We start from the raw sequence: 141073 nt of genomic DNA, 5'->3' as shown, positions 1-141073 counted from the left end.
CTCTAGTTTCTTAAAAACTATGATTGATTGTTGCGCTTCAGCATTAACTATAAGTTAGAATCATCAAGAGCTCAATATGCTTTATACAGATTTGATACTCAAATGCCCAACAGTTGATTGTCGGGCTCCAGCGTGTATATACCGCTTAAGAATTTAATACAAAATAACAATACCTTTCGACATTTTGGAGCCTTCTATGGCTTAACGTAATTCCCACAATTTTAAAATCAAAAACTCAGTGATTCATAGCCGAACTTCAGCGTTTGTTGACCATTTAAGCATTTCCTAAAACTGTAAAAAAGAATTATGATTTTAAATACGTGTCTTAAAGGCCTAAACATGCTTTCCACGTACGTAGACCAGAATTACTGACCCAAACTACAGATTACGCAAGCTGTTTAAGAATTTAGTACAAAATTAAAGCGCTTTGTAGAAGTGACAAATACCACGGGAAACAATTTCTTAGGTCATTATATCCGCCCTACTAATAAATAATAAATATTAAATATTACAAAAATGCAACCATAGAGTTTATTCTAAATTACTACCATTTAGGATTTTTCGATTTTTTGATGTGATTTTACATTAAACTACCAAACGTTTTCTGTAAAATTTGATTATATCTAAAACGCTGAAAATTGCAAAACACTGCAAGCTAACAACAAATTTCACCAAACACAAACGATAAAAAATATTTAATGAGTGTTGAAACTAAAACTTAATGGCGCCTCCGCCTGTCTGTCTTACTTGCTGTTTTCCACTTTGAAGGAGGCACTGTTTGCCATTTGCTCAATTTAATATTCTATTAGCCTACCAAACTACCCATCGCTGTCGCACACCAGCTCCCAAAACCTGCACCGGGTACAGCACCCGCTGCCTGCACTTTGATATATTTATGTACTCACTCAGTAACGCAATAAGTCGTCAACTCGACTCGGGTCTCATGTAATTATTAACGTAATTAACTACTTTTTTCTATAATATATTTAAGTTATTATAAAAGTAGTTAAAAAATTATATACTTGCAATTGTGGCCCGGTTAGTTGATCGTCGGTCGTCTATGTTCGGTCGCCTTGGCTTCGGTGCAGCCATAGTGTGGAGGTATAAGTAAAGAAGTAGAGGTTAGTAATTGATGTTGTTGTAGTTGTAGCGCTATAATACTCATTTAACAAACTAAATACATTTTTAATTATGATTCAGACTGTACAGAGCAGCGTAGACTAATAATTATGCCAAATGCCGAAAGCGGCAAAGGATGTGGGGATGTGTAGGGGGAGGGAAATGGAAAAGGCGGCAGTAGCACACACGCATAAATCTTGTAAATATGAAACTATTTCAATATTGTTGTTATGGCTTTGCTTTGGCGTTCATTTGCGTTTTTGTAGCACCAACACTTGCATTAAAAACGATATACAATAACAACAACAGCGTGTAACGTTGGGACCATATTCGACCAGCCGCATTTAAATTAATAATTACGGTGACTCAAGTACTAAAACAACAGCAACAATAATACTACACGTATGCATGTACATATAGCTGTATGTAATATATTGTATATGTATGTATGTGTGTGTGTTATACAAAATTTATATCGAGTTTTGCAAAGAGTGTACGTGGCACTTGGAGTGTCGCTAAAGTCGTTGATTTGTCAGAGGATATTGCCACTACAATGTTTGTTGTTGTTGTGCCAAAGTGGTGCCACACTGAAAGTTGGATAGGAGACGCAACGGTCAATGTGGGTTGTTGTGGCAGGAACGAGAGAAAATAATTAATGCACTTAATGTGTAATTATTTCAATTAAACGTTGTACTCGTGAGTCGCATAGTGGGTCGCATCTGCTTACTGTGTATAGTTTGTATAGTTTTCGAAAGCATTACTCACCGGTTGCTCTGCAAATACTCCCACAGTTGAAAGTAGGTTGAAGTGTTACAGCGGATGTAGCATACTTGATGGGGTAGAAAGTTTAATAACAGCAAAAGGCACTGTCGTCCGCAGCTCAACAGCTCTCACCAATTTGATGTCTGCCAAACTGAAGCTCTTAAGGTGGCTTTTAAGACCTTTTACCAATTTGGAGTTAGGTGTTCCGGGAAATACATCATTACGACTCAGTCATATTTTCTGCCACGCTTTTTGTTGGTGAACTCTAAGTCCCAGTGCGATAAAGAGAACTTCAATGCAGGTGCACATGAAAAGAAACGCAGGACCAATCACCGGCACCATTTCTGGTAGGGACACTAAGAGTCATGTATTAGTATACCAAATGCCAGATAGAAACTAGAGATCGAAGAACATATGGAAATATGCATATATTTTTTAAATATGGGAACTATATTCTATCCTCATGGGAGTTCTACGAGGTCATTGCTTGGCCGAAGAGCTTGGGGCTGTGAATATGTACATATATCTCTCCGAAGATGCTGCAGAAGTTGTAAGGATGACTGCAAGGGAAAAGTGATTAACTACAGCCGGTTTTTTTATATTATTGATAAACCTTTTCGACTGAATTGAGTCAAAAGTATCAATATTAGTCTTAGTCTTAGAGGTAAGACTTTGTTTGTTTTAGTCTTAGTCTTAGAGGTAAGACTAATGGCAATTGTGTGTAGTATTATTTTAAGACATCTGGCTTGATTAAAGCTTGTTGTTGAATTACACACATTAGGGAAACTAATATATTTTTGGGTTTCTATTAATATTTTATTATATTGTATTTTAATAAAAACTGTTATACGAATATAATAAAAGAATATATTTTGGTTTTTATATTAATATTTTATCACATATTTCTGTTATAAAGTTTTTTTTTTAATATAATACAAAAACATATATTAGTAAAATTTTCATATATTGTATGTTTTCTATTAAATCTTTTTTATGAACATTTTTTTCAGTGATACTTTATTTCATTTTTTTTAATATAATAAAGGAAATATTATACACACTTTGTATTTTGGTTTTTATAAAACTATTGTAGTTTTTATAAACTTTTTTTGTTAATTTTTTTATATTAATATTTTATTATATATTTTTTTGGTTATTCAGTTTTTTATGAAATATAATAAAGATTTCGTTTACATTTTTTTGTATAATGTTTCTCGTTTTTTGTTATATGCTTATTATTCTTATTTCGTAAAATTTTTTTTCAATTTTCATGCAGTTTTTTATAGTTGTTTTTGTTAAATTTTACATTTTTGTTATATGTTTTCATTGAATTTTTTTATTTTGTTAAAAAAAGTTTATTACATACGTATTTATTGTTTACTCCTTTTTTATATTTTTTTATTGAATTGTTTTATGATAATTTTTTTTGCTGTTATATGCTTCTATTAGATGTTTTGCTTATTATACTTACATTTTTTTATTATAATAGTCTGGGGAAAAAGAAATCCATTACTGTTGCGTAAATTTTTTCGACAAATGGTTTAAACCTACTTTTTGGGCGATCTTTAGCTCCTGCGCAACGACTAACATGCCGGCCAATCTCGATTATTTCTGTGATTTTATCGGCATTTTCGACGACGGGCCTGTCTGTGCGAGGGGCATCTTTAACATCAAAAATGCCTGAACAGAAAATTGCCCGTAATTAGCTGTTACAGCACCATAAACACCATTCTCAATTTCGGCTGCCTGTCTTGCACTTTCACCTTTAAGGGGACAGATACCTGTAAACGACCAAATTCTCCCTGATTTTCAAATTACTTAAAATGCTCCAAAAAAAAAAAAATGAGTTTTGGGGCGAACTTTCCTACTATTCTTGTTTCGAAAAAATTATTTTTTCGAAAAATTTTCGAATTGTAAATTCACATGGAAAGTAATATCATAAAAAAGAAGTGTGCAAAATTTCAGGGAGATCGGTCAATAACTTTTTTGAGAAAAACGCGTCTTAAATTTGAATACAACGTAACTATACCTCTCCCAGCGCTCGAACGCAAAGAATAGAGTCGTCACGGTTGACGATCTATAATATTAATAGGACTATCAATAAGTTCGTGCGGTTTTACAACAGATGGCGTAACTTGATTATTATTCCATCGATCCACATTTCCAAACATTCATTGGAGAGCTACTGTCGTAAGGCACAAACTTCAGTATAAGTTTTTTATTTGAAGCGTAAACAACAATATTTTTACCACACTTGAAAATGTCGAATTTCGTGCCAAATAATGTGTTTTTGCGGGGAATTCTTCTTCATTATTTTAATATGAAGAAAAAAGCAGCCGAAAGTCATCGTATCTTGGTGGAAATTTATGGTGAGCATGCTCTATCTGAGCGAACGTGCCAGAAGTGGTTTGCACGCTTTAAAAGTGGTGATTTTGGCTTGGAAGACGAAGAACGCGAGGGTGCGCCGCCAAAGTTCATGGATACCGAATTGGAGGAATTGCTCGATCAAGATCCGGCTCAAACGCAAGAAGAGGTTGCAAAAACTTTGGGAGTTGATCAATCAACCATTTCCAAACGTTTAAAAGCCATGGGAATGATCCGAAAGGTAGGCCATTGGGTGCCGTATGAATTGAAGCCAAGAGACGTTGAACGCCGTTTTATGGCATGCGAACAACTGCTTCAACGGCACAAAAGAAAGGGTTTTTTGCATCGAATTGTGACTGGCGATGAAAAGTGGGTCCATTACGACAATCCAAAACGTCGGGCAACGTATGGATACCCTGGCCATGCTTCAACATCGACGTCGGCGCAGAATATTCATGGCCTGAAGGTTATGCTGTGTATCTGGTGGGACCAGCTGGGTGTTGTGTATTATGAGCTACTGAAACCGAATGAAACGATTACGGGGGATGTCTACCGACGACAATTGATGCGTTTGAGCCGAGCACTGCGAGAAAAACGGCCGCAATACGCCGATAGACACGACAAAGTTATTTTGCAACATGACAATGCTCGGCCACATGTTGCACAAGTGGTCAAAACATACTTAGAAACGCTCAAATGGGATGTCCTACCCCACCCGCCGTATAGTCCAGACCTTGCGCCATCCGATTACTATCTCTTCCGATCGATGCAACATGGCCTGGCTGACCAGCACTTCCGTAATTACGATGAAGTCAAAAAATGGATCGATTCGTGGATTGCGGCAAAACCGACCGAATTTTTCACAAAGGGAATCCGTGAATTGCCAGAAAGATGGGAAAAAGTAGTAGTAAGCGATGGACAATATTTTGAATATTAAATTTGTAACCATTTTACGTCAATAAAGTTTCAAATTTCGAAAAAAAACCGCACGAACTTATTGATAGTCCTATTAGAAATACTTAAATTTACGTTCTAAAATTTTTGACTTATTTTTGAAGGATTATATTAACATTTAATGAAAAAAAAAAAATTATTTTAGTGTGGAATGTCGCCTTGACCACGAGCATAAACTTTAAATTTCTTGATCGATACTTTACGACAAATCGATCACTACAGCCATCTACCGAGAAAATAATGTATATCTTTTTCCTGGAAATCGGCATATAGCTTCAAGTGTCACAATCGGAATTTTTGATTGTATCGTGAGTTCGAATTTTATTTGAAAAATATTCCTTTGATAAACAGTTTTTGGGGACAGAACTACAACTTTCGGGGCTCTACAAATTTGACCTCTTTCTTAGTACTTGAAGGGCTTGCTGATAATTTTTCCAGAGCAAAATCGTTATAAGAATTTGCATTAATTGAGTGAATTGAAATTACTTTAAAAAACTCAATGTACATACTTATACATATACATCCATATATACAGGGTAGGCCATATAGCGTTTGCTTTTTGAACCACCTATTTTTTTGAGAATGGTAACACAAATGACATGTCAAATGTGTTCATAATTTACTTAAAGGTTTGACATTTACGAAATGGGACGCTATACGCTTGAACAAAATTGGGAAATATTGAAAACCTATTTCCAAAGTGGTGAGTCTTCTTCTTTTTCCGCGGTTACAGTAAATGGCGAGCGTTACCGTGACATGCTCAACGAGTTTTTGCCGCCTCGGAGCTGTGATTTAAGCCCGTTGGACTATTTTTTGTGGGAAGCCGTTAAGGACAAATGCTATGCGAACCATCCAGAGACGATTGATGCTTTAAAACACGAAATCAAAGTTGCCATTCATGAAATTGGAGCCCAAACAATCGAAAATGTGCTTAAAAATTGGGTTGATCGAATGGCCTACTGTAAAGCCAGTCGTGGCAGTCGTTTGAACGATATTATTTTTCACTCACAAATGACAATATTCAATCTTCAAAATAAAAAAAAGTTTGAAAAAATATTGATTAGTTTTTTTTTTATAGCCGATTTAAAAAGCAAATTTTACATGGCCCACCCTATAGTACACAACACCTTAGTGAACGTCCAGAGAAATTTCATTTAAGCTCAAAAAAGGTCAATTCCCACCAATCGCGCGATACTAAAATTGTAGATTCTCGCTTAATTAGCACATTTTCGCTAATTACATTGAATGTCCACTTTTCAAGTAAGTCACATTTCACTCACACCCACATACACAAGCAAGCATACCAAAACATGTGCATGTATGTGTAATTATTTCATTGTGGCGTCATAAAGTGTGAATAGTTGTGGCAAAAAGGTGGACTGGCACAAAATGTGACATAATGCATACGCATGCACACTTCCACACATACATACATATGTGTATATATATAAGCACTCAGTATGGTCAGAGCAAGATGCCATGCGGCTAAAAGTTCCAACGAATTCGAAAAGTTGGCATTGCCTGCGAATGGTGCGTGCAGCTAATAATTGAATGTAAGTAGTTTGATAATAAAAAGACAACAACAAAATAAAAGGAATAAATAAAAAGTGAGTGCATGAATTGAAAAAAAAAGCAATAATTAATTTCACTTTGGAACAGGCGATGCACACAGGCACACACCAACTCGAGTGTACACGGATACGTATGCTTGTATTGTTGTTGTTGTTTTGCTGTCGTTAATTACGAAGTAGCAATTAATAGCAATTTCTTAGATTGCTGTATCTTTCTGCCCCATTCCTTTTCATGCGATTATTTATTAATTAAGTAATAAATGTAGGTTTATTGCAGCGATATCGATTGTCCGGCGCAATTACAAAAACAAAAAAACGAAAAATTCCTAACTAACTTAACTAAATACGTATGTAGACAATCGGCTGCCGACTGATAGTTCGTCATTATTCAATTTAGTATTTGAGCTATTAGATGGCAGCCGTTTGCGCAAATAGATGTAATAAATGTGCACAAATTCAAATATGAATATATACTCGTGTATGTACGTATGTATATGTGCAAGACCGTAATAAACTTTACACTTTTGTTGACCGGTGAATATGCATTAATTGCAAATGAATTAAAACATTAAATAATTTTGTGTAAGCAGACACTTGGTACATATATACATACCCACACACACACACGCACACATATATAGATTTATGTACTTACAACTGCTTATAGGTTTGCAGGTATTCATGCATACGTACATATCAAAATAAATGCCTAACTAAATATATTAACTATGTCGATTTGTGAGGTGCGTGTTTAGCAGCAATTGCTGTTGCCACAAAATGTTGTACACACATTATTGGTGCATATATACATACATAATACCATGCACAATTCATACATTCATTCAAACGGTGCGGCGTGCAGACTTCATTACCACCCTCTTTTACCTCTTTGTATCCCCACCCCCCTTCCCCCTCCTTAAATACCATCTGTAGGCGCTTGTAATTGCGACTAGCATTAGCATTAATTTTCGCTTAATTCAGTGAATTATAAATGCCAATTAGTCGTCTTACATTGTGCTAGCAACAGCAACAACAATAGCGAAAATAATAAACCAGCAAGTCTTTAAAAAAATTAGAGTGATTGCAAGAGGGAGCGCCTCGTATAAACACACGCGCGAGTGATTGAGTGGCAGTGTTGCCAGATTTACGTCATTGAAATTCGATTAGCTGTTCTAGCACATTAATGATGTTAGACTTAATGTGGCATAAGTACTCAGTGGTGGCAGCCAAAGGTAAATGCACTAATGAAACCTTTCCGCTGATGTAGCAAGAATATCGAGCATTGCGTCTACATTAGACCGGGTCAGCCGCCATACAAAAAAAATTGGAAAAGTGCAATATTATGTCAAGTAGATTTCGGCACCATAAAACAAAGCTTTTTTTACCTTCTAAAAACCTTCTTTATTTTTATTATATCTTGGTTATTTGAAGTGTTTTAACTATTTGTTTATGAATTTAGGAAATCAGTTTAGAAGCGAGATTTTAATGAATTTTACATAACTTGAGGTTGATGAAACACCAATAATATTCTAGTGCCATACAAATCTGCGTAACTGACCCAAATTTAAAAAAAAAAAAAATTTTAAATATCAAAAATTCCTCAAAATTAGAAAAATTACATATCCAATTGCTTTTGACAATCTGATAACAGACAACAAACTTGTAACAAAAAACCATTCCCACAGTTTTCAAAATAATTAAAAAGTATGTGTGGTGCCCAATTCCCCTCAGCATAAGCCTTAAATGGAAAGGTTGATTTTTTCAATTTGTTTTCAACCCAGTTTAGTGTTCATTCGCTTAAAAAATTGGAGTTACGTCATGAGACACCAGCTACAATATCTCGTCAGTACCTTAACAAGCCTCGTTCGTTTAGCCATAGACTCGATTGGTAAACTGACTCAGGGGACAATTATTTTACAACAAATATCATATAAACTAAAGTTTCTACCATTGTGCAAGGTTTATAAAAATTCGACAAATTTTCTTACAAATATCAAGTTTTAAACTCATAATTAAAAATTAAAAAAAAATGGGTAACAGTTTCATACGTTATCAAATGTTAGTACAAAAAAGGCAAAGGTTTAGGGGGCTTAAAATTCTCGGTGATTTTTGATAATTTTTCTCTGACGGTGTTGCAAATTTTCTCTGTGAAAAGATTCCGTGCATTTATTAGTAAGTATTCGAAACTGGTCAAAATGTGACGGGTGTATATTCCAACGACCGTCACTTCAGCATTACCCAAACATTTATGCTGAGTTTTCGAAGCTACCATAACAACAACATTTAAGGGGCAGTGGCTACAAGCACCTCAATAACTGTGAGTTATTGATCCTAAAATTCCCTGAGCTTTTCCAGGACTTCCGGCTTTAGGAACGTGAAATATTGGGACACAAAATGTGTCTGCGCAGGTACCATATAAATTGTTTAAAAAAAACTATAGCCAAGATTTGATTTAACATTTTTGATTTAATTTTATTAATTTTCTTCAACTGTGAAACAGTAAATTCCCCTTGAAAATCTATATAAATTAAATCTTCAAATATTGCGCAAATTGAAAAAAAAAATGCTTCAAAAGTTCGAATTTTTTTCATCGCAACTTTAGAAAAATGTCGAGATTATAGCCCAATGAGTTTGACTATATATTTAGAAATATGGCGAAGTTCAGAGGCTTTTCTTCAAGCCAGGTGGACCCTCGATCCTCTAGGACAATACAAGCAAGGTACGCCTAAGCTGGCTTCACTGAGCAAAGTGGGCTAGACATGTTCTGAGGATGAACTGAGAATAATAAGCTGTATGTGCCTTATAAAAGCAATCGCCCAAGCAAAGCCTGTATTGACACTGTTGATGACGACGCCAAGGTATTTGGACTGAGCAACTGGAGGGCGCCTGCAAAAGATCGAGATCCTTGATCGAAGCTATTGAGGGAGGCTAAGATTCAATACGGACCGTCACGCCATTCACCTCTTTTATTTTTCATATTATTACTTGTTATCTATTCTTCCTTCGTAGTGGTGTCGCATATCCTGGTTGAGTCTTTGAACAGCCCTAATCCGATTTTCATTATTCATTACTTTCGCTAGGCCGCCAATACTTTTCTTATTAAGCCCTCTAATTTTTCTCTCCAATCTGGCAACACTGCCGAATGAGTGACGTGTGAATTGAGAAAATTATTTGCTTCTGCACTCATTGCATATTCAATCTAAAGTTTACAAAAAATTGTTTTGCCGATTTGGTTTCATTGTTGGCGTTCCTACAGTCATTATGCAATGCTTAATTATGTGCGATAATGTATGTATACTTGTGTAGCTAATTAAAGTTGTGCAAGTGTATTTAATTATTTGCATTGTAATTGGCGCATTACTTTGTTTTTTCTTCTTTTCTTGTTTTTGTTTTTGTACAGACTTAGTTTTTCTGCATTCAAGCATTCCATATATTAATGACTTCTGTCTTTCGCACTCATACACACGCACCCATACATATACACACTCATGCATAGCAATTCATTGCGTAAATGCAATTAGCATCTTACATTTTCTATTCGAGCGCAAAGACAATTTTGAGCAACACTTTGTGGTGTTTAATAGATGCAGGAATGTGGCAAACAGAGTTGCTCTCTGGAGTACGGAATGCCATTTTAGAATGTATTTAATAGTATATTATTGAATTACCATGAAGTTTTTGAAATATTCTTAGTACGTGTGAGGTAAACTAAGAAGTTCTAGAGCGCACCACATGAAAGAGAACTCAGCAACAACAAACAATGAATTAAGCAAATAAAGCAGAAGAAAGAGAGGTATTTAATAATAATAGAGCATGGATAATGTGATCAGTGTGACTACTTGGGCACTGCTTCCCCTAAAGCTCGTTGATCATGAATTTTACTTCTCTTTTAACTTCGTTGTCCTTCATCAAGTTTGTCAAGTCCGTCGAGCCCGTCAGCATTGCCTCGTAACGTACATCTTCTTCGGAGTATCCCTCCCATACGTGCATACGAGCACATGAGATCGAGTTGCGTCAGCGTTCTAGTAGCCCGTTCGAGACGAAATATTCGGATACTGTCTAAAGATCGGAAAATTTGTTCTGGCACATTCACGTTTGAAAAAAAAATAAATTGCAGAATGCTCAAGAAAAAATGGCGGTGATGTATTGCGTAAAATAAACTTTATGAAAATCTGAGAAGTACACCACAATTTTCAAATAAACTTTTTATAAATGAAATAAAGATAAAGCAAGCCTCATCCATATTTGCATTGCATGGCAACACTCGAGCAATATTTTTTTTTAAATTTCATTAAAAATCATCAAGAGTTTACTCGTAGCAAGCATTGAAATGTTCCTAATTTGCTTTTAGATAATAAAAATTATCTGTGAAAACCATTTGAATGAAAATGGATAATTTTATTATCTCAGTCAAGTGGGCTGCGGATATTCACCGAATCTGTAGGTCTTCCTGAACTTAATATTCTTGATTTACGCCACACAAACGGGTGTTGTAGGGGTGTTCTGAAAAATGGCGATGAAATAAAGCGTTATGAATCAATTGGAATTACGAAACGAAGAAACGAATGCGACCAGCATCCTTAACGGAATATCTGAAACGTACTGGATTTGGAAAATGATACAAAATTGCATATTGAAACAGAAGGAGAATATATTGATTGGGCTCTTTATATTTCTGGCCTAACAACGGAAAAATGATATTTGGTGGTTGAAAACTGTTTTGTACAATAGTTTTTCAAAATGCTCCTCTTCAATATATTTTTGCGTTCGTTTGGACCAATTTTCGAAGCACGAAGGCATTTCCAGTAATATCTGAAGGCAATTTTGCGGGGTCGACCGCGAATACATCTCTTTTACCACAAAGTGATTACCCAAAATCTTATTGATGTTCGTCATACTAATGTCCAGGTATTCCTTATACTCGCGGTATGTGAATGTCAATATTTCTCCATAATTCCACAGCAGCGATATTTTCTAAAACAAGAACAACTGATTTTGGATGCCCCTTCCTGGAATTCTTCGGTTTGCGAAGAGCGCCACTAGAAAATTCATTGCCCTAGAGTTAAAGGCTGCTGCGCCCTCCGCGTATAATAATTTTATCTTATCGATGCATTATGAACTTTTTAATCCACGCCGGAAATTGTGAAAAATAATCGCATGAAAATGTTCAAGGTTTAATTCCATTTTTTGACTCGATAAATTTTTAAAGCCACTGTAAACAAGACTGTAATACCGCATAAATAAAACACGTTTTCGAGTCCCAAAACATGTAAACTCAACTGTCAAAACTGTCCTCCTCGCTCTCATTCGTGGCGCTCTCCGTTCCGCTCGAACAGGGTTGCCACATCCCTCCTTTGTTCACTAGCTTGAGCTTTAACCTTTGGCCCGAAGAAGTAGTTCCGGTAAACCCAGGGGGATCAGATTGTTCAGAGTTTTGTTTACCTGTGGAAGAAATAGAATCCGGAGGAGCGGCCACCGAAACAGGTGTTTCGGGAGCTAATGAAGAACTGTGAGACTGGGTCCCCGTGGTGGGTGGAATTGATGGTATTTTCTTTAAGTGTGCTACATTTCTCATCAGTGTTCGACCTCCACCAAACAACTTTACTACGTTTCCCTTCCTTTCTATAACCTCATATTCTGTGGTGTCGAAATTAGGAGTAAGTTTGTGTGGAAACACGACATTTTTCAAGTAAACTTTGTTTCCAACTTCTATATCTATTTCTTTGGCCCCTCTCTTCCTATCAGCAGTTTCTTTCCTTTTCTGTTTACTCACGCAATCTCTGTCTCTCTCTACCGAATCCGAAACCTCTCCCATTAAATCCTGGATACTTGGTATTTTATCACGGATTACCCGGCCAAACATTAATTCAGATGGAGAAGTACCTGTGCTGCCATGAGGTGTCACATTGTACATAAGCATGAAATTTTGTATTGCTTCTTTATAATTTTCTTTATTTAGGTGGGCTATTTTCAGTCGCTTAACCAGATTTTAATTCATATTTTCTACCTCGCCATTTGCCTGTGGCCAATATGGAGGCGTTTTGATTTGTTGGATGCCACACGTCATACAATACTGCTGAAATTCCATGCTTATGTACTGCCTTCCATTGTCGGTTCGTAAATATTTAGGAAAACCAAGTCTACTGAAAATTTCTTTCATTGAGTCGATAATGATCGACGAAGATATCGACCGTAGAAATTTAATCTCCATATATCTGGAGTAGTAATCTATTAAGACAAGTATATATTCACTGTTCGGTAAGGGGCCCAAAAGGTCTGTGGCTACACAAATCCATGGTCCTGTAGGAAACTGAGTTCTACTCATTGGGGCTGGCTTTAAATCTCTTGATACTAAGATGCAATCACGGCAATTCTTTACAAATTTTTCTACCTCGCGATTTATTAGTGGGCACCATACCTTCGATCGTAACCGACGTTTCATAACAGACTCCCCCGGGTGACCTTCATCCCTCTCAAAAGAATCTGGCCTACAGTTGAAAGCTCAAATCTAAATCTACAACTTTGAAGATGCTGCTTCCCAAGAATTATTATCCATACATGACATTGCGTCGATAATTTCTTCATCGCGCGTGCTTTCCTCTGCCACTTCTGAGATGGACATCGACACAGGAATAGAATTTTCAATGACGCGCAAGATGTTGTGTTCTCCCGCTTCTGCTGGTTGACAAAGCCGGGATAAAACGTCCGATATGTTTTCTTTTCCAGTTTGATAAATTACTTTAAATTTGTATGCTTGCAAACGCAAAAGCCACCTCTCGATCCGGGCTGGTGGTTTTGATGTGGGCTTAAATATTGCTTCCAGTGGTTTGTGGTTGGTGACTAGTTCAAATTCGAGGCCTGTTAGGTAGAAGTAGAATTGTTCAACTCCCCACACCAAGGCTAGACTCTCTTTCTCTGTTTGGGAGTATCGCTGCTCTACTTTTGATAAGCTCCTACTAGCAAATGATATAATGTTTGGCTTCGTTTCTTCCTGCAATTGGACCAGTACAGCTCCTAATGCCACTTTACTAGCATCAGCGATCAAACGAGTCTTTTTGTTTGGATTAAAGTACGACAACTTAGTGACTTCCGCCAACCTCAGTTTAAGATCTTCAAATGCCTTCTTCTCGACCATGCCCCACGCAAACTTGTTTTCTTTGAGAAGACGTCTCAGCGGCTAGGTGCGACTGGCTAAATCCGGGATGAACTTGCCTACATATGTTACCAGGCCTAGAAAACTCCGAACTTCTTCCTTAGTGACCGGGTCACGAAATGTGGTTATCGTCGCTATTTTCTCTGGGTCTACTTCAATTCCCTTGTCGGATAAAATGTGACCAAGGAATTTTAATTTGTTTGTTTTCCAAATACATTTCTGATGGTTTAGCAGAACGTTGTTTGCTTTGAAAATTTCGCAGACTTCATTAACATTTTTGTCATGTTCCTTCTCATCACTACCGAAAATAATGACGTCGTCTATATAGATCATAACGTTTGAACAAGGTGATAATAGCTGTTCTAGCCTTCTTTGGAAGATTTCTGGCGCTGAGTTAATTCCAAACATTAATCGTTTATAGCGAAAAAGTCCTCGAGGCGTAATAAATGTTGTGATTTCTCTACTGGTTTCATGAAGCTCGAGTTGGTGATAAGCGTCTTTAAGATCCAACCGAGAGAAAAATTTGGCGTTTCTGAATTTCGTCATAAACGATTCGAAGGTGGGAAACGGATAATTTTCGCGTAAAATTGCTCTGTTTACCAAACGCATGTCCAAACATATTCTAATGTCGCCGTTTTCTTTAAAAGCTAATACCATCGGTGATATCCAGGGGATGTGACCTATCACCGGTTCGATTACGTCTAGGCTTAGCGCTTCATCAAGTTTAGCCAACACTTTTTCTTCCAAAGCTACCGGAATACGTCTCATTGGCTGTTGTACAGGTTTTATCTCTGGGTTAATAGAAAGTTTGATTACAACTTCTTTCCATTTCGGAAATGGTTTCAAAGGCGCAATATGGTTTAGGTTGGAACCAAGTCGTAACACGTTCAGTTTAATTGCCGTTTCACGGCCAAGCAGTGATTGTTTCCCATTCTCAATAACGAAGAATGAGGCAATCATCTCGGGATTGTTATCAACAGATATAGGAGCCTCAAAAACGCACATTACCTTAAGCAATTGGTCCGAGGTGTAGCTTCTGAATTGGTTATGAGTATTTGAGCGAACGTTGAAAAGCGTAGCTTTTGCTTTTTGTAAATGCAACCAGTCAGTTTTACTTACCAGATTAAACCGAGACCCAGAATCAATTATTACGGAGATCGAATGACCCCCAATTTGCACTTGTATTGTCTCTTCTTCATCGTCACTTAATATGTTAAAACAGTGACTTTCGAGTTTAGGTTTATCAGCGTCGGAACCGTCATCACTAACCAAACGAATGTTATTATATTTACGTTTTGAGTTTTTAAAGTTAGATTGGGTAGAATGTCGTTTTAAATTTGTCCTGCATTTCCGTGCGAAATGCCCTATGCGACCACATTTATTACATTTTATTAGTTTAGCTGGGCACAACGAGCTATTATCAGTGTGGCTATTTTGACCAATTCTACCACATTCACTACCTTGGGCAAACGAAGCCCGTGCCTGGTATTTAACTTTGTTAACTGAACTAATTCCATCCATTGTTGATTTATTTGTTCATCTACTTGACACGCCGCAATGACTTCGTCAAAGTACGTTCTTTTTCAAGAAGTTTCTTTTTGAGCTCTTTTGATGCCCATGCATCAATAATTTTATCTTTAAGGCAGATTTCTTCATTTTCATGTTTTGTAGTGCCAAAAGAACATTTATTTATCTGCTGACGTAATTTTAAAACAAATTTTGCAAAAGTTTCACCTTCGGTGCGGCATATAGTTCTAAACAAATGTCTTTCGAAAATTGAATTTTGCTTTGGAGAAAAATGAGCATTTAGTTTATCAACTAAAACTTGATAGACATCGTTCTTAGCTGCCTCATTATATACTTCGATCGCACCTGGCAAAGAGTAAGCTACGGATTGCACTTGCGTACCTGCCAAATGTAAAAGTTTGTTTTTCTTTTGCCTTACTGAAACGATATCTTCAGATTCTAAATAAATTTCAAACGCTCGAAGCCATTTTTCCCATTCAATACGCAACGATGATTTTTCTATTGCTTCGCAAAGAAACGGCTTTATAGTTAGCTCTGTCATTCTGTGTGCCTGCCTGAAAAGTAAACAAATTGACATTTCTTATGATTTAATTACTTAAAAAAAAATTACTTTGCTTTGATCATCCCGCCAGTGATTACAAAATGTAACTTATGTGTGCGCGCCCTACGTGGGTACACAATACACATTGGTGCCGATATATACAGTGCACTCGCGGTAACTCGAATAGCCGCTAAGTCGAACGACGTGCTAACTCGAACACATTTTTTCCCCTATTGACTTCTTTGTAACTCGAACAATAAAAAAGCGCTATAACTCGAACAAAAAAACAAATTTATTTGTAAACACATTCTTTTCAAACATGTACATTTTGTACATAGATACATATGTAATAGTATATGTATATAAATTATATGTATACTAGTGTATTGTCCATATTAATATTTCGGCGTTAATATCCCGTTAGTTTTCTGGGAACAACATATTGCATTGACCAAATTGCTTTAAATTTGTCATTTGTAGTGTATCAGTGCACGTGAGTAATGGATCGTAAATGGTTGAAGTGTTTAACATTAAAAGAGAGGGCTGAAGTCCTTAACAAAATTAAACGTGGACGTAGTGTTACTTCTCTAGCGAAGGAATATGGGGTAGCCAAGTCCACCATAAGTCTTATAAAAAAGAAAGATAAGGCAATTTATGGCTTGCACTAACGCTACCGGCAACCATAAGCTTAAACTTCTCGTTATTGACAAAGCAAGAAATCCTCGTGTTTTCAAAAATTTTAACTGTCCGGTGGAGTACAAAAATTCCAAATCAGCCTGGATGACTTCGGCGATTTTCAAAGACTGGTTTCATAATTCGTTCGTGCCGCAGGTAAAATCCAGATTCATTAAAACAATTTTTTTAACCAAGTTAAATGACTTTAATAATTAGGTAAGAAAAAATTTGAAAGATGGGGACTACCTGAGAAGGCTCTTCTTCTAATTGATAATGCCCCATCACATCCCAACGAAATCGAATTAAAGTCCGAGGATGGTTTAATTTTAACTATGTTTATGCCGCCGAATGTGACACCATTGATCCAGCCAATGGACCAAAATGTAATTCGTATAACGAAACTATACTCCAGAAATTTTCTACTGGCTTCCATTTTCAACAATCGATCGAAAAATCGATATCGATGACTAACATAGCACACTCAATTGATAAGTCGAACAAATTCGATAAATCGAACAGCGCCTGTTTTAATTAGTTCGAGTTATCGCGAGTGCACTGTATTTTTTCAATAAACAATACTATGTATGTTATCAGCACCTTAATGCTTTTGGCATTTGCCAACTAACTACAATTTACATACCGTTTATGTGTATGTGCAGCCCGCACTTTAGCGCAGCTTCTGACTAATTTCCCACAGCTCGCAATTTAGCGCAGCTTCTGACTTTTGTCAGATAATTTTCTACAGCTCGCAATTTAGCGCAGCTTCTGACTTTCGTCAGATGATTTTCCACAGCTCGCAATTTAGCGCAGCTTCTGACTTTCGTCAGATAATTTTCCACAGCTCGCAATTTAGTGCAGCTTCTGACTTTCGTCAGATAATTTTCCACAGCTCGCAATTTAGCGCAGCTTCTGACTTTCGTCAGATAATTTTCCACAGCTCGCAATTTAGCGCAGCTTCTGACTTTTGTCAGATAATATAATTCTCTTTCCACTATTTAATTATAATGATTTTTCCCAATCACACTATACCTTTTTCCCTTGTTTGTTTTGCTTAACTCTCTCTTTTTTTTCCACCGGGTCGACGTCACGATGACAATGCAAAGAAAAATAAAACACGAAGCAACTGAACAGCGGCAGCACACACACACAGAAAAAGTTAATGCGTGCACGCAAAATAGTTATAGCAATGCTTTTCGCATATACATATTTCACTTTATTTATCAAATTATTTTCTTAAATTACAGTTATATTTCGTTTTTCACTCGTCGCCAATGTAATACCGCATAAATAAAACACGTTTTTGAGTCTATAATTCACCTTTTATTTTTCACACTTTGTCAGCTACCTTTTCCCAAAACATGTAAACTCAACTGTCAAAACTGTCCTCCTCGCTCTCATTCGTGGCGCTCTCCGTTCCGCTCGAACAGGGTTGCCACAAAGACTAATAAGATACATACATCAACCCATTCTAAGTACGTTTGTGCTAGAACATATCAAACTTTCCAATGGAAACGCCAGATGGCCTAAAAGTACCCAATGCCGAAAACATAAATAGCAGCCCTCATAATAAAAAAAAAACTTTTTCAACAAGATATACCTTCATACATATTTAATCTTACACCTGTTCCTCTTCATACTACTAATTTTTTTACCTCACCTCGCAATATCTGCGATTGCCCATGCACTGCGAGCAGCAGACTTAGATTTGAAGCAGCGCATTTATTCTCTTTTTTAAAACGAAATTGGATCACTAAATTCACGGAAGCGCTTATTTTTTATACATAAATTATAATATTGAAAATCCACATTTGCATTTAAACTTCAGCAAATGCTTGTATGTATGTTGATATGTTATGTGCATATTTTTAATCTATTCCACAATTTCTTCCAACATTAAATTTGTTGTGAACGGTAATTTATTGTAATGTAAGATGCAAATGGTAAAATAAAATAGTTGAAGGCAAGAAAACCAAATGTATTATTACGATTTGCACGACATTTTATAATTAAGTCGAAGGAACATTGTCGCAGTTCGGGACTGGAGGAGCTGACCTCGCCAAGCGGTGTACAACTACAACATGAAGCAAAATGAAACAATATAAATTTGATGACAAACTATGTGGCACGCTGTTGAATGCAGTTTGCAAGGTAAAATAGTGGAAAGTGGCGAGTGGTCAGTGTCCAAGTGGGCAGTAGGTTGGCTAGCTGGCTGGCAGGCAGATCGAGGTGTGAGTAATTTACAATAATTTCTAAGAGCGACGGAGGCTTCCAATAAGACTTTGGGTGTGAACAAACGGTTATGAACTGGCGGCTGTACGATTAACTCAATTCCTTGACAGTTAATGACTACACAATAAATAAATAAAAAAGTTAAAAATTTAACTAAAATGTGCAAATGCAATTTAATTAAAAATGAAATTATTGTTAGCAGCCATCGATGTTGTAAACTGTGTAGGGGGCAGAGAACTGAGGAAGCTATTAGAAGCTAAAGCTGAACCGATTTTCAAATTACGAATACGAGTAATACGAAAATTTCTCGTTTTTATGTCTTAGTATGTATCTGTTTCTACGCCTTAAGTTGGGCGAAGTGCTACTGGCCAGCAGATATTCCTTGAACCGGATGCCTGTCTGCCTACGCGTACACCTGAAAATTTATGCATTTTTTTTAAGGACTTATTTTTGTGTGTGTATTAGCGTGTGTATGTAGATCGACAATACCCATCTCCAATATGAGTTGAATACATTTATATCAAATGCTTATATACATAAGTAGGTGTGCGTGTTGGTATGAGTGTGCGTTTGTATTTAAAATGCAAATGCAATTTAAAATATGACAACATAATATTACGTACAAGAAACAAGCCACCACCATAACAACAACATTAGCAAAAACAACAATAATAATTACAATACAATAACTGCAATAGCAGCTGTAGAAGAAGAAGACCAAATTGAAGCAAATTACTGCTCTAACACATGCACTTAAACGAAGAAATTTGCATAAATACATATTTGTCGTACACACACACACACACCTACACACACTTATTAAGTTTGCAAATTGCAATATTCATGTACGTATATATATGTATATAACTGCGTATGTGTGTTTGGAGAGGATAAACATTTCTCATTAATACGAACTGAAGGACATACCTGGGTGGCGCAGGCTGGAAGGTCGTCAGATAGGCTGGGCTGCAAGGAAAACAGCTAAATAATTGCCATGACAAAAGTTGGAGAGAGTGGACACACACACACACATGTAGCACATAGCTGTATGCTGAACTGTGCGCATTGTTGTTGCAAATAGTAAGAGTTTGTCAGCTTAGACACTCCTACACCCGAACGCATGCATGCATGCTCACCTTGTAATTACCAACTCAAAAATTATTTTATTAAAGTAGAAATTTGCAATTTGCACCGACAGCTGGAAACAACAACAAAAAATTATACAGTAAATTTTAAGAGAAACACAAAAACACACACACCTCTACATATTCGGAGCCGGCAAGCGTCCGTCGCCACGCATGTTGAGCAACCCAATTCCTTCTGAGAAAACACACACACACACACTTACAAAGGGGTTTTTATGTCATCAGCCATTGCCCAAACTCATCCGTACTCATTCTAAGTTTTATTCCACACGCACACACGAACAAGTGCAAATACTTGAAGCGTCATGCCCTCAGCTCTTTATTGTGGGCTTTCGTTAATTTTCGACTGGTACTCCCTTCCCCCGCCCACTTCTTGACAAGTCCAACTCGTTTGGACACAGACGAAGAAAAAACACTCAAGAAACGGTGAGTAGTGAGCGCCAGTTGGTAAACGCGAGTGTATGTGTATGTATGTGCCATGGTCAGTTCTTCGGCGCACTTCGTTTTTTCAGCTGAGCGCCAAGCAATTGACCCTCAGTGTTTGGGAGCTTTTGTTGTAACGGAGCAGTGCAATCGAGTGGTCAGTTGTCAATGGGGCAGTGCTGGCGGTAGGGCAAGTTATCAACAACAAATATGCAATGTGTATGTATGTATTGCATTTGGTGGCAGAAGAATAGTGAAGATAATGGTGAAAAATATGTGGCAAGTTTCGACGTAAACCAAATTCGTATTTTTCTTCTTTTTCTCTAGACTGTAGGCGACTGCGCTTTCTTATGTTCCTCCACTTCCTATTTATTCCATACTTTTATCACTCCCATTGCTGCATTTCTCCAATCACGTACTATCTCCTTAGTCATATCCTTCGTAAACACACACGCACACACACCCTATTGAGCGCCTGAAATACCTAAAGTGCGACTGACCGGCCTTTTTGAGACTCCCACCCCCACGCTCATACGCACCAACCTGTCGATTGTTCGCTTTCCTTGACTTGCTGTGCGCCTGGTCACAGACAACAGCAAAGAGAGAAATGGCAATAGACAAGCAGACCAGTAGAATTGAGCGGAGAAAATGCAAAATTGCCCGAAGGTAATGAATGAAGGAAAGGAAAATCAACATTTTCATGAAAGCACACTCACACTTACATGCACCCACATATCTTACATGTGAATGGAAACTTAATTGTAAGATGCAGACAATAAATTTGAAAATTGTTGCTTAGGGAATACGAGATTTCACTTGACTTCCTTTCTTACTCGCTGACCAGTATACATACGTACACACATATATATTCCGGTGATTCAAAAATCTATCTCGATAACAGCACTCAAACTATGTAAATTTGTTGGCACTCTTAGAGGGTATGGAGGTGTCGTACATATGGCCAGAAATATGTAAATATAAATATAAATAATATATTTGTACCTATTTATCGTTTGAGTTCTTGTAGCAGAGGCGGAAATTGAGTTTATTGATAAATACATAAATATGGAAAATGCTGGGTTGCTAACTGTTAGCATGAGAAAGCACTTTATATATAAATAAATGAATATTTCATTAGTTAAAATTGAAGTAGGCTTGCCACGCAATTAGATTTACATGCATATGTGTGTATTTACATAGAATTTGTGAGAATTTTAAAATAAAAGCTACATTTGTATGCTCGACTCCTTTGGTAAGTGTAGAAGGGTGTATGCAAATCAAATTTCTCTTTTACCTTTTGAAGTATTGGCTGCTTTTAAAGAAGACGTGGACTTTACGAATTTTGATTTACAGAATACGGAACTAGATGCATCCACTTGTCTTGCGTTATGGTACTCTTTTTCAGGGAATTCTGATGTTTTTTGTGTATCTAAAATTGCTAAGCCATCCATTTAGCAATATGAGAACTGTCAATATAAATAACTATGGTTTGACAACTGAGAATGGCAAACTGTGCTTTCATTACTGCTCAGTAAGGTTTGACAAGTCAACATGAATCGTTTAACGCGGGGAAAACGCTTCCGAATTTCCGAAATTTTGAAGCTGTGAGAACTTTGAAAAAAATAAATTTATTTGCGACGTTCATAGAGCACTGGCGGCCCTTATTTCTTTCAAAATGGGGAAGAAGCTACCGTTACGATGAATGAGGAACGCTATCGAGCAATGCCGACGGAATTTGTGATTCCAAAAATTAGTTTGAAGACAACTTGAGGGTAAAACTAATTTGCTTTTATATTGAATAAAATTTAAGGAAACTTCACGAATATTTTACACAACATAAACTTATTTTATGTCTATAAAATCATTCAATACAATTTCCATTAGGTGCAATAACCTCCGCGACCCGGATCCAAAAACGATTGCAAGCCCGAATCAAATGCTCCCTGTTCATATTGGTCATAACGGTATTAATTGCAGCATTCAGAAAATAAACTATGTCGTGAGAATGCTTATTGGTTTCACGCTCAGTTACACCCCATACGTAGTAATCCAGAGTATTAAGGTCTGGGGAGTTAGGCCGCCATAAATTCGGTCTGATTTTCTGTATTTAGTTAAAGGGTAAAAGGTATGTTTCATAAACTCTTGAATTTACGATTTTTCTTTAAGTGTTTCCTATTTCACCATTTTAAAAACTTTTTATAGGTACATATGTCTTTTTAGCTTTCCAAAAAGGAATAATGCAATCGAATAGCCTTAGCAGGTAGCACGAAACATAGATTCCGCGCTCTACTTGCCAAGCAACTGGCATTATTTAAACAATCGAGAAAGGTCGGGTGAACATCTTTTTACGGTCTGGAGACTCTCTATGCATGCATACCTCAGTGTATTTTCAATCCGCGGCAACCCTGTTTATATACATATACAGTGCACTCGGGAAAACGTCAACACTAGTTTACGTCAACATCCCAAAACGTCAACCCTTAATTTTTTACATTGTCTACTCTAAAACGTCAACCAAACCACAAAGCTCTAAAACGTCAACTTTAAATAAATCAAAATTTTGAATTAAGCAACAGTTAAAATACACAGTTTTGATCACACACACACATTTATTTCATGAAATTAGTTCAGAATTCGAAAATGGAAAAGCGCCTGTATCAATGGTTTGTAAAGCAGAGAGAAAAGCATTATCCGGTTAATGCATTAGCGCTCAAACAAAAGGCTAAAGAGATTCATCTAAAAATAAAAGAAAAGGAATGTTCTTTTAACGCAAGTGATGGATGGTTGCCAGGTTTTAAAAAAAGATATGGATTTTGCCTGCTTAAAATAACTGGAGAAAAGCTATCTTCACAGCCTTTGCTGGTCGAACCATTTAAAATCAAACTTAAACAAAAAATTGAAGAAATGGGTCTTTGCCATGATCAATTGTACAATGCTGATGAGTCTGGCTTATTTTGGAAAATTTTGCCAGAAAAGTCTTACGTATCAAGTGCCGAAAAAACTGCTCCGGGTGTAAAGACAGAAAAACAACGCGTTACTTTTTTATGTTGTGCTAATGCTTCCGGAAATCATAAGCTTAAATTGTTGGTGATTGGGAAGGCAAAAAATCCACGCATTTTCAAAAACTTTAACTGCCCAACTGAGTACAATAGTTCCAAGTCCTCATGGATGACATCAGCTATTTTCTACGATTGGTTTCACAAATCCTTTGTGCCACAGGTTAATATTTGTTCTGCTACAGAAAAAATATCGCTTTTAGTAGCTAAGATTTTCTAATTTTAGGTAACAGATTTTCTTTTAAAAAAGGACTTGCCAGTTAAAGCGCTCCTTCTGATAGAGAATGCTCCATCTCATCCAAGTGAATTAGAGCTTAAAACAGAAGATGGAAACATAGTTGCAATGTGCTTTCCTCCGAATATAACCCCACTTATCCAACCAATGGATCAAAACGCAATTAAAATAACGAAGCTGTATTATAGAAACAGTCTTCTAGCCATGGTAACAGCAAAAAAATCAGATCTAATATAGTAGATTCTATGAAAGCTGTTACATTAAGGGATTGTGTTATGCTTTTAGAAGCCGCATGGAATAAAGTTAGCAAAGATACAATGGCAAAATGCTGGCAAAATGCTTTGCATTTCACGGAAAATGAGACAGATCCGGAGGAAGATATTCCGTTAAGCATATTGAAAGAAAAAATAAACTCGGAACTGCAACAACAAATGGAGCTCGCAGTAGATCTGCTTTATGAAATAAACCCTCAGGTTTGTCGCTTTATAAAATTATTTTAACGACACGACCAGTAACTTTATACATTTTTTAAGGTTGACTATACAGTATCATCCATTCAAAAGTGGAATGAAGATTTTCTACTGGGTAATGTTTCTAATTCGTGTGAAGCTGAGGAGTTAGAAGTGACCGATGATGATGACAACGATTTAGATACGAGTACAAATGTACAGACAATAAAACCAAACGAAGCTGTCGAAATATTTAACCGGGCTTTGGATTGGGCTCAATGCGAGAATGTTGAGCAAAATGACCTAAATGTATTAAGACGTTTACGAGAGAAAGCTCTCCTCCAAGTATTGGAAAGGAAAAAACAACAGAAAAAAATAACCGATTTTTTTTAGATACATAAGTATGTATGTGAAATGTGATCTCTTTTGAAATGCGTTCCTTTAGTTTTAGTTAGGCTGAAAGCCTTTTTTGTTCTTTTTTTGTATTTGTTTATGTTTAGCTTACGTTTATAGTAAATAAAAATGTTTAAAGCACACTATCAATATGTTTTTTATTAAAAGTTTCTACATTCATAAACGTCAACAATTTGTTAAACGTCAACACTCGTGGTTTTAATTAGTTGACGTTTTCCCGAGCGCACTGTATATATATTTAGTTCTAGTAAATAGTGCTAGTTGCGGGCGCCGTAGCCGAATGGGTTGGTGCGTGATTACCATTCGGAATTCACAGAGAGGACGTTGGTTCGAATCTCGGTGAAACACCAAAATTAAGAAAAACATATTTCTAACAGCGGTCGCCCCTCGGCAGGCAATGGCAAATCTCTGAGTGTATTTCTGCCATGAAAAAGCTCTTCATAAAAATATCTGCCGTTCGGAGTCGGATTGAAACTGTAGGCCCCTCCATTTGTGGAACAACATCAAGACGCACACCACAAATAGGAGGAGGAGCTCGGCCAAACACCCAAAGAGGGTGTACGCGCCAATTATATACACATGCCCCCCAAAGTCTGCGTTCATCCGAATAGCCTTAAATTTATTAAAAACAAAAGAGAATATTATGATTAAATTGAATCTTTACAATTTGTTTATTCACTACATTCCCAGCTTTTAAGGGCAAAAAAAAACAAGATTCCTAACTTCACTTGTTAGAAACGAGAAAATAATTTCAGCAGCATGTAAATGTGGCACCAAAAAGTCTGCGGTCAGCCTGTTTATTTTAATGATACCGTTAATTTTAAGAAATTTTTCTTGTTTATATTAATTTTTGATTGCGCATTACTTCGACTGAATGTAAACAAAGCTTAGTTGATCATTTTATTTATAACTGGAGATAATTAAAGAACATGGACGGAAAGGGAAAAGAAATAAGCGTTTCTGAGAGGAAAATAATTATAAAAATGTGGAAAGACGGAAAAAGTTTCCAAAATATTGGGAAATCTATTGGGAGAACGTATTCCTCTATTCAGCGAGTTGTAAAAATTGTTCGGCAAATTGGAATTTTTACATCTAAGCCCAGGTCTCTAATCAACTTGGCAAAGGTTAACCCCCGGATTACATCCTCAAAATTAGTTGAAAACATAAATCAAACATTTAAAACAAGTATTTGCGCTGAAGCTGCCAGAAAAGTTCTACGTCAAGCTGGATACCATGGTAGAGTCGCCCGAAGAAAGCCTTTCATTTCTCTTGTGAACAGACGTAAACGTATTCAGTTTGCTAATGAGTACATAAATAAGCCTCCCGAGTCCTGGAAAAAAGTAATATTTTCAGACGAAAGTAAATTTTGCATATTCTGAATAAAAGGCCGTCAAATTGTTTGGCGAAAACCTAGAACTGCTCCTGAAAAGCAAAATGTTGTTGGCACGGTTAAGCACGGAGGTGGGGGGTTATGGTTTGGGGCTGCATGGCGGAAAATGGGGTGGGTCAGTTAGAATTTATTGATTCGACGATGGATAAATGGGGATACTTGAACATACTAAAACGGAATTTAAAGCGAAGTGGTTTCAACAAGATAACGACCCGAAGCACACAGCCGAGATCGTTAAGCTTTGGCTTTTGTACAATGCCCCAAAACAGCTTAAAACACCGCCACAGCCCCCAGATCTTAACCCTATCGAGCATCTGTGGGATCTATTGGAAAAAAGAATTCATCAGTAAGTGATTACTAGGTAAGAGGTTTTGCGGAGTGTCATGCAGGCAGAATGGAGGAAGATAACAGCAGAGGAAACAGAGAAACTACTAAGTTCAATGCCAAATAGGCTGAGTGAAGTCCTGAAGCAACGTGGATATCCAACTAAATATTAGATTTAATTTTTGCATATAGCATATCACGTTTTTGTATTAGACTTTAAGACTGAACGCAGACTTTATGGTCGCTTTATTTACTTGTTACAGCCATTATTCACCGTTATCTAAAAACTTATGAGAGGAATCTTGAAATTTATTTTTGTTTTTGAAACTTAAACATATAATGAACATATAAATGTATACAAATTTATAAAAATTTTAAAATCAGGTTGTGTGTTTCATTCGATAAAAAGTTATTGTAGGGTGAACGCAGACTTTGTGGGGCATGTGTATGTGCAAAATTCAGTTTCCATCTCCACTGCAGACATTAAAAATCAGAAAAAAATTTTGAAACAGCCATAGGACCTCGGAAAGAAACGGTTTTTAGACATAAATTTATGTCAATGCGTTTTTGCCTTCAAAGAGTTTATTTTAAACACCCTCTAAAAGAGAAACGTAGTGATTATAAAACTTACTTGCATCTAAGGAAATCTGCGCTCAAATCTGACTACTGAGTCAAGCTAATGAAATCTGTTGCCGCAATTATAGCTAAGTGCAGAGGATTTTTTCTTCTTTCTTTAAATGCAATACAAAAATCAATAAAACTAGCACAATGCCACAAAATGCAAATTCAATGAGATATTCATGTTGGCAGAAAAAGTCTCCTTTGCTAAGTGATTAGAGCGAAACACGCAGACTGTGCAGACTATTGCGAGTTAATGCCACATAAAGTGGCATTAAGTGTGAAAGATGCTGTACAAAATGTAATCAAAACAACAACAGTAGAAAGCGCAAAACTGATTACCATTTACTACAACAACAATGACGGCGAACATTGCAAACTTCAAACTCTCCTCACACGCAGCAAGCCAGAGCAGATCTGGTCACGATCGTTGCTCGCCAGTTACCCGAAGCTGTTACTTTTCAAGTTGTCATTGTTGGTGTTTTTGTTGCTGTCGCTGTTGCTGTTGCTGTTGTCTCATTGCAATGCAAAATGAAAGGATTGCTGTTGTGTGCGGATTAAGTAGAAAAAATTCCAGCTTCATTATCATTTTCATAAATCAGTATAAGTAGTTGTAATTAAATTCACACTTGCAGCGAAAATGTTGCATGTGAGTTGCGTGTGTATGTATGTGATATGAGTTCATATATGCACGTGTGTATGTATATTTGTTGGCGGCCATTAAAGCAGCAAGTCAAGAATGTTGCTCACAACTGGAGAAAGCCTCGTTGATTGCACAGCATTTATGTTGATTTAGTTTGTTGTAGCGGTATTGTTGTTGTTAATTAAATGCAACAATGTGACGAATGTTGTTATTAAATTGTCGTTTGGCGTTACATATTAGTCTTCGCTTATTTCAATTAACTTTGTTCAGAAGCTACTTTCTGACTCTGACCGGTCTTATTTCTCCATTCTACAGAAGCAAAACAGCATCGCCAAACATATTTTGCTTCTTTCTAATGAGCACCCAAAAGTAGGCAAGCACTTATTTCCGTTTTCACCAGGCTCTTACACTTCAGAAAATGGCTGCTTTCGCTCTGCTTCTGTTAGGCGCAATTTCTGTTCAAAAACCTTTTATATCGAAATGAATTTGTGTGCTCGTTTTATTACTACTCCGATATTCTATTTGGTAACGACTTTTTTTTTTTTTAGGAAAACAAAAAAAAAAAGCATCCATGCCAACAGCCCTCCGCCCCCTGTTTGCCAATGAAATATCTAAATTTATATGATTAAAAATTCAAGAACCATTGTGGATACCAGCAAGCATTGGTTTTTCTCGCCCGTTACCCGCCAGTGGCCTCTCCAATCAAATTCAGGGCATCCCGCAGTGCTCCATAGCCTATGTTGGTAAACGTACGAGTGGCTAACAACCGAATCGCCCACTCGTCCAAATGATTTTTATTATTATTACCACCTCATATCTCTTTTAGCCAAACAGGCGCACATGCACACATACATTCGTGCATGACTGCATGCATAGAACACATACAGCAAACTTGCAAACGTATGGTAAATGCATAGGAATGCACCCAGGTATGTGTTAATATGTGCGTTGATGCCCGGCGGTTAATTTTTTCTGGGCTGAAACTCTTTTTTCATTTTATACTCTAGTTTTTAATTTTAATGCATTTTTTTGCTATAATTTATATGGCATTCCGCCTCGCCTCCGACTCCGACTCCGCCAGCCACTTGCCACTTGCTGTCATTGCGATTTCTACACAAGCGACATGCTCGCGCCTGCCTCCTTGCAACATTCATTGGTGCAACATTGTTACTATATGTTTGCACGTTCTGTCTCGTCGTTCGCTTCGTCGTTTGCTGGTTCGTCCGTGTCCACTCCTCGGTGATGTATGCTAATGAGCTTCATTGTACAACGCCATGTGGCAAGTATGTTATGGCAAGAAGGCGCTAGTCGACAGCTGGCTCACTGGTTGGGCGACTGGCTATAAGCTAAAATATATACCCCTTTATGCACAAAAAGTACGGGGGGATAGTGTGGGGGTGTTGCATATTTTGTCAGGATTATAATGTGTGGTATGATGTGGCAACAACACTTACTTGGTTATAGCGTGACACTGTGTGGTGGCTATGCGCTGGCATGGCGCATTTGTGTGGCAGATGGTAATTTTTTACTATTATTTTTGTTAGCGGGCCAAGGAGTGTGCGAAGTTGTGTGGCACATAATATGCATAACGTAATTACACCAACACGTAATTGCAAAATTTTGCACTCATCAGCGGGGCGAAAGACGCCGCAGCAAGTCCATGGTGACAGCGACGGCGACGGCAGCTTGACGCCTCGTCTCAAATCAACTCAACTCGTTTACTTCATTAAAAATGTTTGCAATCCTTGATGTGGCATGCCGCATGAGCGCTTACATTAGCGTTTGCCAGCGGCTAGTTGCACTAATAATGATAATAAATATGCGCGAGAGTGCGAACATAATGACTTAGTCGCCAGAAAACGAAGACTGCTAACCCTTTCTGGTTAAGCCTCAACACTAAGTCGTGCGCACTCTCATTCTCTAGTTTTGTGTTCTTCGCTACGCCACTTACATACGTATATAGTCTTTGAGCGCATGGAGTGAAGATAATTAGCTTTTAATAATGTAAACCGAGTTGCTAAGTATTCCCAACTTAACAGCAATTTTTTTCGCTTGAAGACCTTCGATCCATTAAGGTTTTGAGGATTAAGAGTGGTGCCCAGCTTTTCCAAAAATGCGACCTGAAGTGTCCACAATTTGGTGTTACCTGCAGCGCCTAATGAAAAATATTGATCGACTTTTCTTGAATACCTCATTATTGACATGAACAAACAGACTTCATTTCTCACAAGAGAGGAACTGAAGGAGACATTATTCGTTGCATATATTGGAGCTGTATAATTTGGAGCTCCTTGCATTAAAATTATACTACAAAGTCCTGTTATATAATCCCATTATAAAGCCAATATGGACGTATGATATCCAACTTAGTATTATTAGGTCACGAGAAATGAAATAGTGGACCATTGCGCTAAGAAAGGGGCAAACATGCCTATAACTGTGGACTTAAAAAGAGTCACATAAACGAATTCCTCAGTAATTCCTAAGGCCGGGCAGAAAAATTCCTGGTAAGCTATCTTCACTCAGCAGCTACTTTACAGGCCGCTGTAGAAAACGGCTACTCCACCTTGGTGGTATTGGAAAAATTATGGTACATTAAACCCCAATATGTGCTAAAATTTTTATAAATCCTTAACATATAGGCTACCTCAGCAGGCTGTGCACAATAGATATTTTTTGATCGCATTGCCCAATAATAATAATAATGGTATCTAACCTTGGGCCAAAACACGAATATTTACGTTGCACACACAATCGGCATATCAGGCCTACAACGAAAATATCGCTCCGAGTTAGTTAGAGATGCATAGACAAAAATGAGCCCACTGAAAGGGCTAACGAGCAGTTAAATTGTATTGAGACTCGAAAACCGACTGTCAGACTTAACTTTACTGCTAAGCGATTCAGTAAATAAAATCATGTAAGCACAAATAAAAAACAATAAAAAAATGCACTGTGGGGTGCCATATATTCAGCAGACCATCACTCGAGAAACTTATGCGATTACCAGGCTGAGCGAGTATTTTTCAGTCTCACGCAATATATCCTATTTAGATATTATATTATTATAATAAATTATTCTAGTCTCGAAACTATTTATTTGGGTCTAGAATTACTATCATTTCTCTTTTTCTCTGGCGAGCAGGTGGTTGCAAAAGCTTTTACCTCAATAATGGTGGTCTCTAGTCTGGCAAAACAATGCAGAGAGCACATTTTCTTCGACGACACCTCGTTACACTGAGGTTCCGAAACATTAATGGTGGCAAATGGCTACAGATCTGTACTAGAATGGCTCAGTCTTAGATATCCCAATGTCAGAAAAGATGTTTGTGCCTTTCAGTTTCACCAGGGGTCGAATCTCTCAACACTGTCTAAACTTGTCTTATTACTAATGAAAGGATATGTAATACTTTAGAAGTTGCAAAAGTTTTTGGGCTTCCTATCTTGCTAAACCATCCCCAACAAGCATTCAACTGGCAGGGAGAGTATATCCCGCTGTTTTCAATCATAGATATCACTACTAGCATTTTTTGCTTACTACACAATAAACCAACTTGACCTTTGTAGCAAGGGCTCCACAACTGCATCCAGGCTTGGCTAGGGCGATTTTAAATATACAGGTATCCCTCGTATAACGCGATAGTTACGTTCCAGAAGAATTGCGCGTTATGTAATTCCGCGTTATCCAAAACATAGTTTTCATATAAATTTGGGGGTTATGTTCCAATAGTTTTTTTTTAATATATTAAAATACATACAAAATAACAGATGCACATATATTTCAACTCAATACTAAAGTTCAGACTTTCTTATACAATTAAAGACACAAGATATGAATAATAATACATATGTACATACATATTTCAAAATTCAAAAAACAAAATTTAAAAAATTATGTGCATATTAAAAAATTTAAAAACAAACTAAAACAAATTAAAGGTTTATTGAAAACTTTATTGTTATTCTTCAAAGTTCATATGGTAATTAATCTGTTTCACTGTCTTCAAAGATCTTTGCACGTGGGCGTTTTGGGGGAGCAATAGCTTCATCAGAAGATATTTCTTCAACATAGTTTTCGCTATTGGATAAAAAACTAGTTGTGGGACCTTGTGGTTCTCCTACTGGTTTTATAATTGCAAAATCTGTTATCAGTTTTTGGTGGGTGGTTTTTTTAAGCTCCTTTTCAATTTCGTAATAAGGTGCTAGATTAATATCTATTTCCCTTATTATTTTGCTGGATCTCTCCAGCGAAGGATCATTAGTTGTAAAGAAAGATTTCATTTTCTCAACCAAACTTAAACCCTCTCGTATGCGCTTCAGAGTGAAACTGGGAATTGATTCACAGATATCTTCTACCGAAGTGACGTCATCTTGGGCGAGATTTGAGACGGATGGAGATTCAGTTGTTAATTGAATTAGGTCTGTTTCGGTGAGGTCTGTACCTTCATTCATAATTTCATAAATGTCATCTTCGTTCATATCGTCAAAGCCTTCTCCACTGAAACGTTGAACTATCGTTAATATACGGCTCACTTCCACATGTAATGGTGGCCCAGCATTATTTTTTGCAACAATCACCGGCCATATGTTTTTCCATGAGCCATTTAGCGTGGACTTATATAAGCCTAAATTTCGCGTTGTACTGAAACCTAATTTTTCCAAATCGCGTTATATCGAAACCGCGTTGTATAAGACCACGTTATACAAGGGATACCTGTAGTTTACCTGCGATGTGGCTCCATGACTGGCACAGTGATATTCTTGGATGACTTGAAAATAAAAACACTGTCGATTGTTTTAGATAATAGAAATCTACGAATTCTAGTACCACCCTTGATAAAATATGGCAAATATTGGCCACCTAAGCGCTTCTAAGAAGAGACGAAAACACTGCGATGATGTAATCAAGCTTTAGTTTTCTCTATAAGCATTCTAAGATTCTGAATTAGGCATATTTTGCCACTGCTTTTTCTAAATATTATAAGTAGTATTATATATCGAATAGCTTAGTAGCGGCATCTGGACTTCCATTAATATATGTGCGCATATGGAATCTACCTGTATGTGAATTAACTTTTATATCATCTTCAAAAGCACTTTTCACATTTCTGCAAGTGTGGCTCATGCAATCCATCATATTATTTGGAGCATAGCAATTGCTTTCGATGCCATTTTCCAGCTTGATTTCTACTGCCCGCAACTAACAGCTCCTGTAAGCATTTTCGCAAAAGTGGGGCGAGGCAGTGGAACATCTTTGAATATGCATGCATAATCAGCCTGGCAATGAGTATTGTAAAATTTTACGACATAATATGCCATATAAAGAGAACTGAGAATTGATGGCGAACAAGGCGGGGTGTCACTGTGCACGCGGTAATCAGTTTGCTTAGGCAAAGCTAAGCCCAGTAGAGTGGGCCCACTGAATTTAGTAGCTCAGAGTTTGCACAGAAGGTGGTGGTACATGCAGTTACGTGTGCCTGTAGCAGCAATGCTGCCCGCTGCCCCGCTGCTTTACTGGCTTCGGCATCCTTTTACGAATTTTCGACCAAACAAAATTAAGTAAATGCGAAAGTTTTGCAAAATGTGTACGAAATGCAAGGACACCACTAAATATGCATATAGAAATGTGAAGCGACGCTTGGTAAAGAGATTTCAAAACGAATGAATGAACTCAGCTGAGCAGCCGTCTAAAGGAGGCTTACATAATTTTCTGCTGAGCAGAAGGAACGATTTGGAGTAGTGTTTGCAAAACTTTACTTTTCGAAAAACGATGGAAATGGACATTACGAATTAGTGTTGAATGATAATTATACACCCAAATGAATGGCTGTGCAGTTTGTTGGTGCAAGGAAGTGGTGGATATGGAAAATGTGATTGGGTTTTGGCGGAATTGCCGCACAAGAAAGTTTCGAGGATGGCGGCTAGCACTGGCACTGGCACAGTTAGGCGCTGCGGGGTGTGTGTTGTTGAATTTGTAATAAATGGGATTTGCCGAGTAAAAGGATTTGTGCAAAATTATATGCAACATTCGCACACACTCACACATATACATATATACATACATATACTTGAGCGCACACATACCAAACGCCTTTCTAGCTAACACTCTTAAAACTCCAGTCCACTCACCCTCGCTCCTTGGACGCCTTTTGCATATCTTTCTGCTACACACCCATACGCATTGCTGGCTTACTGTCCAACTGTCTCACTGCCTAAAAAGTTGTCAGCAAAACATGTATTAGTGCATTAGAAAGTCCGACATTAAGTGGGTTAAAAGGATGAGACTGAACTGGTATGTTTACATGTGTATATGTGTGTGTGAGCATGTAGGTATTGTTGGCTTGGTGTTGGTGACATTCAATGTCAGAACGTCGGTACGTCAGTGCGCCTGACAAAATTGTGCAAAGTGGCAGTGGCTGTGTAAAATGCAAATTCAAAATAATAAGTACGAAATTTTGTACAGAAAAGTAATCATATTAAAAATGAGCAAAGTATAATGCAAAAGCGATAGCGGCGTGAGAGAGGGGGAGAGAGAAAGATAGAGCGGGAGAGAGAGAGAATGAGTAGGCGGCGTTAGAGGGGACAGGAAGCAGCAGGATTTAGAAGCAGAATTTGTTAGATATTTATTTCCTTTTTCATGCATTTTTTGCTATGCATTTGGCAGTTGTTGTTATTTTTGCACTTAATACGCAGTAATATTTTGAACGTGTGTGTGTTTGTAAATGGTAATTCGAAGTTTCGTGCATAGTTTTGGGTAAAGGGAGTGTTGAACGAACGAAAAGTAGTATAAAAACTAATTTAATTTGAAATGAAAATGCAAATGAAAGTTTTACAACAGAAATATGACTTTTTATAACGCGTGTTTGTATGTACTTGTAAAATTTGTGTATGTGTAACTATTTGTGGAATGCATTAAAATGCAAGGTTTGCTCAAGTTCGGGTATCAAATATTGCAAATGAATTTTATATATATCGGGTGATTTTTTAAGAGCTTGAGAACTTAAAATCATAATACAAAACAGGAGTATTGTTGAAATGATTTTTTTTATTATAATCTGGTAATAATTTCATGGCATTTATTTTTTGAATATGAAAACCGGTGTGCGAGTTAAAAGATCCATTCGTTCAGTTTAATTTTTGACTACTTTTTCTAATAATCTGGCCGTAGGGCGTGAGTGGTGGCTTGAATATTGCAATAAATCGATTGGAAGTTGCGCCGTTTTGTTGGAACCGAATGTTATCTATGTTTAGCTGATTAATTTTTAGAAACAACAATTCAGTTGGCCGCCATTTTCCTTGGTAAAATATCTGAGTAACCTAGAATTTTTTTTGAGAGATCGACAGTTCGTATATGCATACTTTCTATACTTACTATGACCCGAAGGCAGTAATATGATTATTTGCCTTAACATTTTTTTTTGTTCTTAAGTCTCGAGCTGCCATTATAACATTCTAATTGCCGTTTTTTATAGTATATAGGTATACTAGCAAACCCGGCCCGCTTCGCTGGGCACACTCAAATAGAATAGATATGGTTTAGAACAGAAAAGATATGGTTTTCATATTATTTATTTCTTTATTCTTTATTCAAGCGCTTTGGCATAAACAATATTTTTGGTTTTTCTATTTGTTCTTGAGTAAATATATAAAGTTGTTGGCTTCCCAACACGGGAACAGCCAACGTATAGTTGACCATGGGTGAATACTGGTTCTTCTAAATTCATCCCGCATATTTCTAAAGTTTGCCTTTGTGATTTATTGATAGTTATTGCAAATGCTAAACGAATGGGCAGTTGCAAACGCTTGAATTCAAATGGCAATTCAGGTGGAATCATTGGAATTCTTGGTATTAGAACGTCTTCATTCTTAAATTTGCCAATTAAAATAGTTGCTTGGATAACATTATTCATCAATCGTTTGACTATTTCTTTTTTTTCTTGACGTTCTTCTGATGTTTCTTGACGTTCTTCTCATGCGCCTATTATTATTTGTCGAACGACCAATGTGATTACGTGATTGTCTTGGCATTTGTACTGTAATAAACATGATTGTAATTATGGTATTCTGAGATTTTAAAATATGATTTTTTTCAATTTTGTGGATTATATTTTCGATGCATATGTGTTTAAAAGCCCAAGTCCACATGGTCAGGATTATTTTATTTTGTTGTGATTTTCTTAAATCATCAATTTTCTTCTGAAAATTGTTGACAATTTCCATGATAAGGCTATTAATTTTTTCATCAAAGTTACGCATTTTTCGTGCTCTTCTTTTGCATCCTTTAACAATTTCTTTTGTTTTTTCATTTTTTTTCCCAATTTTTTTCACTCATGGTGTATCGTAGCTTATCGCACATGAACCGAAAAAATAAATCCACAAAACATAATTTCATTTGAACATTTATAAACTCTCATTGACAGTGGACGTGCCTGACTTGTGCTCTAGATAAAATAACTATTTAAAACAATATTAAAGTGTTAAATTAAACCAAAAGTTACCGTGACTAGGTGCCAGCGATTGGAGAGCCGTCCTGGACATCATATTGGGAGCGGTGATCAGCAAAGAACGAAATATATGTAAAATACAAAAACCAAACCAAATACAAAACCAAACAAACAAAAAAACAGAAACATATTCGGCATAACAAGGAGAGCGGCCGCCAGCTGTTCTTGTAAATCAAAATAAATTACTGGTGTGGTGCGCCATCTATACGCTATCAAATCTGTAAATATTTTCAAACTGCATTATCGACGGCTATCGGAATAGGGCTGCCATTTAGATAAAAAGGAGTTTACAAAGAACGCCTCCACCAGGCGGTGGAAATACGTCACAACATCGAGCCACTATTAATGAACTCACCAAAAAATTAGAAAAAATGGAAGAAATGTGTAAAAACCTTTCAAAAGAAATAATCGAGCTAAAAGCTGAAAATTCGAAACTTAAATCCGTCCAATCAAAGGATTTACAAACGAATGATATAGCACGCTTCTCAACTGATGAGGAAGAACTTACTCGCGAAACCGACTGGATTTTGAAGAAGAGACCAGCAAAGAAGAAAAAGGCAGAGTCATCTCCGGAATTTTCTAAAGCAAATGATGAAGACATCTTGCCGTCTAAACTAACTAAAGGAAACACTCACCCACCACCTATTATGGTATCTGGAGATTGTAATTACCAACAGTTATATACCTACATACATTAACAAAAACTGAGTCGAAAGAAAATTTTACGAAAAAACTCTTGAATAATGGAGTATATAAAGTCAACACCTTTTCAATTGAAGACTATAGAAAATTATCAAAAACTTTTTCCACTAAAAATATTTCCTGGTACAGTTTTGAGAACAAACAAACGCGGCCAATTAAAGTCGTAGTTAAAAAACTACACCATTCCTCTGAAGCCAAAGCAATCATAGAAGATTTAAGAAAACAAGGTCTTAATGCACTAAGTGCTCACAATAAACTAAAATGGAAAACCAAGGAGCCTTTAGATATGTTTCTGTTAACATTCGACTCCATGGAAAATGTAAAAAAGATATATGAAATTAAAACTATTTTAAACTCAGTTGTCTCGATCGAACCTGTAAAATCATCAAATTTGATACCACAATGCAAACTATGTCAATCCTACGGACATACACAAAACTATTGTGGTAAACAGCCAAGATGTGTTAAGTGTGCAGGAAAACATAAAAGCATTAACTGCAATAAACCCGAAAAAGAAAAACCAAAATGCTGTAACTGCGGAGAAGGCCATCCAGCCAGTTATAGAGGGTGTGTAGTTCCAAAAGAACTACAAAAAATGCGCAGTCAAAAAGTTGGACAGGAAGAAAAAAGAACTTTCAGCTCCCTATACAACGAAATCCAACCAAATTAATGAAGAAAATTCTGAGAAATCAATGGCTTGCAATTATACATACATTAAAAAAACAAACCCCACAACAACTTACTTACGCACATGTTTTAAAACAAAACACTACTAATACTGCTTGCTCTGAAGATGCACTACCACAGATACTACAGAAACTAAATGAGCAAATGGATTTCAATAAAGCACTGGAAATACCCTTATCTAAACTTGAGATATTCTTATCCGAATATAACCATGTCTAAAACCCTAAAAATACTACTATGGAACTCGAATGGACTAATAAGCACAAAAATTAGTTGGAGATTGTACTCAATTCGGAAAATGTTGATGTCTGTATGATATCTGAAACGCATTTCACAACGCAATCATACATAAAAATTAAAAACTATGAAACCTATCATGTGATTCATCCAAGCAATTGTGCCCGAGGTGGTAGTGCAATAATAATAAACACCTGCATCAAGCTCTTCGAAGAAGAAAAAGGTTCTGATAATGACTTCCAAGTTACAGCAGTAACCATTAATGAAGATCAAAAACCCCTTTCGCTTATCGCACTATACAGCCCCCCAAGATACCAGATCAAATGTGAACAATATTATAAACTATTAAAAATATATAAAAATAGATTCATTATGGGTGGAGACTTTAACGCTAAAAACGTATTCTGGGGTTCAAGACTAACTACAAAGAAAGGAAGAGAATTACATAAGGCAATGCAACTTGCTGGATGTGATGCGGTCACAACATGCAAACCAACGTACTGGCCAACTGATTCCAAAAAAATGCCTGACCTAATCGATTTCTTCGTAGTTAACAAAATATCTCGAAACTTTCTAGAAATTGAAGATAGTGTCTCTCAGCGAACATATCATTTTTAAAGAACATATGGACAAATTGAGTAACCGATTCACCGATTGGCATTACTTCAAGAAAATTCTACAAAATTGCAAAAAATAATGCAGCACAAATAGTTAATGAGGAACAATTAGATAGGGAAGTTCAAAATTTTACGTTCAACGTGCAACTTGCCGCATGGAAAAGTACTCCAACTATTAAAAAAACCGCACTCATTACTTAATACCCAAAGGGCATCAGAGATCTTATTTCACTAAAGAGAAAACTTCGCAGTAAGTGGCATCAAACACGAGCACCAGTAGATAAAACTAGGCTAAACAAAATGACCAAAGACCTTAGTCGGAAAATAAAGAAATTTAAAAATGATGGGTTTTCTCGTTACTTGCATTCATTGTCCAACGATCGTCGTGTGGATTACTCTTTATGGAAATGCACAAAGTACTTAAAAAGGCCACAAATGCACTGTCCTCCTCTCAAAATAAAAGAAAGAAAATGGGCTAATAACAATTCCCAGAAAGCAGAACTATATGCAGATTATCTAGCTGATATTTCTACACCTCATGAGGCAACATCCGAAAGCCTGTCTACATCCGTGCTCCAAGAGTTTGAAGAAATTCCACGAGTCACGAGCGCCGAACTAAAAAGAGATATTAAAATGCTAAAAAATAAAAAATCCCCTGGTTTCGATCACTGCAGAAATACTCAACCAGCTTCCACCTAAAAGCATCAAAATTCTCACTAGCATAATGAATGCATCTTTTAAGTTTCATTACGTTCCTATTCTCTGGAAAACTACGGAGGTTATTATGCTCCAAAAACCAGGCAAACCTGGACACGAAGTTTCATCGTATAGACCTATATCACTCCTACAAGTGATCTCAAAGCTGTTTGAAAAGATGTTGATTAAACGACTCAATAAAATAATAGAACGAAAAAAAATAATTCCAACACATCAGTTTGGTTTTCGAAGTAAACATTCTACAATCGACCAGGTGCACAGGATCACGCACGAAATAGAAAAAGCACTCGAAAATAAAAAAGTATGTTCTGGCGTATTCCTCGATGTGGCAAAGGCATTCGATAAAGTTTGTCACACAGGTTTGCTTTTTAAACTAAAATTAAGACTTCCTAAGCAATACTACGAAATCTTGGAGTCGTACTTATCAGATCGCTATTTTCGAGTCAAGCAAGATGATGCTTATTCAAGTCTTCGACAAATAAATTCAGGAGTACCTCAAGGCAGCGTTCTTGGGCCTCTGCTGTACCTTATCTTTACACATGACCTACCGTCTGATCCTAATTAAGTCACAGCAACGTTTGCAGCTGACATCGCCTTGATTGCAGTTGGTGAAACTGAAAACGAATCGACAGCCACATTACAAACCGCGTTAAATAAGATCTGCCAGTGGACTAATACATGGAAAATTAAACTTAACCAAACAAAATCTGTACACGTAGTTTTCACAAACACTAAAATACAACATATACCACTATACATAGATGATCAACAGGTCCCATACTCAAACTATGCGAAATACCTAGGTATGACACTTGACTGCAAACTTCGATGGAAAGAGCATGTCAAGAAAAAGAGGCAAGAATTGGACATCAAACTCAAAAACATGCAATGGCTCATGGGTAGCAGATCAGCTCTCACGATAGAAAACAAGCTGTTAATTTACAAGCAGATACTAAGGCCAGTATGGAGTTATGGTGCGCAGCTATGGGGGGGGGGGGGCGCCAGTCAAAGTACGAAAAACCAAATCCAACACTTCCAAAATAAGTTCCTTAGGTGCATTGTCAAAGCACCATGGTACTGCAGAAGTTCCGACATTGAGCGCGACCTTAAAATAAACTCCGTCAACACTGAAATCGCAAAGATTGCAGTTGCCCATAAAGAAAGACTATTAAACCACATCAATGAAGAAGCAATTTAATTGAAACCAACGGATTAATACGGAGGCTCAGACGCACTAAGCCTAGCGATCTCATACCTCCATAGAAATGCTTTATGTCATGTAGAGTCAAAATTGTGTAATGTTATCATAATTAAGTTGCTTTTTAGTCATTTGTAAATATTTATGAACTAGTTGCAATAAAACATTAAAATAAAAAAAAAATTGGAACATTCGGATGTCACATTAAATTCTCAAATTTCGTAATATTATTCACTCTTCCAAAATGCACTCCAAAAAAATTCACAAAAAATGTTTACACTTTGCACTTACGTCTTCTCCTTATGGCGTCCAAATCAGAAAGAAATATTGACACATTGTAACTCACACTGTCAATTTGACAGTTCAGTTCCGCCCCAAGCGTTAAAAAAGTAAACGATATTATGGCTGGTTCAAAAGAACGTTGTACGCGTTGCCGGTGTTCCGAATTACAACCAAACTTTACGAAACCCATTTTCAATACTTACTTAACAATGTGTGTAAGTTTGGTTTAATTCGGTGCAAAGACACGGCGTGTCCACGTTTTGGCATATATTTCGAGACCCTAGTCATCAATAGGTATGAAAATTACCCCGTATTAAAGCACTTATCAACAGCTTCCATTTGATATCCTTATTGTACAAACACATCCTAGGTTTACCCGGGTCCACGTTTTGGCCTATATCTCGAGACCCTAGTCACGGAACGGTATGAAAAATACTCTATACTATAGAAATCATCAACAGCTTCCATTTGCTACCCATATTGTACAAACACATCCTAGGGTTACCCGGGTCCACGTTTTGGCCTATATCTCGAGGCTCTAGTCACGGAACGGTATGAAAAATACTCTATACTATAGAAATCATCAACAGCTTCCATTTGCTATCCATATTGTACAAACACATCCTAGGGTTATCCGGGTCCACGTTTTGGCCTATTTCTCGATACCCTGGTATCCGATTCTTAAAATTTCAAAACACGAACCTTCTCCACATGTGTCTCTTCAATGTGGCAAGGTTTGGTTAAAAACGGTTGAGCCATTCTCCGTAAAGTTCATCACAACGCGAAAAACGGCTGAATTTTTATATATATAGATATTAGTATATACCTATTTTCCAAAAACAATATTTCGTGAAAATGTTTTAAGGGATTTTTATGGTTTGGAACAGTTCGTTTTGGTCTCTGATTACGAATCTTATGACAGTTTTTCAAAATTCTAAACTCAAGAGAATCCAAAATGGGAGTCGAATTGTAGCTTTAGGGGGTATAAGTTTTGTTCGAGATCCAGTAGCCTACTATTTTTGGGGTGACTAATTAAGAATCTTTGTTGTTTCTGAGATCTCTGATTGATTTTAAGAATTGAAACTAGCTGACAAATATGAAGGTTTCATTATTTGTTATATACGTTTTTTAAAAGATCTCAAAATATTTCATAGGCAACTTAAATTTAAATCTAAGGTTAGATCCAAATCAATGCGAACAGCGAACATCCTAGCTATATATTTTAAGGGCGTGCAATAAGATTTTATATATATTTTTTGTACTCATTTTATGTACTATTTTTCCTTGTCAATTGTGCAGTGTATTTAAAAAAAATCGTTCTTTCATTGAGAGGAGCGCATAATTTTCTATCACAATAGTTTTCTTTCCTCTTAGATTTATTTTGTGGTACGTATTTTAATGCTGTCCTAAAAATAGAGGAGTAAGCAGTTTTATGCCGCTTCCGAATGACTTCTGGTTAGTTGATATTTTTCATTGCGAAAATTTCCTGAAACGCTTGTCATTGCCTGCTGAGAGCTGCCATTATTAAAAAAAAACTAGTTTGTGTTTCATTTTCACAGTCGTTAGTAACATAATTATTTAAATAAGAAATTCTTCTAAATGTGTTTGTCATCATTTTTAGTTGTACTATATTTACTCATTCATCAATTCCTCCATTGCAGAGTCAGAAAAAAGGGGTATGTATACCTCACCCTTCCAGCTTCAACTCCATTGCCCTGTGCGCCCGTTTTTATTCACAATTTTATTATTGCTTTACAATGACGCGTACATAAATAATTTATTTCATTTTCTTTTGATGTAGTTTTTTAAGCCAATGCAGCACCACTCCCCCACCTCTGCGCTGTGGCTTCATTTTCTGACAGTTACTCCGCCAGCAAAGCCAACAGCCAACCAACAGAGCGAGCTGCAAGCCAGCTCGTTGTTTTAGTTGGTTTTTGTAATTTTTTAAGACATAAAAAATAATACATAGTAGTGCTTGAGTTATTGTTGTTGGTATTACTCGATGCCAGTTGAAATGTTGTATGTTGTTTGCTGTTTTCATTTTGTTTTAGTTGTTTTAATGACTGTTGCTCGTGTCACGTTTTTGTTATTGTTGTTATTGTGATTGTTGGTTTCGTTGTTGTTGTTGTTCAGCTGCGATTCGCGAATGGCAAAATGTGCTTTTAACCAACCACAAAACGTTTTCGAAGGTCTTCGCAATGACCACAACGACCGCGACAGTGAGCGAGTGAACGAGCTCAGAACGCTTCAGCTCCAATAACAAAAGCAACAGCAACAACAAAGAGTAGTAAGAAAAACAAAAAGTGAGAGCAGCAACAGCAACAGCCGGTAGCCAGCTCTGGACAGATAAATAGTTGAACGGCGCATCGACTGGTATACAAACAGACAAACAGATGGAAATATGCGCGCTTACATACACGAACACACACTTGTTAGCGCAAACAACAAACTGGACCAACAAAGCAACAAAACGCGCAGGTACCGGCATCACAAATGCGCCAATCTGCTGGATGAGGTATATGGGGGTTAGGGTGAGGAAGAGCAGGTGGGTACAGCAAGGGCGGGGTGTGCAGCTTGTTGACTGCTGCTGGAGTTGATTCGCGACTACTGAAACAAGAACAACAAAAATGGAATTAATAATAACAAGAAAAATAATAAAAATAATAGTAGCAACAAATATTGTTTTGTTCGCTGTTCGTGTGGCATGTAAAAGCCAAGCAAGCGACAGTCAGCGCAAAAATAATAATTAATGAAAAATAACGAAGTAGCAACGTAATAAAATGAAATTATAGGTAAAACAGCAACAACAACCGAACACACACACACCGGCGGTACAAATAGCTCAATATGTAAAACAGTAATAATAAAAACGCATATAATTGGAAAGAGTAAAAAGCACTATACTTATGTACAACATATGAAAATGTGGGCTAAATATGGGAGAAAGCGCGCATACTTGTGCATTATGCGGGAGGCGGAGGGAGGTTGTGAATGCAGTTGACGGCGAGCACCCAAATTTTCGGCAGCCTCTAGTATTTTGCATAATTTGCAAGAATGTTCAGAAACCACTCGTGAATGAGTTTCAATTGACTGATAGATTTTGGAAAAAAGAAAAATTCCGAGGAATGCTGTTGGCTGTTGTTCCGTTGTTCTGATAAGGATTGCTCTTCAAAGCGAATCTCAACAATCGCCAGAGTTGGTATGCCATGTAAAAGATATTGCTTTAATTCTAACACAAAACCATGTCATATGGTAAAATATATAAAACCACGATTTATACGAGTATCGTATAAGACATCATTTCAGTCAGAGGACGCGTAGTACTTTGCCACACAAAGAGATTTTTTCAATTCAAAATGAAACACCACGCTTGTGTGCGAATTTAAAGCTTTCCCGTGAGATTAGGTATATTTTCTATATCAGCAACAACCAAAAACTCAAGTATGGTGGGCCATATAGCGTTTGTTTTTTGAACCACCTATTTTTTTGAGAATGGTAACAGAAATGACATGTCAAATGTGTTCATAATTTACTTTAAGGTTTGACATTTACGAAATGGGACGCTACACGCTTGAACAAAATTGGGAAATATTGAAAACCTATTTCCAAAGCGGTGAGTCTTCTTCTTCTTTTCTGATTTTCACATCGGTGGCTACGTCAATAAGCAAAATTGTCGGATTTGGGGCTCAGAAAATCCACACGTTACTGTAGAGAAGCAAATGCATCCACAACGAGTCACTGTTTGGTGCGGTTTTTGGTCTGGCGCTATCATCGGACCATATTTTTTCGAAAATGAGCGAGGAGCCGCGGTTACAGTAAATGGCGAGCGTTACCGTGACATGCTCGAAGAGTTGTTTCCAAAAATAGAAGAGGATGACATGGACGACATTTGGTTTCAACAGGACGGTGCAACTTGTCACACTGCCAAAGTTACAACTTTTGGCTACCGTTTTTGAATTCCGATATCAATTGGCCGCCTCGGAGCTGTGATTTAAGCCCGTTGGACTATTTTTTGTGGGAAGCCGTTAAGGACAAATGCTATGCGAACCATCCAGAGACGATTAATGCTTTAAAACACGAAATCGAAGTTGCCATTCATGAAATTGGAGCCCAAACCATCGAAAATGTGCTTAAAAATTGGATTGAATTGCATTTTTGAGAGTGAACAAGTGCACATGTGATTCAGAAACTCTAAGTCGATTTCGATTTATCAATATTAATTTCAACAACCAAATAAACATTAACAATTGCTTTTTAAAGCTGAACATATTTAAGTTCAACAGTGTTATTATGCCAAAGTGAAGTTTTGTTAATTAAATTATCACAGTAAACATTTAACACGTGAACAAATGAGTGACCAACGCTCACCTTCAGAGCAAGGTCACTCTGTGCAAAGATCAACTGACATAGTCAATGAATTAAATGCTCTGGTTTATCAATACCAAACGCAAACAGCAAATCTAAATGCTGTCTTACAAGGCAACCCAATTAATGTGACACCTTTGAGCGAAAATTATGATAATTCTGCTACTGAGGACTTTGAAATGAGTAATGAAAGTGATAGTAAAGTGGAATGGCAAACTGTGACAAGCAAAAGACGTCAGTTAGGCTCTCCCACTATTGATCACAAGCGAACAAGGACAGAAGGCAATAAAAACATAGTAGAAAATATTAACAATACTATAAACAACAACCACAACAATATCATAATCAGCAACTCCAGCAGCACAAACATGTTTGCCGGATTACAAGACGAGTCAGACGGTAATAATGGACAGCAGAATGAAGAAGAGACTACACCAAAACCACCACCAATTATTATACCAAATATAAGCGACATTAGCGGTATGATTAAGTATTTTGTAAGTGTTATAAATAAATGCGAATTTAGTTATAAAGCTCTGAGAGATGGTCAAATTCGAGTAATGGTGAAGTCTATAGATTCATACAGAACTTTAATAAAAGCTATGAAAGAGAAAGAAATTAACTTTCATACATATCAACTTAGGCAGGAGCGTGCATATAGAATTGTCTTAAAGAATTTACATTTTTGTACTCCAGAAGGTGAAATAAAGAAAGAAATAGAAGCATTAGGTTTTCAAGTTCGAAACGTCAGCAATATAAGAAGTAGATTTACTAACATGCCCTTGTGCATGCATTTTGTCGACTTAGAACCAAACAACAACAATGAAAATATCTTTAATTTGAAACATCTTCATAATGCTATTGTTAAGGTTGAGCCGCCAAAGAGGGTAATTGATGTTGTACAATGCCATCGGTATCAAGAGTTCGGACACACCAAATCATACTGCTCTACGCCGTACAGGTGTGTGAAATGTGGTCTGGATCACCCAACAGCTGAATGCGTAAAAAGCAAAGATACTCCTGCCAAATGCATTAACTGTTTGCAAAACCACCCAGCGAACTATAAGGGTTGCAAGGTGTACCAAAGCCTTGCCAAAAAAGCAAACATTTCAGATAGGAGGCAAAATTTTGCATCCTATTCTTACACTGCTCAAGGTTTTCCTCAACTAAATAATTTTACACAAAGAGAAAACATAAATGCCAATCCAAACATATCGTATGCCCAATGTGTCAAAAGTAATTCTAATCAAGATAATAATGTTCTTGAAAAAATTGAAAACTTACTTTCTAAACAAATTGAACTCACTCAAAGCTTGTTTAAAATGATGTCCCTTTTAATGGAAAAATTATGCAATTAAATCTACGAATAGCGATCTGGAATGCCAATGGTTTAAGTAATCATACCGAGGAAGTAACAATGTTCCTCAATTTAAACAATATTGACATCTTGCTAGTGTCCGAAACTCATTTCACGACTAAATCATACTTTAAAATTGTAGGGTACGATCTTATTTGTGCAAACCATCCACGCAACAAAGCCCATGGTGGCTCAGCCATTTTAATTAGATCTGAGATCAAATATGAAAGTCTGGAAGAAGTCAAAGAACAATACTTACAAGCAGCCGGGGTTAAAATTAAATGTTATACCCATGAGTTACCAATATATTCAGTATACTTCCCTCCGCGATTCAATCTTAAAGCTGACCAATATGTTGAGATTTTTAAAAATTTGGGACCCAAATTTTTTGTTGGTGGAGACTTCAATGCAAAACACCCTTGGTGGGGCTCTAGGCTCATCAACCCAAAGGGCAAAGAACTCGAAAGATGCATTACCCAAAGAAACTTTTCTATATTATCTACAGGTACGCCAACTTATTGGCCAAGCGATCCGAAAAAAATTCCGGACCTTCTTGACTTTGTAGTATACTCTGGCATACCCAGTTGTAAGTTAAGCATTCAGAACAGTTATGATCTCAGTTCAGATCACTCTCCTTTAATTGTTATATACAATGACAACGTTTATCACATTTCCAAGAAATATAAAATACTTCGACCAAAAACTGACCTCGAATCTTTTCAATATTGGATTGATAAACATATCGATCTGAATGCGCCGTTAGAAACGGGAATTGAACTAGAAGCAGCAATAGAATCATTTACGAACCTTATTCATGAGGCCGCATACCTATCTAGCCCGACAAAGGACCAACCCATTTCTAATAACCGTTCCCAAGTCCCATCTGAGATATTGCTGCTCATTAATACCAAAAGAAGATTAAGGAAAGCCTGGCAGGGAAATAGATACCCTGCTCAAAAGAGAGATCTTAATAGAGCAAAGAAACAACTGAAATTAAAGCTTGCTGATTTTAAAAACCAGACTTTTAGCTCGTTTATTAAGAATCTTGAACCCACTAAAAATGATGATCACAGTCTTTGGAAAGCTACCAAATACCTTAAGCGACCAACCAAACGTAAAGTAGCAGTACGAGATTCAGTCGGCGTATGGTATAGGAGTGACGAAGCCAAAACAGAGGCATTTGCAAAACACCTCTTTGAAACTTTTCAACCTAATTCCGTAGGTACCAGCAGTGATGAAGTAGAGATATTGAACTTTCTTGAATCTCCATGTCAAATGGACTTACCAATCAGTAAGATAGCAAATAATGAAGTTACTACAGAAATTCATAGATTAAATAACTACAAATCACCTGGATATGACTACATCGATAGCAAAGTAGTTAAGGCTCTTCCTGAAAAAGCTATACAATTCCTAACCATAATATACAATGCTATTCTTAATTTATACCATTATCCCACCCAGTGGAAATGTGCCATTGTGGTCATGGTGCCAAAACCCAATAAACCCGAGAATAGTGTCAAGCCTTACCGTCCTATTAGTCTGCTGGTAACATTTTCGAAAATATTCGAAAGAATATTTTTGCAAAGAATGTTGCCTGTAATTGAGGATCATAACATCATACCTGAACATCAGTTTGGGTTTAGAGTAAGACATGGTACACCAGAGCAGTGCCACAGGGTCGCAAATGTAATTACAGCTGCACTGGAAGAGAAAAAATACTGTTCTGCAGCCTTTTTAGATGTTGAACAAGCATTTGACAGGGTATGGCACCAGAGACTTCTGTTCAAAGTAAAAAAGATATTACCAGCACATTTCTATCTGGTACTTAAATCTTATTTAAGTGACAGACACTTCTATGTAAGGCACGGGGATGCCTCATCTGAAATATATAACATTAATGCCGGTGTACCCCAAGGTAGTGTCTTAGGTCCTGTCCTTTATACTATATTTACAGCTGATATGCCCAATTCAGAAAAAGTAGAAGTAGCAACTTTTGCTGATGATACAGCATTTATCGCTTATAACGAGTCCCCTGTAGAAGCTTCATATCTTTTGCAAAATCAACTCCAAATTTTGGAGTCTTGGCTTAACAAATGGAAAATAAAAGTTAATTCGGAAAAATCTACACATGCCACTTTTACATTAAGAAGAGAGCAATGCCCTGATGTATTTTTAAATAATAAACAAATTCCCACTAGTGACAGAGTTAAATATTTAGGGATGCATCTTGATCGACGCCTCACGTGGAAAAGTCACATTCAGGCTAAGCAACAAGAACTAAAAATTAAAACAACACGTATGCACTGGCTGCTTGGCCGTAACTCTCAACTTAGCCTAGAAAACAAAATACGGATCTACAAAGCTATTCTGAAGCCCATTTGGACCTACGGAATACAGCTATGGGGAACTGCTAGCAACTCCAATGTGGAGATCTTGCAACGTTACCAATCGAAAACATTACGAAGCCTTGTTAATGCCACTTGGTTTATTACCAATGAATCTATCCATAACGACTTAGGTATTCCTTTTGTAAAGAATGAAATTCGAAAATATAGTACTAGATATCTGAAACGATTATCTAATCACATAAATCCAGCTGCTATTTGTTTATTAGACACAACCACTGAAACTATACGGTTAAAACGCAATCATATCTTAGACTTGCCATTCCTCTAGTATGAATCTGCTCAACCTATAATCTTTAAGGTAAAATTACGTAAGTTAATCTTAAGTGAAAATATTAACAAACAATGAATTTAAGCAATCTTGAAGTACTAATGAATTTTAATAATTTAAGAACGAACTGTACAAGTTATATTAATAAGCTGTTGTAATTTCTATGTAGATTTGCACAAAAGCAAAACTACCGCTGCCATTATCTTATAAGATCTAATTTGCTGAATGTCTTATAGTAGATAGATTGCAAATAAAGTAAGTTATAAAAAAAAAAAAAAAAAATTGGATTGATCGAATGGCCTACTGTAAAGCCAGTCGTGGCAGTCATTTGAACGATATTATTTTTCATTCATAAATGACAATGTTCAATCTTCAAAATAAAAAAAAATTTTGAAAATATATTGATTAGTTTTTTCTTTATAGACGATTCAAAAAGCAAATTTTACATGGCCCACCCTATATATATACGACATATATATATAATTTGGCCAAGCTCCTCCTCCTTTTCGTGGCGTGTGTTTTGATTTTGTTCCACAAATGGACGGACCTACAGTTTTAAGCCGACTCCAAACTGCAGATATTTTTTTATGGGTAGATTTGCGATGGTCTGCCGAGGGGTGACCGCTATTAATAAGAACTTTTTCTGGTGTTGAATGCACGGAGATTCGAATCTACGTCCTTCGTTTTTCCGAATAATAGTCACACACCCGGATACGGCCGCCGCCGTATTAGGTTTAACGGCAACTTGCATATGATTAATCTTTTGTTTTTCAATCTCGTAAGTGTGTATTGAAATACTTGTTTTAGCATAAGTTTCCCCTAAATAATTAAGACAAACACTTTTCAGTCGTCGACACACCTATATTAAGGGGTTATATATCTTGTGTTGGACTAAAAAATCGAAAATTTGTTATGGCATATTCTAAAAGTACATCATCCTAAAAAATTAAATTCAAAAAATCATAAAGATCGGAGCACTATAACGAAAGTTACGGACCGTGGAAGCGCGCAAATTAAATGAAGTGCACGCAAAACTTTACACGCGATTATCTCGAAATCGTGTTTTTTGAAAATTATTTATCAAAAACTATTTGACCGATTTGCATAAAATTTTTTTTAATTATTCGAAGTTTCAACTTCGTGAATCTGAACGGTTCACTTTTTATAAATATTTGCATAGTTCGCTGGAATACATTTTTTTTTTAATTTTTCAACCCCTCAAAAATAGTTTTTTTGGTGCAAAGTGGTTTTCATATCGAGAAAATTTTTTTTGGGTAAATAAACCATTCAGATTCACTAAAGAACATTTTTCTACATTAATCATTTAATTTTTTTGATTTCAGTTGAGCTGCCCATCGCTGTCTTGATCACCGCAAACCTCTTCTAAAAAACGGCGTTTCGGGGGAGGGACGATATCAACAATAAATACTAACATTTTTTAAAATAAAAACACGAAAATGTATTCTTCGAGAGTTACCCTTCAGTATGATATATGCCTCGTTTGAATAAAAGTTCTAAAACATATTTAAAAAAAAATTATGACAATCGTCCTTTTTTTCGGGCTCACTATTTTTTTTACTAAAATACATTAACTACAAATTTTTAAAATAGATTTCTGAAACTTTTCACAAAAACCAAATTTGGGTGGAGTTGTGTTAGTATTTTTTCCCTTTTATTAAGGCAATAATTACAAAAAGTTGTATTGTGCCGCGCAGTGTTACATGTTCCTTTTTCGCTTCCAGGTACTTAGTTTTGCGCTATTACAATTAATATTATTTTATAAGAATATGTCAAATTTTTGCCAAAATATATCACTCAACTAGAAAAATTTAAAAAGCAAAAAACTGCGTAAATATCGCATCTAAATTTTGTTGCATAATAAAAATGTTAAAATATCATAAATACAAATGCACATTTTAACTGCAGCCAACCAAAATCCAGCACATCTACTAAGTACGGCAATAACAACAATCAAAAAGATACATTTTTGTTGAAAAATGTTTCTAATTAAAAATAATACAAAATTCAGACAGTTCCAGCATTTGCATATGCAAACGGATATAAAAGTTATACATACATACCTACACATATACAATTGGCAAATAAATGTATAAGCACATACTTGCATATGCATATGTGGGTATATATTGGCTTACATACTTAGTTACATATTTACATACATTCACATACATACATGTAATACATACACACATAAATGCAATTAAGTGATGAGAAGACTTAAAACTTTTGACATGTAATCCTGGCTAGAAGGCTACTACAATTGGCCCAACTGCCTTCAGTGCATATGCATGTGTATATGCACATAGGTGTGTATGTGTGTATGTGGGTGGTCCTGGCGCAGCAACTCAGCTGGCACTAAGTGTGACGGGCGAGTATCTTTCGAGCATGACCAGAGCGTGTGCCAGTGAGTCGGCTGGCGAAGAGGAGCTGATGAAACGGTCACTTGTCACAAAATTCCCCACAGACTGTACACACAGTGCCAAGTAAATAAGTATGTTTGGGAGCAGGGTTTCGAGCAGACGTGGAAGGCACTAAAACTAAAATAATAGAAGCAGCGCAGAACGGTGAAGCAACAACAGAATAATGGCATCACCAGTTGTCGTTGGCATTGTCAACATCAGGAGCAACAGCAACAGTAGCAACAGCAGCAGCCGAGCGAACAATGGGGCAGTGGCTGGTGGAGAGGATTTATAAAATTATGTATACAAGCCAAGATTCATCTTTAGGCGTGTGCCTCTGTGTGTGTGTGTATGTGCGATAGGCGTATTGGCTATACGGTGGCACTAAGTAAGTAGTTGCAGCAACAACAACTGAAACACAGCTACTGCAATAAATACTTAAACAATATGCTAGTCAGTCGACGCGTAGGCCGAAAATAAGTCTAAGCCCTGCTGCTACTACTGATTGTCCCTACAACAGCTAACAATTCTCCAGCTGCCGTCAGAGCTGCTGCTGCTGCTACTGCTGCTGCCTCTGCGACTTCTTTAGGACCAACACACGGCGCAGGGCAGCAGCAGATAGACGAAATGAAGAAGTAAATGCAGATGTTGCAGCTGCTACACTGCAATAACGACAACAACAGCAGCAGCTGATGCTGTTAGGTTTATGTTTTGTGCACCAAAATGGCAAATGTTAAGGGAAATGTGTGTTGTTGTTACAGTTGCAGTTGTGTAATTTGCATAAAACATTATTTTGCATTATACGAAGTTACGCAGTCTCGTTGGCTATAGACACTCGCACACACACAAATTCAAGTACTATACACGCAATACAATTGCATAAACATACGTATGTACATGTACGTATACATGTGAAATTTCGGGCAGCAGGGTTGCAATTAGTGTTTGCAGCAATCACATAAATAGGCGAAGCTTGGCCAGTGAGCCACTTATTCTTTTCTTTTTAAAAAAAATTCTTACTACCTCCAGTAAGGGGCTGCCAAAATCTCAGAAACAACGATCTTTCACTAACAACGATCTTTCACCCTCGCGTTACATCACCCTACTGCAAGTGCACACTCTCATTGTAAGGTGATAGCCCATGAGGGTGTTACAAGAAAAGTTACCTTCGAAAACATAGTACTAAGTTCGCGTTTTACCTGGAATGGCTGTCAAAATCCATACAAATTGCATTGCCGTGAAATATACGTGAAATTTCATATGTATATTATGGCAAAGTAGTACTCAGTTCACGCCGTGAAAACACTAACTTTTACAGGCTACACCCCTCTTTTATTAAGTCGACTTCAAACTGGAACTTCACTGAAGTAATACAAACAAGTACAACAACTTACTTTTTAATCTCTTTATAATTTTTCTAATTTTTTGTGCGTTTTTTGTTTATCCCTCAATGTTTCCAAGACTGTCTCTTAGCTACTCTCTGCAAAAGCGTCGTCTATGAAATCAAAATTCGCTACCGAAAAAAAGATGGGCGCGAGTGACGTTCCCATTCAGGAGACATTTGGCGATTGCAAAGTAACAAATTGAAGAATTAAAAACAAGTGTCCTGCGAAATGAAATTTTGTGCAATATTCTGTTTACCTTTCAAAGGGCTGCATACAATATTGTGCTTTCAGTGTGCATAAGAGCGCAAGGGTTGTGACCATTTCATATATTTTTTTCATCACAGTGCGATTGGGTTTTGTTGTTTGACAGCGAAGTGCGAAATTGCAAATACTATGTACATGTATATAGGTATGTATGTAGGTATATAATATATGTTCCGGTTGGGCGCTGCACTTCTGTATCTACAGATTTTCGGTTGGAAATTCATTTATCACTGAAGGTATTTGGTGGTAATTAAATTTTATATATTATAAAAATATTATTTATTTATATCTCACAATTTCTCAGTGAGTGGCTTTCAATCCTATATTTAAATGATTCGCGTTGTGTCGTTCTACGAACGCTTTTCGAGCTTTGGAATAGTGTTTTTTAATGCAAATATAGAAAATCTCAAGTATCATAAATAAAGAAGAATACAGTAGGTTCTGTTTTTATGCGGCTTTTTTTTATGCGGTTTTGAAATAGTGCGGTTTTTTTTTAAATTACAAAATGCATGTCGACCTATCGGGAATTGTACATATAAACAAGATTCTAAACCAGCTAAGCAAAAACTCATCACAGATTCATGCGGTCTATGGAACGTATCTATAGTTATAATATGGGACTAGTGCCCTTTTTTATGCGATTTTATTACATTATTTCAGATTTATGCGGTTTTAGCATTTGAAACGTATCTATAGTTTTACTATAGAACTAGTAGCTTTTTTTATGCTGTTTTTTTTTATGCTGTTTCTTGCGGAACGTATCTACCGCATAAAAACAGAACCTACTGTATACATAAAAGCAATCATTGAAAGATAGTAATAGCGGTTGCCTCTCGGCAGGCAATGGTAAACCTCCGAGTGTATTTCTGCCATGAAAAAGCTCCTCATAAAAACCATTTGCCGTTCGGAGTTGACTTGAAACTGTGGGCCCCTCCATTTGTGGAATAACATCAAGACACACGCCACAAATAGGAGGAGGAGTTCGGCCAATGACCCAAAAAAGGTGTACGCACCAATTATATATATATATATGATCATTGAAAAATAGCCGGAAGGGAAGGCGGTTTGGCGTTTGGTCGACCAGGCCTTCGTCTTTTCCACGAAGTATATTACAGTTTGGTGGTTCAAAAACGCGATATCTGGCGATCACACCTGCCAGTAATATAAAAAGAATATATTTATGATGAGCAGGTTGCTGGTAGTTATACTTCTATATGAGAAAAATGAAGAACCTTTTTGAATTTAAAGCGAAGTCTCGAAATGAACCATATATTTCATATTATCACATCACATGATCCCATCACATGATCCCATCATATGATTTCATCATATCTCTTTACATGTCTAATATGATTCATATAAAATATATTATTTGTATTTTTGATTTCCATGTAAATCGACTAAAAATCTATTCTGTACTTTCTGTCTGGGCATAAACGGTGTATATTTGAATACTAACTCTAAACTAAACTCATGCCCTTTTTGATGAATAGATCATTCAAGAGCCAGCGAACTGTAGCACCAAACAGCTCCACATTTCCGTGGACATAGAAAAATCAATATAACCAATGCGATTGGACTATAAAAACAAGGTACGAAACATTCAATATCTGGTGACTAGGAAATGATATATGAAGCAGAGACAGAAATTAGGCATGCACAAAAACTGGACTGAGTGATAAAGACGATTTCAGGAAGAGGGTACCGACGGAGCACTAGCTTAACTTGATTTCAGTTTGAATATTCCTGGTCACAATAAACGATGACTAGGCATCAGGGTCACATACTGCTTTTATTTCGCTCCATTCTGAACGATAATTTCTTTTGCTATTTGCTTTTATTTCTAATTTGAACAAATAATTTGAGGCTTCACACATTTCAAAACGATGTAGAAAAAATATGTACTCCCTATTTGGCTTGAGGGTCTTTGAATTAAATGTTTGCCTTAAATCATTATTTTATTTTTTATTTGAAGAGAGAGGCTAGCTTAGAAAATTTGAATTGCGTACCTAGATGAAGCCAAATTGTCAGTATACCGAAAAGATAATTAAAAAACAGTAATGGGCGCTCATCAGAAAATTGCGCAAGCGGTTGCTCAACTGCTTTTCAGACGTGAGCCAAAATTTAAAGAAGCTCATCTGAATCTCAGCACCCAGGCGACTGAGGTGTAGATGCTTCCCCAAATTCTATTTCATCATTCTGCATATAGCAAACGCAGAATCGCAGAAGGGGCTTGAAGTTTTGATGATACTCATCGTATGCATTCCCATTGATGAAACTCATCCTATGCATTTCCATTGCAAAGTGTACAGTTACGACAAAAGGACTTTGCAATTTGTCTCGTATATTTTAGCGCCAGGTCATTACTCTAGCATACAATCTTTAGCTCTCTAGTTTTTCTACATAAATCCAATTGCAATAAAAATTAATTAAATATTAAAGTTTTACGGTCCTATTTAGTGTGTATAGCTTCTCCATAAACGGTTCTAATCTCTCCGCATGAAGTGAACAATCGATATAAGTGGCAAACATTTCTTCTTTTTTCATCATTTTACACTCTAAACAACCGGCTACCCTCTCTCTCATATTCGCCTCAAGTGCGCATTCGGTACTATTGGAGTGACGGTGGCGCAAAAGTAGAGCAAACTTTTTTATGCTTTAAGTCTACAGCTCGAATTTTCCCTTCTTTTGCTTTTGTCACTGCTGGCACGCATGCGCAAATGATTGAGTGAATGTGGGCTTTTAGTTGCTTAGTTACCCACGCAGCGCAACACCCCCAACCCAGCCCCTTTTTTAGAGTTAAATTCCGCTATTTAGTTCAGTGCGAGTGCGCATGCTCGTATCGCGCAGCGTTTCTCTGGAATTTGTTTACCAGCGATTGTCTCGCTGCTGTGTCGCGCTGTTATACGCCGAGTTGCAGCTCGGTGCAGCTCAAATGTGCTTGTTGTTGTCGTTGCGTATCTGACAGATTTGTGTTCCACTTTTCTACCTCATTTATTGCAAATTAACCGTTAGCGTTACTTCAGTACGTCGTCGCCTTGGTTGATTCGGTCGTTCGGCCCCCTTCCGTGCATTGCAGTTTATTATACAGTTATTGTTGTTGTTGTGCTGCTGAAACAGTTGGTGTTGATGCCATTAACCCATTCATGGCTGCAAACTGCAAATCATGTAAATTTAATTGAACATTTAACCAAATTAAATGCGCATTTTAGTGTTTTTCTGTCAATAGACTTTTTGGATTGCTTTTTTGTTATTTGTTATTTGGGGAAAAGCTTGAAATCAGATCATTAAGCAAGCAGATTAACTACTTGTAACACATACCTCTATACAGGCGAAGAAATAAAATTCCAATGAAAATGGTACACGGTGAGAATATCTGTGTACCGGCAATTTTATGCCAGCTCCAAGCGTCTGATAGTTTTTATGAGAAGCTTTTCCATAGCAGAAATACGCGCCGAAGCTTGACCCACCGAATGATAGTCACACAAAAATCAATACGTTTAAGATGAACGAATTCCCGCTTATTCAATTCCAAATTTTAACTTTGTGAACTGACTTTAAGGTATCAGAAAGGTGAGTACAAAAATTAAAAAAAAAGAATCAAAATTTTGCTTAAAAGGTAAGAATATGCACTGAAAATAGTATACTAAAAATTTTACAATAGAAAAATATGCCTAATAATTTTTTTTCGAATTTGCCGCAACTCCTCTCAATCCAAATCGTGCGTGCTGAAATTTCAAACTCGTTTCTCTCGAAACTAAAATGTCGGCCAGCTTCGTAACTCGAACAAATTATGACTGATTGACATGATATATTAGCATAGTATTTTTATAACCAAATTTGAAAATCTTTATTTTCAAACATTTTAATATTCAAGTTTATATATGCATAGAAGGAAGGATGCATTTTGTCGACATTTTACATACTTTTTTATACACAATTTTTTTTTAACTTATTTTTAAAAATCGATATATCAAAAGCTTCTTTTGCCCTTTTATTACTATTCACATACATTTTCATACCCGAAAGAAAGGGTGTTTTAGAAAGTACAGTTGCGGTTGGTCCGGCCACAACATTCAAAAAAAAAAACAAACTCCTCGTCAAAGAAAAGCTGAGTAGCCGCCATTTTGTTTATATTACTTTAATACAAAAAAAATATTTGTACAGCTTATGTCTCTACAATAAAAAACCTGTTCCAGATTTTTGAATTCTTTCATTATCCTTCCTTGGTTTTCAGCTATTCATAATAATTCATCTATCTGTTGTATTTTTATTTTTTATTTTTGCTTTTTGTTTGCGCCAAAATATTATTTAATTTTCTTATGAAATTGGCAGTGGAATAAAAAATGGACGTTTTCCAAAATGTTATTTGAAACTGTTTTCAGTGTCCCCCAAAAGCACTCTTCTACAAAAGAGTCCCACACTGTCGGCCACATGCGCTGGATTGCCCCACTTTGTGCCAAGTAGTCATAGTTTTTGCTATTACTTTTCTTGTTGTATTTGTTACTGTCTCAAATTGCACCTGACACTAGCCGCCAGAGACGGCAATGGCCGCACTAAATCTGGCGCTGCGTGAGCCACGCTAAAAACTCAAATCGTTTGCCAAAGCGAAAGGTGCATCTACACAAAATACAAAAAAAGCAATAAGAAAACAGCAAAACAGCAAAAAGAAAGACAAAAAGACAAGAAAAACACAAACAAATAAACTGCCTGCAACGCATGCGACATGTGAAAAGTTCAGTGAAAAACGTATACTCCTCAGACTGCTTAAATCGCTGATGCACTACTATTGATAAGCCACTGAAATGGTTAATAAAAGTTACAATCGTTTTTTGATTTTTTTCTTAGCTTTTTTAATCGATTGGAAAAATAACATAAAATACTCAAGAAAGTATGTTGTTGTGTGTTGCTGCTGTTGTCTCCTCTGAGATCAAGCGATTCGCCACCGATATCATTGCCATCACAGGAACAACAAAAACAACAACAGTGGTGGCAGCAACAGTTGTCGTCTAATGATCTCGATTACCGTTTGCCAAATGAATGCGACAAGTGGACACGAATGCTGAGCGACTTTTAGGCTTTTAGGCCTTCTAGCGCGCTTTTGCAGCTAATTAAAATGTGCGAACACAAGCCGCCTCGTTTCCACATACATATAAACCTTCAAGGTCATCAAGGAAGTAGTTGATCAGGTATTTTTGAATGTTTGGTTAAGTAAACAAGATTCATGTTCGGTTGATCTTTGCATAGATCTGGGCCTGTTTGTTGATCATTGATTGCATTATACTTGTATGGGGGAATAATAATGAAAAATTAAGAAATGTACAAGAGTGAATATTGTGTATCTATCTACGTTTATTTAAAAAACGAGTTTTATGATTATATGTGAAAAGAAAGAAAAAAGGGTTAAAAAAAAAATTAGAAAAAGCTCTGTAAAAATTTTTTTTAGCAAATTTTATAAAAAAATTTTTTTGGAAACATTTTTTTTAGATATCAAAAAACTGTTTTTAATTTGCCAAATGCTTATGCACTTAAATTATTGATTTACTTGAATAAATTATAAAGTTATTATCAGGCGGCCGCCGTATCCGAATGGGTTGGTGCTTGACTACCATTCGGAAAACACAACGTAGGTTCGAATCTCGGTGAAACACCAAAATTAAGAAAAACATTTTCCTAATAGCGGTCGCCCCTCGGCAGGCTATGGCAAACCTCCGATTGTATTTCTGCCATGAAAACGCTCCTCATAAAAATATCTGCCGTTCGGAGTCGCCTTGAAACTGTAGGTTCCTCCATTTGGGGAACATATATGATGGCCCCTATTATGAGTTACATTCGATCTTCGATATTCGTTGGTTGTCAAAGATCGAAAATCGAATGTCAATTTGGTATTATGAGCGGTGCAACCCTATCGAAATTTTCGTTGTTTACCGAATTTAGAGTCGAATGCAATTTTGCTTTCGATTTTGTAGCGTATTGTGGGAAAACTTGTTAAAGTTTAAGTTGTTTGCTATTACTTATGGTTTTATAGTAACCAAATAATATATATATACTAATTGTGTTAATTTTATGCAGGTCGAAAGTCGTGAGTACCAAACAACAATTAGAAAGGCGAATCCACAATTCGCAAAAGGGATTTGCACCAAACTTCAAGCACCAAAAAAATGGGAGGAATTTACAACGGAGCTGAATTGCTTGGGACCACCAGTGAGAACGGCAGCAAAATGGATTAAGCTTAATAATGGTTTTTTTTTTGTGATGTTTATAGAAATACATTTTAATTTTCCCTTGGCAGGTATGGGCTGAAATACGTAGAGGAACTGAAATACATATTTTTTTCGAATGACGAATAATTGAATAAAGAAAATTTATAACAAAAATAAAACAGAAACTGTGGCGTAAAGGTTTCTATTTAATACTTTTTAGGTTTTTCTATAATATTCTCAAAATTTCATTTCTTATGTTTTCTACTTCTCCGTTATTTGACTCCACTTCAATATCTTCAGCATCATCGTACACAGTGGGTTGAGCAAGTCCTAGCATACCTTCATTACCAATACTCAATTGGTACGATCCCTGAGCACAAACTCGCAGAACTGTGGCTAGCTTTAAAATATTTGGAATCAATTTGGCTCGGGTGCACTGCTGCAACTGGTTTTCTGTACTGGACAGAAGGTTCACAAACGCCTCTTTAGATAATCTAAAGTTCTTTAAAAATCTGTAAGGAAATCTCCGTAATATTAAGTACGTAAGCACATTTTGAAAATATCAAATTTACTCAGTGGAAGCCAGTTCTAGGGGGTTGGATGCGTCCCTCAACTGTTTTCTACTTCTAGCTAGTTCCACTAATCTCTCATCGTCCGATGAATCGTCGAACCACAACTCCGTTGTACTCATTTTCACAAAAAATACTTTTTTTAACTTTTAAAAATAATGTTAGCAAAGAATTTCAACACAATCGGTTTTTCTTTTATTTTGATTTGCTGTATCAGCTGAGAAAAAATTATCTATTGTAAATGCGTCGAGCGATCGAAATTCACAATAGTCCTACTCTTCAACGAATGAGCACCATAATACCAAATGAAAATTCGTTCGATCAGCACTTTCGACTACAGTCGAAGATCGAATGTTGCTCATAATAGGGGCCATTATATATATATATATATATATATATATATATATATATATATATGACATATGTATATATATGTATATATAAGTCGTATTGGCCCACTTATTAGATCTTCTCAAAGGTAGATCTTTTTCAAACCAATTGGAGTAAATTTGCCTGATTTTAATGTGCAAGTGATATTTCATATATGACTTACAAATAAATATTTTCCTTGGCAAAACTATCATGTGTGTACCTACGAAATTTTACTTTGTACTATAAGTTGAAAATTTTTGTGAGAACAAGAAACAATGGTTCACAAGGCGTTGTAAGTGCCATATGGCATCTCCCTCAGTTTCAATTCTGTGCCTCTTAAATCTCCAACAAGCTGGTCAAACCTCGGATTTAGTTTTGGTCAGCCCAACAACAAACAAAAAGTTTTTAACTGCATTCGAAACACAAAACTTTGATTTATGTTTCACGTCAACTTTGCTCTACTTAGTGATTTTTTCAATTTCTCATACATACACAAATTTTATATTATTTTTCAGTCTCTTTTACTCTTCCGTTTAACAAATTCATAAGAAGCCGCATGCATAAGTAGTTGATTAAGTAAGTGTATGCAAAGTATGTATTTGCGTTTGGATTTGTATTTGGAAAATAAAAAGATTCATAAGAATAGAAACTGGATCGAAAGGGAGAGGCAAAGAAAATGGAGGAGACAGGGAAATATTCAAAAGATGTTTTGTAAAAAGTTATTTAGCTTATATAATAATTGGAAGTGCGAAATAAAATCAATTTAAAATATATTTGAAGATGAATCTGAAATAATCGAGTCTCATATGTTCCTATACTTTCGGAAAAGCCTTATACCTAGTTTAGTACCTGCCTCACATTGTCTGCTCCGTTTTTTCACTCCACCCATTTATCACTATCCCTGTAATGTATAGGCTTAACTCCTTGCTTGCAGATGAATTGTTTCTTCCTTTGGTGTCACATAAACCCCTAAATTTCTGTCATAACTTGGCACATCCATTAAGACGTCAAACATAGTTTCATTAAGTTGGGGCTGAATTCCACCGCCAAAAGCGGCCAGATTTAGCTTATAGGGGCACCAGAAAATTGTGATGTTTTAGCTTAAAGAATTGATTGATGAATTGGCAGGTGTTGATCTGTGACCCACTTATTGTGACCAAAGCAGTTAGAGTTGTTCACGGGGTATCATCGATGAAGCCAGCATATGGCTACTATACTTAGTATACCTAGTCACCTACTCGACCCATTCTCTGACTTTATACGGCGTTTTCTAGACTAAAGAAATGAAATTTCGTATCAAATATATTGAGAATAAATTAGTTATTTCATCTATCCGCCGACAAATTTTACTGACCCATGAAGGAGTCAGGAAAGTTTGAAGAGAAATTTATCTTGTAATATAGATTATCTCCCTGTCATCAAACGTTTACGTCTCAGCTAGCTAAGGAATACTATTTATGACACCCTTTATCTTCTGAAAGTAAACAAAGTTATGCACTGCTGGTTACTTGGCCGAATTGAAGTAATTAGTTTGCTGAGCCGCTTAGCCTTAGCGAGGCGAATCTATGTGGTTATTCATTCGGTGGATATATTGTTAAGTTGTTGGCTGGGGTTGACGTTAGGGTGCATACTAACTTACTTAACTGGTCAAAATTGAAAGCGTTTTCAGTTAGATCTGCTTACTGAGATGGTGAGCCAAATATTCTTTGAGAACGATGAAGTGTCCGGGCATATTTTGGGCAAATGTTCTCTGGCATGGCTAGAGAGAGACTGAAACACATTGAAATCTGCGTAGTGGAAACCCTCAATTTTAGACTTCAGATCAAACACCACGAGCTCTTTAGAGGTCGCAATGAATATGGTCCGATATTTAATAATATCATATTAGACGTTATTGTGTCGTCTAGCAAGCACTCATTAGGGAAGGTAGAGATATTCAATATTCTTTCTGTCTAATTCAACAATTTTTATATTGTTTCTGAGAAGTTTTTTATTCGCAACAGATTTTGTACTGTTCCGAAATGGTCGCTCCCTAAAAAGTAACAAATGCCTTCTAAGAAAGAATTTGTGCAATCATAGCCTCAATTATCCTGAATATATGTAAGTATATTTATACACAGGGGCAAAAGCATTGAACTACCATGAAAGCTTCGCGAATGAGTTAAATATTGCTTTAGGTTATAGGACCTTCTGAACTTTGTTGTTGTAAATAATATTGTGCTCATTGATTGATTGAAAGTCGTTTTAACAAATTACCAATTCAAATTTTTATAAATGTAACAACAAATGAGTATGGAACTGCATCTCTCACGCAGGGGCTGCCTTTGCTTCTGATTTCACTGCAATCGCCTTCAAATGCTGATAAAAAATTTTATTCACATCAGTATATAAAGCTGTTGTTGTATTTGTTGTTGTGCATATTAAATATGCATGCGAATAATAATGATCTCAACAGGAAAACAATAAACCAAAATGCCAAATGAGATGAGAAAGGCAAATCAAAGGTAAAACTGCAATGGCAAAGGAGTTTCAGTAATTTGAGGAATTGGTGGAAAAAACTCTTTCCATTGCCATGCTGCATGGCTCTGCTATGGTTATTGTTGTTTTTTGTGCCTGCTGTTTATTGCATTAAGATGCATGCAACCCAAGCGTTTTACATACTTTGAAATCGGATTGAAATGAGCCAAGTCGAGTTGAGTTGAGTTCGATTGTGTTAAGTTGAGCGCCAACAAGCCAACGACGAGTGAGTCAACAACGCAAATGTAATTGATGGATTACCAAACGTACAGCGCACACATATGAAATGAGGAAAAAACGCAAATCCTACAAAACAAGTAAGTTTGTATTTGGTAAAAAAGCAAAATAGAAACGAAAAGTGTGCTTTGCTTCTGCGAGCTGTGTGAAGGATGCTTGGGGCGCCGCAGAGTGCGTCGCAGGCAACGCCAATGCGGCATGTCATTACCGACGTACGACAAAATGCTGCCGATGCTGATGTTGATGCCGATAATCATGTTATTGATGCTGATGATGATTACGGGGATCGGTTGCTCTGCATATGTATGTGTGTAGATATGTATATACGCTCCACATACGCTACGCCTGTTAGATGCGCTACAATGTTGCCAGCCGCTCGACTGCCGTGCTTTGCAGTGATGTGCTGTGCTTTGCATAAATACATACATATGTACAAACATAAGCAATCACACACACGCGCACACATCCATATGCTTGACTATGTAAATTTATTATTGTATGTATTTATTCGTAGAGATAATGATGTCGCATTATTTATGGAGATCAATCGTCGACTTGACGGCATTTGCATTTTGTCGTCTTTCACTCTGTCAAACATTCGAACGAGCTCACGTTCAGACGGACGGACAGACGGTTAGAAGAATACGCGGTTGCACGAATACATGCATACTTGTAGTAGAAGATTTCACTGTCGCCGCCCATGCATCGAGCCTTCTTGGCCCTACTCCCAACCTTGGAGTATATCCAGTTCGCTGTGCACTGCTTGTAAACATTTTTAATGTTAATAAATTGATTTTTGAACGCTTCAGAATGTTGCGCTAGCTCTCCATGTGCCTCTGCTATTTCTTGTATCAGGCAATTGTCGTTAGCAATTCAAGGGGCAACTTACTCTGCAACTTTACCTCACCTTCGATTCGCTTTGTAAAAATGTATTGATCTGCATGAAAGCTACATGCACACACACTGGCATAAACATGTAAAAACTCAATTGGTTCTAGCAATTGCGACTGCTTCCCATTAAAAAATATTCGTATCGTTCATCGCTGGTGGAATGCTGCGGCGCATCTGCGCATGGCATTGTAGCGATTTTGATTGGAAATTAATTGTGTCACATTCTTTTGCGCTCATTCGACCATTATGCATGCATGCCATGATTTGGAAGTAGTTGTCCATTGCGAGAATTAATTGTAGATTACATAAATTAACCTACTCCGCCACTTTATGGGCACAAACCAGTGATGGTAAATGATTTTTTGAAAAATCCCTACACAGCCCAAAAAAATTCCCTACTTTTCCCTACGCTTCAAAAAATTTTCCCTACAAAATTCCCCACATATTTTTCTCCTGTGTTTACACTATAATGACGCACTTGCAACGTCAAAATTGAATTATTTGCTTAAGTTTTGGGCTTGGTGCTATTTTGACACTTTATAAGACACTTTAATAAGACATTTTATTTGAAAAATATATATAAATACACATATTTATTATATTATAAACACATATATGAAGAAAAATTCAGCAAAAAGACTAAAAATTACTCTTTTTCATTACATTTAGTTCTGTTTAAAACAAGACAGAGTTTCTATTTTTTCAGAATCCGGCACGATTACTTTTAAGATTGGGATAAAATGGTCCACCACTTGCAGCGCGACATTATGCTCAGCGAAGAACATGCTAAATCTTATTTCGAAATTTCTGGAACCATTTGGTTTACTCGGCTTTTTCTTAAAAAAACTGTTTATTTTAGGTGTCTTTTTTATTGCCTTCATATTTTTTTGGTACGTTTTTGGTTCGGCGTGCTTCTGCAAATCAGAATTGCCGCAGTTTAAAACTTTGTCGCACTCAGCGCATTTGCATTTGAATGGATCGTTAGCCACAGCTTTCAACCAGCCACTAAAATTGTCGTCGTCAAGCCACTTGTTATTGAACTTTTGTTTCCGATACTTGAATTTTTCTCCTGGTGTTCAACCGAAGAGTCATTCGAAGAGGAGGAGCTCATTTCTGTAAATTATGTACATTTTAAATATAAAAAAAGCTAAAACTGAAAAAAAAAACGCGGGACAACTAACAATTTTCGCGCGAAGACAAAATCGCGTTAGCGTTAACGAGGAAAAAATGGCAATGTTGCCGTATTAATGCTTTAAAAGTATGCTGCCATAAGAAAAAAAATACTGGCATGAAATCTTACTGCAGCTTTTTATTTTAAATGAACTTTTTTAATATTTCCCGCTATTGTAAAATTTTTTCTGTCCTTTTTGAAAATTCCCTACATTTACAGAATTTAAAAAAATCTGTCCTTCTTTTTCGACAAATATCCCTACATGTAGGGAATTTTCCCTACATTTACCATCACTGGCACAAACGGCAATTTTTGAATGTTTTCTTTTTGTTAAGAAAGCGCTGAACATGTAAATACGTCTCTACAACTTACCAGTGAATATTAAAGAAAAAGTTAGTCCAAGTATTTCCGTATTTTATTGATTTATTATAGCTGCATTGACTAGAATTATTTACTAAATTCTTACACTCTTAAATTTCTTTCTATTTTCAGGTAAGCTCTACTCTCTTCAACTACACTCATACCCATATATACATATATGTAGCTCCAACCCATGGATTTATTTAGCGCTAAAATACAGATAAGTAAATAATTTTATTACCAACAATTGACTTGATTTTGTGGGCTACAGTTGGTTGTATGTCTCACTGTGCAGAAATGTTAATGCAAAAATCATTAAGGGGCTGAGTTTTATAGCTTTTTAATTTACAATTTCATTAATGTTTTTTTTTTTTTTTAATACTAGTTTGAGGAAAAAAATCCATTAATTTTAGGGAATATTTACCCAAACATACCGCTCAATTTCGACTATTTCTGTGATTTTATCGAAATTTTCGACGACGGGCCTGTCTATGCGAAGTGCAACTTTAACATCAAAGAAACCTGAACGTAATCTACGAAACCAAAATTGCACGCAATTAGCTGTTACAGTATCCTGGCTTCCATTTTCGCCCTTATAAAAAAACTGTAAAATATAGTAAATTTTCTGTTTGTTGGCTACCATTGTTAGCACCCTGTAATTTACAACTAAATGGAATAAACAAAGAACAAAGCAAAAGAAATGTAACCCTGAAAGCAAGATTAAACTTTTCATTTTTTGATCGCTACTTTACGAGATATCGATCACTGCAGTCACCTACGGAGAAAATAATAGATTTATTTTTCCCCAAACTAATATAGCCCATAGAATTTTTTTACGGGTCTGGAACAAAATCAAACTGTTAATTTGGTCTACGATATGTCCTTCGTAATTTTTTATAGCTAGTTAAATCTACGCTCATTGTAACTCACACAAATTTTCACTATTTGTTATTATGGTTGCAATACTTCACCCCTAATGCAACATTCAAACGACAGAAAAAGCTTTTTCTGATGGCGGTCGCCTCTAGGGAGGCAATGGCACACCTCCGAGTGTATTTCTGTCATGGAAAAGCTCCTCTTAAAAAAACCCGTCTGCTGTTCGGAGTTGGCCTAAAACTATAGGTTCCACATATAAATGTTCTTATTTAATCCAAATTTTAATTTATAAAAAAATACCTCAACCTACTTGCATGTGACATTCGCACAAGCAATAGACAAACAATTGTGAAGAAGGGGTACTTTAATCCTCAAAATAACGATTTTTGGTGATTTTATTAATATTTACAATGTTTACCTTTTTAGTTATCTTTTCTAAAAATTCACATTAACGAGCTCAATATTTAGATGTAAATATATTGAATTTTTCTAAATTTTTTATAAAGTTTCAGGGTTTGAGTTAAAAAATTAACAAATTTACCAAAGTGATATTTGCCACTAAGTGCAATATAAAACAATCATAAAAATTCGAAATTGTACAATAGCTCCACCCATTGCCTTGCCAAAGCACAAACCAGTACAATCAATTTAACCATATAATGATGTGACACGAATGAACTTCGCCTTTCGAAACCGTATTAGCATGCATAGATTTGTGCATGCGGTGCATAATTTAAGATGGTTATGCAGACAGATGTGGCATAGAGCCCAATAGAAAATGTGAAATATAAATTCAAAGAAATGGGTTGTATCAGGTCAGTCCATAAGTTCGTGCGTTTTTTAAAGGGGGTTTTAAAATTAATAAAAAAGATGTTTAAAGTATTTATTAATCAATAATATATTTTCCTTCATTATTTACAATGTCTTCCCAACGTTTAGACAAATTTTTAATTCCCTGCTCAAAAAATGTGTTGTCCTTGGAGCCAAAATACGCTTCGATATCCCTTTTTATAGCTTCTTTTGAGGAGTAGTTCGTGTTACTAATATTGGATAAGGAGCGCACGGAAAAGGTGATAATCAAAAGGTACAATATCTGGAGAGTATAGTGGATGCGATATTAGCTCCCATCCTAGCTCGTTCAGCTTGCCTAATGTTTGCCTTGCGGTATGAGGTTTTTCGTTGTCGTGGTGAAACAAAACTTTGCGTCTATTCACTAAAGATGGTCGATTTTTGTTAAATGCCTCATTCAGGTTTGATAGCTGATGGGAATAATAATCAGCAGTTATCGTCTGGTTTGGTTCCAGAAGTTCATTATAAACAATACCGGCCATATCCCACCAATAGGCAGGAGAATCTTCTTGGGGTGAATGCCATCTCTAGGGGTCGGTTCTGGTGTTTCATCTTTATCTAACCATTGGCGTTTGCGAACAGGATTATTGTAAAGGGCCCATTTTTCATCACCAGTAATGATACGGTTAAAAAAATATATATATTTTCAAGCCGTTGCAGCAGCTGAGAAAAAGTCTATGCTGAACCCATTTTCCCAGCTTTGAAACCTTTCCCAACTGGACCAGGTGCCTGTGAACTATTCCATGCGATGAATTTAACCTCTGAGCTATCATATCGACTGTCAAATTTGGCTCAGCTTCCACGAGTTCGTGCAAGACGTCGGAGTTAAATACTTCAGGTCGACCAGCGCACGGGTCATCCTCCACGTCGCAGTTACCACTTTGGAATTTTGAAAACCACTTCTGCGCAGTCCTTACACTCACGGTATCCTCTCCGTGAACATTTTTACCACTTTTATAAAAAAAATACAAAATATGCCTCTTATACGCGTTCGAAGATTCCATTTTATTTTTTAACAACGCGTGCTTCTATCCGTGATTAAAATCACTTGTTTAATGCACAATATATCAAAGAAAATATAAATAGTTCCGTTATATTCCGCGAATAATTTTTTGTATGCAAAAATCGTACAAAAGTGAAATTATGGGTAAAATACGCACGCACTTATGGAAAGACCTGATATTTCAAAACATTTTTTAGATGTGTTTCAATAATGAATCGAAAACTGAGAACGCACACAATCGTTCGGAAACTAAGTACGGCATACCACTAGACGATAGTTGATATGTCTCAGTAGAGGGTTTAAAACTGGCTTATAATATTTGCAACTGCAAGGAGAGAACTTTAACTCATTAAATAAATGCATATTTAGCACCACCCTCTTACTACTCCTACTTGAGTTGGAAATATGCATTTACACTCTATTGAAAAAGTACCGTGAAATAATATCCATCTTATAATGTTATTAAAATTAAAAAATGTCATCTGGCCTACTGTAGAGAGATTTCAGATGATGTGAACAACGTCATACCGTTAACCGGCTCTCAGCGGTTTTAAAGGAATCAGCTGTTTTATTGACGTAACAAGGGATATTGCAGAGGTTTGTTTACCACGAAATTGAGATTGTGTTGGTGATATAAGAAAAAATCAAAGTAGCGATTACTCATGTTACTTCTTGTGTAGTCGAAAAAAATATAAGAATACGTGTAAAATAAGCGGGCACAATTCTGTTGTCAAATCCTCTATTACGCGGCTTCCGAAGTTACTCTCACCATTTTGCTTCAGATGGCCAAACCTCGTATTCTACACTCCTCCATCTGGCCCCTATGTAGCTTCGAGAGAGCAAATCCATCAAAAAGGCACGCTTGTAATAAAAATAATGAAAATTTGCTTTAGATTAACGAACCACCGCACTAGGCTATCATTGTGAACGAATTTCTGGCCATGCACTCAACAAGTACAAGGTGGGGCAAACTTCCTCATCCAATAATCTTTTTTTTGTTTTTTTTTTTTTGTCCCCTTTATTTTATACATCTGTCCATTGACATTAAGTACGTTGTTTAACAATTTGGCCAATAATCATGAATAATTTTTTTACTAAATACAAAAAAAAAAGTGACTTGTTTTCAGTTAAGCGGAAAAGATGATATCCGTCAAGAGGCTGCCGTCAGTATTGATGCCCTATTTTAGCGCATTTTCCACTAGATTTCCAGTGATAACTGTTCACATTATTGTCGAACATTCTCATCAAGGGCCGTGATTGCCTGAGGCTTATTGGCATAAACCCGTGTCTCCAATTAGTCTCAAAGAAAGAAGTCTGTGATGATTGGATGGGGCGAGATTACGCGACCAGCAAATGCTTCCTTCACTATATTCATTATGGCCCGTGCTCTGTGTGCGATTGCATCGTCTTGTTGAAATCACATGCTCACCAAGGTCCACTGATCCAATTTCGGCAGTTGCATGTAGTTTGTCTCGAAGTAATCTATTTAGAAGGTGATACAATAAAATTATATGAATAATAAATACCATGTTTTGGGTTTCATTGACCTATTCCCGGTACTTTTATGACAAAATGTACATCACATATCATATGAGCTTAAGAATTGGTTGGACTGCCAAAGCATATTTTAAACCAATTAGAATAAATTCAATCGAAGTTATACCCAAGTGCCTCAGAGCACAATGAAAATGAGCGGATAGGAGGAAAAGTGTGGCCGGTCCTTCATATACACGAATCTTAATGTCGTTTCGCAGGTAATCTTCGAATCAAGGCAAAGTTAATAATTTATTCACCAATATACATAAAAAGCTGGAGCATGCCTAGTAATGTTTGTACGCACAGATAAATACATATACAGAGTAGGAGCGTTGTTGGGGTATTTAAATGAGTTCAAAAAGGTTTGCTACGAACGTTAGATTGCTGAACTCGATCAGTGCAGATTGCATACAAAATCAAAATATGTATAAGTATATATGTATGTGTGTATGCATGTATGTATGTGCGCATACAGCCCGAACCGAAAAGTCCACAGAAATTAACGAATTGGGGGGAAAGAACGAACGAGTGAACATTTAATTCAAAATTCAAATTTTCTTGAGACGCACAAACACATGTACACACCAATTTCTATTTTGCATACACCTATACATGCATATACATAGGCAACATAGAATCTACCTTTGCATTTGTTGGTCCATGGACTCACTATCGAAACTGACAGCAGCGCCACTGCTCCCCCGCCCAATTCGAGAGCGCCTTCTATAACCGCAAAAGGATTGCAACGCACACAAAACACTTAATTAATTCGCCAGACAAGACAGAGGCCACGGAATGTGAAAAGGAAATGAGTTGTGGGGTCACGCTGGACGGACTTGGGGTGGCAGGAGTGGCAGCGGCAGGCAGGCAAGCAGCTGGGGTGGGACGCAAGGTCTACTTGTAAGAAGGTGGAACAGCTCTACAATGGCCGCAGGGGACAGTACTCATGCATGCGTTTGTAGCCGTGTTTGTGTGAAAAACAAGCCAAGTACGATTAGTTAGTGAATAGTTATACTAGTGAGGCGTTCGAAAATGCACATACATATATGAGAGTGTATAGGTGCTTACGTGCGTGCTGGCAGCGGCTGCACACTACTACAAACGCACAATAAAATAATTAGAATTTATAATGGAAAATGTATGGGTTTAGCGCTAGCCAGACGTACAGGCGGACCGTCGGACGCAAAGACTGCTGGACGGACAGCTCAAATAAGCTGCATATATTGGTGCGGCAGAGAGGAATAATCAGAGGAGGAAAAGGTCTACTTAAAGATGGCGTTGGTTGGGTGGATTGTGGGGCGTTGTTATTTGGGTATCTTTTTGGAAATTCACATGACTGCCAGTACATGTAATTTAAGTGTAGTGGTATTGCTGAAATATATGTATGTAGCTTTGTAGCCCTGTTCCAATTATTTGGGACAAACTAACATTTTGGATTATTTCGACTATCCAATTACTCAAACGCGTACGGGTACGCGCCGTGCAAACATCTCGTCAGCCACGTAGTTTGGTGGTTTCAATTTGCAACCTCAAGCGAAATTTTCGGCTAATTTTCGCAAACGTCTTGCTCAGATTAGGCTTCTACACCTATTGTAGCTGCAGGCGGGCATTAAAGTTGGTATTTCTTATATATATGTATGTATACACCAGAGGGTATAAATACAAGGGTCGTTCGAAAAGTCTGTGTATAAATAAAAACTACTTAGTCATTTGGGGAAACCTGTTTTGTTTATATTATGTCATAATCTCCTTTTAGACTTACACACTTCGTCCAACGCTATTCTAGTTTGTTGATCCCTTCGAAAAATACTATTTGTTCAAGGCTGAAAAGTAGCAATCATTTCTGCAGTGACTTCCTTTTGAATAATCTCTTTTTGTCGCCAGCCATTTCTTCAAATTAGGGAACACATAGTAGTCTATGGGAGCCATATCTGGAGAATAGGAAGGCTGTGAAGGGAATTTTGTGACCAGAACTGCAAAGGTCTGATGGAAAAGAGCTTTTTTGAAAATCACTCAACTTTCCCGATTCAAACGAAAGTCAAACACAAAAAAATAAGCCGATCTGGCTGAAACTTAGTGTGTGGTCTTTCAAAGGACGCTACTGATTAAATATAGCTTCGTTACGTGCCAGTACTGCCATCTCTCTGACTACGCATGGACTTTTCAATGGACCCTCGTATTTCTTTATAAAAATGTATACGTAAATTTGTTTTGGAGGATAATTTTTGGTATTAGTTCGAAATTATGCTTCTTTATAGGCAAAGTGCTTTTCAAAACTAAGGCACAGGGATCTATTGTCCAATTTTGACAATTTCTTAGTTTCTTATTTTATTTTAATAGTTTGTTAATGAAAAAAATAAAAAAACATATAAATTAAAGTTTCATACTGTGTGCGCATTAAAAAAAAAGTTCAACAAATTTCCATCAAAATGTCAAAGTTTTTAAACAGAAATTCAAGAAAAGTTTAGCGTATGCAGTTTTATAGCCAGCTGAATTTTCGGAGAATTAAGTACAATTTTTTAATGGGCTCCATTGCATTGATTGTTGACAATTCTTTTTCGCCGTCGTTTACTCAATGTAAAGAAGCTCGACAAGAATATGTGTTTTGAATTTCAGCCAAGTTCGACAATAAATGCTAAAAGTGAAACCAAAGCATAAAACTTGCATAAAAAGAAACTTTGCAACTAAAAATTCGGACAACCATGGCAGCTATCTATAGTAAACAGATCTCAAATGCCAAAGAAAACCTTTTTGAAGGGAAAACTTCTTTAGAATCGTTGGCAGTGATTTCAGACTCGATGAAACGAAAAAGCGACACTCTTGGCTACGAAGCGTTATATGTTGATATACGTATATGTGCGTGGCTGCGTACTGCTGAGCCACGCTAGTATAGTGAGTATTGTAGTATGTATACTACACTGCCTATTACTTGCTTTGGTGTTTAGTTCAAGCGCCATACGTATGTATGTTTGTATGTATGCTAGTACGTATGCGTGCGCGCCTGCGTATTACGGAGCCACGGTAAGCGAGAAGGCATTATGTATACCTCTACTACACTACCTAATACTTGCTTAGACCAAGCGTCCTACGAATTTTTGTGTGTATGTTAGTACGTCTGGGTAATATACGCGTTACGACGCTCATAATAGCAACCGCGTGTGCTGTATTGCGTCCGTATTTTTATATTCGTAAATATTTTCATTTTTAAATATTTACCGCAATTATGCCGAAAAATAATGCAGAAAAGTGTCGGGAATATCGACAGAAAAAAAATCAATAAATAGCATCACGGAATTCATTCACGAAAATTTAATAAAGTATACACCAGAAGTATCGCGGATACTTAGAAAAGATTACGATAAAGTTCCAATGATTTTAAGTGGCGATTTTAACGTAAATTTTGCATTGGACACAGCGGTTCCTTTAATTGACTTTCTCAACACAACATTCAATTTAAAAATGTGTAACAATCGCACTGAATCGACAACACGATCAAAAACAACAATTGACGCGGTATTTCAAAGATATGTTGACAACATCGAAACCAAAGCATTTGTATCATATTTTAGCTATCATAAGCCACTCGTATCATTTGTTGAAATTGAAAACATTGAGGATGAATAATAATAAAATGAATAAAATAAAATATGAACTTTATAGCAATATGAATAATGAACCTATAATTATCCCGCTCCTAATGCTGCTTTCGTCTATTCTCTCTCAGTTTGTTTTACGGAAGGTTTCACTTCTATCGCGTCTAACCGTTAGACTGGTATTTTTTTCTATTATACCTATGAATAGCTATCGCTATCGGAATTCAAACATTTTTGATGGATCAAGTTTCCCAAAAAACGGCGCGTTCTTTGCATTTTAAAAAAGTTAAAAATCAAAAAAAGATACCTTCAAATTTCAAAAAATTTGCTAAAATACAAAATGGAGATATTTAGACACTTTCTTACTTAAATCACTTGAGAATGTAGTTTTTACGGTCTTAGAGCATCTTTTAATTAAAAAAAGCTTAAATCGGTTTTTTGAATAACTACTGTTTCTATATATTTTAGGAAAAATGTTAAATATCTATTTCCGCTACTTTGCTACTTCTATCTTTATTACTAATACTGATTATATCACTATTCATATACCACTAATCTTTATGAAGCAAAAAGCTATCAATTAGATCTCAGATGTCTTGAGAAGACTTGAAGCAGCTCATTTTAATTGTCATAATATAATTGCCACAAACGCTATCTCCTTTTTATAGGTCCTAATAGAGTTTTTATCTAAATTTCACATTAAAATTTAATGTTGCATTAATACGGCCAAGTCATAAGTCACCGTTATACGTTGCCCCATCAAGCGTGTACGTGGTGAAAATGTGAGGATATATAATTTTATATGCACATACATAAGTATGTACGGATAACTGTCCAAGGCCAGAGCTGACTTCGACTATTTCATGCCTCTTGATAAGGAATATTGCCACCATTTACTTTATACAACACAAACACAGGTAATAGTTGTATAAATTACATACTTGTAATCAGCTCTTTCGATTTTGTTGAACCTTAGGGGATGATTACATAATTTATATAACTATTACATGCAATTTAAAAATTATTTTGGTGCACATGTTAGTGTACGATATTATTTACTTATGCATATACATACATACCTACAATAAATCATTAAAGCCTCTCACTTTTGCCTTTCGATCAAACACCGTCAACGTTGCCTTCTCTTTTCGCCACCGAAAGGGTCATTAAAAACCAAAAGCAAGCATTTGAACGCGTATATAATGAAAATTACGAAAACACACACACTCGCGGGTGTTTTTGGGGTTCGACAAACAAGTAACGGATTGTCTAAGAATTTCGCATACAGCCATGGCCTTGGTAACAGGCCAAAGTCTTCAAGAGGTGGTAGTTGGTAGGGCACAGACATTGATCGCATATACTCATATCTATGTGGTGGCAAAGCGAATCACTTAATTGTAAGAAAAGACTACATACACTTAAGTCCGCAGACGGCTACAGCAGTAATAACAACAAATGTTTCGCTTGTATGCGACCAAGTTATCAGCGCTGCGGCTGGCGCACTAACCCCTAAACTACGCTTTCTTAATCCCACAAACATACGAATACACATAAGTACATTTGCCAATATAATAAGCTACCACCTTCTTCTTGCTTACCGCGTCTACTGCATGTCCTGCACGCATGCACACACCGACACTCACAAGCACTTGTATATATGCGCACCAACCAAGCCCACAGCCTTGTCAGTTTTATGTGAGACCCAAAAAGTAATTCAACATGATTTTAGTGTTTTCGAATTTGAATTTTAAACAAGTCATAATGTAATTTTGCATTAGAAACTTTCACATAAACACATATACACGCTTACTTGCAACACATACCATACCATACATACGTACTTGTGCTACATACGTGGATTTCTCTACTTATACTTACGCGCGCAAAGTTGGCCAGAATAGTTGAGTGCAAATTGTGTGCTAAGGTTATGCTTCAGTAGTTGTCCTGTTAGTCCTCCGCTGAGCTTAATTGTGGTAGACGACAACCGACAGACCGAAAGACCAACCGACCGACCAAGCAAGCGAATGAATTTTCGAAAATTGCCATACACTTTGGGTGGCTGTGGAAGAGCGTAGAAAATTAGCTTAAGCATTGGTAGAAACATTTAAAGCTCAAGCGTATGTCGGAACTCGTGTGCCGCTCGTGTGCCGCTCTGGAAGAATAAAAGCTCCAAAATTTCCAAATGTTGCCTCAAAAGCGCTCGAAACATTTGCAGTGATTAACATGTGTTAAAAGAAATTTGAAACCAAATGAATTCAGAAATAAATAGTAGCGCTGAAAATTCTGAACCTAGTATAAACTTATATATCTGAATTCATAGTTACTTAGCACCACCAAGGTGTCTTGTTGCCCCTTCTCATTAATACAACACTACAACTGCGAATACTATTTTGTCACCCACCCTCAAGTCACTGCTTATTTCACATTTTAATTATAAGTGTTATTCAATGCCCCTCCGCATCCATGTTAGCAAAGCTTTATACTATACAACATACTTTCGAGAACAAGGACCGAACGTAAACAGTCCAATATTCAAATAAGTCCAACAAACAAGCGGCAATGTGAGTAGTTTGGGTAAATGGACGGGCATGAGTTGAGTTGAGATTGGTAGGAGAGGGCACACAAAGTGTGCTGACTTGCAGGCCACAGGAGGCTATATGTTTTTCAGCTCGCTTTTTGTGCTTGATTATGCAAATGCACGACAATTTTCGTAATTATAATTAAAACATTCAACATTTTCGTATTAAAATTGAATATAACGTTTTTGGTTTTTTCTCATACGTTGGTGCAAAATGAAAAAGTTTTTAGTGTTGGGTTTTGGACATATGAAAATGCTAATTGTAGATAGCAAACGAGTTGCCGAATATTGTCAACGACTTAACGTTTGTCATTAAAACTGGGAAAATATAATTAAAATATAGTTTCTGAATGAATTTGGGGTTGAGTGGCTATCGAAAAGAAGCGTACAGTTCAACTCGTAAGGTAAGTCCAATGTAATTTTATTAAGGCACAAATTATAGTTGCTGTTTTCCTATTACAAACACTCAAACACAAAGAACCACACAACTGGGGTGTAGGAAAAAAGGAGTAAGCGCGAATTGTATAATTATAAATAAACCAAAAACACTAAAATATTGCGCAAAACCAATTTCTATGACGAAAAACCTTTCAAAATAGATTTGACAGCTAGTCCGCCATTTGTATTCGCATAATTTGAGGTTGCGATTGGAAGAGTGAAAGATAATCGCGTCGAAAGGTAAACAGGTCCACTTAAAATGTTAATTTTAAAAGTAAAGCTAAAAAAATTATTATTTTTTTCATTAGACATATAAACACAAATTTATAACAGAACCACATATTGACAAAATTTGTCTATATTATTTATTTATTTTTTATTTCAAAATGTAGTTTATTTCATAACAAAAGCCGTATTAATCCGAGCTTCAAACTTTGTGTAAAATTTATGAAAATTGGGCAAACTTTCAGTAAAAATTTCAAATTTTTTAATCCTATTTTTGAAAAAAAAAGCACTTGGGTAGTTTTGTAGCTTCGTAAATTCTATATAAAATAGTGCAAGTTTTAAGGAATTATCCTTGGTTTTTGATAATTTTTTTTCCTTCAGATGTTGCGGGTTTTCTTCCACATAAAGTTATATAAAAAATATGAAAAATCAACGAGCGTTTGAGCCACTTCAAATTTGCACTTACTAAAATTAAATACGATATAAAACTTCATACGCAAAAATTTTCTTTAAATTCTGAATAAAAACAAACCGAGAAATGTATAAATGCTTAAAAATTTCCATCAAAGTTTGAGGCCTCGATTTTTGTGGTTTTTGTTTTATAAAAAAATTAATTAAAATTCATTTCCATTAGTGTCTGGTAATAATTGTGCAATATAGCCCTTCAAAATTCTTTTTCAATTTTCCTTTCTTTATTCCTCTTGGTATCATAAGACCCTTTTAAGGCTTTTTCACCTGTTCCGGTTCCGGGCAGTTATTTTTGCAGTGTCCCACGTGATATCGCCTGCTTCGTTGTGGGTTCCCTTCTAACGCCACTCTGGTTATGCTGTCAGGTGGCTTTCTTAATGTGTGGTCCGTTCATCTCCATATTCCTTTCATAATTTGCCTAATTATGAGCTCCTCGTTGGTTAATTTCCAGAGTTCTGTTTTTTTCTTTTTTTTGGGCAGAATATTCTGCATATGTTTTTGAGGCTTTTGTTGGTGAATACTTGCACTGCCACACATTAAGATTGAATTGACACATGCTTCGATCACGCACAGATTAGTTTTTCTGCTCTTTACTTTACTGCTTTACTCAACTTATTTTGCATCCTCCTCGCCTCGGCCATCTCTTGTTATTGTGCATACGTGTTAGTAGAAGCTATCATTCTCATAGCCCTAGCATTTGCTATGCTGACCTCTAATCAGACTTCGTGTGCTAGCGTGACAGGTAGATTCGCCTTAGCCGTATGTTTGTGAATTTATGGGAGAGTAAGCATATGGCAAAGGTCAAGTCTTCAAGCTTCCATTTGCAGCATTGAAGCAAGCTTCAGAACATGCATCATTGAAAGTTGTATATGCCAAACTTCCTCCCTTTTTGTGCATATCTTGAACAGATGATTATTATGAGTACCATTTTCATAGCAAAAATGTGCTTGTAGGTTATCCTAAAACTGCCAAGGGGCGACAGCCGTTAGATAAATAGTCATCCGCTTTTTAAATGAATAACCGACCTAATGGCCGCAGTGGTGATCGAACTTCTGGACCTATTTCCGGCAGGTTATACAAATCGCACTCCCTCGTGGTAAATGCCATATTCCGCTTTCCCAAGATTCGGTTTCCTTAGCTAAATCCAAGTACTTCAGAATGTGCCAGGAGAGCTGCGCCATTTCACAAGTCTCTCTATTTGGCATTTTCTATATTATAGCAAAGTTCCTTTAAGGTGATATTTTTCGGATTGTTGTGAATATAAATCTCGACCTCAAACCGAACTTAGTGTATTTCCTGTATTTATTTTGTACTCTCATACCTTCTTCCTCACTTATTTAGTGAAATTGAAGATTAAATTAAATTCGCTTATGCATAGCCTCATCCTATTTGATACGAAAGCTAGTCAAAATGGACTTTAATTGAATTTCGGTTGCTATTAAATGTATTCTAAAATGAAAATCGGGTATTCGCCACCACAAAAACAACAACAAACAAACATAATTTAATATGCATATGTACATATACTCGTATATTTATACTTATACATACATACATAAATAAATAAACACACTCGAACTAACTAACTATTTTGTATGCTGCGTTACGATGCATTACTTAGAATGCTTTGGACATTTCATCACATCGAAATTGCAAACTACCACACTAATATGCGCTGCAACACATACACACTCATGAGAGTCGTGTCATACATTTGGTTACGAAGAGGGCCACATTGGACGCATGAAATCTTAATTTATTCCATTTTAAACGGCAACCTCTTCCCTTCCCCTACGCCATCGCCACAGCACTAATGAAAGTTTTCAACTCTTACAAACTACAATATATTCAATAATATGCAAGAACAATAAGCATAGCAACAGCAACAACAACAATAATAAGCACGTGTGCACGCAAAAGAAGGAGGAGGAGTTGTGGGTTTAATAAAATTTGAAGCGCGACCATAAGGATAATTAGAAAGCGTTCAGCAGCGGCAATAAACTCACATATATTTATACACTTACTCATACATACACACAATGTTGCATTAGCAGCAATTTTCTTGGAAGCAGCGAAATTGCGTTGGCCATCCGTCGTGGTCGTTTCTAATTTCAATACCAAAATGTGAGTGACAGCATTTGCGGGTTGAAGTAACAGTGGCTTTAGTTTGTACATACACGCAAGCACACAAACATACGCTAGCACTCACACTTGCTTGAGAATTTAGAATATGAGAAGATGGTTAACCGTGAGTGGGAGTGTGAAAGAGAAGCGGTAAGTCTGGTGTGGCGTGAGCCGATACTATTGCGACAAGCAAAAGACGCTGATGCTGCTGCTGCTGCTGCAAGATGAGAAAGATTTCAAAGCAGCTTCTCACTTATAAGAAATGGTGATGGTGTGGCTGCTGCATTACAACATGAACATGGACACGAGGACCAAATAATCTTGAACATTTAATTAGTGTTTCAATACACGCAAAGGCGTACGAAGCGCACATACGAGCGCAGTCGTGCACGCAAAGTATGAGTTTATACATTGAAAACCACTAACATACAGGCTTATAATCATACACATGTACGCACGAGACATTTGCATACATGTACGTATGAGCGCATGTATGTATGTATGCATAGCTGATTGTATTTGAAGAAAATTGCGGCTACTACAAGGATATGGCGTATAGCAACAGACACAAGTGAATAAATTTACATGCACAAAAGCATGTGCAGGTGACAGGGAGGGGGAGAGGGAGGAATAAGTGAAACTCACGAATGGAGGCAATGGCTGGCTGGCTCAGAAACGTGGACGGCAGAGAAGTAGCAACTAACAACGAGCGAGCAGAGACGCAGCAGACAGGCGGCAACATTGAATGGCGATAGTTATGCAGATTCCATGCCAACACCTTTCACCAACACACACATGCTTATTTTGGGCAGTGGCATGTTTAGCACATGCAGGCACACGATCACACATACATGGAGGAGGGATATACTTACACAATTGCCTTTTATAATTAATTTTGCAGTTAAGTTTATTTCAAGAAAGTTTAAATTCTCCAACCTCCCCGCTGGCCTGTTCGCTTCACTGACCTCTGCATAGTAACAACAGCAATGACTACATTTGGGGGCATGAATATATATGTATGTACGTATGCACATACGATTGTTGCCTTGCGAAGAGTTTCGAAATTTGAATTCGACCAAAATCTTGTTCACATTTCACAAAATTATTTGGCGAGCGTTAATGTATATGTGTGTGTGTGTCTGGAAAGCGGAGAAGGTGGAACAAAGCCAGGAGCAGAAACAGGAGCCGGCAAATCGAGCACTCGCAAGTAGCTTCAAACTATAAGGCAAATTTATTACGATGCCTTTTCAATAAGTAGCTGCGGTAACTTAATGCCAAGCAATGGCAAGTGATAGTAAGGGAGAAGGGCTAAGTAGTTGAAGTTCATGTAACTAAAGCAAATGACATGGAAGGGTTAGCCGCAACTGTTGATAGCATAATGGGGGGAGAGGAGAGTTAATACTCGGATTTTGAGGCAGAATTTTGTTAAATATACTTGAAGTGAATCGAATAAAATACGCAGAGTTCACTTACTCCGCTGGCTAATTTATAGTTGCAAACAGGGTTGTAGTATTGAATTAAAGTTTCCAACACATTGTAGTTGCGTAAATTTATGAGAAGTGGAAACTAGAGCAAAGCTTTAATTGAATATAAATTCTGTGCTTACCGGAAAGCACTTATTTAGCATTCAACTAGCCAGCAGATCTTTTGTATATCAGACGTGGTGGGATTAAGTCCAATGGAGGAAGTCTCTCTAAAGAAGGCCTTTGAATATTTTATAAACTGCCCGATTCATCGTAGTTTAGATTGAACGATTTGGTGTGCTTCTCGATTTTTCAATTGACATTTGTTAAGATTGTGAAAATAAGTTGCGCGTCGCAGGAAGAGCTCAAAGCCATGCTAAAAAGTACATGTCGGAGAATTGAAAACGCGTTGGTGGGTTACATCTGAGCAAGGTTTCTTTAACGAGGTCTGAAGAGATTATCCCTTTATTTGTGAATTTGATAAACGGCAAATGGAAGAAGAGTTGTATGAATATATTTCACTTAATCATTAACTCAACACAAAAGCATCTCCAAGCAATTGTATAACTAGGGTGGAAATATAGGTAGGCTTAATGAGAACCCTCCTTTTCACGATTCTATTAGTATATCAACAAGGAACAGGCATCTGTGTATATGAATGTGGTAAAAAAAATCGAGAGTGTCCCTTTAACCTCCATATGAAAATATTTCGCAATTTGGAAACTCAAGTCTTAATTTTACAGATAAATATCAGTATATTTTGTTAAAAAAACCTATCGTGAAAAAGTCAATAAAAATACAATTTTTATTATTGGTTCAAATTTTTTGGAACACCTTGAAAGTAGATTCCGAGATTTTTCAACGAATAGTGGATTTATCAAAATACTTTTCGATTGATTACTCGAGTGAAGTTAATACTTAAAAATCTTTTTTCGTTTTTCGTTAGAGGAATCCGTAAGCTGCCTGAAAGATGGAGTAAAGTTGTAGCTTCCAATGGCACATACTTTACATAATATCAAGTGTTATTTAATTGGTTGAATAAATCCTAAGAAAGGTCGGAAACTTATTCCCATAATTCCTTCCCTTTCCCATATTTTTTTTTTTTTTTATTTTGGCAAGCTCTTTAAGCGAACTCTTCAAATGGCCAATTCCAGGAACTTTTTTGCCAAAATGAAGGTAGTCATATTTTTGATGAAATCTCAATTAACTTACTTAAATTTTTGGTTAAAAAAATATATGTCAGAACATTATTTCATTTTGTTAAAGTTATGTGAACCTTCATTCGCATTCCTGGAAAAATACATGCGTATAGAAATCCTCACACATTTACGCACAAGTCGCTGCCAGAATCTGACAAATCCTAAGCAAATAACCAATCTAATTATGCTGAATATAGTATTATCGGCAACTGCAGAAGACGAATGCACAGATGGAATGTGTTGCGATTGCAATCACCTAAGCCACAAACACGCATGAATACATCCTCGTATGGCCATCAGCAAATACAAACTAATGCGCAAAGACTTGAGGTAAATGAAATTGTAGACTACTTATTCGCCTGCCAGTTGGGCTGACTACTTACAACTCACACACCCACATATATGCACTCATACAATGCCATATAAGCGGTTGCTGCAACGAAACTGTGTGACTATCAGCAACTTGAACATGATCGGTGCCATGTACTGGCTCATATGAGGATTTGCATTGCAAGGACATTCCTAACACACCTACAAATGGACACAAGCACTAGCTTAAGCCGTTTGGAAATATGTTATGTATATGCATGTGTGCGTATTGGCTGCCCGTTGGCAAGTAGCATCGCAGTCGCAGTCACAGTCGCTGCAGACGTCAACAGCGCTCGTAAATATGCAACATGCCGCCGCAAACTTGTCCAGAAGCAAGACCACACTTATTACAATAACAATAACAACAAAGCTGAGAATAAGTCGTACAATAACAACAATTGTGTGCATATTAATACAGCACTACCAAGGCTGTGCCTGTTTGAAGTTAGTATCTATGCTTGTGTGGGTGTATTTGTGTATGAGTGTCTGCTTGGATGCGGCCAGATTTTAAATATGCGCACAAATACCAACACAGGCAAACAAAAGTGAACTGGCAGGCGAGTTGTAAGTTTGGGACATTAAAATGCCACTTGTACGTACACAGGCACACACAAACACGTCCACGCAGCCACTCAATAATGCAACCAGGCAAAATTCTACATTTTCTTCATTAAAATGTTCCCCATTTATCCCAATCAAACGTAACAACAACAATGGCGTTTCTCTGCTCTGCTCGGCTCTGTGCGGTTCTTCATTCCTAATTTAAATGCAAATGAGATTCATTTGAGGATGACGACGACAAGTAGACACAACCGAAAGCAGCAACAACAATAACACGCACAATAACACATTGGCAAGGAAAACATGCAGGTTTAAAAACGGCTGTTGCAGAAAGGCTTCGTCGTCGGCAGCAAGAATGACGAACGTCCAGCACTGCATTTCAATCTTTGCAGCTGCTGCTGTCTCTGCCGCTATGCCTGCTGGCAATGACGGCTAAGCGCACCACCTTGTCCGTGTATTGCCAAAAAACGCTTTTCTCTGCCCATGTAGCATACAAACAGGAGCACAGAACAAAGCAGACACGGCGGCAGTAACTTAAAATAGCTAAAGTGCGCATATCGCACAGTGGATAGCGCTGTTGCAGGGAAAGAGAAAATAAAAGGACTAAGCAATTTTAAGGCAACGATTTTATAAAAGGCAATTAGAGCAATATTTTATAAAAAAAAAGAGAATTATTGAATAAATTGACGGTTTTTTTATTACTTCTGCCAGGCAAGAGTTGATTAAGACTCGCATTTTTTTCCAAACGGCAAATACAGAGAGCTCAAGGGAGTGATTTTCTTATAACACAATAGCTGATACTTTACATATTCGTTCGCATTTGTGAATTCTGTGAAAATTAATTCCCCTTCCCTGCTCATTATTCCATCGATACGCTGAAATCTCCCACTGTAGTGTATATATGTACACAGTCTTATATTTATGCAAAATTTACTTAAACCGTACAAAATAGTGCCAGAAATAGCAACAACAACAACTACAATGATAGCATAGCAATCAGCTGCAACATCAAAGTCAGCCACAACAACCAAAAAGGCAAACAACTACATGCCACAACAACGAACAGCTGACGCTACACACTCAAGTGTCCGCGTGGCCAACAGCAGCAACACGCCTTTCCCAGATTTGCTCGCATTTATTAAAAGTCAACGAAAATATTACCATAGCAGAGTACAGAGAAAGAGAAACGTAAACAGTCGACGAAAGCAGCGCGGCAGCAGAATGCGCCTTCTTCTACCAACCACTACAGTGAGCCACTCCACTAAGTAGCTGCTGCAACTCCTTAGAGTCAATGCTGCCCCACGCAATCCAGCCATCTTCACGCCACAGCCCCTCGTACCACACATTTCAGTTGCAGCGACTAAAGAGTGCAGTACTGCAGCCGCAAAAGTGCCAACATAATGCATGTCCCAGAATGTATTGCCTGCATTTAGGCGTTTACATTTAATACGTAGCTTTGGCTGAGGCAAACTTTTAGGCAAATAACGTCGTTTGCTCTGCTTTGCACGAATATATGTGTGCATGTGTTTGTACAATTATAAAATTTGGGCTTAGCAACTCGAAACTACACAACACGAATAGCTGAGTTGTTGTAGCATTGGTTGTTGCTACGAGCTGCAAGTTGCATATTGCTCTGCCAACTGCAATAATCAGTGTGGCGTTGAGATTTTTGCATACGCAAAATATACATGAAAAGCACAATTGTATTGCCAGGTGAGGGAAGCATATAAGCGTAAAAGAGATGGTGACAAATACAAATATAAATTAGTTTATGCAATTGCATGTATACGTATGTGCTTGCGTGTGTATCTGTGTGTGCTAGAAATAAGCATCGAAATGCCAACGCATTAGACATTTTGCCACCCGAGAAAAGGAGCCAACACAAATGAAGACTGCAAACAATAAAGAGCCGGACACACCCCGAGTCAACAGACAGGCAAGCAAGCACGCTAGGAGAGGCAGTGAGTGAAACAGTCTCAAAGTCTCTAGTCGCTGGACTTCATGCAGTTTTCACAAACTGGCTGAAAGCCTAAAGCACTGAGCTGAGCAAGTGAACAAGCGATGGACTTTGAATGTAGCAGGCCTGATAGTGGTATGTATGTTTAACTGATGCTTTGCCGCCTTCGGCTACCTCTTATTCCACGCTTCCCCACTTCTACTTCGATGGATTGGATCAAGTGGAAAACTGGTGCGAACCGTGGGTTGAGAGTGTGAAGCTAACTATCGAAAGGCGTAAATATGTATGTACGCAGAACAAATATAAATTAGTTTATGCAAGTAAGTAGGTGTTGCAGGAGCCTGAAATTATGAATAAGTGTTGAAGATTCTAGCGAACCTTTGTCAAATATGTCCATTAGGTATTACATTGAAAATTACGATTCAGTAGATGATGCCTTAATTAGCCTTAGTTATTTGCAGCAATAATTAAAAAATAATAATGCTCTCAATCGGATTCATATGATATGTGAGGGTGTTGGTAGGGTTGAGTGGAGTGGTCTGCAACAACGGCTATATTCCATAACGTTTGCAAGGTGACGGAACTGCTCCGCTTCTGATAACAAGGATTCAGTTGACGAAAAACTATATTATATCTAATATATACATATGTCGTCCCTCGTTCGATATACTCATTAATATCATAGGGTGAGCATAAATAATTAAAATATGTTTTTGAAAGTTTAGTCGGGTACATCGACTGCTGCATGTGTATGCACCTATTTGCCATAATTCATACATATGCCAATATTAGCGGTGGTTGTGAGGCCCGTAATTTAGGGGTATTTTTAATGTTTCATAAACCCTTTTTTCTCGGACAAAAAATATTTTAACATACCAAATTATTATTAAAAAAGTATCCAAGAAATTATGGGCCACGATTATTTTACTTATTAAGTTTAAAATAACATATCAAAATAATCTCACAGCAAGTCTAAGTTTACAGATCAACAAATTTTTTAAATCGTATTTGCTTTTACTTAGGCTTAGGTGCCTTACTTCTTCTTCTTCTTAATTGGCGCGATAACCGCTTACGCGATTTTGGCGGAGTTTAACAAAGAGCGCCAGTCGTTCCTGTTTCCTGCTAACTGACGCCAATTGGACACACCAACTGGAGCCAAGTCCGTCTCCACCTGATATTTCCAACGCAAGGGAGGCCTTCCTCTTCCTCTGCTACCACCAGCTGGTACCGCATCGAATACTTTCAGAGCCGATGCGTTTGTATCCATTCGGACGACATGACCAAGCCAGCGTAGCCGCTGGATCTTTATACGCTGCGCTATGTCTATGTCGTCGTAAAGCTCATAGAGCTCATCGTTCCATCGTCTGCGATATTCGCCGTTGCCAACGTTCAGAGGTCTAAAAATCTTCCGCAGAATCTTCGGATGTTTTCATCGTCCATGCTTCTGCGCTATACGTTAAGGCGGGAATGATGAGAGACTTGAAGAGTGTTAGTTTTGTTCGTCGAGAGAGGACTTTACTGCTCAGTTACCTACTTAGTCCAAAGTAGCACTTGTTGGCAAGAGAGATCCTACGTTAGATTTCCAGGCTGACACTGTTATCGGTGTTAATGCTGGTTCCTAAATAGACGAAGTCTTTAACAACCTCGAAATTATAACTGTCTACAGTGACGTGAGTGCCGATACGCGAGTGCGCCGACTGTTTGTTTGAAGACAGGAGGTACTTCGTTTTGCCCTCATTCACCACCAGGCCCAATCGTTTTGCCTCTTTATCCAGTTTGCAGAAGGCAGAACTAACAGCGGGGTTGTTAAGGTGCCTTACTTAGGTCATGAAAAAGAGTTTCCCTTTTTGCTAAAAACTCCGTTACAACTCTTTTCACGCAGTTTTTCATAGCAGAAATGCACTCGGCGGTTGCCATTGTCTGTCAAGTGGCGGCCGTTATTAGAGGATTCTTTTTCTATCGTTTGGTGGCACACCTTCGTGGTTACTAAGACGAGGCTCATGTACAACTATCCTAAGCTACTCCAAATATCCGCTCAATTGATCGACCATGCTTGGCCTGTCGAACTGCCAATGTTGCATACCTGTAATATTTTTTACTCAGGTCAAAAAGTGAAAAATCTATAATTTGGATTAATTGCAATTTTCTTTGAATAAATTTGTCCTAAAAAAATTAGTAGTAATTAAAAAACTGAACAGTAACTCCAAAAATAATTATGCTAATCGAGGTTGTATTTAAAGCTATTTTATTTGAATCAGGCGGAAATGTCTATTTTTTGGTGTTTATACTTTACAATAAAAAGGTTCTGATTTTTTACATCAAAATTTAGTTTTCCGTTTCCACTCTTATTAAAATGTATTCCAAAGCCATCAATATAAGTGATCAATAGTTTAAATATTACATTAAACCCCATAAAAAAATACTACGTAGGTAGAAAATACTGAGACGGCTTAAATTATTTTCTCGAAACTCAACAGATATGTTTATAACTGATAACTTCAATATCGATTTAATAAATAAAAATTTTCTTCAAAATGTGAGATAATCATCACTCAGTCAACCCCCACAAATGCCAACAAAACTTTTCTGAAACCAACTAAATTTCTTCTACATAAGTAAATATGCACACTGGCGTAAATGTTAGGCCACAAAAAAGAACACATATACATTCATCAGGCACATACACACAAGTGAACACATTCAAAAAATGTTTAACTTCATTTGTGTGGCAGAGAAAATAGTTTAAAAAATGTAAGTGTGTCAAGTGTGTTGGGCAGAGTCAAAGTTCTGCAGGTGTGCATTTGCAAATATCTACAATTGAAACACATTTTTGCTTAAATTTCTGTCATGCTTTCGTATTTTCATACACATATCCGTATCTGTATGCCTGCAAGTTGCCTTCGATTTTACACAAATTTATTGTTGATTACACAAATTATTTGTGAGTAACTAAAAGAGAGTAGGTACAGCAAAATTGGATACGTCGAATTTCCAATGCAATTCTCATGGCATACTATTAGCCAATATTTATATACTTGTTTTAAAAATGCATTTATCGAATCCAAAAAGGGGGAAAATTCTTAACTATTTAGTTAAGTTGTCCTTTTCCTGCAGCTGGAATATCATTTGCATTATACAAAAGTTTATTTTTTGCTATTTTATAACATTTTGATTCTTGAGGTGGTTACTAAGTTTTGTGTGTTGTAGTTGTTCTGTGAATCTGCTAACAAAAACATACATTGATACGAGTTCTGTTTATTGCATTTATGTTTGAAAAATGTTGGAAAATTGTTGCCTCTTTTAGGCGTTGAAGTGTGTAAATGGCTTTTGGAAGACTGCTCCATTCACTCAACCCAATTTAAATGAATTTGCTGATTTGTATATATGTAGCAAGTAATGATGTGCACATATTTGCTATTGCATTCATGCATTCACTACTTCTATCTTTTTCTAAATCGTTTATAATATTTAGTGTTTTGTGTGTAGTTGTAGTTGTACGGTATATTTGCATTAATTCATATAATTACTGCAACAATTCTGTCGCCTGGTGAATATTTCAACATTTCTGCTTCACTCTTCGAAAATATAAACTAAATAAAATGTATATTGTGTTCTCACAAATACACTAGCATACATAAACGCTAACACATAAACAAATTTCATTCCAAGTCGTCTTGTCTACTCTCCTGCATTCCACATTTATTGATGAGCAAATGGTGAAATGTGAGTTGACTGAGAACAAATGGTTGGTTGTCTCTATTGGAATTGTATTTTCTAAGCTGTGTGTAGTTTTTCTTTCTGTTTGTTTTTGAATAAAGATTCCTGTCGTGGGTAGGCTTAGAAATCGGGTGTCGGTTTATGTAAATTAAACCAATGCTTAGATTTTGATAATAATATATATATATATATATATATATATATATATAATTGGCGCGCACACCCTGTTTGGGTGTTTGGCCGAGCACTTCCTCCTATTTGTGGTGTGCGTCTTGATGATGTTGCACAAATGGTGGGACCTACAGTTTCAAGCCGACTCCGTACGGCAAATGGTTTTTATGTGGAGCTGAAAAACCCTCGGAGGTTTACCATTGCCTGCCGAGGGGCGACGGCTATTAGAAAAGTGTTTTTCTTAATTTTGGTGTTTCGCCGAGATTCGAACATACGATCTCTCTGTGAGCAATCTACCGAAGCTATTCTACATAACGAAATAGAGGGTGCAAAAAAGTGTCAAAAGCCTATGTGATTTTCGAGATAATTCAAATTTGCACTGAAATTTAATGGACCATAAAACTGCACGCTCAAAATTTTACTAGAAATTATGTTTTTTGTTTAGCTCCTGTTTTCGATCCTCTTGAGAGCATAGGGCCTCCACACGGCATTTCCATCTATTCCGGTTCCCAGCAGTTATTTTTGCAGTGCCCCACGTTACATTGGCTGCCGCAAGCTCGCTTTGATTCACTCCATCTTTTCCATGTGTTGTTTGGTCAGCGCCTGCTTCGCTGTGGGCTCCCTTCTAACGCCACTCTTGTTATGCTCTCAGGCGGCTTTCTTAATGTGTGGCCTATCCATCTCTGTTTTTTCGCTTGATTTGCGTATTATGGGCTCCTCGCTGTTTGATTTGTTTGAATTTTTCCATGTTTTGTACAAAGTTTGAAATTTTAAGTTATTTGGTTTTTGTTGTAGCATATCTAAATACATACATTTTTATGCAAAAATAAAACGATTTAAACAAAAAAAATAAGTGGTCAACTTTTTTTAGTATGCCACGCTGCTATTATTGTACCCACACTTGTAAGTCCCAAAACCGTTAGTGAGTTAAAAGTCATTACAGTATACTATCTTTTAAGCGGACACCTACGAGATTGAAGAATTTGTCAGCTTATGGTAGTTGTCCGTTTGGAGAAAGTGCACTGTATGTATGTTTACGCCTTTCGCTGGTGTAATTTTATAATTTTCTGAGGAGTTTTCTTAAACGCCTAAAAAGCCTGAAAAATCATTGATTTGCATTGGTTTTATACAGTGCAGGCATGTGAATTTGCCGAATCCGCTTAAATAAACGCACTTACCATAAATGCATGACAATATTTGTATTCTCAAATTAAAATTCTAAACCGAATTCCATCCCTTGTTCTTATTCCCATTCGGTCTCCTTAACTCTCTGTTCAATCAATCAAACCTTTTTCTATAGTCCCTAGACTTAATACAAAAGTTCACATATTCGTATATAAATGTTTCTCCTTTCCCCCATTGTGCTGCATCGTTGTCTATAGAGCCGCCATAATTTGCTAAGGATAATTAGATTGTCAGGACAATGGCAGCTCGTGCAAGTGCACAATTCACACAACCAGCAAGAAAAGGCTCAGTAAGCAGTGGGCGTCAGCTAAGTAGGATTGCCGTCTGCAGGCATTGCTGGCACCTCTACCACTACACACACAATTAAGCCTTCATACAGCTATTTGTTTTTTATTTTGTCATTACTGCCTACCTGGTTGTCACTGCTATTGTTGGCTCCAGTTGACGAACTGAGTTGAGTTGAGTTGCCAATTCCGCTATCGAGCATGAATGCATGTGTGCACAGACATACAAACATACACACCTATAACCATAACCTATACTCATACATACATTCATTAAATGCTGTATACTTAGTTGACTGTTGGCTTAATGTGTCCTTGTTACCGTTGTTTTTGTTGCAGTTTTCGTTTTTGTCGATAGTTGCGATTGTTTTAGTTGTAGGCTCATAACTTTTTAATGAGGCTAATTGAATGTGTTGCAAGCAAGCAAGCAAGCAGTAGTTGGGCGTGGAAAGGTGGCAGAGTGGCATGACATGTAATGAAGGCGAAAGACGATTGCTAGCTCGGTAATAGCCACAAAGCCAGTCAAAGTCGGGGCTGGTAAAAATTGATGAGATACAGCTGGATGTGCTATACACAAGCGCACATTCACACCAATTCACTGGTTCGCTCACACACATACACACATGCACATTGCGCCAAACGTACTTATTGCGTTTTTTGTTCGTTGTGGAAAAGTAGCATTTATGCAACGAGAATGTCAATTTTGTTCTAAGCTAAGCTAATTGATTAGCTGCTTGTGTGTATGTGTGTGTGTATGTGGGAGTGTACTTTTGTGTGAAGAGAGGAAATGGTGACAAGTAGGCGTTGATGAACTGCATTATTTTAAGTTTATTAGCCCATAACAAAAGCAAGTGCGGCACATTAAAGGAAAACATCACATAATTAATGGCGGGAATGAATCTATTGTAGTGGTTGACGAAGACGGTTTATATTTTTAGAAAACAATAAACTCTCATACATACTTGGAGTAGGAAAAAATTAAATGTATGGTAGGCTGCAAGTAACCAATACCTTATGGCCTCCGCTAGTTTTTACCTTTGCTGCGATTTCACTATCCCCCTTCACTATTAAGCAAAAATACCAGCCTGGGTATGAGCCGCTCAAGGCTGCATTAATCAATAAAATATTTCCCTTAACTTGATTAAAAATGTCTATATTACTCGCCTCCTACATACACACATACATACATATGTACATTTCGCACGCTACAACTGCCACGTTGCATGTGAGCACAAAACTGCTCGTAAAATGGCGAATAAATTTCCAAGTTATCAATTACACTTGCGGCTAATGCAAAATGTCAAGTCAAAGTAGGCTCCTTCAGGCTAAGTGACAGCTGGAAAGACAGACGGCATGAGATAGTGTGGAATTGCTAAGAAGGTGGAAGGCAAACCAACCAAGTCGTGGCAAGTAAGCAGCCGCGCGTGCACTCGTTCGAGTAGCAAGGTGATGAAGGAGCTCAAAAGCAGTTAGCTAATTTCTAATGCAGTTATTGTAAGGGTGTATGCGTGTATATTGCATAAGTCGATTGCGTTTAAGTGCATGGCGTCGTGTAATTAAATTCGCTCCTACAATTATTGCTCAGACTTGTGCGTCTTTTAGCCGCGGCGCGCCACGTCATGCCATGTAAGCATTTCACCACGAGCACAAAAACAACAGAAGGCAACAGAAACACATTTAACAAAGTGAATTATTATAAAAGCATATGGAAATGCAATTTTCTTGCGCCAGCCGCCTACAGCCAACATTTTCACTAATACATCTACTACCACATATAACTGTTCTGTTGTTTTACCCGCTCGTTGTTCTTGTTATTTACACATATATTTTTTCGATATTATTTTCATACTCGCCAACCCTATTTTTGTGGTTGTGCACGCCCCCTTTCTTTTGCTGGGTAATAGCCCTTAATGAGTAATTACTTTCGTAGTAGAAGTTAGTCGAATGCATTATTTTCCATATTCTTGCTGCTAAGCTTCTTTTTTTGCGGGCGTAATTCAGTTTGCTGTAAGGCTTTGCCTCTGGTGCCAAATGCAGTGGATATAACTATTCATTTCTGTCATTGAAGCTGACACTAACATTTGGGTGTAGCCATTAGAATGCGCTACTTGGTTTTGCATAACCCGCAAAGATGTCCTTCGGCATAACTAATAATCGCATACAAATCTATTATTAATTATTTTTCTGAATAAATGGACTATTAAGGTTAGCTTTGATGCATTTAATAAAATTTGCATATTACTGGAAATGGTATAAAAATTGTAAATGGACCTACATATGTCTTAGTGATATTAGAGTAAAAGTAAAAAAAAAATGTTTAAAACTATAATTTATCCTAAAATTAAAAAGAAGTAAAAAAGATTTTAAAAAGAAGCGAAAATATTTCACCCTAAAAAACTCAGCTTTGAATCAATTTCAGAATTATTAAATTTTACATTTTACATGGACCACCTTACAAGAAATCGCCTCAATTATGAAGCCTCGGCAATACACCAGTAATTTTCTTGAGAACTACACTTTGAACAAAACACTCTGAACCCAAACTGAAAGGGGCATATCAACCAGCCTTTAAATATAGCCGCGGTTTAGCTTAGTAAGTGCTTGAGAGATCGGTAATCCTTTTGGAATATAAAGTTCGAATTTGGTTGAGAAAACAGTCTTAAAAAAATGAGTTTAAAGAGTTTGGAAAAGTTATTCAAATATGTGCTTACACCCTTTTTGGATATTTGACCGAGCATCTTTTCCTATTTCTAGTGTGCGTCTTGCTGTTGTTCCACCTCCGATTTTAAGCCGACTCCGAAGGGCAGATGGTTGTTGTTTTTTATTTTATTTTTAAAAATGTTATTAAGTCAAACCATGTCAAGTGGGCCCCGAATTTTCCATCAAATTCCCGATTTTAAAATCAAATGCATTTTTGGATAGAGAATTTACAACATAATAATTGCTGTGAATAGTGTTTTTTTATTTCGCTTTTCGTTTATGTTATTAACAACTGAATTTTTTGCATGATATTCTTGTAAAATCAATATCTCAGAAACTACAATTAATAATTTGATGAAATTTATTTCGGTTACCGAAAAATGTTTACTCTATCGATGTAACGTTCATACAATGTGTATTTGTTGAAACAATAGTTTTTAACAAATAATTTTTTATAAACAATCCCAGTTATTTTTGCGTTCTTCACGCTGTAAATCGACAATAGTCAGATTAAGCGCACAATGCTCACCTTTAATAATCTGTAAAAAAACTTTGTTCATCCAATCCGTTCTGAAGATATCGAATTTTTTGTCAAATTGTGTAAAGTTTTGATGCGCAGTATAGTCTGGTGCAACGCGCCGCGCTTCCCAGTTGGCCTTGCATTGTCCCATGGGATCATCCGCTAAAACGTATAGCACTTAGAGAAGATATAAAAAAGTATTAAAGATTCAAAAATGAGGTGTTTCATTAGTAGAATTTTTATTACATACATCCATATCTACATGAAAGCATACAAAATTTAATTAGTAATAATACTCTCAAAACAAGATGTGCCCTCGGAGAAGATTTTACTTCGAACCTTTTTGTTACTTGCAGGTTCGAAGTGAGGAAATTGACAAATGTAAAATTGAAGGCTGTTCGGATAGTGAAGCTACTTTTGAAAACCAGGAAATTCAGAATGACCTGAAATTAGAAAATGTTAACAATATTTTACAGGAACTTGGTAAGCCGTAAATAAAAAAACGATGTTTTTCAAAATTAAGTGGTATGAATGTCAAAGAGATAATAGCAGAAATCATCAACGAAAAAAAATGAATATACAGCGAGAGTAAATATTCAACAAGGAAAAAGATTTTGGATTCAGCATTTGTGGAGAGTATAAAGTCTACTTTACATGATTACATAAAGCGTTCTGTGTGCAAAAATTCAACGTCAGTTTGTTATTTTGGGGAATGTAAAAAATGTCCTGGAGTGGCCCCGATCATTGATGAACTGCAAAAAATATTGACTGAAAATAACGTTGAAGAAGTCACGTTTACTCAATGGATCAACACTGATCGGTAACTAAAAAATTTTAAATGAATTAGTAGTGCAATTTCTTGTACACTTTTTTTGCAGCTGTGATATAGTACAAACGACGGATAAGATAGCTGAGTTTTTGAAAAAGTTAAGTGAAGATTTAGCATCCGTGTTAAAGCACGACTTTTTATCAAAAGCCCAAGCAACTTACTTCGTTGAAAAAAAAATACTACAAGTGATGGGGAACTCGTTGTCACGTTAGATTTTGCAGAAAACTACACAATTCAAGTGCAAGATGCGATCCAAGCTCATCACTGGTCAAATACCGAAGTGACCATTCACCCGTATGTAATTTACTTTTATATCGATGGTAAACAGCATCATTTAAGCTTTGTTATCATTTCTGAAAAAATAGCCCACGATACAAGTTCGGTTCACTTATTCAACACAAGATTTGTTAAGTATCTAGAAAGCAAATTTGGATTCAGAAATATAAAAAAGTTTTCTTATTTTTCTGATGGAGATGCATCGCAGTACAAGAATAAATCTAACTTTTTGAACCTATATTACCACAAAAAAGATTACGGAATCGAAGCCGAAAGGAATTTCTTCGCGACTTCCCATGGCAAGGGAGCGTGCGATGGGGTCGGCGGAGCAGTAAAAGCAAGTATGCAGCGTGTTGTTGGAAATCATATTCGCGATGCTAAAGTTCTTTTCGAGTTGGCCAAAGATGCGTTTAAATCGATAGATTTTGTTTTTTGTTCGCAAAAAGATCATGATGCACAGGAAAAAAAAATTCCAAACGCGTCAATGAGGCAATGCTATCAAAAAAAACGCGGCAATTTCATCACTTCGGACCTGCAAGTAACAAAAAGGTTCGAAGTAAAATCTTCTCCGAGGGCACATCTTGTTTCGAGAATATTATTACTAATTAAATTTTGTATGCTTTCATGTAGATATGGATGTATGTAATAAAAATTCTAGCAATGAAACACCTCATTTTTGAATGTTTAATCTTTTTTTATATCTTCTCTAAGTGCTATACGTTTTAGCGGATGATCCCATGGGACAATGCAAGGCCAACTGGGAAGCGCGGCGCGTTGCACCAGACTATACTGCATATCAAAACTTTACACAGTTTGACAAAAAATTCGATATCTTCAGAACGGATTGGATGAACAAAGTTTTTTTACAGATTATTAAAGGTGAGCATTGTGCGCTTAATCTGACTGTACTATTGTCCATTTACAGCGTGAAGAACGCAAAAATAATTGCGATTGTTTATAAAAAATTGTTGTTAAAAACTATTTTTTTAACTAATACACATTGTATACACGTTACATCGATAGAGTAAACATTTTTCGATTACCGAAATAAATTTCATCAAATTATCTATTGTAGTTTCTGAGATATTGATTTTACAAGAATATCATGCAAAAAAATTCAATTGTTAATAACATAGACATAAAGCGAAATTAAAAAAAAACTATTCACAGCAATTATTATGTGATAAATTCTCTATCCAAAAATGCATTTGATTTTAAAATCGGGAATTTGATGGAAAATTCGGGGCCCACTTGACGTGGTTTGATTCTATTTTATTACTCAAAATAATTTTCATGTTCATAGTTCGGATAAAAACATCTTAAAATAACTAATGAAGGACGAAAATAAATGAAATATGGAATACCGAAACATTTTAGCAGAGTTTAGAGAATTTTCGATTCTTGAAGCCAAAACTTATAAGTTCTAATCTTAGGAATTTGTAATGCCTATCAAGAAATCTCTGCTCACTAAAGCCAAATATAAAGTCCCATTCAAAAAGTCTACGACATAATTCTTGCTGATCGACGAACATAAGTGTGTGAAGTACCAGAGGTCATGGGTGTGTCGACCGGAATGGCGATGAAAAAATTGTCGGTCCGATGGGTGCCGCGATTGCTCACAAGCAACAACAAGAGGAGGCGGCTGTCAACTTCGAAGTAGTGTTCCGAAGGAATTTTTGCGTTGAGTTGTCACCGTTAACGAAACCTGGATTCATCATTACACACCAGAAACTAAGAAACATTCAAAACAACGGTGAATCTGCTCCTAAGATGGCGAAGACAGTTCCATCGGCCGAAAAGGTCATGGCGACGATTTTTTGGAATACGAACGGCGTCATCCTCAAGAGTTTTTAGAAAAAGGAAGAACTGACAATACTAGAGGAACGAAAAAGAAGGTGCTACTTCACCACGATGACGCACCAACACATTCATCCGGAGCTGTCGCCGCTAAACTACATGAATTGCGTTATGAATTACTGCCGTACCCTCTGTATTCACCCGATCTGGCTCCCTGCGACTTTTTCTTATTCCCTAACATAGAGAAATAGAAAACTTGTCTGTCCTGCATGACGTCCACTTTTCTCATACACTACACCTTCGTCCTGGAAGAGCAGATTATGTTGTTGGCTTTTATCACTGTGCATATTGTCAAAAAAGAAAAAATGGCACTCGCCTCCACAATTCAAAAATAAAAATCTAAAAAATCCAAGTCTCAAAGCAGACGCAATATTTCTGTGGAGGCTTAATAAATATTTAAAAAAATTGTATGCGAAACAGAAAAAATCGAAAAGCACCAAAATGAAATGAACACTTAAGCGGAAGCTCTACCTTATGCACACACACTCACATATAACGAGAGGCACATTGAAAACAACGGAGCTCCACCAATCAGCAGCGACATTCCCGGGCACAGCCTGCCCAGCCAACTTCACACTGACAAGCGTTGGTCAGAATGGAATTGGAAAATATATTGCAATGGAAACTTCTGGAATGGTTGACTGGCAAAGCCTTTACCGCGCAAACTTTTTCATTTTCTTAGTCACACACACTTACCCACACAAATACCAGCAACATGGGGAACTTGCTCGCCGGCAGGTGGCATGTAGCATGCGCGATATGTCCTTTTACCTCCACATATCTTTACACACGTTTGATGAAAATTAATTGAAAAAATAGAATAAGAAATCAGCGAAAATTTGTACTGCGCCTAAAAAGCAACTACGAAAAGCAAAACAAAATAGACACGAAAGAAGAAAATAAACACGCGCCTATAGAGGGTGCAAGCATGTGTGTGGTAGTAGAGAGGAAAGGAATAAGAATCAAAACAAAAGCAAAAATAAAAACAAAAACAAACATGTATAGTGTGTATACACGTTATCAGCAATTGGGTGGCGCTACAAAAGAATAAAAGAAAATTAAAACTTGAGCATTGCACACGCACATGCCACTTGCAACATGCCGCATGCCACATATGTAGAGGAGCATGCAATAAGCACAACAAGTAAGTGGTCAATGGCTGCAACTAACGGAGCGGCGCAGAATGGGCGAGATGGGGCACTTGAAAATACGGCATAAAAACCGGTGAGTGTGTGAGGGCGTGTGGCACAGCTCTGATCTAAAAAATGAAGAAGACTCTTAGGCATTGCAATTGGATGTTGGATAACGAAAAAGCAAAACAAAATAGGACAAAACAGTTGCATCACAAACACAAATACAAATTCATATAACGGAATGCGAGGGGAAGGTTGAAGGGGCGACGAGCGCTATGCGAAATCGTAATCGCATATGAGTTGTATTTGTTTTGAGTTTGCTTGCTTTAAGCACAGGCATTTTGGTTGTGCAAGCGAGGTTTCCCCACTTTTGTTGCCTACTTCAAGGCGCAATGTTAAAATTTGCACGTCCTCTTCAATTTTTTGTTTCGCCGTAAGTTTTTGTGCCTGTTTTTTATTTTGTGTTTTTTGGAGACACTTTTATATTAACGATTACGGTAATTCCTATCCTTTTTAATGCTTTCTTTTGGCTGCGGCAGCTTGCTATGAGCTTTGTTTTATTTTTTATTTATAGGGGTCTATTGAATAGATTCCATTTTTTGTAAAATTTATATGATTTTTTATATGACATAATTCATTCAATTCATTTTAAGCAATAAAAAAAAAAATAGTTTGCTCTGAAAACCCACATTTTGTATGTTTTTAATACATAGAAGAAATAAAGAATGGACTCATAACCGTCGAGCTAATAGGCAATATAGCAAATACACTCGATGTACCAAGCTAACCTCCGTCTGCCTATGAATAGTTTATAAAATGTTGAGAGATTTTCACTTCTCATTTTTCTTACCTTCAAACCCATTTTCATTCTTGCACACTTCAACCAAATAGATTTACACTCAGCTAGAGCAGTGTCCAGTCGAATTTCGATGGTCATAGAAGCACAGAACCCATCGAGGCAAATCCGCTGACCACTCGCTGGCACAAAAAAATATGAGCAGCTGCGGTGGGGTGACAATAAATTTCGGTATCAGCGTCAAAGGGTGTACAGTCAGAGGCAGTAAAGCACCAACTGCCGAGCGAAATATTTTGATTCGTAAAACAGCGCAGAATAAAGAATATACAAATTAAAAAAGAAAAATAACAAAAATGATAACTCACAACGGAACAAAACCAATGAAGCAAAATTGCCCAGCAGTAGTGGACGCAGCAACCAACCAAACAAAGGTGCACGGGCAAGAAGTCAAACTGCAAAACCTGAAAAATGTCTGTTGAATAGCAGCGGAAGAATGGGAAAGAAGGGAAAGAATGCTGGCCGAATCGGAATTGGAGGCGCAAAAAAAATGCGCGCTCCAAATAGGGAAAAAACTGGGGCGCTTTTACTTTTATTTTCGAAATAAAAAACTCGATGAAACAGCAGCTGAAAAAATGTGTAAACACAATGGGGCGCACCATTGCCATTTCCACAGCCAACAATCATCGAGCGGCCACGGAAAAAAAGCAAAAGTGAGAAGCAAGCTTACCAACAAACATAAGCGAACTCGGGCGAGCGGACGCTAAATAAAAGAAAAGAGCGTTAAAAAAATTCAAAAGAAGAGCAGACAAAAAAAAATGTATTTGCATTTCAATGACAACAAATTGGGTGGCATGGCGCATATAGCGGAGTGAGGAATGAGCTATAGTGACCAACTCCATGCAACCATGCCAACAATTTGTAAAAGCACACCCCCACGATGGAGCCTACTGCCTTGAATTTGTGAACGGAGAAACAAAAAATTGCGTAGACGCATTTGCGAGTGACCAGCTACCCAAAACCATTCCCTCAACTAGGGTAGACGAAAAATAGAAGTAAGAAAATATAGTCCGATTGCGCGCGATCACCCGTTCGGTGTCATCCACTCAATACTTGACGCGATTCGACTATAGGAATAACTTTTTTGAGTGGCTGTGTCTGGTCGTCCACCTAAGTCAGTGTCCACTTGCATTGCCACTGGACAAGCACCTCAATTCTCTCACTTTAAAACGTCCCAACATCCAGCTGTTATTGTCCAGCCTATCGCAAAAAATGTCCAGCTCGGACAGTCGTTCAATGAACGAGAAAGAATAACTGTGGCCGGCCACTGACCAGGCAGTCAGAAAGTTGAAGCTGGCAGCCGTACGCGGAAAAAAGAAAATCCTAGAAAAACGCCAGCAAGCAAGCGCGGCGTGAAAAATATGCTTGAGAAAATGAGAAAAACTGTCGGGGAAAACGCACAAAAGCAGAGCAAACAAAAAATTTGAAAAAATAAAGTAAAAAGGAAGAAAATTTTTTAAATGCCTTCCCAACCCAGAAGGCAAGAAAATATAAAAAATGAGATGCGTCGTAGACATCGTCATCGGCGGCCGCTTGGCAGTGACCAGCTATGCTGGTAAATGGAAAACTTTTTAAGGGATGAAGCTGAGGTAGAAATGGATGATATTGATGATGATGATGGAAAGTCGTGCCCGCGCGGCGCTTGAGTGGCTAAGTGAGTGCAAGTGGAAGGGGAAGGATGTGACGAGGTGGCATTGCGAAGGAGTGAATGCGCGACTAGAGTTTGTAATTCAATCGGCCGCCAAGTGGTATAGACTACTGTGTTTGGCGGGAGGCGGCAGTGGTCAGTTAGTAGCTTGTTTTTTGTAGTCTACAACTGGCGCTTAGCGCTGCCTTACTCTACTCACCAAACCCCATTTGGGTTCACACTTCCCCCCTTCTAGCTTCCAATTGCTCATGCCCACAATTCCTCAAGTATGTAGCACCCAGCCAGTTGTGCAAACCAAGCAAACAATCGTTTATTCCCCAGCGATTTGTTGGCTGCGCGTTCGTGCACTTCATCGCGAGGGTGGCTGGCCGACTGGGTGTAGCTACGCTATTGTTTGGCGGCTGCGGCGCGCCGCTTTTCTCCCACCTTACAGTGCCAGCGAGGGACTGAGTTGACATTGCAAGCGCGCGCACTGTCTGCCGCGCTGCCTGCCTGGCCTGTCGCGTCCTTTCTCCAACATTTCGTTTTGCACTCAATTCCAAGTTCTCTTTTTGCTTCTTTTACACTTTTAATCTTTTTTCCTTGTGTTCATTAACGTGCCACCAGCCAGCCAGCCCTCATCATGGCCTTCTTGCAGCATTAACGCGAATCCTCGGGTTGCCGGTTGCTACCAAAGTCTATCTCGTCGCGGACATTCGCGGCAGTTCGCTTGTCAATGCTTCCTGTTAATTCATTTTTTTATTACCTACTTTAAAATGCTCGTTTTCGTAGTGGAGTTGTTGCTATAGTTGTTGTATTTTTACGTTTTTATTTTATTCCTTGTATTCGTCGCCTGTTCACATTTCGTGTTTGTTGTGTTTTTGTTTTTTCTTTTGTATTTGCGCTTTTTATCCGTTGCAGTTTTACAACTTTTTATCTTCATTCGCGCGCGTTTCCTTTGCTGCTGCCATGCTTTTATCCATTCAGACTTTTTTCTCATTTAATTTTGTTATGTGTTGCATACGTATGTTGTTGTTTATACAAACGATATTTTCTTTTTGTTTTGATTTTATTTTTCGCCTGGACGCCGGTCGCATCGCGTGTTTTAGCCCTCCTTTTTCCGTTCATTTTCCACATAGCCAGTGGCGGAAGTAGAGTAGTGGTGGGGAGTATGTGGCGACTCCACCAAAGCATTTGGCACCCAACTTTAGGCTTCAACATGCATACTTACAAATATGATTCTACAATAGGAAATAGAATTAATTCCGATACGAATACTTGGAGTTGTTCGTGTATGTGTGAGTGTGTATGCGTGTGCCCAGCTCACTTAGTGTTGGTGTTAATGCGAAATTTTAGATAAGTGACAATTTTGTAATTTAACTCTAACCAAAAAAAAGTATAATCATGACTGCACCAAAGCTTATCGCTCGATATTCGGTGGAGATTTGATAGGTGGCAAAAATGGGTGTAATTACCCGAAATACTTTTAGGCATGGAAGTTTACCGAGTGTATGAAAATGTTTGGGAAAAATATTATCAAGTGCACTTGCTCAATCAAAAAATTCCAGGCTGCACGGCGAGATAGATGAATATCGGAACGTTAGTTGCCATACTGCGATTTAATTCACATACACCTTTGCACACAGATGGATTATGCACAAAACACAGGACGTGAAGTTACTGTATCTGAAGTGGGAATGTGTTTGGGTCGCTGGTAAAATCAAACTAGCAAATCGTTTTGTTTTAAGCTTTATAAAACTATTACTTAAAACTACTTACCTAATAGTTAGAACTAAATATGAAAATGACAAGACAGAAATATAGTTGAAATTAACACCATATCCGCCATATGTCGACTGCTACATGACCCATTCGTTCAATCTAATATAATTTTCAATTACTTTTTCCAATAAATCTGGCAATGCGGCGTCAATGATGGCTTGAATATTGCAATAAATTGATTGCTAAACGCGCTGCATGGCAAGTTGCGCCGCTTTTTTTGGAACCAGATGTCAATGTATAGCTGATTGATTTTTGGGAACAAAAATTTATTCAGCACGATTTATTTTATTTTTCGAAGTAAATTTCCACAATTTGGAAGCGTTGTTCTGACATTAAACGCTTAATGATGGCTGAACAGAACAGAAATGCTAACACAGTTGCCATCTTAGCTGTCCACCTATCATTAGCGATATCAATAGCTCTCATCTAGCTAAAAAAGAAACCCGACTCATTCATCTCTGCAAGTTCAAAACGGTGCCTTAGGGATTCTGAACTAGCAAAACTTTTAGAAAATCAGTTAAAAGTGTATCTAGGCTCTACCGCGTGCACCTATAATGACCAAATATAGCCTCTGACTAGAAATGTATGAAGGGCCATAAAAGACATTTTAATTGATTGATTTAATTAATTTTGAATGCATTTAGGTTATTTAGGCTCAATTGAAATTATTATTAATTATTGAAAACTAAATATAAATAAATGCTAAAATTAAAAATATATATTTTAAATGGTGTGCAATGTTATTAGTTTTTTATCCAAAGACTCTTGGACGACAATTGCAAAATGTGTGAAATGTATTATATATAGGTATATATAATTGACGCGTACACCCTTTTCGGGTGTTTGGCCGAGCTCCTCCTCGGCGTGTCTCCATGCGTGTCTTGATGCAGATATTTTTATAAGGAGCTTTTTCATGGCAGAAATACACTCGGAGGTTTGCCATTGCTTGCCGAGGGGCGACCGCTATTAGAAAAATGTTTTTCTTAATTTTGGTGTTTCACCGAGACTCGAACTAACGTTCTCTCTGTGAATTCCGAATAGAAGTCACGCACCAACCCATTCGGCTACGGCGGCCTCATGTATTGAGACAGCTAAATATTGTCATTCTTATCTGAGCTAAAAAATACCATCGCAAACCTTCCATATATGAATGTCGTAAAAATAAATCAAAATTGTTCACGCAACCCCCTTATACTTATTATTCTCTTTTGTAGATACTCAGAACATCAATTTGACTTTGACTTATTCTATTTTGCTGATTCGCTCCCTTCCCCAAAACGTTGCATAAACAGCTCCTCTCTCTCATCAACAGGGCACCTTCGCTTCATTTCTCTATCTCTTTCAATTGACGTACGATTTTCTTGCTTACGTTTTATCGCACACCGCGGAAATGATGTGCCGCGCTAAATGCTTACCTTCCATATACATACATACATATGTCCAAAAAGTATGCAAAGCTAAAAAATGCATTTCTTTTTATATTCGCATACGAAAACCTCTTTTGGGCACAGCGAGTGCTCCATTGCGCTACTTTTTCATATTTTTTTTGGCGCGCGAAAAATCGAGAGAAGCGCAAGGAAAAAGCAAGAAAAATCTGACACAAAACAAAACAAAGAATATACTACATACACACATACATACTCATATATGTTATAGCAGTAAAATGTTCACCAGTCCAGTAGAAAAACGTGCACACTTGCTTTGTTTGTTCTAGAGGGATGGGTGTTGCGCTAAGGGCTGCTGGCAATGGTCAACTCAGTGCGGGCGCCGTGGCCAAGTTGAGAGGTGCGGTGAGTGTATTTAACCGTGCCCAGTGTATTGGCTGGTGTGGGCCGTTGGTCACTAGGCTCTCCATTTGAACAGCAATAATTTTCGGTGTCTACTTTTATTTCATTTTTAGCACAATTTCGTCTCATTTTCTTTTACTATTTAATTGCTTTTATTTTTATTTTACGAATTTTTAATGTTTTGACTACGCTTACTGAAAAGTGGCAAAAACAAAATTGGAGAGAAGCGAAAATGTAAAAACGAAAAATAGAAAATGAATTGAATTATTGCGAAAATCTACAGAGAGCAGGATGCAGCACCCAAAAATGGCATCAACAGCAGCGACTGACGATAAAGCCGCTTTTGAAAGCACAAAGAGGCTGGGTGTGGTACTTAAATGAATGTACTTACGTGCCAGACAGATGCTGAAATACCTAGGCAAGTGGCATGGGGCAAATCCTGTGCTGGCGTCTTTTCAATGTGTCCTTTTTGGCGCGCGCATTACATACTTTTAGGCTGTGCACCGCGAAATTATCATGCAAACAACACATGTGACCAGAGCCCAGCGACAAAACGAACACGGCAAAAAAAATTTAAAACAACAACAACTACACACACCTACATACTACATATTCAGAGATGCATAAAGATGGAATTGCTAATGTGAATGGCTGTGTGTGGAGTAGAGGCCACCCCTTCCATTGAAAACGAACGATATGATCGCCAATGGTGGTCGAAAATAAAGGAATTTTTGGAAAAATTGAACGCGTTACGGTCAAATGCTGTTGGCATACGCAGCACCGAATATTTGGTTTCACAAACCCAGCGAATGGCTGCTGAAATAAATGTACGCATCAGCCAGCAAGGGCTGTGTGAAGGGGTTGTGCATAAAATTGCCAAAATAAAAGCAAAAACTTAGATAAATTGCAATTTTGCTTCGCTGATTCATTTTTTAATGAGTTGCTGAGTTTCACAGCACACACCCGCTTGCCACTCTTGCCAGACAGTGCGCCACTTTGGTGGCATTAATTGCAAAAATTTCAGCCTTCATCGCGCCACACTTGGCAGCTGGCCCACAAGACAGGGATGGTTTAACATTGTTGCTTGGTCAGGCGTCGCCTAGTTTTTTTACGATTTTCCTTTAATTTCCTGGTGGACCTTCTTCATATGCTTCGTTTTGGCTTTGAAAAGACGATTTTTTCTACACTTACGGTCAACTGATGCATTTTGTGTGCATTTTATATGCAACTCGCTGTTGTAGGCAGGCACATTTTGGCTGACAAAGGGCAAGCGCATCGAAATTGCAACGCTACTGGAATTGCCGATAGACTTGTTATTTGTTTTTAGGCTCTTTGGGGCAGCAGAAAGCCCACTCCACCCCGATGCTTTGTTTATATTTCAAGATTTTTTGTTTCATCTACACTTTTTTCACTAAACTTCGCGAGCTCTCTTTGCTGTGGCACTGAAGCGTTGGACAAATATTTTTGCAACCCTCAGTACGCAGCGTCAATACAGTTTTTATTATCGCCGTTCATTGCACATTTTATGCATATTATACGCTTTGCTTAATGCAAATACACATAATTTCATTAATGCGCACACATGAGTGAGTGTGGTGGTGGCTGGTTGAGTGACTGGCTGTCTGGCGAACACCTATGCAAAAGTGTGTTTGGTATGGCTGATAAGCCTTAGAGAAAGGGTTCCTTTTTAGTGTCCTTTGTCGGTCACGTTTCCTGTAACGAGTATTTGCATATATATTTTCACAACTCGAATTTGAATGAGAGAAATCAATTTCTTTTATTCAAATAATGGGCTAATTTTATGTACGTGCCATTATTGATGATAAAATTAAGGGTGAGCCTGTGCAAATTTAAGAATGATGGTGATGATAGCTCTTTCCGATTTTTTGTTTTATTGATTCCATCTTTATATCACAAATACATGAAAGTACGAGAATTCAGGCATGGAAAAATATAGAAAAGCAATATTAGAATGTCTACATCTATAATCAAAGATTGCCAGTTCGAAGTAATTTGATCAAAGTTCCGCAATTTGGAGACTTAATAAATAGAAAAATCTAACATGAGCTTTTTTACTCCTAATACCTGTTAAGTCAAGACTCACCAGTACCCAAAAATATTCAATACCCAGTACCCAAACTTTATTCAATAGACTCAGCGTAATCATTGTTTTAACGCTATGGTGTGTGCGTTATGAATTTTAGCCTTCGTGATCCCTTAATATTTCTAATGTAGTCCCGGAATTTCCGAAAATTGCTGAATGTACTCAAGTGGATCCACATTATTTAAATCTCTTCCTATTAATCCCTACTCCTACTACTACTATTTTTACCTTACTTTCCTTTTAATACTTTCTCCAACTTATACTTCTTTACTACTATCTGTAATTTTAATTTTAATTTTGATTTTACTGTTAATCCTTTTATGTAAACTATTCTTAAGGTCAATCATTGTGAAAATAACCTATGGTTGTATGTTTTGACTTTAATAATAAATAAATCAGTGAAATAAATTTCGCGACTCGTCCCAAAAAAACAATCCTGCATTGAATAAACATTCAATTCTATTGTCCGCGAAATTTCGGGATCCCGATATCTCGGGACTCATCCCGAAAAAAACTGTATTAAGTTGAGTAAAAATGCAATAGCTTTTATTTTTATAAAAAAACAGCGCCAGTTTAACAAACAATTTTGTGTACTAAATAAACTTTTACAAAAATCTTGTAAATTGCCCAGCAGGGGCCGAGAAAAAGCAAAACGTTAAAAATGTTTCATTTAAAGATTTATATTCTCAATGCTAATTACGGTATATTGCTTTTTTTATTAAAATGTCATTTTTCAAATTACTATAAAAGAGCACAAGGGACATAAGCCGGTTCATATGTATGTTGCATGCATCATCAAAATGGCTCGTTCGGTTTTTCTCATATGGTATCGGTTATCCTCGAAGTTGGAAGAACTAGGTTTGTAGAGTATAAAAAATTTACCACTGAAGTCCATTTATTGCTAAAACCATACGAACACTTTTTTAATCAGAACCTGCATGTTAAACTAAGGTGGTAATCCAGTCTAGAATTTTCAAAGAAATTAAGTTTTTTTCTGTAAAGTATTCGCTAATATCACTGAAATTACATAGTAGAAATTAAGCACGAGAAAAATCTCTAAGTGCATGTATTTTGAACGTTGCATGGTCGCTTTCATTGTTCGCAACTCACACGAAAATTTACTGATTTACTTGAAAACTCGATATATATTTGTAAATAAAGGCGAACGATTTCTTTAAATTAGTTACAGACAATTTATTACCAATTTCTTAGGCGAATATTCAATCTCCATCAGCCTTTCGTATATTTCCACTTGAGCTTTTTATTATTGAATATTGTTCCATTTACATCATAGGGCTTATTAAACTTGCTCAATGAAGTTAAAAATTAATGACTCCAATCATTCCGCAAAAAAAGCTACCCAATAGAGGTCCTTATAGCAAATTGAATTTCCAATGATTCGGAAAATGGCGATTAACTGCAAACAGGCACTCGAAGTTTTCACAAAAACGAACTACAACAAACCATTTATAATAGGTAATAATAAAGTTTGCGCATATTGTAATTATCACATGAAATCAATTAATATAAGTGCGCCTTAGCATATGCAATGAGCGGCCAATGGACGAAGTTAAATAAACTGGACAGCGAACATATTTTGTATACATTTCATAGTCCTGATTATTTGCACATAAACATGGATAGGTATGTATGAACGAAAGTATAATAACTGTTCTCCGCCTTCGGCGCGCACAACTGAACATATACATAATGCAACACTTTTAAAGGTCTATACAAATACGTGTAAAGGTGCACGCGAATGTTTAAAGGACAAGCGAACGTACGTTAGTCAGCCACTATTAAATGCTCCTCTGTGTAAATACTTACTTTTGTATGTAGGTGTTATAGTGTACATTTTTTTGCTGCTTCTTTGGTAGCCTTGGGCTGGTCATTGCCTAGTGTCGCTGGTAGCGTACCGTTAAAAGTTCAATGTTTTGCGCGCAAATCGAAACTATCCTGAAATTTATGACTGTTGCTGTATGTCGATATTTTTGTTGTTGTTGAAACTGCAATGCTTTCCGACGCTATCACTACGCCAACAGTTGCGAATACTTACATTCACTATTTTAAGTAGTTACATGTTTGTATGTCTGTGTGTATGTTGGTACGTGTACGTGTAAACTCGCCTGCCTCCGATGGTGTGAATGTCCTGCTTGCGAGCACCAACGACTGCCACCACCGATCATTATTGGCACTCACTGATTACAACACACTCAATCCCACATACATCCATATATGTATATGTATGATATGGTGCATATGTGGGCTGGCATGTCTTTAAATTTATCGGCACGTCGGCCATTCCGCCACCATTTCTGCCACCCAAAAGGATTGTGAGCAAAACAAAAAACGTCGGAGAACGAGGGAAATTAAAATGAAGTTGGTCATATGCATTGATGCGAAATGAATTAACTTTTCAACAGATTTGCGAATGCTCAATTGAATACGGCGACAAGCAGACTGATTGTATGGAAGTTGCATATAAAGTGAATGGCTTTATGTTGCTGCAACTATGCTGATTGAGGCTGATAAACTGTCAATGTTGATGTAGTGAATTAAGACTGTTTTTAGAAGGTAACAAAAAAATCCGATAAAATTAGCTATTTACTTAAATTATAATTATAGCATATCTTTTTTTCTAAAATTTTCTTAATTTCTCATTTACATTTACATTTATTATGAAATGACATCGAGGCACGTACAAAATTTGTTAAAAAGATGTCAATTTTGAATTCTTGGATTTCGTTTTTTTGCCGACCTATGCAAATATTGCACTTTTATTTTGTTTTTGATAAATATAAAGGCTAGCCGTGTTTTGGTATAACTCTCCAATTTTTTCTACCCAAGAAGTGGGCCGAAGAATCGGTATTTTTATATGAAAACAACTACGACTACGGCATCTCAACCACCCTTTCCATCGAACTTCGACTTCTGCTATGTTTTCTTGGACTTTTCCTATAAAAGAAAACGTCATCTCTGTTGTAAAAACTTATTTTTGTCTCTTTCTGCAAATCAGAAAATAACCTCCCTAAATACTTTTAATACTTGTGAGGCTTTAACCAATTGCAGTTTGTGGCTTTCTTACTTAGGTTTGGCTCCCAAGTGTTTTACTTCTAGCAAAAGCTTCAATGAGATATTGCTATTGATTTGATCTATTTACTTCTGAACAGAATTATTATATATCCTTTTCAACTTGTCAAAATAGGGGTCAACATATTCCAGGCTTCGCAGAATTATTGGCCTTTGCAGTTTTTTAAATTTTTACGCTATATATCTACATTGATGAAAAAATTCTAAGGAATTTTTGAGTACTATAAAATTCTATTCAAATATCGTTTATTTCTATTATTTAAAAAAGCTCAAAGATTGAATGTACATCAACTATTCCAGAACCATAAAATTGAAAAAAATTTCCATTTCCTCGAATCTCTATTGACTCAAACCCACAAAAGGCCGACGAGCTACATAAAAACGATTTAAATTAGTGTCCAGTTCTTTGGTGCTTTAATGAAGGTCTGAGGAAGGAAATATTATTTGAATTTAGTTTAGAAACCCAATGGGGAAAAAACCATATTTTAATAAAATTTCAACTCTTTTCTATCATAAAACCTTCGCGATCCGCAGCCACACAAAATTGGATTATATCTATTTTATTTACAAGCACATTAATTGCATTAATTATTACAGCCCTCCAGGTTAGTCAGGTAGAATTAAAAATATGCGCGGGCGAGTTTATCAATAATTCCCGAGGTTTTTACTCAATTAATGCCGCCCACAATTGGTCCACTTAGAAACCACTGCCACTTGAAATAAACAACCACACTTTAGTGTCCTTTAATTGCATGTGTGTGTATGTGTAAACGAGTGTAATTGCCAGACGTTCTTAAAATGCTAACTAAGCTATCGAAGATGACAAAGTGTATTCTATTTTTTCACAACACTGACCCTGAGCGTCCACAACGACCCTTCGTCGTGAGACATACTCCACCAATTGCCACTGCTTTACCGTCAAAGTCGCAGCAATTTCGCCCACGCCACGAATACCCTACTTAATGCTAATGCCGCAAATTAAATATAAAAACAAGCTGAGTGAGGCAAGTCCAAAAAAGTGGGAAGTGTACGAAATAAAATCATTAAAGGTGTTCAAGCAATTGCGAAAATAAACAGTATCGCGGCGAACGAAGGTAAGCGAAAGGTAACGTAGGAAAAAAGGTTGCATTACACCAGATGTATTTGAAAAATGTTTGTAAAAAATCTATAAAAAATAAAGAAAAAGTAGAGAAAACACGTTTGGCAAAACCAATAGTAATTATTGGCAATTAATACTGGTCACTATTACCCAAAGCCTCGCCCTCATCCGCGAACAATATGTAGATAGGGCGTCCTGACAGCTGTCCCTGGCTGGCAGAGGTTCACAATAAGAAAAAGATTAAAAAAACAAAAAAAAAAAAAACACTAAAAAAGTAGCCCAGCTCAGCGCGTGCCTAATGATATTTGGTTTAAGTGTGCGTGTGTGTGCATGTGTCTGCCGTGCTATCTATTGGTGGCCCACGCTTCTAATAAGGAGCTGCTGCTGGCTTCGGTGAGTGAGAAATATTGCCAGCGCTTGCAATTAAATGCGCGACAGGCTATTTGCATAGGAAATTAACATAATTGCATTAAACACCATCATCGCATAGCCAACGACGACGATTACATTGGCACAGGAAATGCCTTAGTAAGGGAAAATCGGAAAAAACTAAAAACAAACTAAAAAATAAAGAAGATTTTTTTCCATATTTTAAGCCTGGGAACAAAAAATTTAAATAAAAACTCTGCTCGGACTCAAATGTATATGCGTCCTTTATTGGTTTATTGGTGTTGTGCAATGGGCAATAAAGCCTAAGTACCTGCCCTATTCCATGTTTTATTGCAATGCAAAGTGATATTGGAATTATTCTAGAAAGTACGATTTTTAACATTTCCGAAGATTTTGTAAATCAAAGCACACAGCCCGAATTTATGCTGTATTTAAGTCGCGCAATAATGGAATACTTACGGAAATTCTGGAACAAAACGACACATATTTGATCTAATAATTAAAGGGGTAATCGTAAGGTCAAAAAAAATAATGTATTTTTTTTATCTGAAAATATGCCCCAAAACTACGTGCTCGAAGGGTTATGGTGGAAAAATACAGGGTGGCTGATGAATTTTGCTACATTAAGAAACTCAAATAACTTTTTTTTTAGTGTATGGACTTCATTTATATTTTTTTCAAGTTGAAGGTCATTAAATTTTATTAAATGTATTGTAGCTTAACTAGTTTTAAAAATAATTGAATTTAAATGCCCCCCATGCTCGTTGACACAAGTGCGGCATCTTAGTAAAAAGTTGTTCATTGCTGCTTTGAGAGTTGCGACAGGAATAGCCGCAATTGTTGCCCGAATGGATTGTTTTAGTTCATCCAAATTTGTTGGCTTTGTTTTATAAACTTCTTGTTTACATAAACCCCATAAGAAAAAGTCAGGTGCAGTAAGGTCAGGCGACCTGGGGGGCCAACGAAATTCGGAGTTTCTTGAAATCAGTTTATTGGGAAATTTTCGTCGCAACTCTGTCATAACAGTCTGGGCTATGTGAGACGTTGCCCCATCTTGTTGAAACCACACAGAGTTGAAAGGAATTCTCTTTCGGCGTAGTTCTGGATAGAAAAATTCTTTCAGCATTTTCAAATAACGGTCTCCAGTAACCGTAACGGTGTGACCATTTTCTTCAAAAAAATAAGGCCCGACAATACAGCGTGAAGAAACCGCACACCACACTGTCACGCGAAGAGGATGCGATTCCGTCTCGTGGAGTATCTGTGGGTTAGAAGTACTCCATATTCGACAATTTTGTTTGTTCACATTGCCGTTTAAATCGAAATGGGCCTCATCAGACATGAAAAGGCAGTTTAACATGTTTTTGTCTTCTTCCACCATTTGCAGGATCTTCTGGCAAAATTCCAAGCGAATCGGCAAGTCTGCTGCATTCAGTTTGTTAACCATTTGAATTTTGTAGGGAAATAAGTCTAAATCTTTGTGCATTATTGTTTGCAAAGACTGTCGGCTGACACCAAGTTGAGCAGATAAGCTTCTTGTTGAAACCCTTGGATTGCTTTGTATAGCTGCAGCTACATCAGCGATCGTTTCCTCCGTCCGAACTGGTGGGTTTTGATGATAAGGCCTTCTTGCGACTGTTCCTTGCTCAGCAAAATTATTCACCAGTCTCATTATGGTCCATCTGCTCGGGGGATCGCCGCCAAACATCCGCCTGTACTCTCTCTGTACCAAAACTACGGACTCCAGTGCGTGATAGCGGCGGACTATCCAAATTCTTGTTTGCGTGTCCCAGTTATCCATTTTAATAAATTTTAAAGATCAATCTGTAAATTAAAACAAAAATGGAACAGATAACTTAAAAAGAAAAAAAGTTATTCAATTTTTTTTTTGTAGCGGCTTTCATCAGCCACCCTGTTAAATAAAGTTTTTTTAATTTTGCGGAAATTTAAATTTTTTTTAAACATGTGAAAGAAGTCTATGAATATATATGTGGCTGTTCAAGGTAATCACCCAATCTTGTTTTTAAATAAATTGTTTACTAATTCAAAAAAATGATTTTGTGTAATGGAAATATTTATTTTGACCTTTAAACGCTCCATTGCTTGTCCGTTTGTATACTGCAGACTGACTTTTCCTTCTTCTCATTCGTATGCAGTAAATTCAAATGAGGTTTTAAATGTTAAGAAGTGTTAAGAGAAGACGATCCAATATTCAAAAGGAGCAACTTTAAAAGCATCAAATTTTTTAAGGATCAATAAATTTCCAACGGCAATGAAATCTTTTCAGCGAAAGCTCTAATACAAGAGGGCCTTTTTAGTCTTTTTATTTTTTTTTAATTATACATTTTTTGGTTTTTTGACTTACAGCTTTGGAAGCTTCAAAATTAAAAACGAAACAAACGCCAAACGTAAAAATGTTCGCATTGGTGTAAAAAGCAACAAATTTATTGCGAAGAGTTAAGTGTTGGCACTACTGCGCATCTAGACTAATGTTACGTCACGCACTATCTGATGGGTGCAATCTTGTCTCTATCATTCTTGGTAATGAATTGTATAAAAAAATATATATTTCAGTTTATGTTAATTTTTGAATTCTAAACGCATAAAACGTCACTGTTGACAGTTATAATTTTGAGGTTGTAAAAGACTTCGTGTATTTAGGAACCAGCATTAACACCGATAACAATGTCAGCCTTGAAATCCAACGCAGGATCTCTCTTGCCAACAAGAGCTACTTTGGACTAAGTAGGCAACTGAGCAGTAAAGTCCTCTCTCGATGAACGAAACTAACACTCTACAAGGCTCTCATCATGCCCGTCCTAACGTATGGCGCAGAAGCTTGGACGATGACAACATCCGAAGATTCTGCGGAAGATTTTTAGACCTTTGAACGTTGGCAACGGCGAATATCGCAGACGATGGAACGATGAGCTCTATGAGCTTTACGACGACATAGACATAGCGCAGCGTATAAAGATCCAGCGGATACGCTGGCTGGGTCATGTTGTCCGAATAGATACAAACGCTCCGGCTCTGAAAGTATTCGATGCGGTACCAGCTGGTGGTAGCAGAGAAAGAGGAAGGGCTCCTCTGCGTTGGAAAGATTAGGTGGAGAAGGTCTTGGGTTAACTTGATGTGTCCAATTGGCGCCGGTTAGCAAGAGAAAGAAACGACTGGCGCCCTTTGTTAAACTCGGCCAAAATCGCGTAAGCGGTTATCGCGCCAATTAAGAAGAAGAAACGCATAAAAAGGACTCCAAAACAAAGAGACGTATGAGTGAACAAACGTAACAAAAAGATGTTTTCGAATATAGGGATCATTAAATTCCTTATTATTACGTGAACAAAAGCTGGAAGCGAATAAGCTTTAGAAAATATGGTATGTAGTTTCAGGGTACGAAAGATGGTATGACGTCAAAAAATAACCGTGATCTTTCGAAAAGGTGATTTAGAGCGTTTAAGTTTAATGCTGTTGCTGCACCAACTTTAAAGATCTTCCTGTAAGCTAAGCATATAATTGGAACTACATAGTTTTAGATAGACCTTTAAATCATCAACAATAATGGCGCAAGAGTCATTCCTTGTAGAATACCTGACGATACGACAAATGTATAAGATATAGCACTATCCACAACTACTAACGAATAAGATTTAACGGATGAAATTTAATTGTCAAGAGCTTTGCAATTAAAATGCTATACGTTACTTTGCCAAATGTTTTGAAAAAGTCTGTGTATGTAGTATCCGCTTGGCAACTAAGCTCAAATGATTTTATACAATACTGGCATTGATATCTTATTCATAAAACTTAGATGTTGTAGTCCGTTTAGAGACTGGTCAATCATTTAAAATGTTGTTTTTGTTCCCGTTCTTGCGTATAGAGATAATCAACGAAATTTTGAATATACCCCATACCCTTACCCTAACACTATTCCATTATTTTGTCTCTATTTTCTTTCCATTTCTATAAACATCCGAATATTTGGAAGTCCAGCGCATGTGATATGCGAGTATCTACCCACGTACGTGGTATTAAAGTATTGGCACATATTAAGCATATTTTGCACCTGATTATATCACATCCTCTTCTACTAGTATTTAAATGAGCTGCATTAAAAGCTACAATCAAGCGAGACACGTTCTGCATGAATTAGTGTCTATCGCCCAGCAAGTAAAACAAAAGCAGCCAACGAAAGTAAAATGGTTGATGGTGTGAAAGGTTTCAAACTGTAATGAAATCGCCCAAAACAACATTTAATTCACTACATTCGTAATACAAAAGCAATGGCGCATGAACTGACAAACTCTGAATTACTTTAAATGGTTATTATTGTAGCTGATATTCTCGAGCTTACCATATACTCGTAACATGTCGAACATGCAGTCACATATTGTACGTTTCATGCTTATTAAGGGAATTATGAAAATTCGTAATTAGAGTGGCAGCAGCAACAGCACTTCCGTTATCTCAATGCACTGGCACTCTGCATGGCGAAAATTCATATTTGCATATATTTGCGCGTCACATCATCAGCATCAGCGGCGTGCTAGCAAACATATTGTGTAATTACATAATACAAATATAATTTAATAAAGTCACTTAATACGGCGTGTTGCTTGCTAATAAATATGTTGGCTGTTGAAAACTGACTATTAAATGTGACTGCCGCACAGATATACCTATGCATCTGTACAGCGTTTGACGTTATTTGGGCTTAGCCGCTGTTGGCGGACTAGGCGTTAGTGAATGGACTATTGATATGTACACATATTTTCTTTTTTTAGTTTCGATGACAATAGCCAGCGATTCAATTTAAATTTTTCTATTTTTCAATTTTCAAACAATGAATTTTATTGCAGGGAATAATGCGCTTATAAGTAATACCGCCAGCCGACTATGAGTTCGGCAGCTGTGGGTATGGGCTTGAGACAGAATATCCGGATGCTTTCATACAACAGATCTTTATGCCAGTATATATATTGATAATTTATTTTACTAGTTATGTGTGATAATATAATAAATTATCAAAAACATTCAAACATTTTTACCAAACCTTCTCTTCTCTCTTCAGGACTACGACAAGGAGATCATCAGCCATAAAATTAACTCACCGATTAGTAATAGTAGCCTACATGACTTGCACCATCAGAACTCTTATGACAAGGATCACGTCAAAGAGTTGGAATTCTATCAAAGTTTAGCCAAGGCTGCATCACTGGCCAATCACAATGATACACATTCGCATCAGTCGCATGAATCACACGAAATGTCGCCACCCACCTCGCCACAGCCGATGCAAATCGATACCGATGTGGGGGAGGATTGCGATGCACGAGATCATCTCAATCATTTGTCCGATGCTGAGGATCATGAACAACAGGCGAAAGCCTCAGCATCGGCTTTGGCGGTAGCAGCAGCGGCAGCGCAAGCGCATTTGAACGGAACTAGTGAGTACATATCGAAATCCAAATTAAAAAAAATTACACTTACCCACAAACTCACCGTTTACAACAATATCAAGACAATACGGGATAGCACTTGGCGTAAAATGAACAGTTGATGGGAGACATAAAAAGTAGATTTGTTAAAAAAATAACTGTAGTTTAAGAAAAGAACAATAAAAGGCTGTTAATATAATTTATCGGTGTTGAAAAAGATCTTGGTGCTTATATTTTTATACGCCAAAGTCTCAGAGTCATACAATTTTTTAGTTAGTGGCATGTAAAAAGTGGGGAATCGATGCGATACGATTTCTTGATCTTAAATGCTGTGGTTTTTAATGTACATAAAATAATGTTCTAGAAAAAAAGCCAGATAATTGTTATTTATGAAAAAAGCTTGAGACATTAATTTTTTGCTCTGATGTTCAAAAATGACCCTTTAAACATATCCGCTCAATGCAATGAATTCACAAATAAGAGTTTATTTTAAATATATCTGCAATATCAGAAAACAACTGCTCAAGTAGAAAAGTATACCTTTGAGTAAAAGCTGTAGCTGCATTATAACTGTACATGTGTTATACAGCAGCCAGCCTGTTAAGCTAATATATTTTTTGAGAAATATAATTAGGCGCTCTGAAATTTCGCTTATATATAAAGTAATGAAGGAAGCATAACTAATTACATTTTTCTTAAGTCAACCACAGATTGTTATTTTCATTACTATTGGCCTAAAGTGCTCTGCGATCTCTAATATGGTACATTTTTCTTGACCCCGGGCATATAATTGGAGGTTGCTTAGGGTTTTTTTTTATTTTTTTAAGGCCAATGAATTTAAGGTCACATCACTTTTGTATGTGAGTCTTTGCTCTCCGAGAGCTACACTTTCGCAGAAAAGATGTTTCAGCGTTTCATGGTCGGCTTCTATGTAACCATAGACACATAAACAGTATAACAGAAAGAAAACATAAATAAGCTAATTAGGAATAAATCCAGAATCAAACCAGAAAAATATCCACCAATTACTTCACCACAACAAACACATATCCGGGATGGAGCTAAAAAATCGATTCGATGCGACTCCGAAAACTAGTTTCTCAAAGAGTTTTGAGCGTTTGTCTTTTATAACGGAGTTATTATTATATATATATATTATTAAAACAGTGTTAACAACACAGGTAACAATTTGTAATATTTGGTCTCAGTAAATTTTGAATACGAATACTTGGATGAAAATTGAGAACTTGAGAACTTTACATTTTGTAAATATTAGTATTTCAGCTAAATCTTAAACTTTTTCTTTGGGCGTAAGACTGTACCAGCTTTCATCTGAGATATAATTGCTTGGTCAACAATTTTAGTTCACTGTTATTGATTTCTATTCTCGTCGGGAAAAAATAGATTTTTACTCATATCTGCGCGTTTCCCCTAAGCAAACATTTTTTTTTCCAAAAGAGTTTTCGAAATCATCATCTACTTCTCCTGTCTGAAATGCGAACATTATCGTGTTCCATTTAATTTGAACCCCTTAGTTGTTTCAATTACCTCGATTCTCCTATAAGCGTTTAGGGAATCCCCATAACTGTTCAACTAATCGACAAAACAGAGAGTCATCATGCACTAACACATTCAAAACACATCAACATATTTACTGACAAAGCGAATAGACAACTTACAAGCAGCATATCCATGCAATAGCACACAGAAAGGACATTGTGCACAGGACACTGGACACAGGACACAGCATTTAACTCATCAAAGCGATACCCACAAAATTTTACTAATAACTTGCAACTTGTCTCATTTTTACTCCCTTACTCCACAAACACCGCTCTGCTTTACCACTGCACATTGGCCACCACATTCAACTTTATTGTCAAAAACAAAAATATAAAAACAAAATAAAAAAATACTCATGAAACCCAACAACAACAACAATGCACTCACCGTAACCGTACACTCGGCAGTGCAAGACATGATAAATTTACAAAAATTACAAAATTTAGCCACGCTTCAGCAGCAGCAGCAACAACAACAACAACAGCAACAGCAACACCATCACCTGCAACACTCAACCGGCGGCAATGGCATTCACCATCATCACCACCACCTTCACTCGCAACATCCTCATCTACATACGCCACCCGATGGCACTGCAACACCGGTCAGTGTGGGGCAGAATGTCACACCGGCTACGGCTGCAGCATTAGCAAGTCTTCAGGGATTAGCTGCAGGTATCAGCGCTTCAGCGGCAGCAGCAGCAGCACTTAATTCACCACTCAATTTGACTGTTGGGTCCAGTACGAATGGCTGTAGTGGCCTTAGCGGCTGCTTACCACCAGTTGGAGCCACCGCCACTGGCCCACATAGCGCACCTTGTTCCCCCAGTGCTCTTTCCGCTTCGAATGTTTTAGCTGCAGCCGCGGCTGCCGCAGCGGCATCTAATAACAATAACAAAGTCATGTCGCATGCTGGCAATTGTGGCAACGGTCAAGATAACCCCGGCACTACATCACCCAACTCGAATTCGGTCCAGGCGCAGACAATGGCTCAGAACACGTTGGCAAATGTGTTGAATTCGGCTGCGGCAGCTGCGGCGGCCGCAGCAGCAGCTGGTGCAGCAGCCACCGCGTCACCTCCGCCGGCTTTGTCGACGCCAGCAAACAGCGCTCAAATGCCGCAATTGATACTCGCATCGGGGCAGCTGGTACAAGGCGTGCAGGGGGCGCAACTGCTCATACCAACAGCGCAAGGTAAGTTAAGGGCTTCTAAGCCCTTTATTTAGTAGTCGAAGGGGGAAAACTGAATAAGTTTTGGGCACGTTTGTGCAATGTGTAGCATATGTGAATAAAGTGGATTAAATTGACTTACATTAAAGCAACAAACGCAATGCCGGGATGACCAATGTACCGCGGCTATCTAATAATACGTAGCACATTCACATTTAAAGTAGATATTCTTACCTTTAATGAAATGTATTTTTTTTCAAGTATATCAAATAGTTTATAAATGCTCATAAATTGTTTCCCTTCCTCAGGCATTGCCGTACAGACCATTCTCACAATTCCAGTCAGTCCGCAGATCAACACAAATGAGCAGTTTTTGCAAAACTTCGGTGCCTTCGCATCATTCCAGCAACACCAGCAGCAGCAACAAGCGCTTTTGCCACCTCCGCTACCACCAGCGCTTGCCGCTTTACAACATGCCTCAACACTACCCCAACTTGCGCAAACCCCAACGAATTTACTCAAGCCAAACTTGTTCTCGAGTAGCGTTCAGCAGTTATTGGCCGCGCTGCATCCGGAATTGTTTGCTGCCGCCGCAGCTAACCATCACTTGCATGCATCGCCACAAGCATCACATCATGCAATGCATCAGGCGCAGCAGCAACGCGCTGATCAACAATCGGCAGCGCCACCGCCACATCTCGCCCACCTGCCACCACCGCCGCACCACCACCTTGCCGCCCATTCGCACTCTTTGTCGAATGATTTGCATTTAGCTGCTGCAGCCGCTGCAGCAGCAGCGCGTAACACTGAACGTGGCGGCCATTCACCATCCAGCTCGCCACCGTCGCATAGCATTAGCGGTGGAGGAGAACGCACAGGCACTTCTAGTTCGTCGTCTAGTACAAAAGCCGCCGCTGCAGCCGCGGCTGCGGCCGCAGCAGCCGCCTACCATCTGCAACAACAGTTGCATATCAAACAAGAAACGTCGCCGCGTCATCATCATCATCACACGCTGCACCCGCATTCCCATCGTGGTGGCGCACATCATCACTCGCTGCGGCATCCGGTAGATGAGCTACCCTCACCAAACCGGGAAATTGGCAAGTCAGCAGGCTCATCCTCTTCGATAAATTCAATGAATATTCCACAGGATGTTAGCGCATCACCTCCGCCTGGACTTAGTGCGCATCACCACCATTTCCACCATCGCAGTAGTGGGTTAGGACCGGGTCACCAGCCTAGCACAACACCGTCGCCGCGCCCAAACTCGTCCACCTCGATGTGTACAATGACGTTACGCGACCGTGATAGAGACAGAGATAGAGATAGAGAGAGGGAGAGGGAAAGAGACCGAGAGAGGGAGCGCGACCGCGATCGGGACAGAGAAAAGGAACGTGAGCGTGAGCGTGAGCGCTGCGAACGCACCGAAACCCTTGCCAAACGCAGTCCAAATCGTAGCGGTGGCTCGCTCAACAATGGGCCCGGTGCTGGTGTGTGTGGTAGCATCAATCTCAGTCAACATTCTATAAAACGTGAAAGGGAACGTGAACGCGAGCATTTGAGACGTTCTTCTTCACCGACACTCGGCTCCGGCTCCAGCTCAACACAATTGACAGTCACTGGTCGTAATTCCTCCTCCGTAGCTAATGCTCTCAGTTCTTCCTCCTCCAACCCATCCTCAGTTAATGCATCGGCGTCAATAGCATCCGCCTCAGTATCCGCAAGTGGCAATCAGCATCACCAACACGGGCATCACTCACACCTGCATCATCCAAGTCATCATCAGCCCCATCACAATCTACACCATCATCCGCATTCGCTCTCGTCAGGCGTCCCAACAAGTTCGGCTTCCGCGTCATCGGCCACCGGCGTATTGTCATCTTCAACGTCAACGACATCCAACGAAAGAGGCTATTCACCTCCTTTGCGAGGCACTGCTGGTCAATTGTTCCGCACCCACTCACCATCACCTTCCTCAACAGCGGCGGTGGCGGCCATAACACACTTACATCATCATCAACATCAGCAGCAACAACAACAACATCAGCATGGTCAACATGCACACAATATGAGTTCACCGCACGAACGAGATTTCCTAGGAAATGGCGGCGGACTGAGAACATCTCCGTTGGGTATTGGTGTTGGTGGCAACGGAGGAGTTGGCGGCACAACGATAGGAATGGGCGTTGGACCATCCTCGTCTGCGACATGTGCAGCGGCTAACATGCTCAATAGCATTAATAGGTAAGCACAGAGAATATTTTGTTGCATGAGATACTTTACAATAACAACAATATGAAGAAGCGCAGAACAATGGCTGAGAGACGTGAAGTAAGGCTACGACTCGCTAATTAGACTTCGGAAAAGAGGAAAACTGATACATATACACCTAAGGGTGCTACTCGCAAACTTTTAATGGCCGAGTACCATGCAAAAAGCACTTTATTGAAACTTACGACATCCATAACTGAAACAGAAACATGTATACGTATTTAAAAAAAAAAAAACAATTAAACAACTATAAATTCATTTAAACAACCAAAACGTGCGATGTTTGTTTTTTCTTAATCTCCTTCTATGCTCTTTGCAGACTCTCCGCCTCCGCGAATGGTGAATTGACCATAACAAAATCATTAGGTCCCCCATCAGCGACCGCCATACGTGCTTCCTCTGCCTCGCCTACATCACCGGGTCCCAGTTCGTCGGCGCTGGGCATAAACACCTCATCCGCCTCGCATTTGGTGCATCATCCCCATCATGGCATGCACCCCATGAAGCACAGTCCGACAACCAGCTCAGTACTACAACGTGAACGCGAACGCGAACGAGATCGCGAGCGGGATCGAGAAAGAGAAAGAGAGCGCGAGAGAGAAAGAGAGCGTGAACGTGAACGCGATCGTGCCAGCGGCAGCGGTCATGGAGAACCACCTTTACAGCTATCACCCAATGGCACAGAGGGTTCCAGCGTTGCACACGATCTTCTAATGGATTCACCGAGTGAGTAAAGATCGATTCTTTTTCTTACTTTAAATAATTTAAGCTAAATAATGGACATATTGGGAAATCATAAATTTGGGGGGCAAAAGTTAGTTTGGATGAAGGAAAGCGAAATGGCTGCCAAATAAATTTCCCGATATGTCTTATGTTATATAGTAAGTAGGGAAAGTTTATAAGTGGAAATAAGTTGATTTGTTATTAATACAATTTTTTTTCATTTAAAATTTAAAATTGTGCGTTATTTTTTAACTGCGAGTTCATGCACAAGGCAATACGGATATAAAAGGTCGTTCAAAAGACGTGCCTAAATGCTGTTTTAAAATAAAACATGAAGAAATTTTAATTCTTTCAGATTTCACTATTCACTTTTATTCAAACGCTTAACAAGTATATGTGAAAAACTACAACATTTAAATGAATGCCCATCAAGAGCACGACTACAAATAAAATCCACCATACAATCGATTCAGGAATGACTAATAATTTGGAATGTCAAGATGCCGATGTTGAAGGTTGTTCAGCAACACTTTGCGCTACAGCAGTAATATTCTCAACAGAACATCCAGTACTTGGCCTGCCTGTTCTTTTTCTATCCTCGGCAGAACAAGTTAAAAAAATTGCTTACCAACCTTTGAATTGTCGACCCATTTGGACGATTATTTCCACCAAAAGAATTACGAAATTTGCGAAATGTTCTTCTTAAAGATCGCCCATTTTCAAAAAAGATTCAATAATTTTAACGCGTTGTTCTATCATCTGGCCACTTAAGGAATATCAAAGATGACAAAAAAAGGCTTTATTTCGATTTGGAATACCGAACGCATTAGTTCCTTTACCTTCAATGAATTTTGTAACAAACAAAGCCGGTCTTGATATAAATTTTCATGTAGTAGCGTACCATTTCAGTGCAGAGGGTGGAAGAGTAAAATGTCCCCTCGTTCTTTTAGTAGTCTCTACTTGTTGAATACCAAACTTTATTTTCTGCTGAAAACTGCCTTCTTCTCCCACCTTTATGAACTCTTAATTACAAGTAATCGTGATAATTGCATGACATTATTAAAGGCAGGTGTGTCAGCAGCAGCCGAATGATACCAAATGTCGCAGCGACACAGTAAGGAAAGTAAATTTGGAAGAAAACTTTTTGTGAAGTGAAAGGAGGCTGCAAGCGGGGTATGAATTGCAACGATGCGTAATTTATGCGTTAATTGTGCCAAAGGAATATTAAGTGTTGTGACTAATTCGTTAAGGGGAGACAGAGCGTTCCTAAGATAACCCAATAGGGCAGCCGAAGAATTTGATACAACTGTTTACATTAAATTGTAAATATTATCCAATATTAAGGAATATCATTAGAGAATGTCTCATACTACTTCTGCTTTTACTTCCTCTTCGGTTTATTTTTCTTCTTTTTCCGCTCACTAACCGCCAAAGCATTTTATGATAAATTCAACAAAGCACACTAGTCCTTTATTTCAATGGATCTTCTTCTGCCACCTCCTGTAGAAACCGCATCCAATACTTCCACAGCTGGAGTGCTTGTATTCATTCCTTCGAGATGAGGGAGCCTCTGCTTATTTATTCAGTTCGCTTTGTTTTAAATTTTTTTACGTACGATGTTTTCACGTAGAGGAAGGGCTTTACTCCTCAATCACCAATTTAATATAGTTCAAAATATATTAGCATTTGCTGGCAAGTTCAGAAATTATAGCATATTTTCTTCACTTTGCATTTTCTCGTTTTCGCATTTCTGAAAATTTTTACATATTCAAAAAGTTCCTACTTTTCCTACTTACCTACAATTCAAAACAAAATAATTGGTTTCAATCCATTCATTTTGAGATTGTTATAGTATCATGTATGTTATAGATCACGAGTAGACCATTTTTGTAGAAGAAAGCTAGAGGCCACAAGTCCCAGTTTTTCGATTTCACAGTGGGTAGGTAGGTGAGATCTGTACGAAGTTGTGAAAAATGCGGTGCTAACTGCCTAAAAATGCTACCCTTGAGAGACCTGCCAACCGTGAGTCCAAAAGGGGCATATAGAGTTGGTAATCCCACTACTGCACTTCGAACCTCAATGAATCCAGTGTTTAGCCACCAGCAGACCTTTAGGGCCCATTAGCTTTCCGAAGCTGCTCTTCTAGAAATAAAACCAGCTCTGCTCTTCAGAAGAGCCTTGTATTTTGCTAAGAAATATCCTTCAAAAAGCAAGCGAAATAGCTGAAATTTTCAAGAAAGGTGTTGAACCTCTTTCTGATGTTAAACAGATTAGAGGTCTGTTATTCATAAGCGCCATAATCCTCCCCCTCACACAGCCACAATACCACTCGTAACATTTTTATTGTAATCCCCACTTTCCTTCAACAGCAAGGATATACTTATGTAAGTCTCTTGCAAGTCGATGAGTGCAGTTTGATTTATTTATTAGTAGAAAAGTAGGAGCATTATGCAAAGCATCATATTGTCTTCTCAGCCTCGATATTCCCAGCCCTAAAAACTAACGCTGCTGCGCTTGTATATTGTTTCTCTGGTTGCTGTTGCTGCCGCGCTGCGCAGTAATTAAGCAACAACTGGCTGCCTGCTTGTGTTTATTTGCCGCATTGCATGCAACAGCGACACTTGTCGGAGGCTGACATGCCATTCGCTTCGTATTATGGCAACATTAGTAGCATCAATGGCAACAACAAAAACAATAAAACGAGTATACAAGTGGCAATAGTGGGAAATTGGAGCTTGTGCAGCAGCAACAATAATACAAGTACACAGTAGGTAGTTGTTATTCTAAGTTTCTGCTGCTATTGTTGTTGTCATTATTACTACGCTTAGTTTGCAAGTGAAATGTGTCATTAAATGCAAAAACAAACTCATTCCACTTGAATGCAAAACAAGTGCAGAAAGTAAAGGAGCGCAACTTAAAGTGTAGTCCTTCGGCTCCTCGCCGCACAGCGAATGCGAGAGTGCTGATGTTAGTGCGCGTGTTCGTGTTGGTGTTGGTGGTGAGACTTTCCATGACGCGCTCAAGTTTTATAAGCGTCAATTAGGAGTAATTAAGGCAAACATTGTGCGCCGCAAGTAGCAGCTATTGTTGTTGTTCTAGTAGTTATTGCGGCATGGCGCGTGTTGCATGAATTATGCGTTACATTTAAAAACGTCTTCGAGGCTTTGCTGGGCGAAGAAGCAGAGAGCGGTGGTCGCTCAGCGTTCGCCGCCGCCGGAATATTTGATGCACTTTGGCGATAAATTATTTTCAGAAAGTTTGGCGAAACGCAGCTTTTGCTCTGCATTACAGGAAAATTTAATTTAAAACAAAACATTCGGCGATACTTAAGTTGCTTGCTGCGTTTTGCACGCATAGTTAAACTTCTTCAGAATACCTACCCTTTTTTTTTATTTGGTTTCTTTTTTTTTTAATTTGAATCAACACGCATAGTTAGTGAAATTGGCAAGTTTATACCTATGAAAGAATACACATTTTTTATCATTATTTTCAGTGATAGAAAATATTTTACCCAATTATTTAAAGAAGTCGCCATAGCCGAATGAGTCTATGCATGACTATCATTCGGTTTCCTCGGGTTCTATCATATATCTATCACAGTAGACATCAAACGTTAGGAGAAGCTTTTCTAAACGCAGTCAATAGCAGGTTTGTTGCTAAGTGTATTTCTGCCCTTAAAACCATTTGCCATTCAAAGGCAGTATAAAACTGTAGGTACCTCATTGCAAAAGTTGCTTTTACTTTGTCCCGAACAATTCTTTGAACAATTTTTGTTTACGTTTTTCTATGAAATGAAGTGGAACCTGCAAATAGTTATTCCACTGATGAAAGCAACTGGTATTCAGATGAATCCAAGTCTGCTGAGCAAACCAGAAGCGCCTCTATCATTTGCTTGACACATTTTGCTCGTTTTGATGATTGTTCTCATCTATAATCCGTTATTGCTTCCTCTTTTGATATGCATCTGTGCATTTTTGAAGTAAACTCGATTCAATTCGATTAGATTAGATAAACCCTGTGAAGTTAATTTTGTCAAAGTTTGCACTAATGAGACGGGTGAACCAGGACAAACATACGACCTGCTTAATTTTGGGATTCTTAAAATATAACTTCTTTCCACCACCAGTAATTCGCTGAAGCGTGCAGAAAGGATTTATATTTTATGTTGTATAAGCATCTCACAGAAGAGTTAAAATTCATAAAATGTATCACCATAAGTTTTCGAGATTCGAATATTTTCTCATATATATAGCTTTCTTAGCTGTTTTCTTTTTTTTTTTTTGATAAATAGGGTTATTATTTTTTCAATTTTTCTGGCAAGCAAATATTGTCATTGTCGGTCACAATGTTCCGCATAGTTAATACTGGAAAAGTCTTATATTGTATTGAATTGAATTTTATTAGCAGATGTCAAAAATATAAAAGTTTCCAAAACTTATGCACCTGTAGATATCGCCATCTCCCTCCATATTTCTGTTTCATAAGTATACACTTGGTGTTTTTATCTGAAACCACATACAACGATTTATTCTCCTCTCCTCATGATTTATTTTATAATTTCGTCATTTCATATCTAACAAAGATATAGCATCATTTCTTATGTGTTGCTATACCAAATTAAGACCTTTTTTCCTTTCATGTCACTTCAATTCACCAATCAACTCATTTTACTCTTAACTATATTATATTAGTAAAAAAAAAGTATGAGTAAGCAGTGATGTACTGAAATATTCACCATTAATTGGCAAAAAAATCAGCAAAAAGTATCCAATTATTGATCCAATTAAAAGCAAATTCTTTGCATAGCTACATTCATACATTGCGCACACTCACATGCATTCTTTGCATGCATAGATGAGTAGATATTTGCACTTTTGCAGCGAATTTTCCTGCACATACACGGAGAGCATATACTTGGTATGCAATCATACATAAATGCATATTTGGAACTCATAAATTACCACCACACCTTAGCAATGCCCCTGCACTATTCCCCTCCTTCTATGTGCGTCACTACTCCCAATCGGTGTTCCACTAGCGCCGATTGCTTAATTTTCTAACTACATATGTACATATGTTGTGTAAGAACTCTTTACTGTTGTTATTGTTTTTTTTTTTTGGCAAATTTACCACCTCGCTTACAATAAAAAACAGGAATTAAAAACGTGCAAATATCGCAGCACCAAAAATCTGCATCATAGAATAGCACATTTCACATACAGTTACTTACACATTTTTATAAGCGCAATTTTTGGATGCATACCCAATTTTTTATATTCACCCAATTTCTGATTTATTAGCAAATTCACCCGACAAAAATCTATCCCTGTAGTAAAAACTGCAACTGTAACTAAAAAAGCATTACTTCAATGCTACCCACTTCGAGACTGTTGCCAAAGGAATGCAAAATGCGACTGCGACAGCTAAACCTTTACAATTATGTTAAAATACTATTTAATATACAGTTACATATGAACGATTATATACTATGTGACGATTTCCACAATAAAATGAATGCAGCGCATTTTTTCCAATTAAAAATGCACTATTGCCAGCCCACGGCGGACTAGTGTTAGTATAGTCCTATAGTGGTAAGGATAAAAGATCCTTACTGTCAGCGTCAAAAAAGGTCTACGCCACATATTCACAAGTTCTATTTGCTCACTTATTTTTTTTTTATAAAAATATGGTTCACACTATAAAAAAATTCATATAACACAGTTTCAAACTTTGCACCAAATTTATAAAAATTCAGCAAATTTTTATCAAGTTTCAAACTTTGTAGTTAGAAATGTTAGTGCAAGTTTCAAGTAACCCAAAATTCGGTTTAATTTTTACTCATTTTTATTTTCACTGAGCTGTGCGCATCATCTTCCATATATTGTACAAAATCATTCCCTTTTTAACACAGTCAGATTTCACTACAGGGTTTTGCCAAAGCCGTCACTTTTTCTACCTTCTCATTCACATTTTTGCTGGTTTGCACTCTGCTCATTTTCAACACTTGTGACCAATAAAAAAGGTTAAAATTCAAATACTCTCGATAATTGGGGGAGGTGCTACTGAATTTTGACTGACCAAACTCTCCAACTACTAAGCAGATTTTTCTTTTTGTTTCCACTTTTCATTCTTTATATAGTAGCAACATAACACTAGCATTTCTGTAATGATTCCCCAGTTTGTTACGTTTCTTTTTGTTTTTTCATCGTTTTCGTTGTTTTTTGTCTGGTATGACTACATTCTCGTATTTGAGGCATAAACCATGACATGACTTTTCATTAGATATGTGCATATGGGTGTTTGCTTTTCACGTCGTTGCTAATTTATGTTTTGAATGCCCTTTTATTAGAACTTGCTAGTAGGGGAAATTGAAGCGTTCGATGATATACTAAAATTTTGAATTACCTAACCACAGTCAAACTACAAACCATGCAATTCGAGTATTCTTCTTCTTGGTTGATTCCATAACCAGAGCTTTCGATTGCGTTTAACAAAGTTGGGGTTATTTGTTTCTTGTTTGCCTAGCGTTGCCTGTCGTTCCTAGGAGCCCACATGAAAATGTGTAATGAGCTGGTTTAGTTCTTCACCTGCGTAGTCGTGAGAAAGCCCCTACTACAGCAAATTAAACAGACTGACGAAATTTTATTATGACAAAAATGCACTTTTCCGTAAATTTTGTACAAAGTGACACAAATCGTACAGATCGATATTATTTAAATTCCTCCTTTAATTTATATTCACAGATGTCCAACAATTATACCAAAACAAAAAAAGAGATAAATATTTTGGTTTTTTAATTAAAAATTTTTTTTTTTTAATTTGAAGGGGTCAGGGTGTATTAACAAAATTGCTTAAAATTATTTATTACTATTTTTTAGTATAGCTCGTCGCTTTTATGCTCATTTTTGAACATTTGTGGGGGAAATTAAAAGCATGAAGAAAATAATTTTTTTTTTTTTGTTTTTGGCTACCCCAATATACGAGCACATATAAGTATATAAAAAAATATAGTAACATTGGAAATTGCCCCTTCACTCGATGTATTTTTTTGAACCTCTCCAGTACCTTCTTTGGTCTGAGATATTACGATGGTATGTCAATCTGTAACACTGGAATAACTTCTACTCAAAATATTCAATCAATTCGGTTCCATGTTGCTATAATAAGCACAATTCTAAAAAATAACTTTTCGATTGTCGGTGAACCCTATTAGACTTAATATAGTCGGGCCTTCAAGGTCTAAGGTGCAAGGTGCACGTTTGAACGCTTTAAGATATTAGCCTTAGTCGAATGTTATTGTTGTTGCAACGGCATAAAACATTCCTGCTCAACTGATAGTGCTTGGCCGGGTACAATTCACGAGGACGATCCTTAGTCACACCGCTTTTGACGTTTAAGTCATATCGATATATGAAAGACTTGTTATTTCTCAATTCTTGATTAAAAAGTGGCATGCTTGTCGCTTTTTTGGTATTCGTTATGATTTGCGGGAATAATAAGTCTTCAATTACTAATCTTTCAGCGGATTTACGTTCGCTTCTACTTATATAGAAAACTTTGTCAGATCTAACGATTTTGTCAAACTTATTTTTTCTTTGGTTCTTTGTGAGGAGCTTTTTCATGTCCAAAATGCGCTCCGAGGGGCGACCGCTATTAGAAAAAAATTGCTCTATCATTGGGTATTTTATGCCCGAGCGCTTCCGATTGGTAGTCACGACCCAACCGATTTGGCTAAGCCGGCCGTCTATTGTTATATAAAAATGTAATATGGCGCAACGCTAGCATTGGGGTTTTTCATAGAGTTTCCAGAACGCAGCAAACGGCCAAGATAAGGAATCCAAGTTGCGTACCTCAGTATCATCCGAAGTTATTATTAAAGGCCTTGCTTATTTCATTAACTAATTTTATAACATAAATAATAATATAAAAAAAAAATGTTGCTCAATGCTTAAAACTTTTTCCAATTGGAGTTGTTATTAAATTTCATCAACCTAATAGGAAAGCATTGAAGTACATAACTTTACTAAAACTGTCCCTTAAGTCTTAGTTTATTAAAACCTAAAATCGAATACTGCATTTCCCCTGGCAACATATACAAATTACAGTTATTTTAACAAACTTTGTAACACTAATTAGCAAATTTCGGCAAATTTTCGCCGCCTTGAAAACTTTAGAATTGAAAAGCTGCGCACAAAATCCGCTACTCACAAAGTTTAAACGAAAATCCAATTTCAGAGTGAGAAAAACATTGATTGACTAAAAACTTGAATATTCTATAAGGCATGCATGCACCAGCATTAGTGAGAGCAAGTGAGTGCGTTGAAAAACTTAGTTACACACGCATGTGTGGATAACAACACCAAAAAAAACTATTTATAAGCAACAAAAGCAATAAAGTAACAACAAGCGAACAGTAAGTGAAGACTGAAGCCCAAAAAGAATTCATATTTTATGAGTTTGCGAACAGCTAACCAGCAATTACAAACATATCCATTTAGCGTTACACACTTACACATATGTTTCGCGAAGATTTTTGTTTGCACACTCACTCATGTCACATTACCCTTGCAACACTTCGAGCAGCATCCGCAAGCCTTTCTCGTCAAAGATTATTAGCTGCTACTTCGCAACTTCAATTTGACATCTGCCGAAAAGGTGGAAAGCGCAGTGCGCCTATTAAAAGTCGTAAAACTTTGACTATGGTACTAAGAAAAGCACCTCACTCATACACAGGCTTACATCGTGGCATATTGAGTTTTGCAAAATATTGGCTTACTGCGCCTGCTATAATGCTTGGGGTTATAAGTCTCATTCGCCTGCGGCAAATTGCACTCAAGGCTAACTGTCGAGCGTCAGGTAGATTTTCGTTGCTATTCGTTGCAGCTTCTCCTGCTGCTCTAAGCTTCAATTTGTCCCGACTGATTATTGCAAATTAACGTAGATGTCGACTGTCGTATTCATATTGCCACACCCTGCCTAAAAGTCGCCACAATTTTAACTTAGTTTGGAGCATAAACAATATTATCCTTTTAGTCAAGTCAAATGTTGTTTTAAGAGGAGGGGTAAATAAAGTTAAGCACAATTATTGTGATGCTATCGATGTAAACAATATATCTGTGGACTAACGACAAAACAGCTTAAATGTGTTAGCAATTTCTACCTACATATCAATCAATAATTTTTTTTTTGTTTAAGTGGCGTATTTCAACTATTAATTAATTATTCATATAAGATATCAAAAATTCATCACAGTAAAAGTTCTACTAAAATAGGAAATTTGTTTAACTCCTAAACTCCGGATTAATGGATCCAAAAGCGCAAACTGAAGTGCATCTGACTAAAGTCAGATAAGTGCTTTTGTCTAAAAGTCCACAGATATAAGCGCATAAGTAAATATCTGCAACATATTTATTATTTTGAATTACTTGCCAGCCCTAGTTATAAAAAATTTCGTATTGTATTTTGTACTTTTGTAAAATTTAAAATAAAAGCTTATTAGTTACTCTAACTATTCTTAGCATAGATTTTAAAATATTTTATTTAACATTCCACTTCAGTCTCTGTAACGTAAATTTTCCCTCTATTCACCTTTTAGATGAGCCCACCATTAATCAGGCGACCACAAATGTCGTTGAAGGCATCGATTTGGATGAGATTAAAGAATTTGCCAAAGCATTTAAGCTGCGTCGCCTATCATTGGGTCTCACACAGACACAAGTGGGCCAGGCATTGTCGGTTACCGAAGGACCAGCCTACAGCCAGAGCGCCATATGCAGGTGAGATGCGAAAATATTTGATCAAAAAACCGAAGCAAAGATAAACCTATAAATTTAAATTGATAAGAGTTTTTAGAACACACAAACGAATCTTCCTGTAGCCGACTACTGGTACGGAAATTAAAGCCAATATTTTTTTACTTGAAGAGAACTTCGGTCAGTTATATTGCATTTGCTCGAATAAGATTATAAATATTAAAAGAATTTTATTGTTTTTATTTAAACTTTTTTTGTAATGCAAGTTATAATTTCAACTACAGGTAGAAAATATTCAAACTCTGATTAAACAGTGGACGTGAAATAAGAGACCACGTTTACCACCTGATTTTGCATATGCCAGTTGTATACCTATGCAACCGGAATTCATACGTAGGTCGTAAATATGTATATGATGCTCGCTTCAAACGCATGGAAATCTCCAGATCTTCCTACTATTGATACTTCCTTCTCTGAAAAATTGCTTTCTGTGCTAATTAGGTCGAGAAATCGTGGTCGTATACGCAATACCAAGTTTTATTATTTTTCAACTCAATACAACAACACCAAGCCGAAACGACAGACAGCAATTGTCTGATCGTAAAGGGTGTTTTTTTTAGAGGTTAGGTTTTCAAGATGAAATAAAACGTATATAATTTAATGTTATGGCCAAGAATTTAGCTTTATTATAAAGATAAGGGTTTGCCATTATGTTTTAAAAATTATTTCGGGCAAGTGGCCGCCGCGGCTGGCTCGAATAAACTCCAGCCGAGAGGCCCAATTGTCGACCACTTTTTGCAGCAATTGGGGCCGTATGTCAGCAATAACGCGCCGAATATTCTCTTCCAAGACGTCAATCGTCTCGGGCTTATCTGCGTAGACAAGCTACTTCACATAGCCCCACAAGAAATAGTCCAGCGGTGTTATATCGCACGATCTTGAAGGCCACGCCACAGGTCCACGGCGCGAGATAATGCGCTCACCAAAAGTTTCCTTCAATAAATCGATTGTTGCGTTGGCTGTATGGCTTGTAGCGCCATCTTGTTGGAACCAAAGTTCGTCCACATCAACATCGTCCAATTCAGGGACGAAAAAGTCATTAATCATGGCTCTATAGCGCTCTCCATTGACTGTAACATTATGGTCGGCTTCATTTTTAAAGAAATATGGACCAATGATTCCCTCTGCCCATAGAGCACACCAAACAGTGACTTTTTGAGGATGTAACGGCGTCTCAGCAATGGCTTGTGGATTATGTTCACTCCAAATGCGACAATTTTGCTTATTGACATACCCATTCAACCAAAAGTGAGCTTCATCGCTGAACAAAATTTTCTTCGATGCGTAATAAATTTGCACGATTTGCAAACGTTGTTCAGGTGTAAGTCTATTCATTATGAAATGGCAAACCAAACTGAGCATAAATCAAGTGACAGCTGTCAAAAAGACCATCTACGAAAAAAGTAGTGCCAACTTGAAAACCTAACCTCTAAAAAAAACACCCTTTATAAAACCGTACGAAATCTCCAAAAGGGTGATACAAAATGATCTTCCTTTAAAACCATTTTGCTTGCGAACCCCTTTATTTTCTTTGCCCACCCAAAGGTGGTGCGTCTAGTGATATTTTCATCAGATCATCAATGCGCTATGTTATTTCATGCGTTTTCTAAAAATAAAAGGAAATAGCCTCGATGGTTAGTTTGTCTTAAAAGATGACCACTGTTTTAGGCAAAGCATTCAAAAATTGCTCTGAAAAAGAGGAAAATTAGGTAAAGGTAAATAGTAAGACTTGAGTTTTGGAAAACAAAATTCACGGTTTTCGAATAATTTAAGTGTTTTATTTTTATTAAAAAATAAACTAGTTTCAGAAGTAAACACTTGGAATTTATCTAAATGTAAACTGTCAAATATAAAAATTCTTCAGATTTTTTTTTTTCGTTTGCTAATGTAAATTATATGTAAAATTTAAATAGCTCTCCTCCAAATTTAGATTCTTTAAATTGAATTTTTTATCCCTTGCGGCACGGTTCAATGACAAAAAATTAGTGTAGCAAGATATGAGAAAAATAAAATCAAATTAATTGAAGTAAAAAAACAGCTTTCTCCACTCACTTACAAAAAAGATTCCTCAAAACTAATACCCGAGTTTGTTACTGAGTTACTTAATTAGTAGAAAATATACATGTAATGTTTTAACAACATATCGGGTTGCTTATATGTGTAATACCTACTACTCATTTCTTTATTAGAGCAAGAAGTGTTTATTTGTATTGGAATAAAGGCAAATAAGTCGGAGATAGACTCACATGCGCCCTCATGCGATATTGCCTCGAAATAGTTTGGTTTACTTATTTTTCTAAAACATCAAATGACGCCACAATTCACGGGCGGATAATATCAATGAATCCTCGAAAGTTGAAGTAATATCCTCTAGGAAAAGTAAAGTAATCTCGCAGAGAAATTCCCGGTATTTGAAACTCACAAATTGCAAATAAATTTCAACTGATATTCCCACAATTTTTAATCTTTTAGCTCATTTCTCATGTAGTCAATAAAATGAGCTTTAGCAAGCGAGCTGTTAAACTATACCTAACTTTAAAGTGTCCTTTAGCGCTTTTCTTTTCTCTTCTGACTGAGTTTAATTTGCTTTTCCGAAATTACAGCGAGGCTAATGTAGAAATCCTTTATTTTCATTTTTCAATTACTTTCAAGCTTGTACGAATAATGCAAAATTAGCTCTTTTTTATACATATCGCCCTTGTGGATTTGCCTTCACTATAAACGTAACTCAAGATTTCAAAGGAAAAAATCAACTATTTAAAAATTATGAACTTTTTCATAAAGACCGGCACAATGTAAAAACCGCATGTAAAAAAAGGCATTTTTTTCAAAAAATTATTATTATTATTAATAGATAGATAGTGTGATCATTCTTCAATATAAGTACTGTTTGGCACTTGAAAAAAATGTATATCAAATTAGAAAATGAAAAAAATTTTGACATATAAAATACTTGTCAAATTTTATAGAGTTTTGTAGCAACTGTAAATACCAATCGGTTTCAAAATACAAAATACGTATATTTTTTCCAAATATGGAACAATTATTTGGGTTCGCGTAACAAATATTCAGTGCTTCGGCAAAGTACCAAAGTCAATGATTTCCGCTTTCTTCTGTCGTTGGCTATTTGTTTAACTTGCGTCGTGGTGAGATTTTTATTAGAAAATTCCTAGAGAAGGCTGCCTCGCCAATATCCTTCGGGTCGTCCTCTGCGCCTGTAACCTTGAGAGATCCACTCTAAGACTGGTATTTCTTACATTAGTTTTCTAAAAGTATGTCCGCTCAAGGCCGACTTCCTCTTATGAATTTCAATATTGATTGCGATCTGCCGAGCGTTCCTCTATCCACCATCTGGGGAGGCGTCCGAAAGGAGATATAGCAAACTCCCTCAGATCGATTTGCTTAGAAACTTCCTAAAGGTCAGTTCTATTTACATTATCGATCAACCTGATCACTTCAGCTTAGAATCATGAGTTCAGCTCATCCATCAAATATTCCAAAAAACTTAAAAAAAAATCATTCCAATCCGCACTATTTTTCGCAAAAACAAAAATTATTCAGCAATAAATAAATAAAATGTTTGTATTCGTTTAAGCGCCGATAAAAAAGGTGCTGCCGCTGAAATGAAGTATTATATCAATTATATACGGGAAGAAAGAGACGACATAACCTATAAAAAAGAATATTTTTGTATCCTAAATTTTCTAATAAAATATGTACCAGCGTTAAGTTTCTTACATAACCAAGAAGAAAACATAAATTTGTGTTCTGAAAACTCTTTGGAATTTTTACTGTGCCAGGACATTCAAGCGTAATTTGACTTTAAGATTACACTAGAAAAATTTTGTCCAGTTACTGGAACGCTATAAACTGAAACATGTAAAGTAAAATAAATTTATTTATTCTATTTTTTTCTGCTACAAAAAATGTTAAAACTCGAATAAAATTCAAAAAACAAAAACAACAGTGCACTCGCCGCACAGATGTACGCCGCCCAACTGTCGTCGCAGCAGCAGAACATGTACGTGAATCAGAAGTACTTAACACACACTAAGAAAATACAAAAACAAAACAGAAAACATTTTTGTAATTGTCAACTAACTAACAAAATATTGAATTATGCCTTAAGAACTTTTGTAATATAAATATCAAACTAACACCACTAAAATGTAGCCAGCAACAACTAAAGCTTTCACTAACAAAAATTTCATACGTTAATAGGTTTTTAGACATTACTAATACCAGCATTACCATTTTACATAAAAATCTAAGTATGCGCTGTAGTTTGCTTAAGCAGTGTGCTTGCTCCTTATCTACTCATTTCATTTTCATTTTTTTACATACTCTCACATCATTGCATATTGGCCAGGGCATTGCCAAAGTGTTTACTACTAAATAAAAAAAAAAATAAAAAAATATTTTAAATAAAATATATTTTCGCAGCGTTGAAAACACATTTTATCAAAGTACTTATTTGCTCGCCTTTTTAGCACTTTTGACAATGTCCTGGCACTTAAATTTTCCACAGTTCGTTTTCAGTCTACTTGCGCATACTTACATACACACACATATAATGCTTGCACTAAGTATATAGTAGTATATTTATGTATGTATAAAAGCCTTTCTTTGATCAAAACACTCCGAATTGCAATGAATTTTCTAATCAATCACTTCCTCCATCCTTTAAAAAACAAAACAACAACAACAAAAATCGAATATCTAGGTTCGAGAAATTGGATATAACACCAAAGAGCGCGCAGAAAATAAAACCAGTTTTAGAGCGTTGGATGAAGGAGGCCGAAGAGAGGTGAGAGTATGGAAGAAGTTCCACACGACGACGATCTCAAGCTTGAACTCGATCTTTACTAACAACTCATTTATTTGCTCTTTCTTTCCCCATTTGTCACGCTTTTTCACTGGAAGCAGTCACTGGAATCGCTATAAATCTGGGCAGAATCACCTAACCGATTATATTGGCGTGGAGCCTTCAAAGAAGCGCAAGCGACGCACTTCGTTCACGCCACAAGCTTTGGAGCTGTTAAATGCGCATTTCGAGCGCAATACACATCCATCGGGTGAGTGGTAATTTCGAAAATGGCATTTTCCATTATTACTGCGCGAAGCAAGGAGTTTCTAATGTGAACAATTCTCGCTCTTTCACAACTTAGGTACCGAAATCACGGGTTTGGCGCACCAATTAGGCTATGAACGCGAGGTAATACGCATTTGGTTTTGTAACAAACGGCAAGCGCTGAAGAATACAGTGCGCATGATGTCCAAAGGTATGGTGTAAGGAGAAGAGCTGGGAAGAAGGATACAGCACTTCCTTCGAGAAATGTGGAGCAGAAACCTTTGCTGGAGAAGGTGTAGCTAATTTTAGTTCAGCCAGCAAGCACTTGGATGGCAGGAAGGCGCTTGTAGAGAGAGAATTCTGTGTGTGAACGAGAGTTTTAAACTAAAATTTTATATACAAGTGAGTTTCCTCGAAGGCTCTTTGCAAGCATTTAAGGAAAGTATTGTTTGTTCAAAAATTTTTCGCGGTGTATTTGAAAGTCATCGCACAATGAGAAAGAAAATTCATCTAACTTTCGCCAATTCATCTAACTCGCTGCAGAAGAATGCTACAAATCCTTATTTATTTATAAGTTTGTACAAAATTAACTTGGGCGCGCCAGTAATCAATAGTCTATGGCCAGCTGTTGATTTATTTAGCGACCGTAACTTGCATTAATAAGGAGAGAATGTCTCATGAGTTCAAAGAAGCATAGGTAAACACTTATAAAATTATACATACATACATATATATAGGAGATTTTTTATATAAAAACTACTTTTGCCCTAACAAAGAATAGTGTCTCATGATTTCCTCTTACATTGTCACTAATGGAATGAAATGCGTGAAACATAAATTTTTAATATAGCCACGAAGAAAACGTTAAGAGGTGTACTTGTAAAAATTGTGTGCGTATAGGAAATGTGATAGCCACAATGGAAATATTTAAGTCAAAATAAAATAAATAATAATAATAATAAATCACAGTATGCTAGTTCTAATACACACACACACACATGCATATATGTAAATATGTGTCTGCAAATAGGCGGAAAAAAAATAAAATAGTGTAAGTATATGAATGTGGCATTGCTTGTTTGCTAATAGAACAGGGGGGTGAGCGCAAGAAAAGCGTTAAAAATGTAAAATTATTCAAAATTTCTTGGCGAAATTTGAGGAATTGCCCTACCCTGGTGCAGTAGCAAACTAGCATTGTCTCCGTACTGGTAGTAAAACAAGAGAAAGCTGAAAAATGTGTGTTTAAAACGGTACTCAAATAGGCCATGGACATTGTAAATGGTGTGTCATACGTATGTTTAAAACAAACTATGCAATACAATTTATGTTTATTTGTATGCTTTGAGAAGCAGTTAAATAAATATTATACTATAATAGCAGCCAATTCATTTAGCCAAACTAAGCATTGTATACGAATATCTAGCGTACTAACATACATACATAAGTGCTAATTAAGATACTTTTGGTAAGCTGCATAGTTGCTTAGGTAAGTGTGTATATACCATGAAACGCGATAGTTAAGAAGGGATATGAAATGTTTCACACCGACTACATTAAAAAAGAAATACTTCTTTTAAACAAGGAAGTCGCTTTGTTGTTTGATTTGAATTTAAGTTTCAAGCAATTCAATATGCAATTTTTGAGAACAATTTTTAAAATTAATTTCTGAATAAAAGTTTAGCAAATATTTTTTGAAAATGATAATAATTTAAAAAATGTATTTCCTTTCTTTTTAGTTTTCGTATTTTTATTTTGTGAGCTCAATAACGGTTTAGTAATGAAATAATAAACTCAATTACTGCTATTATTTATTTGTTATAATTTGGTTATATGTAATTAAAAGTCACCTTCAGAAACTCTAGGCTGTGCCTGGTAAATTCAAATAACTTTTGAATAAAAGTTTAGCAAATCAAAAAACAAAATCAGTTATTGCTATTATTTATTTTCCGATATTCGGGCCGGAATTAAAAGTCACCTGCAGAAGTTCTGGATTTTTTCCGTAAATTTCAAATGATTTTTGTAGAAGGTATTTGAAAAAAGCTTTTGAAAATAATTTGAGAAAAAATTTTGCAAAAACTAATTTAAAAAAATTTTTAGAAGTAGTTTTTGAAAATATTTTGGGCAAATAGGTTTTGAAAATTATCTTTTGAAAATAATTTATAAAAATAGCCATCAAATTAATTTTTAGATAGTTTTTTGAAAATAATGTTATAAAAATTTAAAAGTACTTTTTGGAAATAACTTTTGGCATTAATTGTCGAGACCATTTGGAGAGCAATTTTTAAAAATAGTTGTATAATAATTTTTGAAAATAGGTTCTGAAATTAATTTTCGTATAGCTGCGGAACTAACTCCCACTTCTGTGTATTCTCAGTTAATTTCGTTACAAAGAAAGGTATAATGACATGCTAAAACATCATTAAAATAAAATATTTTCGAACATAATTTAAAAAAAATAAGGTTTAGGAAAACTTCTAAAATAGTTTTGAAAATAATTCGATGAAATAGGTTTTGAAATTAATTTGTAGAATCATCTTCTGAAAATAGTTTTTCAAAAAAATTACAAAAATAACCTTTGGAATAATTTTTGAAAATAATTAAAAAAAATGTGAAAATAATTTTTGGAACTAATTCTCGAAACTTATTTCTGACAACAATTTTTAAATAACTAGAAATACAAATTTTTGAAAATAGTCTCTGTAATTAATTTTCGTATTCTAGTGAGACTAACCTCCCACTTCTATGTATTCTCAGTTAGTTTCATAATAATGTATTGAATAATAATTGAAATGTTTTCTTAAAATGTAAAAAGGGACTTTTTTCGAAAATTATTTGGAAATAATTTCAAAAAATAAATTTCAAAATAATTTAAAAAAAGTTTTGATAATAATTGGGGAAAATAGATTTTGAAGAGAATTTCTAAAATTATCTTTAGAAAATAAATTATGAAAGTAGGTTTAGAAAATAATTTTTAAAACCATCTATTGAAAATAGTTTTTGGAAATTGCAGTAAAAAAAACTTCAGATATTTTTCAAAATAATTAAAGAATTAAAATTTTAAATTTTTTTTGAGAAGAATTAAAAAAAAACTATCCAGAGCTATTTTTGAGCGCAATGTTTGAAAATAGTTATGAGACAAAAAAAAATTATTTTCGAAAATAGTTTTCTTAAATTTATTTTCGTACACCAGCGGAACTAAACTCCGACCTCTACATAGTGGGCTTTTAGTTTCATTCTCACTTATTTTAATAGGGAGGCGAAAAATAATGATTTGTTAAGCTTGATTCTATTTTAAAGCCAAGATTATTCGTACTATGCTCTGCTACGTATTTAGAGAATGAGCTCATTTCCATGAAGGAAACAAAAATTTTCCAAAAAATTGTCCTGTCAAATAAGTAGTTTTCCTTAGCATATTTCAAACATTAAAAAGCACAAAAAATCCAAAATAAATAAAATCTGGCAAGGCGAAGAATAAAAAAGAATTTGTACATGCAATTCGGTGGTCAACTTGAGATATCTTAGTTTACTTCAGTAAATAATCTCATTCACTAATGACCATCTCGCATTTCAGCTTCAAGTGAAACGCATTACAGCTTCAACAAGCGGAAAGCTTAGCTCATAAATTAATTAGCAAAACATTACAACTCCTTAGTTAATGGAAATTTGTTGTGAAGAATTATTTAAATTTCTTTTAAGTTACACATACAATGAATATTTTCATCATAACGTGGCGAAAAAAGTTAGCAAAAAATTATTAGCAGCATTAACGCAATTAAAGCAGCGCAGCATAAAATAGGCAAGTGGTTGAAATGGTTTACAAAAATACGAATATGCTGTACTACTCATAATAAAAAAATAAAAATAAATAAAAAACAGGCAAACAGACAGACAAACATAATGTGCTATCAACGTAATTTACTGTATTAATATAAGAAAAAATTATGTATTAATAGTAAAAATAAAACAAAAAAATCAAACCTTAAAGTAAAACGCACTATTTGTTAGTAAGAGAAGCGAATGGAAGAGATAATAACGGTAGCGATTAGATAAATACTTGTAATTTAGACAAACGAAAAAGACAAATAGAAATAAAAATATGATTATTGTAATTAAGTTATGTAAGTACAACTAAGTAAGTATGTAGTTGTGGTACGGTGTGTACGTAGCTACAGTAACTCAAGAGAAGACCCCAGTTATACTAACATTATAATAACTGATAATGTAATGCGTGTGTATGCGTGAAATTATTTAAATGGATTGTAATAAAAAACCAAAATCAAGAATATAAATAAAAATTGAGTTTCTTTAAAGCAGAGAAGGCCATACATTTAGTTTGGAAAATTATTTTCATTCAATTCAAAGTAAAAAATGTGCGAAAATAATACAAAATTAAGAATAAATTTACTTTTGCTCGATATGACCACCTTTTGCCTTAACTCTGGCCTTGAGACGGTCCAGAAACGAATCGCAAACTGCCCGAATGTGACTTGCAGGTATTTTGGGCTACTCGCGGACAAGCGCTTTTTTCAGCGCCTAGAGACTGGTGAATCTTTCAATTCGGCCCTTGCTCTCCAAAATGGCCCAAAGAGAACAAGCCATCGGATTCGCGTATGGTGAATTTGAGAGCCGGTCAAATAACCCCTATGATTTTGGGAGTTTACGAATTGCTCAATTTGAACAATTTTCTCGTCAGAAAACGCAATGTTATGAAATTGACCGCTTTCGGCCTTTCCTCTCTCAAGTCTGACTTGTTGCTGCTTTGGTGTGAGATCTTACACCATTTGGATTTCGTAAGGCTTGACTTTGAGATCATTTTTCAGTATACGGCGGATACTAAGGTCAGATGTTTTCAGTTCTTTCTCCACTGAATTGACACTTCGTCAGGGATTATGCTCAAGTCACTTCTTTACTTTTTCCATTTCCCATGACGTTGCAGTCTTTTGATGGTCACCTCAATGACATTTCGCGATGCTACCAGAATCATTGAACCGGGAAATGATGCGATAAACAAAAACTTTATTTACTTTAAGGTGCTCGAGCTCACGAACAATCGCTGG

General features: G+C 36.9%; 1 protein-coding gene across 1 annotated transcript; it reads left to right on the top strand.

Annotated features, from left to right (window-relative positions):
• Nucleotides 1–44885: 44885 nt before the first annotated feature.
• Nucleotides 44886–138133, top strand: LOC128867290 (AF4/FMR2 family member lilli). The gene is made up of 13 exons (XM_054108398.1): nucleotides 44886–45381; nucleotides 47481–47635; nucleotides 47723–47905; nucleotides 93499–93625; nucleotides 115012–115416; nucleotides 117378–118163; nucleotides 118448–120383; nucleotides 120730–121136; nucleotides 130729–130909; nucleotides 134913–134966; nucleotides 135669–135752; nucleotides 135872–136020; nucleotides 136114–138133. Exons 1-13 carry the CDS (start codon nucleotides 44886–44888, stop codon nucleotides 136236–136238), a joined length of 5088 nt encoding a protein of 1695 aa, XP_053964373.1. The 3' UTR covers nucleotides 136239–138133.
• Nucleotides 138134–141073: the final 2940 nt, after the last annotated feature.

Source organism: Anastrepha ludens, chromosome 6 (assembly GCF_028408465.1).
Source record: "Anastrepha ludens isolate Willacy chromosome 6, idAnaLude1.1, whole genome shotgun sequence".
Lineage (NCBI taxonomy): Eukaryota > Metazoa > Arthropoda > Insecta > Diptera > Tephritidae > Anastrepha > Anastrepha ludens.
Note: the sequence above shows the minus strand (reverse complement) of the source record. Positions and strands in the feature narration are given on the sequence as shown.

What these genes read in the sequence shown, in the direction of transcription:
- LOC128867290 (XM_054108398.1), top strand. Translation starts at nt 44,886, where the DNA reads ATGAGTGACCAACGCTCACCTTCAGAGCAAGGTCACTCTGTGCAAAGA. An exon ending in AGCGCATTTGAACGGAACTA is followed by an intron (nt 115,417 to 117,377) that starts GTGAGTACATAT and finishes TACACTCGGCAG; the next exon opens with TGCAAGACATGATAAATTTA. An exon ending in ATGAAGGAGGCCGAAGAGAG is followed by an intron (nt 135,753 to 135,871) that starts GTGAGAGTATGG and finishes CACTGGAAGCAG; the next exon opens with TCACTGGAATCGCTATAAAT.